This window comes from Mesoplodon bidens, assembly GCF_964165515.1.
Source record: "Mesoplodon bidens genome assembly, chromosome: 2".
NCBI classification, from domain to species: Eukaryota; Metazoa; Chordata; class Mammalia; order Artiodactyla; family Ziphiidae; genus Mesoplodon; species Mesoplodon bidens.
Genome location: NC_138177.1, coordinates 156,277,156 through 156,396,382, shown reverse-complemented (window position 1 = coordinate 156,396,382; position 119,227 = coordinate 156,277,156). Strand labels below are relative to the sequence as shown.

General features: G+C 46.9%; 5 protein-coding genes across 12 annotated transcripts; 2 read left to right on the top strand and 3 right to left on the bottom strand.

Moving 5' to 3' along the window:
* Positions 1 to 16,438: 16,438 nt before the first annotated feature.
* On the top strand, positions 16,439 to 23,712 carry MANEAL (mannosidase endo-alpha like; the record flags this gene model as incomplete). Its single annotated transcript, XM_081217241.1, has 4 exons — positions 16,439 to 16,988; positions 18,179 to 18,288; positions 19,601 to 19,677; positions 20,776 to 23,712. The coding sequence occupies 4 exons, from the start codon at positions 16,439 to 16,441 to the stop codon at positions 21,410 to 21,412; spliced, it is 1,374 nt and encodes a 457-aa protein (XP_081073367.1). The 3' UTR covers positions 21,413 to 23,712.
* Positions 23,713 to 23,846: 134 nt separating this feature from the next.
* Positions 23,847 to 27,204, bottom strand: YRDC (yrdC N6-threonylcarbamoyltransferase domain containing; the record flags this gene model as incomplete). Its single annotated transcript, XM_081217253.1, has 5 exons — positions 23,847 to 24,247; positions 24,552 to 24,694; positions 25,913 to 26,032; positions 26,155 to 26,269; positions 26,813 to 27,204. The coding sequence occupies 5 exons, from the start codon at positions 27,202 to 27,204 to the stop codon at positions 24,178 to 24,180; spliced, it is 840 nt and encodes a 279-aa protein (XP_081073379.1). The 3' UTR covers positions 23,847 to 24,177.
* LOC308606418 (uncharacterized protein C1orf122) lies at positions 27,174 to 28,481 on the top strand. 2 transcript variants are annotated; one of them, XM_081217265.1, is made up of 3 exons: positions 27,174 to 27,253; positions 27,556 to 27,757; positions 28,005 to 28,481. In XM_081217265.1, exons 2-3 carry the CDS (start codon positions 27,710 to 27,712, stop codon positions 28,098 to 28,100), a joined length of 144 nt encoding a protein of 47 aa, XP_081073391.1. In that variant the 5' UTR covers positions 27,174 to 27,253; positions 27,556 to 27,709; the 3' UTR covers positions 28,101 to 28,481. The 2 variants fall into 2 exon arrangements, with proteins under 2 accessions (XP_081073391.1, XP_081073390.1); XM_081217264.1 differs by lacking the exon at positions 27,174 to 27,253 and adding an exon at positions 27,367 to 27,464.
* Positions 28,482 to 28,599: 118 nt separating this feature from the next.
* Positions 28,600 to 73,261, bottom strand: MTF1 (metal regulatory transcription factor 1). 5 transcript variants are annotated; one of them, XM_081217178.1, is made up of 12 exons: positions 73,183 to 73,261; positions 70,941 to 71,399; positions 54,999 to 55,237; positions 54,057 to 54,188; positions 51,153 to 51,226; positions 50,345 to 50,481; positions 49,598 to 49,648; positions 47,060 to 47,137; positions 40,987 to 41,086; positions 39,665 to 40,260; positions 35,745 to 35,808; positions 28,600 to 34,360 (listed from the first exon to the last, which is right to left on the bottom strand). In XM_081217178.1, exons 2-12 carry the CDS (start codon positions 71,346 to 71,348, stop codon positions 33,930 to 33,932), a joined length of 2,310 nt encoding a protein of 769 aa, XP_081073304.1. In that variant the 5' UTR covers positions 71,349 to 71,399; positions 73,183 to 73,261; the 3' UTR covers positions 28,600 to 33,929. The 5 variants fall into 5 exon arrangements, with proteins under 5 accessions (XP_081073304.1, XP_081073305.1, XP_081073306.1 ...); XM_081217179.1 differs by having other exon boundaries at positions 35,745 to 35,805; XM_081217180.1 differs by lacking the exon at positions 49,598 to 49,648.
* Positions 73,262 to 74,610: 1,349 nt separating this feature from the next.
* On the bottom strand, positions 74,611 to 118,703 carry INPP5B (inositol polyphosphate-5-phosphatase B). Of its 3 annotated transcripts, XM_081225614.1 has the most exons (24): positions 118,571 to 118,703; positions 117,798 to 117,862; positions 117,323 to 117,417; positions 116,368 to 116,465; positions 116,204 to 116,233; positions 114,818 to 114,928; positions 110,542 to 110,682; positions 95,904 to 96,000; positions 94,105 to 94,272; positions 92,396 to 92,497; positions 91,478 to 91,592; positions 90,733 to 90,849; positions 89,879 to 90,066; positions 88,243 to 88,354; positions 86,701 to 86,810; positions 85,754 to 85,889; positions 83,841 to 83,951; positions 82,775 to 82,937; positions 81,255 to 81,490; positions 79,406 to 79,519; positions 77,543 to 77,627; positions 77,041 to 77,168; positions 75,702 to 75,813; positions 74,611 to 75,458 (listed from the first exon to the last, which is right to left on the bottom strand). In XM_081225614.1, the coding sequence occupies exons 2-24, from the start codon at positions 117,852 to 117,854 to the stop codon at positions 75,343 to 75,345; spliced, it is 2,742 nt and encodes a 913-aa protein (XP_081081740.1). In that variant the 5' UTR covers positions 117,855 to 117,862; positions 118,571 to 118,703; the 3' UTR covers positions 74,611 to 75,342. The 3 variants fall into 3 exon arrangements, with proteins under 3 accessions (XP_081081740.1, XP_081081738.1, XP_081081739.1); XM_081225612.1 differs by lacking the exons at positions 117,798 to 117,862; positions 118,571 to 118,703 and having other exon boundaries at positions 110,538 to 110,682; positions 117,323 to 117,411; XM_081225613.1 differs by lacking the exons at positions 117,798 to 117,862; positions 118,571 to 118,703 and having other exon boundaries at positions 117,323 to 117,411.
* Between the last annotated feature and the right edge of the window lie 524 nt (positions 118,704 to 119,227).

Sequence of the window (119,227 nt, the reverse complement as noted above, 5' to 3'; positions counted from 1 at the left end):
AATAAAAAGAGATGCATGAGGCAACATCCCACTTCTCTAAATCATGTCTGCATTTGACATCTGGAGCTGCTGCAACCATCTTGGCACCATGAAGAGAGATATCTCAACACTTTCAGTTAAGAATTTTCAGTTGTATGTAACTGGAAACCCAACTAAAACTGGCTTGAACAAAACTGAGATTTTTTTTTCGTTCATTTAACTGAATGAGGTAGATCTGTGTAGAACAGCAAGATTTTGCATTAGGATTGTGGTAGAGTGCTAGGTAATCTCCAAACCTGGATATTCTACAAAGGAATGCAATTGCAATCCTAGGACTGAAAAATACAATAATGTATTTAACACAATAAATGGACCTAACATCAGATTAGACACAGCTCATTTTAGGATTAAGGAGCTGGAAGAGTGATCAGTATATAATATCCATACTGAAGTATTCAGAGAAAGAAAAGAATGAAAAATATAAAGAAGAGAGGATAGACATATGGGACATGATGAAAATGCCTAAATACAAAAAATTAGAGTCCTAGAAAAATAGGAGAGAGAAAATGGGAAAGAAGTAATATTTGACAATAGAGTAGTGAAAAATATTCTAAGATTGATGAAAGACATATACTCAATCCCAAGCAGGATAAATGCAAAGAAAATCACACCTAAGCACTTCATGGGAAAACTGCTGAAAACGAAAAACAAAGAAAAAGTGTTAAAAACAATTAGGAAAGAAAGATATATTACCTCCAAAAGAGCAACATTAAGACTAACAACAGACTCAACAATATAAATGCTAAAATCCAGAAGATGATGGAATGTTATCTTTAAAGTGTGGAAAGAAAATAACAGTTAATCTAAAATTCTATACCCAGTGAAAATATCATTCAAAAATGAAAGAAAAATACATAAGTTTTCAGACAATCAAAATCTGAAAAAAGTTATTCATCCACAGACCCACACTAAAAGAAATATTAGAGGGAATTTTTCAAGCAGAATGAAAATAAGCTCAAAAGGAAGTATGAATATGAGGAAGGAATGAAGAACAATGGAAAGGGTAACTATATAGGTAAAAATAAGTGAACAATGACTACATAAAGCAACAATGTCTAGTGGAGCTTTAGACATATAAAGAAATAAAACACACCACAAAAATGGTACACGGTGTGGGAGCAGATAAATGGAATTAAAATATTTTAAGATTCTTGTATTGTTCAGGAAGTGGTAACAGAATTAATTTATATTAAAATTTAACAAGTCAAGGATGCATGCTGTAATCACCATGGCAGTCATGGAAAAACAGTTTAAAAATATATATATAATTATATATATATATAATTTAAAACTATTTTTTGTTTATATATATATGTAAAATAAGTGAATGCAGAGAAATATGGAATAATAAAAACAATCCAAAAAAGGTTTAAAAGAAGAGAGAAAAAAGGAACATAGAACCCATGGGAGAAATAGAAAACAAATACTAGCATGATATTTTGAAACTCAAAAGTATAAGTGCCTCTTTTAAGTATAAGTGGACTAAATACCTCTATTAAAAAATAAAGATTGAGGGGCTTCCCTGGTGGCGCAGTGGTTGAGAGTCCGCCTGCCGATGCAGGGGTACGCGGGTTCGTGCCCTGGTCTGGGAGGATCCCACATGCCGCGGAGCGGCTGGGCCAGTGAGCCATGGCCGCTGAGTCTGCGCGTCCGGAGCCTGTGCTCCGCAACGGGAGAGACCACATCAGTGAGAGGCCCGCGTACTGCCAAAAAAATTAAAAATAAAAAAAAATAAAGATTGAAAAAAACAAAGATTGTTAGATTGTTTATTTTTATTTATTTATTTTTAAAATAAATTTATTTTTCACTGCGTTGGGTCTTCGTTGCTGCGCATGGGCTTTCTCTAGTTGTGGCGAGTGGGGGCTACTCTTTGTTGCAGTGCAGGCTTCTCACTGCAGTGGCTTCTCTTTGTTGCAGAGCACGGGCTCTAGGCTTGCGGGCTCTAGAGCACAGGCTCAGTAGTTGTGGCGCACTGGCTTAGTTGCTCTGCGGCATGTGGGATCTTCCCAGACCAGGGCTCAAACCCATGTCCCCTGCATTGGCAGGCGGATTCTTAACCACCGCACAACCAGGGAAATCCCAGATTGGTTTGTTTGTTTGTTTGTTTTAATTTATTTCTGGCTGTGTTGGGTCTTCATTGCTACACACGGGCTCTCTAGTTGTGGCGAGCAGGGGCTACTCTTTGTTACGGTGCACAGGCTTCTCATTGCAGTGGCTGCTCTTGTTGCAGAGCATGGGCTCTAGGTGCATGGATTTCAGTAGTTGTGGCTCACAGGCTTAGTTGCTCCACAGCATGTGGGATCTTCCCAGACCAGGGCTCGAACCCGTGTCCCCTGCATTGGCAGGCAGATTCTTAACCACTGCACCACCAGGGAAGCCCCCCAGATTGGTTTTTAAAAAGCAACTCATTACTGCTTTAAAAAATCTGAAATATAAGGATACAGGTATGTTAAAGGTTGTAAAAGACATACTATAAAAACTAACTAAAAGAAAATCAGTGAAGCTAAACTAATATAATGCAAATTAGACTTTAAGGCAAGAAGCATCACTACATACTGCATAATGAATAAAATGCCAATAAACTAGGAAGAAAAAAATACTAAATTTGTATGTAACTGATAAAATAGCCTCAAAGTATGTAAAAGCACATCATACACACCACACCTCCAGGTCTGCAGTATAAAGGGCGTGAACCAAGGGTCCTGGGAATCAGGGAAAAGAGAATTTGTACAGAGGAATGACTGTGGAAGACAGAATACATCCAGGGATATGAACACAGCCTAAGAGTATCCATGTAATTAACTGCCAGCTGCTGCAACAAACAAACCTCCAAATTTCAGTGATTTAATTCAACAAATTTATTTCTAGCTTTCATTACATGTTCGGTAAGGTAGGGACCCTACTTATTCACAGTCCTCAAGGAAAGAGGCTGACAGAGGCTTTGACAGCTTGACCATCGTGAACATGTGACAGAGAAAGAGGGGGATGGATGCGACACACAAACTCTTAACTACCTCAGATCTGAAGTAACACAAGTCATGTCTGCTCACAGATCATTGGCTAGATCCAGTCACATAGCCCCATTCTAACTGCAAGTGTTACCAAGTCCAAGCTCATACTGCTCGCCACACAAAAGGCCAAGAAATTGTTGGGGCAAGGAATAGCAACTTTATTCAGAAAGCCAGCAGATTGAGAAGATGGGGGACTAGTGCCCCCAAAGAACCACCTTCCCCGAGTTAGAATTCAGGCTTCTTTTCTACTAAAAGGGTAAGGTGTGAAGTCCTGGTTCCGGCCAGACTCCAGAGCAGATGTGGTAATTTCTACCTTCCTGCAGCCATTCACATGTGGGCCTGGTCAGGATGCTTCCTGTGAGCTAAACAAAGGTATTTTAGCTTAACACTCATTACCTGGGAGGCAGGGCCCCCAGAGATGGGCCATTATGTATAATTTAAGCATATAGACAACATCCCTTTTAGTGATTAAGTTGTAGTACTCATTTATCTTATATTTAAAAGTTTGTACTTTTGACTGCCTTCATCCAATTCCCCCTCCCCTGACCTCTGCCTCTGGTAACCACGAATCTGATCTCTTTTTCTATGAGTTTGTCTGTTTGTTTTTGAAGTATAATTGACCTATAACATTCCATTAGTTCCCATTATACAACGTAGTGATTTGATATTTCTGTACATTTCAAAATGATCACCACAGTGATAAGTCTAGTTATGACATGTCAGCATCCAAAGATATTACATAATTATTGACTATTCCCCACACTGTACCTTTCATACCCGTGACTCATTTACTTTGTAACTGGAAGTTTGTACCTCTTAATCTCCCTCACCTATTTCTCTCCTCCCACTGCTCTCTCCTTTAAAAAAAAAAAATCTTTTGCTTGCTCTCTTTTCCTCTTTCCTCCTGGGGTCAAATGGTCTTTGTTCCTTCTTATTATAGCATAGTTGCTGCATTTTTCTCTTTGTAGACAGAAGGCTCACCTCAGCCTACTCATAGTATCTGCCCCTTACAATTCTGGTCTGCCCATGACATTGGCTTGCCATAGTGCCTACTGGCTTCTGCTGTGGCCCTGACTCTGCATTGACCTTTCAACTTACCTTCCCAGAGCTAATTTTGGCAAATTCTTGGGGGAAGCATCTAATTGCCAGGCTTTCCTGGTGGCACAGTGGTTAAGAATCTGCCTGCCAATGCAGGGGACAAGGGTTCGAGCCCTGGTCCGGGAAGATCCCACATGCCACGGAGCAACTAAGCCCGTGCGCCACAACTACTGAGCCCGCGCTCTAGAGCCCACGGGCCACAGCTACTGAGCCCATGCACCACAATTAATGAAGCTCGTGCGCTTAGAGCCCGTGCTCCTCAACAAGAGAAGCCACAGCAGTGAGAAGCCCGCGCACCACAATGAAGAGTCGCCCCCACTCACCACCAACTAGGGAAAGCCTGCACGCAGCAACGAAGACCCAACACAGAGGCCAAAAAAATGATAATAAATAAAATAAATTAATTAAAAGAAAAAAAAGAATCTAATTGCCTAGCTTAAGTCAAATGTCTGTTACTGGTCCAAAAAGCTGAGGTCAGGGGAACAGGGTCACATGGTATAAAGGTGGCCACTTAAGCAAGAGGGTGTGAGTGAGAAGGCACCCCAATTCGTGTCTTTTACTTCATTCCATTGCATCAAACTGGACAGCAGCAAATGGAGGTGACTATCCTTGCCAGAAGCCTCCACTTGCCCTGGTAGCCACTCCGGTCATTGTGGCATTATACAGAAACTCCATGAAGGCACACAGCTTATTTGCCTTGTTCGTTGTTGTATCTTCAGTAGCTAGAGCTACGCCTGGCACATAGCATGCACTCAACAAATATGTATTGAATGAATGAATGGGACTTGAATAACATGATTCAGTATTGCCTCCAAACTCCCTTTCCTAGAAATTAAATAGCGCAGGGAAGTCAATTACTTTCCCTCTGAGCTACAAAATCTGATTGTAGATTTCACTGCTCCCTTTTCTCAGGGTTAAGGGTTGGGCTGAAGTGAAAGCATGATGGGAAGAGGTACGTACGAGTGTGTGTGTGGAGAGGTTGGTGAGGATATTTACTCTACTGGGTGGATTGTGTTGAAATAAAAATCTGGAGGAAGGGGTGAGAAGTAGGACCAGAAAGGCCAGGGGAGAATGTACCATTTTTCTGTCTTGGTGGAAACCAGAGTGATCTCTAATTATCATAGCTTGTTCTTATGACATTTCTCCAGTAAAATGAACCCATCCTGAACCTTGAGCCCATGTCCTGCTTCATGTTATAAGAATAATGCTTGCTGCTGGTTCTTTGCCAAACATGTATTAAATGCCTTGTTCTGTTTAATCCTTCCTACAAATGTACTAGATGGCTCTTGCCTCATATTTCCTTCTTCCCTTCCCATCCAAGATTATAAAAAGGTTATTTACATCTACTTATCCATTTAATTTGTTTAAATTCACTTTCATTTTTAACCAAAGTGATATTGTATGTAGTATTAAATGTCAAACAGTACTCTGAGGCTTATTATAAAAATAGAAAGTCCTTGCCTTTCCCCTCGCCCCATCCCTGAGTTTCATCCCCCAGAGCCAACTGCTTTCAACACTTTTGGTTGTATCTCCTGGTATTACCTCACATTCACTGAAGATGGTACTGAGTCTGGCACAAGGTGGGCCCTTTGTAAGTGGGGTTCTTTCTGGCTCTCACTCTGCTCTACAAGGCTAGGGGTATGGTCAGTTGGGGTGTGATGAGGTCACTAATATACACAAAGCAGTTCATAAACAACTCAGCTAATATTTACTAGCTCAGGAGACAGTATTGCACAATGATTCAGAGCACAGGCAGACATAGGCTCAAATTCTAGCCCACTCTCTTTCTACCTCTCTAAACCTTTGTTTCTTCACCTGTAAAATGGAGAAAGACAATACTCATGACACAAGATTGATACAAAGATAAGGGTGTGGGTGTGGAAAATCAAGTACCCTAAAACAAGGCTTCTGATCCGTTCCATCAGACAGAGAAACCATGTCTGGAAAAGGTCATGAAAGATAGGTGAATTTGAACAAGAAGGAAAAAGAACGACTATTACAGAAAAGAGAAGTGAAGTGCAGACTTAAAGGCAGAGATGAAGATAGTGTGTCTGGGGAGTAGTGAAAGTCGACTGATGTAACTTGAATGTTGGGTTCTTTTTAAGTGTAAGAGGTCATGTCAGATAGGCAGCTGAGGAAAGCCCTGCCAGGGTAGACCCACAGAGTATTACTGTAGGGTGGGTAGGCAGGAATAAGTCAACGTGCAAGGAGCACTTGTTGGTGAGCAGCAGGCAAAATGGAGTGGATTCAGGCAAGGGGCAGACTCAGGTATGATGTAACCAAGCTTTGCCTGGTACTCCAGAGACCTGACGGAGAGTTCTCAGAGAAGTAGCTTAATTTGAGCCTCATAAGATAGAGTTATACTAGATGGTCTTTAAGAGCTCTTTCAGTCCTAATTTTCTATAATTTCTATCTTATAGTATTTATATAGTGACAGTGGAAATATAGAAAAAGAGAAAGAATTTAAGTGTTTTGCAAATAGTATCAATATGACTTCGTTACCATTTGGACACTGAGAATAAAAAAGTGTACCAAGAGTGACTAAAGTTTGAATATGGGTGCTTGAGAGGTTGGAGTGCCCTTCAGTGGGGAAGTGGGTAGTGGAAGTGACTGTAAAACATGCAAAGGAAAATTCTAGTAGGTGTATGAAGAAGAGACCAGGCATGTTCCTGTCTCTAGGACTTTGAACTTGATATTACCTCTGCATGGAACTCTCTTCCTCCAAATGTCTGCATAGTTTCCCTTATGTCTCCCTTCAGGTCACCCTTGCAGTGAGGTCTTCCCTGACCAACCAACTAAAAATTACAATCCTTCCCCACCCTGGCACTCCATCTCCCCTACTCCTGCTTTGCTTTTCTCTATAGCATTGATCATCACCTGGCCACTCCATTTTATTCATTGACTGATAGACATCCTAATATGGAAACTCTGTAGAAACAGTATTCAAAGGATGTCATTGTGTTGGAGAGTTTAGGGAAAACAAACAATAAAGATACAGAAAACAAATAAAATGGTGAAAAAAAGGGGGAATTGTTAACTCCTGGACAAACGAAAATTGAATAAAAAAGGAAGTGTGATCATGGTTCACACTTGGCCCAATAGTGAAAAATATTATAGAAAATATTGTATCCACTAGGGATTTAACCTAAAATAATAATACTGTCACATGGGGGCATTGAAAGGCGAAACTTGTGAGAGGGGTGTAAATCAGGATATCTATCAATTTCAGTCATTCCTAGAGATACCTGTCCTGGGTGTCTTCCTGCTCCTATCGGGGGCAGACTGCCTTTTGGACTTCCACAGCTGTCATCCTGGGGCTCCCTGGAGCTTTTCTTCTGTTGGATTTCCTTTTCACCAGACCCCAAGTTTCCCCTCACTTTTTTTAGTTACCCCCTCATTGTATCCTTTGGTGGCTTCCTCTCTTCTTTCTGATTTTGTTTGCCCTTCTCTGAATAGCCTTGGCAAGGGATTGGCTTAGGCACGAGCCTATGACACAATTCTGGTCAATAAGAAATGATGGGGCATTGACTGGGAGCTTCTCAAAGAGTTTCTCTTACTCTTTAAAAGGCTTATAAGACAGCTATTTCCTCCTCTGCATCTGAATATTGTTACGTGGGCATGTGATGCTTGGAACTGCTTCCATCCTTTTTCAACCATGAGGAGAAAGCCAAAGAAAACACAGACAGATGATCTGATGCCCCAATATCTTTGAGCCACTAGATAAACCATCCCTAAATCTTGCCTACCTAAAGACTCCTCAAGGGATTTCCTGGAAGCCCAGTGGTTAACTGCAGGGGGCTTCCACTGCAGGGCGCACGGGTTCAGTCCCTGCTCAGGGAACCAAGATCCTGCATGCTGTGTGGCCAAAAAAAAAAAAGGTGGAGTAATAAGCCCACTATATTTTAAATCCCAAAATGTGGTCTGAGACCATCAGAATCAGCACCACCTGAGATCTTATTAGAAACGCAGAATCTCAGGCCTCACCCTTGACCTACTGAATCAGCACTTGTATTTTAAGCCTACTGAATCCAGAATCCAGGATCTGGATTGATATGTTCGTTAAAGTTTGTGAAGCACTGCTTTAAGCCATCTTTAGCTATTTCCCTTCTTATTTGCAGCCAAACACATTCTAACTGATAGAGTGGATGAAGCAGACATCTTTTAAGCCATGTGTCACACCTCCTTGGCCCACTTTGATTTCAGCAGGAGCTTCCGTGGTAGGCAGAATTCTAAACATGTCCCCATCCCCATGATCCCTGTCCTCTGGCTGTTCTAACACCAATCTAGCTAGTGCTGTGAAGGGATTTTGAAGACGGGATTAAGGTTAATAATCAGCTAACCTTAAAATAGGGAAATTATCTTGGAATATCCAACTGGGCCTAATGTGTCACTTGAGATCTTAAATTTATTTTATTTTATTTTGGCTGCATTGGGTCTTCGTTGCTGCGCACGGGTTTTCTCTAGTTGTGGCGAGCGGGGGCTACTCTTCGTTGTGGTGCACGGGCTTCTACTTGCAGTGGCTTCTCTTGTTGCGGAGCATGGGCTCTAGGCGCACGAGCTTCAGTAGTTGTGGTGCATGGGCTTAGTTGTTCCGCAGCATGTGGGATCTTCCTGTACCAGGGATCGAACCCGTGTCCCCTGCATTGGCAGGCAGATTCTTAACCACTGCGCCACCATGGAAGTCCCTTGAGATCTTAAAAGTAGAAGAGGGAGGTGGGAGATGAGCCAGAAGAGGAGGTCTGAGAGATTCTAAGTGTGAGAAGGGCTGGACCTGATATTGCTGGCTTTGAAGTTGGAGGAGGGGGGCCACAAGCCAAGACATGCAGGCAGCCTGTAGGTGAGAAAGATCCCCAACTGATGGTCAACAAGAAAACAGGGACCTCAGTCCTACAGTTGCATAGAACTTGGATTCTGCCAATGACCTGGGACATGGATTCACTCCCAACGCTTCCACAAAGGAGCATAGTCCTGCCAACACTTTTGTTTTGGTCTTGTGTGACTCTAAGCAGAGAACCAGCTGAGTCACACTTGTGCCCAGAATTTTGACTTCCAGCAACTGTGTGATAATATATTTCTGTGCTGTTTTAAGCTGCTAAATTTGTGGCAATTTTTTATAACAGCACAGTCAGGGTAGAGAGTTCTGTGCAAGCCTAAACTTACTTCTCACTGGCAGCATCCCACTTCAATCATACAATGTGTCTTTCTGTCTTAATGCTTGCCTCAGGACCTCCTCTGATGTCAGGGAGCCTACTTGGCACAAAGGAGACCAGAAGTATGAGGAAGTTAACAGCCCTAGAGAAAACACTCACCCAGCAGATCGGGGACCAGTAGATAATTGCTTTAGTCTTGAACCTCTTAATTCTAAATGGTATTTTATTTTGTTTTATTGTTTTCTTTTGGCTGCACTGCACAGCACATGTGGCATCTTAGTTCCCCAACCGGGGATCGAACCCATGCCCCCTGCAGTGGAAGCACAGTCTTAACCACTGAACCGCCAGGGAAGTTCCTTGAACCTCTTAATTCTGGGAGGCATTCGTACACTTCTCAGAAGTCCTGGTGAAACAAATGCCCCATTATCTACAGCAGTGATGCCGAAACCTGGTCTCTGTGTGCCAGCACTGAATTGAATCTGGGAGGCAAAGTTTTGGGTGAAGCAGAAAAAAAAAAAAAAAGCTTTATTGGCAAAGCTTTATTGCTTTGCCAGGCAAAGGGGGCCACAGCAGGCTAATGCCCTCAAAATTGTGTGTCCCGACCTGGAGAGAGCAGTGAGGAGTTTTATTGTAAATGGTTCAAAAAGGAGGGCATGATCAGCTCATGGACATTCTTTTGATTGCTTGGTGGTGAGGTAATTGGGAGTCAGCATCATCAGCCTTCTGGTTCCAGTAGATCTGGGGTCTATGCGTTTGTGGGCAGCATACAGTTAACTTCTCCCACCTGATGGGGGTGTTCAGTTTCTGCGGAACAGCTCAAAGATATTGTTATGTGTATCCCTTGAGGGGGAACAAAGACCCTGCCCCAAGGCTGCACTCTTGTTTCTAAAAAATATTTATTTATTTATTTGGCTGCACTGGGTCTTCGCTGGGTCATGTGGGATCTTCGTTGGGGTGTGTGGGGCCTAGTTCCCTGACCAGGGATCGAACCCAGGTCCCCTGCCTTGGGAGTGTGGAGTCTTAGCTACTGGGCCACGGGGAAGTCCTGCACTATTGTTTCCTGACTGTTCCTTCCTTGTCTCCGCATCCCCTCCTTTCCCTGATTAGGACCTGCTTGAACCTGCCCTTTGGAACTCAGGGAAGGTCGTGGGGGCTGAATGAAGCCTATTTCCTGCAAACAAGAAATGGGGGACACAGAAAGGCTTTTGTGCCCAGGAGCTCCACAGGGTCCTGCTCAGTTTCAGCAGTAACCTCCATCATGCATCATTAGTTTGGCTTTTCTTTCTTTCTTGTCTCATTCTTTTCAGATCCTCACTCTTGCTTCCTAGAATTACCTCTTAAATGACCTCCCTGCTCCCAAGTCGTTTTCTCAATCTCTGCTTGAGATTGACAGGTGTACAAGTTAATAAAGGGAAACCTAAGTAAAATGGAGTCAGAAGACCAGAAGGGGGAGCTCTCCCGCATGTACCACTTTGCATCACTACAGATCCCAACAGGAGGAGAGGGTACCTTGCTTCTCCAATAGGAAGTGACACTACTGAATTATATTGCCAGCTGGAAGAATACAGATTTTTCTCCTCGCCTGGCAACAACTCAGCCAATAAGAGACTGGCACAACTCAGCCAATGAAAAGCCACTATACTTCAAACTCACAGTATCCTCCAATAGATTTTTTTGCCCCTCCCAACTTTCCCCTCTCTATAGTTTCCTCTCCTTTGTTTTACCAGGACTTGCATGTGGTTCCCCAAATAGTTGTTTGTCCCAAATTGCAATTCTTTGCTGCTCTTGAATAAACCTGTTTTGCTGGTAAAACAACTGGCTGTTTCAGTGTTTTAGGTTAACATGGGCAACCAATAAAGTCTCCTCCATGAGCTCATCTTGCTCAGGATAAAATTGTAATTTACTAGATTATTTCAGGGTTTCACACTGAAACCAGGCCTCGAGGAAAACAAATCAGGAACTCCATACCACTAAGTTCTTCCCTTTTTCCTTCTCTTTTAATGGCATTGCCTTTTGAGAGAAAGATTCAATCTATCCTCAGCACCAGAGAGAAAAATCCCAAAGAATGATTGTCATCGAGGACTCTCGGGTCAGCGTCCATGATCGGTACAATGGGAAACAGAGCGTTACTGCCAGTTCACCTCGGGTCAGAGTTCTAGCCCTGGGTCAAACCATCAGGGATGGGTGGTAGTGTCAAGGGCTCCAGGCACGGCCAGTGGGAACCACCACTGTGTTGCAGAGCAGTCCCAGAAACAGTGGAATAATTGAGAGCTGGGGAACCTTCCCACTAGTTATCTAAGACCACACTACCCACTCCCAATTCTCTTACTTCCTCTTTAATGATCCTTTCTCAGTTTACTTCACGTGTTCTTCCTCTGCTCAACCCATAAATGCTGGTGTTCCTCAAAGTTCCATCCTTATTCTTTTTCTCTTATTCATTCCCAGAGGCATCTGATTCTATGGTAGACATTATGGTCTTCTCCCCAACATTTAACTCAAGGCAAAAATTTAATCTAATCCAGTCATGGTCATTCCATTCCCCCTTGGCAAAAATCTGTGTGTGTTGAACAGGCCTAAATCATATTAGACCAATGTGATTCAAGGAAATGCTTGCTTAGGACTTCTGTAAGGCAGCTATGCTCACCACTATACCACCAATGCCTCTTAGGGCTTCTGGGAAAGAGAAATCAGTTTTACCGTTGTCTGTTGGATGGCAAAAGGAAGCATGCAGCCTCAACTACCTGTGGCAGTCATTTTGTGTTTTGAGTGGAGCCAGTTTTGGCGTGAGGTCAATGATGGGGACAGCAGAGCAGTGAGACGGAAGCATCCCAGGTCCCTGATGACATTGTTGAACCAGGGCATCTACCCACTCTGCCCTCCCATTGGATTTCCTGCACTGTGAGATATGTTTCCACATTGTGTAAGCCAGTTTGAATCAGGTGTTTGCTATTGGGGCTGAAAGCATTCTACTTAATTCACACTTTTTTTTCTTTTTTGTTTAAATTTATTTTTTATTGAAGTATGGTTGAATTACAATGTTGTGTTAATTACTGCTGTATGACAAAGTGATTCAGTTATACATATATGTACATTCTTTTTCACATTCTTTTCCATTACGGTTTATCACAGGATATTGAGTATAGTTCCCTGTACAGTAGGGCCTTGTTTATTCATTCTATATACACCAGTTTGTTTCTGCTAATCCCAAACTCCCAATCCAACCCTCTCCCAACCCCCTCCCCTTTGGCAACCACCAGTCTATTCTCTGTGTCCCTGATTATGTTTCTGTTGTTTCATAGACAGGTTCCTTTGTAACATATTTTAGATTCCACATATAAGTGATATCATACGGTATTTGTCTCTCTCTTTCTGACTTACTTCACTTAGTATGATGATCTCTAGTTGTATCCATGTTGCTGCAAATGGCATTGTTTTGTTCTTATTTATAGCTGAGTAGTATTCCATTGTATATATGTAGCACATCTTTTTTAAATTATATATTTATTTATTTATTTTTGGCTGTGTTGGTTCTTCATTTCTGTGCAAGGGCTTTCTCTAGTTGTGGCGAGCGGGGGCCACTCTTCATCGCGGTGTGCGGGCCTCTCACTGTCGCAGCCTCTCTTGTTGCGGAGCACAAGCTCCAGACGCGCAGGCTCAGTAGTTGTGGCACATGGGCCTAGTTGCTCCACGGCATGTGGGATCTTCCCAGACCAGGGCTCGAACCCGTGTCCCCTGCATTGGCAGGCAGATTCTCAACCACTGCACCACCAGGGAAGCCCCTGTAGCACAACTTCTTTATGTATTTATCTGTTGATGTACATTTAGGTGGTTTCTATGTCTTGGCTATTGTAAATAGTGCTGCTATGAACATAGGGGTACATGTATGTTCTTTTTAAAAAAAATATTTATTTATTTATTGGGTTTGCGCTGGGTCTTAGTTGCAGCAGGAATGCTCCTTAGTTGCGGCACGCAGGCTCCTTAGTTGTGGCCTGCAGACTCTTAGTTGCAGCATGCCTGTGGGATCTAGTTCCCTAGGCAGGGATAGAACCCGGGCCCCCTGCATTGGGAGCACGGAGTCATAACCACTGTGCCACCAGGGAAGTCCCAGAGGGTACATGTATCTTCTTGAATTACAGTTTTTTCTGGATATATGCTCAGGAATGGGATTGCTGGATCATATGGTAATTCTATTTTTAGTCTTCTGAGGAACCGCCATACTGTCTTCCACAGTGGCTGCACCAACTTAAATTCCCACTAACAGTGTAGGAGGGTTCCCTTTTCTCCACACTCTCTTCAGGATCTGGTATTTGTAGACTTTTTAATGACAGCCATTCTGACTGGTGTGAGATGATACCTCATTGTAGTTTTTTTTAAAATAGGTTATTGTATTTTATTTATTTAAATTAATTCATTTATTTATTTATTTTTGGCTGCATTGGGTCTTCGTTGCTGCACGTGGGCTTTCTCTAGTTGCTGCGAGTGGGGGTTACTCTTCGTTGTGGTGCGCAGGCTTCTCACTGCGGTGGCTTCTCTTGTTGCAGAGCATGGGTTCTAGGTGCACGAGCTCAGTAGTTGTGGCACGTGGGCTTCAGTAGTTGTGGCTCTCAGGCTCTAGAGTGCAAGCTCAGTAGTTGTGGCACATGGGCTTAGTTGCTCCACGGCATGTGGGATCTTCCTGGACCAGGGCTCGAACCCATGTCTCCTGCATTGGCAGGCGGATTCTTAACCACTGCACCACCAGGGAAGCCCCTCTCATTGTAGTTTTGATTTGCATGTCTCTAATATTAATTCACACTTAATGCTGTGAAATAAAATTCATATTTTATGGCAAGACCAGAAAAATTTAAACATAAAAAATTTTATGTGCCCTTTGGCCTCCTCTCTCCCCACACTGTGCATTGTATAACTGCTTTATGCATCGACCAAACCTTCCCCATCATCAGAAATACCTGCTCAACTATAAAGAGCAACATTCTCCTAGCATCAATGACAACTCCTTAAAGATAACATTCTTATTTTTTAAAATTCTTTTCCACTATGGTTTATTACAGGATATTGAATATAGTTCCCTGTGCTATACACTAGGACCTGTTGTTTATCTATTTTATATACAGTAGTTTGTACCTGCTAATCCCAAACTCCTAATTTATCTCCCCCTCCCCCTGCTACTCCCTTTGGTAACCATAAGTTTGTTTTCTATGTCTGTGAGTCTGTTTCTGTTTTGTAAATAAGTTCATTTGTATCATATTTTAGATTCCACATATAAGTGATATCATATGGTATTTGTCTTTCTCTGACTTACTTCACTTAGTAGGATAATCTCTAGGTCCAACCATGTGGCTGCAAATGGCATTTTTCAATCTTTTTTATGGCTGGGTAGTATTCTGTTGTCTATATACACCTCATCTTCTTTATCCATTCATCTGTCGATGGACATTTAGGTTGCTTCCCTGTCTTGACTATTGTAAATAGTGCTGCTGTGAACATTGGGGTGCACGTGTCTTTTCAAATTAGAGTTTTCTCCAAATATATGCCTAGGAGTAGGATTGCAGGATAATATGGTAGTTCTATTTTCAGTTTTTTTAAGGAACCTCCATACTGTTTTCCATAGTGGCTGCACCAATTTACATTCCCACCAACAGTGCTAGTAGGGTTCTCCCCACTTTCTCCAGCATTTGGATAATATTCCTTCTTGCTAAGGGATCACATGGGGCTTTGATCTGGATTATGTAAACTGTCAATAATGCGTCATTTAATGTACAGCCCTCTGTCTCAAAAAAACTTATATAACTGTGCCTTGACTTTTAATGGGCGGAACAGCTCTCAGAGCTTTCTGAGATGCTCTTCCCAGGTTATAATCCTCAAATATGGCTCGAATAATATTTTCCATTTCTGTCTTAGATCGACTGGTTAATTTTTCGTCGACACTCCCATGAATTCTCTTGAATGTACTTTCCTGGGCTCCAAACCTACCCACATTTCCCAGCCTTGCTCCTCCTCTTCCTGGGTTTCTGACAATTCATTTACTTAAGAAATGAGAATCTGGCGCCTACCAGTGTGCCAAGCCCTGTTTTAGACACTGCAGATATAGTGGCTGATGAAACAGAATTGTTGTCTTCATGGACCAGAGAAGGAGGCAGACGATAAACAAAACTTTTTCTTAATGAGTCAAATAATGAGTAACGCAGAGTAGGAACTTAATCAGTGTTGAGTGAAAAACTTAATATTGTTTATAGAATATCACATCAGAGTCTGTTATTCACTCCACAAGCAACCCTGGGCACTGAGTGTCACATCCTGTTTTCCAAGCCCTTGGGATCTAAAAAGGTAAAGTTGACCGAGCGCCGGCTCTCTGGAGCTCAGAGTCCAGAAGGAACTTCGAGCAAGTGTTGAGTGCTAATTTTGTTCGGCCCTGTAAAAACTGCTTCGTGGTAGCCATCTTATTTAGTCCTCACTGACTATAGGAGGTTGTCCAAGGACAGAGAGCTTGGGACAACTGGCCCGAGAGCAGGCAGGCTGGACAGTGACAAGAGCTCTGGCGAGGAGACAGTCCTGATCCTTGGAATTAGGCCCAGTCCATGTGACCTTGCGCAAGTCACGGTCTCCCCCGTCCTCCCACTCTAGCCAGTGTCTGTAGTGTCTAACTCCTAGCGGGGAAGGAGGTCGCTGGAGAGAGGGACAGCCACAGACACTGCTTTCTTCCCCACCCTGCCCTATGCTCCCACGCCCTCCAGCGCCACCGCCCGGACCTTCTCCTGGGTTGCGGGAGGAGGGCATTCCCTTTCCCCCAGCGGGCTCCCTCACCGGTGCCCCAGGCTGAAAGGCGACAGATCCTCCACGAGCCACGCGCCTTGACTTTGTTTGGCCCCTGCTCCTTTGGCCCGGGATCTCGTAGCTCTCCCCGTCCACTCCCCCCGCGGCTCGCGACCACTTGGTCTGCGCCGCCTGCACTCTCTGTGTGCCGGGCCCGCCCGCACTGCGGGGGAGAGGCCGGGAGCCGCCCACGCCGCGCTCGGCGCTCAGAGTCGCCGTCTCCCTGGGACGCGCGCGGACTGCGCGACGCGCGGGAGCCGGGCGGGCAGCCATGGCGCGGCGCGCCCGGAGGTAGCCGGGCGGGACGCGGAGAGCGCGGGGGCCGCCATGGCCCGGCGGCGGCGCCGCGCCTGCATCGCGCTGTTCTTGGTGCTGCTCTTCGCCTTCGGCACTCTCATGGGCCTGCGCACGCTCAAGGCTCCGGACGGACTCCCGGCGCTTGGCCCCGGCCTGGAGCTGGCGCCCTTTGAGCGACGCCCCGAAGGGGGCCCCGCGCCGGCCGCGCGGGCCCCGGCCGCCCCCGCCGCGCCGCCGCCGCCGCCGCCTCCGCCCCGTACCGCGGGCCCGGGCAGCTCCCCGGGGCCGGCCCCAGCGGAGGCCGAGCCCGCCCCCGGGCAGAGTCTGCGCGTCTACTCGGACCTGCACGCCTTCTACTACTCGTGGTACGGGAGCCCGCGGCGCGAGGGCCACTACATTCACTGGGACCACGTCATGGTGCCGCACTGGGACCCCAAGATCTCGGCCAGCTACCCCCGCGGCCGCCACAGCCCCCCCGAAGACTTGGGCTCCAGCTTCTACCCGGAGCTGGGGCCTTACAGCTCCCGGGACCCCGACGTGCTGCGGGAGCACATGACCCAGCTGAAGGAAGCCGCCATCGGTGAGCTCCCCCTCCCCCGTCGCTGGGCCCCCAGCCTCGCCTTTCTTCGTTCCCACACCCCAACTTCCACTGCTCCTATCACGGGGCCTTTGGTCCCACTCAGCCTGGCTTCTACCTCTTCTCTTCTAGAACTCTCATCCCATGCTCACCAGGAGACCCCGCCCCCATCTTCTAGTTTTCAGACTCCTCCACCTCTGCCTTCTGACCCCCTGCCATTCCAGGGCCCTTTCCTAGAGCAGAGCTGCTGGGAGGGCCAGTGGAAGGCGTTTGCACCAGGGCTGTCCCAGGTAGGGAGAGTGAGGAGGGGAGGGCAGTCTACTGGGCTTCTCGGTTTGGGTTAAGTGAGGCCTGGGTGCCCTGGCCCCGCAGGAGTCTGGGATTCAGAGCAGTAGTCCCTGGGATGGCCTCTGCTTTCACACTAGGCACAGGGTAGGGCAGCAGCCTGTCCTGAGTTTGCTGGTTGCAGAAAGGAAAGTTTGCCCACGTTGTATGATGGACCCTGCCCTATTTGCAGTAAGGGGCCTGGGAGCTTTTCAAGTACTCTGCTTGAAAAGAAGCCCCCCGTGTAGGCAGGCTGGGGTGGGGCGGCTGACTTATTTCAGATTTTGTCACTGAATTCTGCTGGATTTTACAGTACATTTCAATTTCTTTGGAAATGGTTAATGAGTGGGGGAAAAATCGAATGCCAGAGACAGTGGTGGGAAGTATTCACAGATAAATAGCAGAGGCCATCCCTCAAGATTCTACCATCTAGAGGGGCAGACAGTTGAGACAAATGTTATTTCCCACGGGGAGGGTAAAATGACCCCTGCTCAGGGCTCCTCTCCCTGAGGTGCTCCTCTCCGCCAGAGACAGGACTGTGCCTTCCAGGTGGGTGTGTCACTGTCCATCCATTTCCCTTTGTTTAACTACTTGCTAATGCAGGCCAGAGGCTGCTGAGGCTCTCTGGCTCCTTCCTGGCCTGGCACGTTAGGGTTCCTGCAGTCACTGAGCTTCAGCACCGCGGGCGTGGACAGCTCCAGGACTCACAGCTCAGGGATCTGATCTGCAAGAAGAGAACCTGGCAGGAGTCTCCCTCAAGGTTTCTTTCATTCAGAAACCATTCTGCAGTTGGAGATGGTTTGTGAGGAAGGAATTCCCTGTTGTGGGGTACTGTGTGTCTCTGAAGTAGCCTCTGTGTTGTGTCTCAGGCGTCCTGGTCCTGTCCTGGTACCCACCTGGCATGGCTGATGATAATGGGGAACCCTCAGATGACCTGGTGCCCGCCATTCTGGACACTGCCCATCAGTACAACATCCAGGTGAGTCTCCAACAAGATGTCAAATGCTCTCTGGCCGATTCTGGAGATGTCCCCTCCTCCGCCCACAGGGATAGTGCCTCTACCAAAGTTCTTGGCGTTAGCCCAGGTATGCAAATACGTAGCAAGTGTGGTGTGGGGGGTAGGGTCTAATAAATAATGCCTATGTCACTTCTTTTTGGAATTTTATTTTTTTATAGAGCAGATTCTTCTTAGTTATCTTTTTTTTTTTTTTTGCGGTACGCGGGCCTCTCACTGCTGTGGCTCTCCCGTTGCGGAGCACAGGCTCCGGATGCGCAGGCCCAGCGGCCATGGCTCACGGGCCTAGCCGCTCCGCGGCATGTGGGATCCTCCTGGACTGGGGCACAAACCCGCATCCCCTGCATTGGCAGGCGGACTCTCAACCACTGTGCCACCAGGGAAGCCCAGTTATCTATTTTGTACATATTAGTGTATATATGTCAATCCCAATCTCCCAATTCATCCCACCACCACCCCCCCGCCACTTTCCCGCCTTGGTGTCCATACGTTTGTTCTCTACATCTGTGTCTCTATTTCTGCCCTACAAACAGGTTCATCTGTACCATTTCTCTAGGTGCCTATGTCACTCTTATTTTTTGAGTTCTGAAAAAAATTTTGGGGAAAATATAGGATAGATGGGAGACTAAATTAATATCACGGTGATAGAGGTTAGGTTGGAGACCCTGATCTGGAGGGAAGGCAGGCAAGAGCCAAATGGGCCCACAAACTGAACTCCAGCCTCAACTCCCTAGTGGGAGGCAGTGCTGGGCCTCAAGGAGTAAAGCACAACACGTGCTCTCATCAGGCAGGCTCTCTTTCAAGAGAAAGGATGGAGCTGGCCAGTTATTTTCCCCATGTGTACCTATCAAGTAAGTCACTGCCCTTACCTGTGTGTGGCAAAAGAAGAAAAACGATGAAAAGGAGCACCACCCCTGTTCCTGAGCCCATCACTGGCACAGTAAATAGATATGGGACGTTCTCCTATGGACACATTTTCCCATAGTTTCAGGCAGCTCGTGCCAATCACTGGGAGCTGGCACATAAGTTGAAACCTGTTGGCCAGCCTGCAACAGCCCATCAGAATGATTCCCAGAGGCCCTGCTGTAGGAGGTGGGGAAATTCACCCGTTTTTCGGGCCCTGAGGGCAGTGGTTGCTTTTATTTACACTGTGCCCATGACTGCCAGGTCTCTCCTGAACTCAGCCTCTTCTCCAGGCCATAGTTGAAGCACGAGCCTTATAGGTTGTGGCCTCTGGAAAGATACTCAGCTGACCAGTATCTCCTGTTTGTGGCAGGTGGCCTTCCACATCCAACCCTACAAGGGCCGAGATGACATCACTCTGCATGACAACATCAAGTATATCATTGACACGTAAGGCTGCTCTGGGACCTGGATTTTGGTGGGGATCAAGATGGGGGTAGGGCTAGAAGGCTTGGAGGCGCAGGTCAAGAGACAAAAGGGCAGAATGCCCGTGTCCCCAGCATCTAAAAAGAGTAAAATAGAGTACTGGGCTTGGAGACAGCAACCTGGGTTTGCACTCTGGTTCTGCGGCCTCCATTCTGTGATCAGAGGCAGTCCTCTTAACCTTTGAGTCTTGTGAGTTACGTGAGCTAACGTATGTGAAAAGTGGCTTGCAAATGGCTTGCATGTATCATTCATTCAAAGAATATTTACTGAGTGCCTTCAGGTGTCCAGGCACTGTCCTGAGTCCCAGTTGTACAGCAGTGGGTAGGGCTAGCAAAGTTTACATCCTCGGGCGGGTGTGCAGGTAGTGGTTATAGACGACAAATCAAATAGCGATCCATACTATGAAGAAGGAATAACGGAATAAAACAGGGTGTTAAGAGTGTGCCCAGGAGACAACTTTAGAATGGGTGGCCCAGTGAGCTCTCTGAGGTGACATGTAAGCCAGCACCTAAAGGAAGAGTCAGCTCTGCAGAGATCTGGGGCGGCAGGAAACTCCAGGCAGAGGGCTGTCAGATCCAAAGGCCGTCTGATGGGACGAGCTTGACAGCAGCCAGCGTAGCCCGAGTGACGCGATAGAGGGGGTAATAGCAGGAATGGCGGTGGGCAGGGCCAGATCAAGTAGGTCGGGCCTTGCTGGTCTCGGTAAGGAGCAGTCAGATCTGATTTACACTTTAAAGAGAGACTGGGTTATAGGGAGGTGGAAGTGGGGGCCTGGAGACCAGTTAGGTGGCCGTCGGTACAGTCCAGATAGAAGACGGTGGTGGCTCGGCCTGGGGCAGGGAAGTGAGGCTTAAATAGAGGAATGACAAGGCTCGGGAGAGGGTGGGAGGGAACTGGGTTCTTGCTTAGAGGCATGATGAGTCCAACTGTGGAGTCCAACTGTGGAGTCCAGCTGGACTCAAAATCGTGCTTGGACGTCTCATTCAGGGCCAGCCCTCCGGCTGTGCTGGCTGCTTTTCTCTTGGACTGCTGGCTCAGGCTTTTTTTCCTCCTGCTCCTCAGGTATGGCTCCCATGGTGCATTTTACCGCTATAAGAACAGCATGGGTAAGAGCCTCCCACTCTTTTATATCTATGACTCCTACCTGACATCCCCTGAGGCCTGGGCCCACCTCCTGACACCGAACGGGCCCCGCTCAATCCGCAACACCCCCTACGATGGGGTCTTCATAGCGCTGCTGGTGGAGGAGGGCCACACCCATGACATCCTGGCCGCCGGATTTGATGGCATGTACACCTACTTTGCCTCCAACGGTTTCTCCTTCGGCTCCTCCCATCAGAACTGGAAAGCTGTGAAGAACTTTTGCGATGCCAACAACCTCATGTTCATTCCCAGTGTGGGGCCTGGCTACATTGACACCAGCATCCGGCCCTGGAACAACCACAATACGCGGAACAGGGTCAACGGCAAGTACTACGAGACGGCCCTGCAGGCAGCCCTGACCGTGAGGCCCGAGATCGTCTCCATCACCTCCTTCAATGAGTGGCACGAGGGCACCCAGATTGAGAAGGCCATTCCCAAGAAGACGCCGACTCGGCTGTATTTGGACTACCTGCCTCATCAGCCCAGCCTGTACCTAGAGCTGACGCGCCGCTGGGCGGAGCACTTCATCAAAGAGAAGGAGCAGTGGCTGATGTGAAGGGCCTGCAGGCAGGGGCGGGAGGTGCTGACGTCCCAGCCTCACTGGAAGATGTCACCACGTGGGGCTCGGCTGAGGTTGTGGGCACTTGCTCCCAAGTCAGCGGCTGAGTGCTTCTGGGCCCATCAAGCCAGGGCCCGTGGAGAACAGAGCTAGTTTCTGAGGCAGGTGGGTGCCAGGGTGCCCTGCAGGGACAGGAAACTGGGTGGTATTCCAGAGAGGGAACCCCAGGGGCTGGCAGGTGGCTGGGCTTAGCCCAAGGCAGCTCCACATCCTCAGAACACTTTAAGACAATCCCTTCTAGCTTGGAACTCAGCTGGTTGGTGTTCTGGAGTCTCCAAGTCACTGGTCTTAGAAGGGTGTCAGGGCTCTGGGCTAGCATGCACCCTGCTCTCTGCCAACCTGCGTCCTCTCCAAGCCTCCTTCCCACATCATCTGTCTTCCCCAAGTTAGGGAACCACACTTAAGGCTTTCTAAAGGGGAAAATTCTCAGTTTAAGCTCTTCCCAGTAGATTCCCGAACCCAATTATCAGGAAATAATCCTGAGCATTCACACATTCATTCAACACATACTCAGCGAGCACCTTACCGCGTGCCAGGTGCTGGGGGAAAACTTGACCAGGAAGGGCTCCTGTCTTCCGAAGCTTACAGGAGCCAGCTTTCCTAATTTGATGTGGCCTTGTAGCTAGTGCCTAAGCACAGCTATAAGTTTTTCCTTTTTGCTGTTTTGCCCAGTGCTGGGAGTTCAGTTCTTTTTCCTCGAAGAAAATACCTCTGCGCTCCAGAGCCTCCGTTTTCCTAGATGAACATTTAGCTCCAGGGAGAGAACTAGGACACCCCCCTCCCTTTAGCTGCCTGAATTGAGTGAGGCCCGCTCACTAGAGCCGTTTTCAGTGCGACTGTGATTTGTATTAAAAATGACGTGTTGTTCCTATTCTCAAATCAGCTTTCCTTTTGATCCCTTCAGGACCACAAACTCTTGACTCCTCAGATTCTGTGACAAATTGACGTATGGGATGGGCTGGCTACAGTGTTAGCACAACGAAGAGTCGAGTTTGCTCAAGAAATTAGTTTCAACAAGATTTCTAGAGGGAGTATTTAACCAACCAGTGCTTATTTACAAATAAACTAATATGCTAATTGCAGGGACCCTCAAAGCAGGCCTTGGGACACACTCTTGGCAAAATTCTTAGCATCTACTTGAAAATATGTGCATTGGAAACGACCGTATTGGGAAGTTTATGGGCTCAAGACTGAATCCTAGTTCTGAGAACTGGGGTGTGAGGGGAGAGGGAAGGAAGTGAGCCCTACTGGTCACCACAAGGACTCCCAGCTCCAGTTAGGTAACAGGTACTAAACCCCACCAATGGATGGGGCAGGCCTGGTCCCCTTGCTGTGACTCAGTTGGGGAAACCAAGGCAGGCAGGGACAGGTGAAAAGGGCTAGATGGTGACCTGGAGTAATTTACAAGGGAGTGACACTGAGGCTTCAGTTCACATATGCATATTTTAAAAAATACTAAAAGTATGGCCAGACCTGGGGGGCAGGGGCAGTAACTCTCACACACTGCTGATGGCGATGCGACTTGATTCAGTTCTTTTGAAGGCTAACCTCTATGAAGAGCCAGAAAAATGGCCATACACTTGGACCCAGTAATCCTACCCCAAGGAAATAATTCAAAAGAAGAAAAATAAAACATTTACAAGGATGTTTAGGGCTTCCCTGGTGGCGCAGTGGTTGAGAGTCCGCCTGCCGATGCAGGGGACGTGGATTCGTGCCCCGGTCCGAGAAGATCCCACATGCCGCGGAGTGGCTGGGCCCGTGAGCCATGGCCGCTGAGCCTGCGCATCCAGAGCCTGTGCTCCGCAACGGGAGAGGCCACAACAGTGAGAGGCCCGCATACCGCAAAAAAAAAAAAAAAAAAAAAATGTTTAACAGCATTTTTTTCTATTAAAGAAAAAACAAAGTTCAAATGCCCAACAGTAAGTATGTTTTTAACACTTATATACATATGAATAAAGATAAAGGCTCCTGAGTGGACACTGGATTTAAATGAAGGTGTTGTAGGTATAATTCATTATAATTTATGTTATGAATAAATATGAAAAAAGTGGCTGGACAGGACAGATTTATTTTCCAATATTCCTTAATTGGGACCCCCCCAACCCCTGTGCCAGCTGAGCTTACTTCCCACCATTAGACCAAAATGATGACTCTCCGCCAGGCAATTACAGCAAAGAACCAGCCCCCTGGTTCAGAGGAAGCAGTGTTTGGTCGATGGCTCTACAGTTTTTATTTTTACCCTAAACTGGTTACAGCTTCAGAAGCATAAAACTCATGCATTTGGTCACTTGAGACTTTTGAAAAGCACCAACCAATGTGTTAGCTGATTTGGACCTTAAGTGCCACTACCCACCAGAGAAGAAGCTCTCACTAGATTCCAAATCTGTTATTTATTTTTTAAGATCAAAAAAAGAAAAAACTTACCAGAACAAGGCCATCCTCGGAATGCTCTTAAAACCTCTGTTCAGCTTCTGGCTCATATATGAAATTATAAATAAATATAACCTCCCCAACCAGGTGTGAGGCTTAACCAGCAGCTTCTGAGGCCTGGTCTATAGTGTTCAGAAAGAAACTTTGCCTTAAAAGGTCAGACTAGTAACACTGTAGCCCCAGTGGCCTCTGCCAGTGAGGCCTTGCCAGCCACCAGCAGTCGGACACACAGTGTCCAGCACCAGTCCTTGGGCCCTCCCTCCTTCGGAGTTTCACAGGCAGGATCCACGTAAGGGGAGCAGCCCATACTTCTGGAGGATGGCTGAAGTATTTTCTAGGGCACTGGGGAGGAAATGGAGGACAGTTAGGGTTCGACTTCTCAAAGCCGCGAGCCCACCAGATTCTGGAGATCAGGGACCTCTAAACTCTTCGATCATACTGTGCTCTGTTCATCAAACCCTTGATGAATCCTTTTGAATCCTGAAAAAGCCAGCAAACACTAGCAAACTTAGTTCCACTCCACCCACCACATCTCCAAACCTGCCTGCTCCCCTCAGGGCAAGACAGGAGTGACAACCTTTTTTTTTTTTTTGCATCTCCCAACCTCCCTCAAATCCTATCCCTGTGCCACAGCAAAGAGACTCACCAACCCGGACGAATGATGCCAAACTCTCCAGGCACAGACAAGTCAACCACAGTTGAGCCTAGTCGACACTCAGGGCTCTGGTCGTCCCCAATTGGTCCCCCATCAATGACCAAGGACAAGCGAGGCCAGAGATCCTGAAATTCCTGAGAAGAGGGAGAGGAAGAGCATGGACACCACCTCTGGCATCTACAATGTCATACCACACACAGGGCACCTAAGACAGAGATCACACAGCTCTAAAACAGCAGGCATCTTCCTCTAAGCAGGGTAAGGAACCTCATTTAAACTCTGGATCAGGGCAGGAGAAACGGGGGGGACTCTGCAACTGCACCCCATTGGCGCTCAATCCTTGGGCTATAGAAAGGAGTTCCCCTTCAGAACTGTGGACTGAATTGTTAACTGAGCCAGAGCACCACTCCACCCTCACCCCGCATGAAGGCACTGCAGTGGCAGTTAGGCCTGGGAATTTGGGATGGGGGATCATAAATACCAGTTACTGTGCTGGATAGGTAAGCTGCTTGCCGAAAAGGTAAGAATCCCCATCCCCAATGCCTAGGATATAGCCACCAGGATCAAGTAAAGCCTGAGAATAAGAAGGGGTGCTGGGCTCTCACTTTCCAAAGCCCCTGAACCCACTCTCTACGTCTGGGCATGGAATCACTTTACTATGAAAGTAAAATCACTTTGCTATGTTCCGCATTTAAGACCAGTAAGAAGAAAAGAAGTATGCTCAGTCAAATTTCTTTGTGTCCTCATTCATTCTAAGCTACTCAGCCAAGACGGGATTAGGACGATCCTTTCTTTCTTTTTTTTTTTTTGGCCACACTGTGCGGCTTGCAGGATCTTGGTTCCCCGACTAGGGGTTGAACCTGGGCCCTCAGCAATGAAAGCGTGGAATCCTAACCACTGGATGGCCAGGGAATTCCCGTGGGTGATCCCTTCTTTGACCTGGCTTGTGGCAGAGGTAAGAGAACAGGACCAGGAGTCCCTGGGATAAGTGATTTAACTTTTCAGAGTCTTAACTTTCTTTACAGCAAGTTGGAAGACGTTATCACCCAACTGTATTCTCCAACGACTGCTATCCCAACAGAATGAGAAAAACATGTACTTATGATGTCTCTTATTGTTAAAAACACAGTAGAAAAACACCACCAATTCTCCCCCTCGCCTCTCAAACTTTAAAATAAACCTTTTCCGAGATCATTCTGTATTCCCCCACCCTGGCCACCTAGGCAGACTTCCCACCATCAGCCCTAAAGGGCGGCTCCCCTGCCAGGCAATTCCAGTGAACCATCAGCCCCTCTGGTTCAGAGGAAACTGTGGCCTGGTGACATTTCCGGGGGGAGGAATGGGTAACTCACCTCAACATTCAGAGAGCTGGTCTGGGAGCTGAGGTTGGCGCTGGTGAGAGCAAGCGGTCCCCCAAACACCTGGGCCAAGTCCTGCATGAAGGCGTGGTCAGGAATACGGATGCCTACAAGCTACGAGGCAAAGAGAAAAGGGATCATCAGAAAGGCTGAAGGGGTGGGGGATGGCTCTGGCCTGGATCCTAGCAAAAGCCAAACGGCAGGAGTCTGGGGACACGAGAGAAAATCTGACTCACAGGAGTGAAGGGGTTCAGGTCCTTGTTGAGCTCCTCCGAGCGTTCCATCACCAGGGTCACTGGTCCTGGCAGCAGGTCGTTCAGGAGCCCCTCCGGTACTCTCACACGGCAGTACCTGGGAAACGGGGGGGACACAAATCCAACCAAATGAAAGGAACTGCTAGTCCTATTCCAGATTCTAGGCAGATCTAGGAAAGGTAACCCGAGGGACTAAAATAGGATCCGCCTGTCTTCCCTCTTCACCCCCAAGAGCTTGAGCAGAAAGCAGGGCTCCAGAGGACCGCCCCAGGCTTGGACCCGCAGGCTACAACAGCTGCACCGCTTTCACGCTCCATGTTTTACTTTCTTCAAGGCACTCCCTACTAAATTAAGCTACCGTGTTCCCCCTCTTTTATCTTAAACAGTGGGCGTCCCCCCCGCCCATTATCACAAAAACCCCAGAAGAATAGGGACCCCGCCTGCCTCGTTCACCGCTGCGCCCCCGATCTCGTTCAAGGCCTGGCAGACACTAAGCGCTCCATACACGTTTCCAGTTCCGGATTCCCGGGTGAGCCTGGACAAGCCCCTCCCGCTCTCCGCGCCTCAGTCTCCCAAGCCTGTCACCGGAAACCCCTCCCGCGGTGCCGCCCCCAACAGGGCCGGGTCGGGGCGTCCTCACCTGTAGACGTCGGCCACGCGGCCCAGGCACACAGCCAGCGGCTTGGTCTCGCTGCGGCCCTTGACGCGGTACACGACGCCCAGTGCCTCCGAGCAGCTCGCCGAGCAGGCCAGGCCGTACAGCGTATCGGTGGGGACGGCCACCACGGCGCCGGCGCGCAGCTCGGCCACGGCGGCCCGCAGCGCCTCGGTCCAGCCGGCGCGCTCCGGGTTTGAGGCCCGCACGGCCCCGCTCCCCGGGAGCCGGAACAGCCGAGCCCCCGGCGCCGCCGGAGCGGGGCTCGGCGGACGGAGAAGGCGCCCGCTCCGGGCGGAGCCCGCCGGCCCCTCGCTCAACCCCATGCTGGCAGCCACCGCGGCCCTCAGCCCCGTGCACGGACGCGCCGGAGACATCCGCCCAGGCCTGCTTCCGGGAGGAAGTGACGCACCCAGTCATCTTCCGGTCTGGGAGGCTCCGCCCCACCACCGCGCTGGGCAACTTAAAGGGACCGCGACCCCCAGGAGGATTGAAGGAGACCGGTGGGGACGGGGCGGGGCGCAGCTTTGCGGAGCCTTAGCGCAGGGCTGGGGAGGGGGGGCGGCCGAAAGGGGGGCGGTGGTCGGGCCGCGCAGGCGGCGATGGAATGGGGCCCGGGCTCAGACTGGTCACGGGGGTGAGAGGGGGCCCGTTGGGGCGGGGGGAAAGGGGCTCTGACCCCGCGCAAGCGCCGGCCCTGACCGTCTGTCTCGCTCTCTCCCGGGCAGGGAGGCTGCCGGCGTGGACCGTGGGAAGGCGGGGCTGGGGCTCGGCGGGAGGCCACCCCCGCAAACGCCCCGGGATGAGCGCGCCCAGCAGCTGCTGGATGCGGTGGAGCAGCGGCAGAGGCAGCTCCTGGACACCATCGCCGCCTGCGAGGAGATGCTGCGGCAGCTGGGCCGCCGGCGCCCGGAGCCGGCTGGTGGCGGGGTCAGTGCCCACCCCGGGCTGGGCCTGGGAGGTGGGGACTGCCCACTGGCCGCACTTGCTAAGTTCTGGCTTCCCCTGGAGGGTGGAAGAGTATCCCCACCGCTCTATCCCCCACTGCCTTTCAGTTGGGCGAGAGGCTTTGAAAAAGTTAAGTGCTATCCAGATACCAAGTGGCCATCTCTTGCAGGGCCTAATCCAAGGCCTTTCCTCCCAGCCTCACTTTTTTTCTTTCTTCTGTTCCAATCAGAACGTCTCAGCCAAACCTGGAGCACCCTCCCAGACAGCTGTCTCCGCCAGAGGTGGCTTTCCAAAGGATGCTGGCGATGGAGCTACGGAGCCCTGACCATCCCCGAGCCGGGCGCCCTGACTTCTCTCCCTCCCCAGGGCTGGTGGCTGGACTGTGAACAACTCCCTTTCAATAAAGGGGCCAGTCTTCACTGGCAGTGGCTGGTACTTGGCTCTCAGCCTGGGTGGCAGCTCTGCTAGCAGCTGGGTTCACTCCCACTTCATCCTGGCTGAAGGCAGTGCTGAGCTCTGAAATGTAGCCAACGAATACCCAGTCTGATTACCCAGATTTGGGCAGACCAACAGTGCTCGCCAGAGTGGTTTGGCCTGCTTTGGGGGATCCAGGTCGTGTTACATGTCCATTTCATGCTTTGGGGGCTCCTAGCCCCACAAAACACTTTTAGCAGAGCCTTGATTAAAAGGAAACCTGCAGACTCTCCTGGTGACCGACCTTTCCTTTCTGTCCCCTCTCTAAAACTCTGATGGCTGGGGAAGGGTGAAGTGGTTGAAAATTGTCAACCATGGGTAGGGTTGGGAAGAAATGCCACAGATACTACCAGATTTAAATAAGCATTTAATTAGGATTTCATTAGTATTTAATATTGCTTTTTCAATTCCAAAAAGTTAAATTTTCACTTCTTAGCAGATATTTTAAAGTACAATATTAAGTTTATACAAAATGAGCAATTAAGCAAACACCATTATTTCACATTCTTCAAAAATACAAATTCATATTTATTCTTTTTTGGGTTTGGAGGTTTCTTCCTTTGGAAGTACTGAACCTGTAACGTTTTCATATCGCTCAGTGGAAGTCTGTTGTTCCCATGTTTCACACTTAAATAAATTTGATAGGCTTTTACATAATCCAAATAAAACTATTTGGGATTTAACCAAGACCTCTGGCCAATGACTAGTGTGTGTAAAAAAAAAGAAGGCTCTCGTGGGTCTTGCTTCTCCTGGCCAGAAGATCTGAGCCAGAGAGTCAGCAAAAACCTGTTTCCAGCCACCTTCCCCAAACAGGGACTAGGAGTTTACGGGGAAAGAGAACAGCTACCTTGAACTCTGACCACCCCCACCCGCATTCTCCAAAACACAACAAAGGATGTAGACTGTTGAGTCAAAGAGCGCCCTGGGGAGGTCTGAAGACACGGGGAAAAGGGCAAGAGAGGCCTCTCTGACTTGGCACCAGTATAAGGATAATAAGAATATTGCAGAAAACACCCCTGGATTTTGGTGGGAAAAAAAAGGTTTTACGAAAAATTTCCCCGTAAGAAAAAGTAGAACCTGCATTGAGCTGAGAAAGTGACACGACATCATCACCCAATTTGGGGCCCAGCAGGCACAACACCAAAAGGGCAGTGTGTGGTTTTAAACTTTGCTTCCAGTAAAAAAGCTTGTACTATGTACACATAGACATAAAGATCCAGTTTAATTTGCATTTCTCAGTGCAGACTGAGAAGCCCTCTCTTGAACAGGAGTAACAATGCCCAAATAGTGATCATCAGCTTCCCCAAAGGGTGTGAGAAGAGACAGGGGACCCTTTCTCTCGCCCTGCCCCCAACATATGCCAGAGGAAACAGGCTAAACTGACTACCAATCAGAAATATGCATGATTCAGTTTTGTTGCCTCTCCCCTCCCCAATATTTAGGAATGGTCAATTTTGGATCTATGTCACAGCAGAACCATTTGCATATTGGATCTATGAAAATCTTTCTGCTTTGGCTGAAGTATATTTTAAAACTTCTCAGTTCTTTAGTAGCCTGAGAATTGAAGATAAAATGGGGGGAGGAGGGAAAGGGGAGTGAGGGGAAAGGAAGAAAGTTGATAAAGCAGATTATTAACAGCTTTGCTTACTGGATTCAATGAGGGCTGGAGGCTTTTGCTTAAAGAGCCAACAGGGGCGGTAGGGGGAGCAGTATGGAAATGGCTCATGTTGTCCCCCCCCGCCCCCCCCCGACGACTGCCACGACCTTCCCCAAACATATTTCTGATTGGTGGTATAGGAAAATTGTAAACTCATTAGCAATACTGTTGCAGTTCCACAAATCAATGGTTTCAGTGACTCTGGAGAAGTCTTTAGGATTAAGGACAATGGACATGATTACAAATATAAAAGTCTAGAGGTGCCAGGTGTCTACCTAGGAACAACCAGTTTCTTCCTTTCAGGCATCACTTTGTAATGGTGAAGAAGGGGAAAGAGATGGCAAGGGACCAAGAAGTGATGAAAAAGGGCCTCAACAGCAGAAAACAGGACCCGCAGCAGTTCTTCAGAGAGCCTGAGGGGGCGCCCTTGGGCACACAGGGAAGGCTTGCATAGATTGAGCAGTTGCTGAGAATGCATAATAGTGTTTCCCTATGGACAGCCTCATGGCACAGGGCTGATGGAGTGGAAAAACGCAGCCAGGCCAGGGCCACATGGGACAACAACCATCAAGCTACACATATTGCACCAAGGTAAGTGCTTTTCTTTTCACACCTCAATTTAACTTGTTTTCCGAGCAAAAAATAAAACTTTGTGGAAAGTATATATGTGTGTGTCTGTGTGTGTGTATACACACACACACGAAAGAAATTGCAGCAATTGGGTTAAAGATAAAATAACGTAAAGTGCTTTTTATTATTTCTTTAATATACCAATATGAGGTTCTGCAAACTTGTCCCTTTGGACACATTCAGCACATTATACAAAGTCTCTCAGGAAAACCCACCCCCCCCCCCCGTTATCCCCATCAGTCCGCTGCCTTGACCCTGAAAGTAAACTCTCCAATCTACTGACTCTCCCAGAGGTGGTGAAGAGAAGTCCCTTGCTTCTGCCCAGAGAGGCCTTCACACCTTAAGGCCCCTCCTGGACGTTGTACCATGATCTCCTTCTGCGAGGGCGGAGGGGTAGGGGTGGAATTCAATGAATGACACCAATTCCTGTCATCAAACTAGTGATACCCCCATGAGGTTGGCCAAACTGTCAGGAAAGGCAGGGCCACTTTCCCTCAATGCCTCACCCACCTGCCTGGGAAGGACCAAATTCACTAAGGCAGTTTGGTGGTGCCAGCCAAGGTTTCCTGCCACCTGCCAAGCCCGTGAACTCCACAATTCCCCAGGCTGACTAGCATTCTGTAAAGGGGCAGTATAACTGGAGATGCTAGTGGGAGCTGGAAGTCTCAGTCTACAGGGTGAAAATGATTAAGGTTACCATGGGAAGAAAAAAGGCGTGATTTTACCTGAAGTCTGCACACCTTCCCTAGCCTCACCCTAGGTTCATTCCTGGGTTTGAAAACCACTCTCCATGAAGGCTCTTTGTGGTTCCACTTTAGCCAGCGCCCTCTCTTCTCCAAGATCCTTGACACTAGGGGCCAGGCTGATAGAAGGGACAGGGGCGGGGAAGAGTGTTAGAAGAAGGAAAGGAGAGACTGCCTACCCTGTGGAGTAAACGTACTCTTCCCAACCACTCACTAGCATTTTAAGCACATTCTTGATGTTTTCAAAAGCTGATTGGATCTGATGGTCCCCCTTGTAATCTCTAGTACCCTCAAAAGGCAGATACTTCAACTAGGAAAATCTGTCAGCCCAAACACAGTTTCTTCATCACCCCTGATCTTTGGAGCAGAAAAGCCACTGACCTGGGTGGACCCCAACACAAGCACAGCCCGGGCTGGCCGAAGGGAAGCAATATTTCAACCATGGCACTTCCGACGGCCTTCCCTAGGCTCCTGCTTTCCACCTCAGCTCCCAGGGAACCGAATCTCAGGTGAGCCTAGGATGGGCACGTGGGGAGGTCATTTGGGACCCACATGCCGCTCTCTCTCTCGGAAGGTGTGGAGAAAACAGCCAGGGTCCTACCGCAAACCTTCCTATGGGTGCAAGGCCCAGAGACGGCCAAGAACAACCCATGCTCAGCAGCTGGTTTTCCAGGAAGATGAACTACTGCTGTAATAGAAGGTTCCTCCTGCCTAATCAACTTCTGCTGAGGCCAGTGGCCGCCAGAACCCACCAGCCTTTTGGACAGGAGAGTGCAGAGGGTCAAAAAAACCCCCCGATTCTCGTGACTAGACTCCTGCAATGAGAAACCACCAGCTGCTTGTAGGTAAGCCCATTTCTCCTCATGGCAGTAACACTTACCACCACTGCCCTCTTGTCCAAATCTGGCCCTGAACATCCTGTTAAAGGCAGGGCCTCTGGCTCCCAGGGAAATGATCTGCTCTGGATGCTGTCTTGGCTGGCCCTGAGTAAAGGCGCAGAGAACAGGAGAGTGACAGATCTCTCCACCTTAGGGACTGGGAAAGGAAGGCAAGTTACGGCTGCTTTCTGCCCGACATCGTTGACTCAGAAGGGCAGCCCTGTTTGTGGCACCCTGCCCCTCGCTCAAGGCAGGGAGGGGGCCCTTGGGAGGCAGAGGCCCAGTCTAGACATTGGGCCATGCCTAGTTTCTGAGCTCAGTGAGTGGGGGAGCACTCATGACTACACTGATGTAGCCAGTTAAGAGAAACTTTCCATTTTAGTGTGGATTGTATTTTATGTTTTATTTTAAGAGGCAATGACTGACTCAGAGCCAAAGGCAGAGAGATGGATATAATCCTATACACAAATCAAAAAAAATTTTTTTCCTATAATACAACTTAATGAAACATTCCAAATGAGATAACTTATTGCAACATTTCAGGCTTTTTGGTGGAAGGGGAATTTTTTTGTTTTACCCTGAGTAGAAGATCATCGCTTTGTGTTTTTTTTTTTTCTTTTTTTGTTTTTTGTTTAGAAATCATATGACTAAGCTGAGCAAGTCACATCCTTCTTTGCACTGTACTAGGCTGTATGCAAAATCCAGAGGGGTGAGAGGCGGAGATGGGGCTGGGCAACCAAAGGCCTGGCTGGAACCCGGAACCAGGACACCCGGCCTGCCGATGACACGCCGCCTGAACAGAACTCCTGTAAAGCTGCACCTTCTCCTGATCAGCAAAATGCAGCTCTTCTGCTCTGAGGAAGAAGGTACCCTTCAAGGAAGGCAGACCACCAGCCAGCGACTGGCCATGAACCACAAGTCCACTCTAGGACAAAGCAGGGATGTTCCCCGAGAAAAATTCACTGTGATCTGCAAGCCCTGGCGACCAACGGAGAAAGAGAGAACCCGGAGGCAAAGACTGTGATCACACCACTAGAGCCTGTTCTGCACATGTGTCATGGACAGAGAGCAGTCAACAACTTGCCTGGGGTCCCTGCGGAAGCGGACCGTCCCCGCGGCCTCGGGCCAGGCTTTTAGCTGCCCCTTTGGGCTGCAGGATGACACCTGCCATAGTCACCCTGAGCTCCACCAACACCAAGCGCAGACAATGAAACCATCTCACGTGATCCCTGTCCAGCTCACGGCTGTCTGACCTGCCTTTGCCACTTCCCTCTCTGACGGAGCGAGGGTCTGGCCTTCCAAGCAAGCTTCAGCCTCAGACTCAAAAGACACAGAAGGAGCAGCAACACCCGACACACTGAACTCTACTGCCCAGACTACAAAGACCCCAGTGCAAGTGATGGGCAGCCTCAGATTGATGGAAACCACACCCTTTCATTTAGAATTTTTATGCATACGAGTAACCTTAATTTCCAAGTTCATATGACAATAAGCAAAAGTGACATACAGTGCAGCCAAACAGTTCATTTATAACTTAGCTTTTTTTTGTTTTGTTTTGTTCCGCTTTTGTTTGTTTGTTTCTTTTTCTCCAAAGATCAGTTCCTTAAAAATGGATGCTCCTGGGATATGAATAAAGAAAATATGTCTGAAAGGTGAGGATTTCAAACAGTAGATTTCTTCCTCCTTCAAACTGCTGACCCCACGATAGTAGGCGTCGCACCTTCTGCCTCCTGCTCAGCCTCTGTTCCTGGAGGTGAGCACATCCGGGCCTTTCACTTGGAGAAGCTGCTGGTCAGGCCCATCTCCTCCTCCTCCTGCAGTAGTGCTTCAATGGGAATCAGATTGGACGGCGTGTCCAGGTTCTGGAGGGACAGAAATTCTGACATATCCATGGCACGTAACGTTTCTGTCTGAGGGTCTGAAGGAGTCACTACTTGTCTGCTTTGCTCACAGGAAGAGGATGCGGCGGAGGAGGACGACAGGGGGATCGGGGGCGGGGAAAAAGTCTGCGGTGGTAGCTTCAGGCTGGGCTCATCAGGAGGCTGGGTGCTCAGCTCTGGAGCGGGAGGGGAAGGACAGCCCTTCCTCCTGCTGGCCGCCCGCTCCTTGGCGGAGTCCCGGCACGCACACTGACACTGACAGGCCTCCTCTTGTTTGATGATGATCACAGGGACGCTGAGGCCAATCTGCTGTACAGCGTTCCCTGCGAGAGGGCGAGAGAGACTGCTCTTCAAGTAGCTGCAGGGCAAGGGCAAGAGGGACAGGAGGGTGGAGGACTAGCTCAGCACCACGGAGGCGGAACGATGGAAAGGGCGGATGCCGTGCCATGCTCCAGGCTTGGTTCTGCTTTAAACTGGACCACGTTCCTCCTCAAGTAAGAAGCCTCTGACACTCCCCATCCCCTCCAAGACAGAAAAGCCACACACCATCTAGATGCACCCTGTTATTTCCAGCTTCATTTCCGGCCCCTCTCGTGGAGGGTGGCGGCACCCTCCACGCCAGCCATGGTGGATGCCTCCCTTTTCCTGCACGTTCTTCATAGCTCTGGGCTCAGGGGCTCTTCTTTCTACCTGAACTCTTCTGGAGAACTTACTCTTACCTCTGAGCACCCAGCTCACTGCCCCTCTCCTAGCGCCTCCAGGCAGTGTTTTCAGCAGGCTTATACCTCAGGGATGGCCCAAGGGCAGCTGCCGTGTGCAGAGCTATTCCACGCTGTACCAGGCCATTTAGTCCCGCCTGCCCCAGAGGCTCTGACCTCCTTTAGGACATCCCGCTCACCTTTGCAGCCCCGCCTCGGACACACAGCCAGCCTTGTGTGCACGCACATTCCTTCTCTTCTGCATATGTGTGTTGTGCAGATGCACACTCTGAATTCACACAGGCTTTGTGTGTCTCAAAAGAGCTAGAGACCAAGGGGCCAAGAGAACAGAATGGGAGGGAGTCAGGAGGCCCAAGAACTAGTGCTTTGGCTTTGCCACAAACTCACTTATGAATTTGGGGGACTCATTTAATCTTTCAGGGCCTGAGTTTCTTAATCTATAAAATGAAGAGTTTGAGAGAAAGGACCCTTTAGCTCTATAAGAGTCTCTGACCCAGATGCTGTTTCTTCATTACTGTAATTAGAAGAGAGTCCAGTGAATTAACAGCTGCTCTCTTTAGCATTAACTGTGATGCAGACTTTTTTCTGGCTACATTAAAGCCTATATCTGTTTTTTTATTATCTTATTTTATTTTTTTGGCCGTGCAGTGCAGCTTGCAGGATCTTAGATCCCCTACCAGGGATCGATCCCAGGCCCCCTGCAGTGGAAGCACAGAGTCCTAACCACTGGACCACCAGGGAATTCCCTAAAGGCTGTATATGAAAGGGAAAGAACCGTTACTAGTTAAAGAATGTTAAATGTGGTATTTATGCTATAAGTCCAGTAACTTTCAATAGTTGTAAGAATATTAAATACTCTAATAATACAAATGTGATAAATTTAATTTAAAAAATGTTGAAATCCCGGGCAAAGCAACAATTAAATAACTGTGCCTCAAGGGGCCCAAGAGAGTTGACTTCCTTTTAAAGCTAACACAGAATTTCATACCTGTGCTACTGGCTACTGGTACTGCAGTGGTAAAAAACACCTTCTCAACTTTAGATGCTTGCTGCTGGAAAAAAAAAAAAAAAATCACATTTATGGCTACTCAAATATGGCAGATCTCCAAGGGCCTAAAGCCTCCCCAGCTGTAATGGTCATCCAAGAGGACAGAAACCCCTCAGTGTTCAGGGATTTTTGTACTGAGCGATGTTTTTGTTTGTGCTCTGACATGAGGTCACCGCACTGTTTGACATTCAGTGCTGACAATGTAGCCGGCTTTGTCCTCTCCCTACTCCTTGGCTGTCTCCCAACTGCCTAATCCAGTAGGTTCTATGCACTCAAAGGCTCCTCCAAGGTTGCTTTTCTCACGTGGATGGTCTTCTCAGAGGGAGCCCCAGGGCTAGCTTCCCCTCTAAGCTCTCCACTCCCTGCCAACCCCCAATACTTCCATGAGACTGGAAAGTTCTTTTTTCCCCTCAAGGACTAAGCTGCATGCTAAGAATAGGCTAAGACTCCCTCTCACAGGCAGAAGACCTCCTGTGAAGGCCCTGGGTAGTGTGCTGTAAGCTGCATGGGGCACGTGCTCAAGGGTAAGCCCTGGACTCAGTCACACATGGATTCAAGTCCAAGCTCGGCCACTTAGTTGTTGAGGTCAGGCAAGTAATTTAACCTCTGAGAGTCGCAGTTTCCTCATCTGTAAAAACAGGGACGCCAACCAAAGACTCTCCCAAAGGCCCCCAAAAGGATGAAATGAGATGATGTGTGTGGAGCCCGGGGCACACCGTGAGCATTCAGCAAACACTAGCTATTTATATGATTACCAAGTAGCACTATCAGGTCATGCCCAGAAATAACCCCTCACTTGAGTACACTTCCGATTCAACTGGCTATAGGGTTTCTGCTTTCTTCAAGTCTTATATTAAAAAGGGCTTTATCTTTCATCCTTTTAAGGAAAAAAAAGTGCCTCTAAGATGAGGCTAGGAGGAACGTGAAAGCTTCTGGCTAAGTTATAGGAGAGGACACTATAAAATAATGATGGAGAAATGAGACCCATACTTAAATACATGAAAATGAGTTGGATGGAAAAGGAATGAGCTGTTCCATGCAGTTCCCCAGGGCAGATCCAGGAAAAGAAGAGTAAAAACTACATGGAGGCATGTGGTTGCCAGAGGGGAGGAGGGAAATAGGTGAAGGAGAGTAAGAAGTGCAAAAATCCAGTTGCGAAATAAATGAGTCATGGGTAGGAAATGTACAGTGTGGGGAATACAGTCAATAAGTATGTAAATCTTTGGATGGTGACATATCGTAACTAGACTTAACATGGTGATCATTTTGAAAGGTACAGAAATATCACTATGTTGTGTAACAGGAACTAACAGAGGTAGGTCAATCATACTTCAAAACAAACAAACAGGGCTTCCCTGGTGGCGCAGTGGTTGAGAGTCCACCTGCCGATGCAGGGGACACGGGTTCGTGCCCTGGTCCGGGAAGATCCCACATGCCGCGGAGCGGCTGGGCCCGTGAGCCATGGCTGCTGAGCCTGCGCATCTGGAGCCTGTGCTCCGCCACGGGAGAGGCCACAACAGTGAGAGGCCCGCATACCGCAAAAACAAACAAACAAACAAACAAATTCATTGAAAAAGAGATCAGATATGTGGTTAGCAGAGGCAGGGGTAGGGTGGGGAGAGGGGGAATTGGATGAGGGCAGTTGAAAGATCCAAATTTCCAGTTATAAGATAAAGAAGTACTAGGGATGTAATGAGCAATGTGATAAACATGATTCCTAACACTGCTGTAGGTTAATATGAAAGTTGTTAGAAGAGTAAATCCTAAAAGTTCTCATCACACGCACACATTTTTTTCTATTTCTTTAATTCTGTATCTGTATGAGATGATGGATGCTCAGGAAACTTGTGTCATTGTGCTGTACACCTTAAACTTATACACTGCTGTATGTCAATTATATCTCAATAAAACTGGAAGAAAAAAGAAAAAAATGCCACTATCATAAATGAGAAAGTATGATCACTTTCTGTACATAGCCATCAGCAAATATATGAACAATAAAAATAATGAAAATAATTTTCTTTCTTTTGTTTTTTTTGGCCTCGCCGCACAGCATGCGGGATCTTAGCTCCCCGACCAGGGACTGAACCCGCGCCCCCTGCAGCGGAAGCACGGAGTCTTCACCACTGGACCGCCGGGGAAGTCCCTGAAAATAATTTTGAATAATGAAAACAACAGTACCAACCAGAAAACCCAACTACATGGAGGCAGATTGATTGGGTCATAATGCTGAAAAGACCCTTCCAGTGACTCTGGCCACCTGAGACTGGAACTAGGTTGCCTCCAGAGGTGGTTGGCACCCACCCCATTTATGGAATTTGAGTACTCACTATTTAGCTCTAACCTACCTTTCCAGTTTGTTTGATTGCATCATACATCCACCCAGACTTTCTCCCACTGAGTATATCCTTTTCTCCATCTAAATCCTACTCATACTTCAAGGCTCACCTGACCTGTATGCCCAATCAACAAGCCTTTAGTCTCTAAACCCCTCATCTGGCAGCACTATGTAGCAGTCAAGAGCATGGGCTCTGGGATTGGTCTGTCTGTGCTTCGCCACTTGTAAGCTGTGTGACCTTGGGCTAGTCAATTAACTTCTCTGGGCCTCAGCTCTGCACTGGTAAAATCATTATCTACCTCCTAGGCCTGTTGTGATTAAATCATTAAAAAGTACTTAGCATGGTGAGTGACATCTAGAGATACAGACATATAGAGACAATAAAAAGATCAGTGGTTGCTTAGGGAGAGGGGGAGAGGGAGATGGGATGAAGAAGTGATGCAGAGGAGATTTTTAGGGTGGTGAAACTATTCTGGATACTGTAATGGTAGAAATATGACATCATGCATTTGTCAAAACCCACAGAACCATACTATACCAAGAGTGAACCCTAAGGTAAACTATGAACTTTAGTTAATAGTAATGCATCGATATTAATTCACCAATTATAACAAATGTACCACACTGATGCAAGATGTTAATAAAAGGGAAAACTAGGCTGGTGGGGGCAGGGAGCAGGAAGTGTATGGAAATTCTCTGTTCTACCTATTCAATAAAACCTAAAAAAAATATAATCTAAAAATAAGGTACCTAAGGTAATGACTGGCACATGTTAGACCCTCGATTTTAAAAAGTGCTTAGTTAGCACAGTAAGCCTTATACACATTAGTAAGGGCTCAATAAATTACAGCTATTGTTATTTTTTTATTACCATTATTTTTATTTGACACTTTACCTACTGGTAGTGTTAACTTTCTTTTAGGCATTTTAGCCTTTTTAACTAGAATATAGGTTTTTATGAAAAAGAGATCGTGGTTTTTTCACTTTTCCATATCCCCAAGAGTATCCTGTGTGGTATCTGATAAATAGCAGGCCCTCAAAATATATTCAATTGAATGACCAAGTCATTTCCTTAGTCATCAAGACCACACACTTCGGTAGAAAGTGGCACTACGGTTTGCTCTGGGGGCAATCACTTCTCTGACTTGGCTACTGCTGTCTGCTTCCATCTGATGGGGTCACATCAGTCCCTCATCCCAGTCTGGACTCTGCCTTGGACAAGAACCCACTTTCCTGAAATGTTCTCAGGCTCTCCTGTCCTAGCTGACAGGATTAGACCACAGCTGAAATATCCAGGTAAACTTGAAGGCTGTTTCTCTGCCCCGACCTCTCCACTGCAGGTACTGACTGCAGCATTCCTGGGTTTATACCTGCTTGATTATGGGGAAATAACTAAGTGTTACAATGACATGTTTCAGGGTGGATATGACAGCCATTTTCCTTTTTGAAGTAAAAGCCTCCGAACATGTCACCCATGGAAATACACTTCACCCCACTGGATCCATTTCCACATAATACTTACCATTTGTTCTTGGGTGTGTGGTGAGCTGGTGGCACCATTCAGTATCCACTGTAAGTTCTGTTCTCCCATGACGAGGCTGGGCTGCAGGAGAGCTGTGCTGGGAGCTGGGGTGATCGTTATAGTGGGATTACTAGTTAGGACAGAGTTGGCATCCAGGGGCAGAGTCTGGACCATGGCCGGCAGGGGCTCAGTAGTACTCTGTGTTTGAGGCGGCGCTGCCATGGCTGACGCCACTGCCGCTGCTGACGCCAAAGCCCCAGCGACAACAGAAAGTCCCGGCACGATGGGCTGCGGTGCCTGGGGGTGTGGAAGAAACTCTTGATGATTAGCAGCAAACTGTGTGCTGTGGGGAACAGGCACTTCTGGAGGTTGTAAGAGAGCAGGGGGGTTGCCAAATGCAGCTTGCTGGGAACCAGTTCCTAGGGAGGGAGCAGGCAGAGGAGCAGATGGTGCTGAGGCTGGTAGTAGAGGCTGGGGTGGCTCGGAGATGCCAGGCTGCAGTACAAGTGGAAGAGATAAAGATGCTGAATGTCTTGTGGATGGCAGAACATCACTGACTGACTCTGCATCACCATTAAAATGTTCAATCAAGGCAGCTGGCAAGAAAAAGAAATAGAAATATATATACATATTCCAAGCCTTATATGAGCCACAAAAACACAGTCATTACGGGCTACACCAAAGACAGCTGAAGTCTGTTACAGTTGATTCCTCTAATGCTGGCAGGCTGGCTTTCTGCTTTTCATTTAATGACCCCTCTGGTCAAAGCACCAGGCTTCACAATCAACCTTACTTTCTAAACGTGAAGACCTAGTATGGGTCTAACCATAAAAAAATGTGTCCTACGGCTTTTCCGGAAAAGAGCTTAGACATCCTTTTCTTGGCATATGATCAGTGAACACACTCTCTGACTATTGTGAAGCTTCACGGACAGATTTTCATTCAAACACAATCTGATCTACGCATCTGAAGTTTCGTTTGTGGATCCCGCCCACTCATGAACGGAGGTGTCACATCAGGAGAAAGAGCTCACAACTCCTCTCACTTTTTAAAGCCAACAAGAGCTTTTGGAAAAGGGGACCCTCTTCTTTTGAGGGTCCAGGGAAAGTAGATCCTCAAGTAAACCCTTGATGAGGGAAGTAGGGGAAAAAAAGATGGAATTGAACTGAAAAGCCCATCCTTTTCTGACCCCTGGCTGAAAGTACACTTCATTAAAGGAACTGAAATATTTCACTGTGCTTGACATCTACACTGTGTCAACAAGTGTGAATTCCCATTCCCAGTGCAGAGATTTGGGCAGGAAGAGAGTCTGTATAACAAACCTGTCTGTTGAGGATCTTCCTGAATTGCTGGATCATCTGACTTCTGGAACATTGGTTCAAAAATGATTGCTGGTGAAAGTGTGCTGAAAATGTTCTGGCCCTGTGTCAGAGACAGAAACAAAGGTGTAAGGCTCGCCATCCGAAAGCAGGTCTTCACCACGAGAGCACACAGAGCAGCAGAACTAGAATAATCTCTGGGGCTTCCCTGGTGGCACAGTGGTTAAGAATACGACTGCCAATGCAGGGGACACGGATTCGAGCCCTGGTCCAGGAAGATCCCACATGCCGCAGAGCAACTAAGCCCGTGCGCCACAACTACTGAGCCTGTGCTCTAGAACCCGTGCGCTACAACTACTGAGACTGTGTGCCACAACTACTGAAGCTCACGTGCCTAGAGTCCGTGCTCCACAAGAAGAGAAGCCACCGCAATGAGAAGCCCGCGCACCGCAACGAAGAGTAGCCCCCGCTCGCCGCAACTAGAGAAAGCCTGCGCGCAGCAACAAAGACCCAACACAGCCAAAAATAAATAAATAAAAATAAGTAAATTAAAAAAAAAAACTAAATTACTAGAATGACCTCTGGATATGCTTCTTGTTTCTAACTTCTCCTTTCCCAAGGTGACATTTATTCCCCTAAGCCTCAGATGCTGAAGATCTGGGTCCTCAAACACTCTAAAGCAGGAGTTGGCAAACTGACTTGCTGGCTGAATGCCTGTTTCTGTAAATAAAGTTGTATTGGAACAGGTACTCCTGTTCATTTCTGGATTGTCTAGGTTGTTTTGCACTGCAGTGGCAGATTTGAGAAGTTGTGACAGGGGATGTATGGGCCACAAAGCCGAAAATACCTATCTGGCGCTTTATAAAAATTTTGTTGACCCCTGCTCTAAAAGACCAAATTCTACATAAAAATGGGGTTGTATAATATTTGTTACTTGGAACTTGCTTTTCTCATGTAATAACATAATAATAACACAATAATAACATATTGTGAATATCTTTCAAGGATATTACACAATGTCTATGCTATTCTAATATGTACACATGGTAGTGAATCAAACAATATAAGGAAACTTATAATGACAGACAATAGTGATGGCCTTAGACTCACTACTGTTTGTCATTGCAAGTTTCTTTGTAACTTAAAACTAAGAAAAGGTCAGAGGCATTTATGAAAATATAAGATATGAGAAAACAAAAGAGAGCACCTAGGGACCCGAGGGCCTGACTGGTGACAGGCACCACCTCCAGGCTTCCCTTCAGCTAAGGGAAGGGGAAAAATAGCAACTCTTTTCTCTGCAGTCCACCTCCACTTCGCATTTTGTGCAGCAGGGTGGCAAAGGCAACCATGTTCAAGAGCCCAGGGAGCAACAGAAAGAAGTGAAGCAGAAGGCAGGGGCTGTGGCAAAGCCTCGGCCACACTTGCGGGCTCAGCTGAGGGCGGCCACAGGCCACACACAGGGGGTCACCAGAGCTCAGGGCCGGTTCAAAACCTGGATTTTTACATGAAACCTACTGATTTATAATTGAAAACAAGCAACTAAAAACAATTTAAAAGCACGGTATAGACCGCACAAAGCTTATCTTCAGGCTAGACTCTGACCTGGTGCCAGCTTGAGCTTTAAGGGCATTTTGCATCAACTTTGCTTCTGGGAGGGGGAAGGATCTCTTTGGGGCTGGGCGGAAGCACAGCGAGTGGAGCTGTCCACCAATCTAGAGGGCCTCCGAGATGAACTGCCCACTTGAGCCAAGAGGGTCCAATTATTCTACCATGACTCCACAACTGGCAGAATGAGAGGGGAAGTTCAGTGAAGCTGATGGCCAGCATGGTAGAAGCTGAAGGCAGAAACCTATGTAAGGCTTCCAGCTTCTAGTCCAGAGGGAGTTAAGAATCACAGGCCAAAACAGTGCCTTCAAACTTTTCATCATGACACAAAGTAGGAAATACATTATATATATATATATATATATATATATATATATGTACACACATATATATATTTCATGTTACATACATATCTGTATGTACGACTGAAACAAAACTCTATGAAACAGATCCTATCCTTATTATGTGCAATGTCTTCTGATATTTTCTATTCTACTGATGTCCTTAAAGTGTTGATTATAAGCCACTATTTTAAAACCCAATAAAGATGTGCCACCCACTTTGAAAAATGGTGAGCTAACAACTACCACTAAGCTATAATTACAGCTTTACAACTCCTTCATGGTTGTTTTTTTTTGTTCTACCTGTTTACGAATCATTATCAGGAACAACACTGTTAAAAAAAGGAATGAGTCTGTGTGACTTCAAAAGATTATGCACAAGAATGTTTACAGCAGCACTATCAGAATGGCTCCAAACTAGAAACTATCCAAATGCCCAAGGGCAGTCGACCGAAGGAACTCTATTATATTCATTTAGTGTAATACTGTTCAACAATGAGAATGAATAATCTATTACTAAATGCAACAACATGGATTAATTTCTCAAACAAAACGTTGCAAGAAAGAAGCCAGCACAAACGAGTATATACCACATGATTCCAATTATACAAATCACAAAAACAGAAAACTCATCTTAGGTTGTGAGAAGTCATGACAGTGGTTATCCTTAGGGAGAGGTAATGGCTGTTAGGGGGACTGAGGGGGTCTTCTGGGGTGCTGGGAATGTTCTGTTTCTTGAATTGGGTGCTGGTTATCTGGATATGATGAATTGTGATGATTCATCAAGGTGTACATGATAGGTGTACTTTTCTGCATGTATATTATACCTCAATAAAAAGTTTTTCTTAATTAAAAGAAAGAAAAAAGGAAGGTGCTGAGGGGACTGTGACTCAGCCACTACCAGGCTTTAGGGCAACAACCCTGGGGGCAGAGTGAGTGGGAACTGCCCCTTAAAGTAGAGGAGACAGAACAGGCTAAGCCTCTGGGGCCTGGAGCAAAGAGACACAAGAACACTGAGCCATCTGGGAACAGGACGGGTCCTGAAGCTCAGGAGCCAAAAGGCCCAGCGGGCCACTCCCCAGCACTTCAGCCCAAGTTCACTCCTAGGACACACAAGCATGTGGCTGCCCAGGAACATGTAAAATGATGATTTCATAAAAATATATCATTTAATTTTAACAATTCATCATCATTTTTTTTTTTAAGCAAGCAGAGCAAAATTAATCCTATTACTTCAAGGAACTGTGGTCTTAGTTGAAAGACTAAAAATGAGCCTATTTCCAATTCTGGGATAAATGCTGGGTGACAAGGAGACAACATATAATTTGATTCCAAGGGAGAAGAGCAGGCCTCTCTCTTGCTGCTGTAAATTATGGCAGAAAAAGCTTTCCTTTTTTTTTTTTTTGTTTTTACAAGTACTCAATGTCCCCTCATATGATTCCTCACCTGGTGACCCCAGGGCTTCAGAAAGCTCCTCAGTCATATGTCACAGCCCCAGCCAGGGAGTGGATGCGTAAACCATTTCATACGATCTCTTGAGATTAAGGAGATATTATACCCAGAAATTTTAGGTTGTGTGGCTTAGAGGGCAATCTTGGCCACACATGTGTGCATTAGTTTCATTTAGAGCACTAGCTCTGAAATGTGAATATGCCAAACAATCATATGAAGTGCTTCTTTAATTTTTTCTTTGTTCTTCAGATTGGTTAATTTCTACTGATCTCTCTTCAATTTAACTGATTCTTTCTTCTGTCATTTCCAACCTGCTGTTGAGCCCATCCGGTGAATTTTTAAATTTCAATATATTTTCAGTTCCAGAATTTCCATTTGGAACACTTTTTTTTATAGTTTCTATTTCTCTGCTGAGATGTCCTATTTATTAAATCATTACAAGCATATTCCTTTATGTGCTTGAGTATTTAAGAGCTACTTAGAAATGTCTGCCCACTAATTTCTAGCTCATCTTGGGGTCAGTCTCCATAGATTACCTTTTCTTTTAAATTTTATTTATTTATTTATTTATTTATGGCTGTGTTGGGTCGTCATTTCTATGCGAGGGCTTTCTCTAGTTGTGGCAAGTGGGGGCCACTCTTCATTGCAGTGCGCGGGGCCTCTCACTATCACGGCCTCTCTTGTTGCAGAGCACAGGCTCCAGACGCGCAGGCTCAGTAATTGTGGCTCACGGGCCTAGTTGCTCCGCGGCATGTGGGATCTTCCCAGACCAGGGCTCGAACCCGTGTCCCCTGCATCGGCAGGCAGATTCTCAACCACTGCGCCACCAGGGAAGCCCCATAGATTACCTTTTCTCTTGAGTAGGGGTACTGTTTTCGCATGTCTTCTTCTTCTTCTTTTTTTTTTTTAATATTTATTTATTTATTTGGCTGCACCAGGTCTTAGTTGCAGCACGTGGGACCTTCGTTGTGGTATGTGGGATTTAGTTCCCTGACCAGGGATCGAACCTGGGCCCCCTGCATTGGGAGGGTGGAGTCTTAGCCACTGGGCCACCAGGGAAGTCCCTTCCCGTGTCTTCTTATGTTCACAAATTTTGGATAACCCTGGACATTGCAAATGATATGTTGTAGAGACTAAGGATTCTGTTACACTTCTTGGAAGAATATTTGGTGTTTGCTTTAACATTCCGGTGACTTGGCTATGCTCCAACTCCAAGCTCTGTCTTCCCTGCAGTGGATGGCAGCTGTAATCTTTGTCCAGCTCTTTAGCCTCAGCTGGGCTGCTTAAGTGTCTGCCCCACACACCCACAGTTCAGGGGTCAACTAGAGATTTGGACACAGCTTATACACAGAACTCAGGACGCCCCCCATTGTGGCTCTCTCCTTTCTAGGCCAACCCCCCGACTTTCCAGGTGCTGTGGTAGCCCTGAACTCTGTCCTCTGGTTAGTCAAGCCAGTAAGACGGAGTGTTTACTGAGCCTGGGCCATCTTGTTTGGTATCAACCAGGACTTGCCCTGAGATGGATAAACCATAAAGCCTGAAGATCCATCCAGTGCCTTTGCTATCTTCCCAGTGGCCCCTTCTTCCAAGCGTTACCTCTGCCTGTTTGGGTTGCTCTCTGGTGCCTTCAAGTAGTTGTTTTTATATTTTGTCCAGCATATACAGTTGTTTTCTGTGGGAGGGCTGGTCTGATAAGAGCAGTTCTGCCATTACCAGGAGAACCCAGGCCTTGGTGTGCTAATATAAAATTGCAGTGTCAGGTGCCCCTTCTGGAGGATACTGACTCAGTTGGTTTGGGAGAGGCCCAAGAACCTACGTTGCAGAAGAGCTGCAGATGACTCCACCATTCACAATCTGAGAAACACTTTTTCACAGCATTCCTGAGTCACTCAGTCTCTGTTCAAATCCTTCCTATCACATTGATTCCTCCTTATTTATTATGCATATACTCACAGAAAATCTGACCTAAGCTATATTTACTTACCAGAGAAAAACAACAAAAAATGCACACTTAACCACCAGTGTCGGTGACCCAGTAAAGCTCACAGGTCCTCTTGAAGGAGCGTAAGCTCAGGATTGACGCGGCAGTTGGCAAGATACATCATGGAGCCATGGCAATGGCAGAGGGAACCAAAGCAAGCAGATCAAGAGACACTGGTGTTTTCCCCTAGCAGAGGGCCTGTAGAGGAGGTCCTCCTCAGAACCCCCGTGTAGTGAGCTCAAAGAAAGGAAAAAACTGACTTTGGTCAGACTGGCAGGGCTTGAGAAAAGTCTGGAAACGGAATCCTGGCTCCCCCTTACAGTGGATGAATTTTAAGCTCCTCAAGGACAGACCACAGCTACTTCACCACCACCACCACAAGCTCAGCACCAGCACTCTGCCCGACGGAGTAGCCACTCAAGAAATATTTGCTAAATGAATAAAGACAGACATTTTCTGGGGCAGGAGGTTATCAAGTGAGTGATCTAGGTCAAAAGGCACTACACGTCAGAGAGAACAACCTCTCCAATGAGAGCTCTTATAGGGAAACAAAAGCAAAACACCCTGAATGGTTAGTAACTGAACACAACTCAATCTGAAAGACTTCAAAGACTGGCCTCCCTCAATTTTCCCACCAAAGGGAGGGCTCAATTCTTGCACTTATTTTAATGGCACCCATAATCACAGGTACACTTACTGTATTGGAGTTTTCTTGAAATTCGGAATCTGTGGACAGAAGGCTTAAATTCCTCAGACAAAGTGAGTGATTTGTATCCTGTGAAAGAAAAAAAAAAATTCTAATTAAGTAACAAAAAAAAATCAGGATTTACAGTAGCCGATCAGGTAATAACACACTTGATTACAGTGTCCCTAAGGTTCCAAATGTCTAGAGAGTAAAAAACCATTCAAAGCAAGGGCTATGTGAATTATTTCAATTTTTAAAATCCTGACATTCTTAAGAAGAAATCTCTTACATTCTTCAAGATAGTTAATAGAGTTTAAGAATTATCTTATGACTCAGGCTCCAGAGTAACAAAAGCTATAATAATATGAAATGGATAATATTTGTATAATTGGTCTTACCACTGATAAAGCAATTTCACATGCCCTCATTTACTATTCATATAAACCTTCGAAGTATTATTTCACATTCCCATTTTAAGTATGAGAGAACATTAATGCTAAGACTAGCAGTGAACTGTCCAAAATCACACAGCTAATTAGCATAACACAAACCCAGTGCTTCTGACTGAAAGTCCATCTTCCCTCCATTACATCACTGTGTCCCCAACACGGGCATCTCAGGGACCCTTACTCAGAGTGGTACTGAGGGGTTATTATTCATATATGGCTGTCTGGGCTAACTCTGAATTGTCGATTCCTAGAATGCCAGTTGGAATTCACATACTTCATGTGGTAACCCTGCTTTACCTCATGGATCAGTTGTTCCCATTCACGCGTGCATTCAACAAATACTCACTGAGCATCTACTATGTATTAGGCACTGTTCCAGGCCCAGGGATACAATAATAAAGAAAACAAAGTCCCCGCCACCAGAGAGCTTCCATTCTAGTGTGGGGAGGGGGTGCCGACAAAAAACCAAATAAATACGCAGTACACAAGATGATGATATGTGCTACGGAGGGTAAGCAGAGTAGGGAAGGCCAGGGTAAGAGCCGCCCTTCTATTAGATTAGGGAAGGCCTCTTAGATAAGGTGGGCTTTGAGCAGATACTGAAGGAAAGAGGGCATGGGCCATGCACATACGTGGGAGAAGTGTCTCACACAGAGTATAGCAAGTACAAAGGCCTGGAGGCAAGAGTGGGCTTCCCTTGCTCAAGGAACCACAAGGTGGGCGGTACGGCTAAAGTGAAAGGAAGTGATGTAAATGAGGTGAGAGAAGTGACCAGGACAGAGTGTCTAGGGCCTTCTGGACCACTGTAAAGATTCTTTTACTTTAAGCGATACAAGAAGCTACTGAAGGGTTATGAGCAGAGGACAGACATGCACAGGGTAGCAGTGGGGAGAAGAGTGGGAAAGGTGCTAAGAAAACCACTCAGCAGGTGACTGCAGTAATCCAGGCCAAAAAATGACAGTGGCTTGAATGAAGTAATCAGATCAGATTCTAGATATATTCTCAAGGTAGGGTTGATAGACTTTGCTGGTGGGTGGGGGCGTATGAGGGAAGAAAAGGAGTTAAGAATGACTCTAAGATTTTTGGCCTGCTCCACTAGAAAAACAGAGGTGCCATTTACTAAGATGGGACAGACTGCAGGAGGAACAGGTTGGGACATGTCAAGACTGGGAAACCTAGGTGACAGCTGGGTGGAGACATCAAGCGGAAGGTTAATCCGGGCTGGAGATATAAATTTAGGACTCAAAGGCAATCTCGATGGCACTGAAAGACTGAGACTAGAGGAGATTCCCTCCCCTGGGGAGCGAACAGCCATCCAGAGTAGGTGAGGTCTGGGCACTGTGCACTAGGGCCCTCCAATGCATAGAGACTGTGGCAAGAAACTGTCCTCAGATTGTTACAAAAACAAGAAAATTTATCATGACTTCATAAATGCAGCTTTGTACACAAACACTCTCAAATCTTAGTATTTTCATCTGGTTTTACAGAGGAAGAGACTGGGGTGCAAAGAAGTCATTTGCCTAAGGTCATGTGACTAGTTGTGGAGCCTGGATGTGAATTCACACTCTTCGCAACCAGTGCTGGCTTTTTGCTTTGTTTTGTTTTGTTTTTTGCGGTACGTGGGCCTCTCACTGTTGTGGCCTCTCCCGTCGCGGAGCACAGGCTCTGGACGCGCAGGCTCAGCGGCCATGGCTCACGGGCCCAGCCGCTCCGCAGCATATGGGATCCTCCCGGACCGGGGCACGAACCAGGCTCTGGAATCAGCCTGCCTGCCTAAAGGGGACTAATTATAAGCTTTGGATATTTAGGCAAGTTATTTAATTTCTCCTTGCCTCAGGTTTCTTTATCAGTGATATGGGAATAATAACAATACTGACCTCTTGTGAGTGAGATAATTCACAGAAAAACAGCACAGTACTTGGCATATAGTAAAAATTCAGTAAATATTAGTTATTGTTACTAATAAAACACAGGGGGAGTTATTACTAATAAAACACATTCAAATCAGAGTCCTTTTAAAGGGATCCTTTGTTCTTTAAAAATTAGAAACCACAGAACTAAATTATGCTGCCTTTCCCCAAATCAAAACTGTATTACATACTTTAAGAACCGCATTATTCAAAGGGGGGTCAGTGTGCTTCAGTTTCTTTATCTATGAAATAGCAAAATAATAACAATTCTCAGTTCCTGGGTTCAAAAGACATAAGGTAAGTTACCCAATACCATATCAGAAGTAATAACAGTAAATTTATCCCAGTACCTCTCTGGAAAGAAGCTGTAGAGGAGAGGGAGATGTGGTGGAAGGGCTTGGTAAAGAACAGACAAAACCACCTAAAAGTCCGCAGAGTCTTGTTCTGTGGTTCAGTGCCTTAAGGCGGTGGCTCTCAAACCTTTTGGTCTGCAGACAATTCAAAAGGGCAGGGGACCCCCCAGACTCCGCCTGGGTCTCCAATGATGGATTAATGAATGTGTGAAGCAAATCATTAACTCATGTCCCAAACTCAAGTGCAGATGTACCATTTTATAGACATGAATGGGAAAATAACACCCTTTGAGAGCACCTGGCTGACACTTTGGAAGCCATTCTGAGACCTCTGGTTCCAAGACATCTCTTCCACCACACCTGACAGAGGGGAGGTGGAGCCGAATCAGGGGCTGAAGCACAGGGAGCCTGGTGAAATTTCTGGCTTCCACCACCTCATCACAAAGACATAGATCTTGACACTGATTTCTTCTCTCTCACTAACAGATTTAGAGAGAAGGCATTTTAACCTTTTATTTTGATATACAAACAACTGTTGCTGTTCTATGGTGCCCAGATCAAAACAAGAGACAAAACACTGCACACCTCTGATCCATTGTGATTTAGAAGTGCACTGTATGAATTTCCTTTGTTATCGTGACCTTTCATGTGACTTTTGAGACTGTATTGAGTGCTGAATGTTTTCTCACAGCCATTACTGGGGCAGAAAAAGGGTCTTTCACCTGCAAGAATGACAAGAGGTATTAATTTTACCATAAAATCATTTCACTGGATTAAGACATGTACTTTCCCCTAACAGAGGGAAGTAAATATTCTAATAAGGGTTCAAGTAATAAGTTGGATAAATTACAAGTTAATCATTCCAGTCCTAAAATTTAGTGTAGAGCAAAGCACTGAGAATGGCCTGCTCCTGGGAAGTTAAAAGAGAAGATTAGTTTTTTCCCCCCAGATTCTTTTCTGAGAATCTCTGCATTGGTTTTTTGTTTTTTTGTTTTTTTTTCAGTACGCGGGCCTCTCACTGTTGTGGCCTCTCCCATTGCAGAGCACAGGCTCCGGACGCGCAGGCTCAGCGGCCATGGCTCACGGGCCCAGCCGCTCCTCGGCACGTGGGATCTTCCGGGACCGGGGCACGAATCCGCGTCCCCTGCATCCGCAGGCGGACTCTCAACCACTGCGCCACCAGGGAAGCCCTCTGCACTGGTTTTATTTCTTAAGGTTGGACTCCTGAGTCCAATCTTTAGATCCTTTTTACCTCTGAAAGAAACTCAAACATTATAGGTGAAGGCCAAATGATTAGGCTTGCTCTCTCCACAAAGCTCTACAGGTCTCAATGGAAGTACAGATATTTACTGACTCAGTGAAGGTTACAAGATAAAAATTAGCCGAAACTCACCAGTATGTGTACGGACGTGAGTTTTAAGGTGGTGGCTTGCTGCAAATGCTTTTCCACAGCCATCATGATCACACCTAAGTAAGTTGTTTAAGCAGAGAGGACAGCAGTCATTAGCTAATAGACCTTTATCTTCACTATCTCTTGTAAATACAAACTTAAATGAAAACAACTGCTCAGAACACTAAGATCAGCTCAGTGAAACTGGTTTTACAGATGGGAATGATGACAGGTCCCTGGAAAAGTAAGGTGACAAAACTGGGATCAGAGGGAGAGGTTGGCCCAGGATAAGTATTTCTTGTCCTACAAGTAAGGCACATGTTGAGAGCCCTAACAATACAAGCCTTCTGATGAACTACACAACAGAATTCTATTGACAATGAGAACACATATGGAAAATCTACTGCAAATGGAATATAAGGAATATCAGTGGTGGGTACAGAGGCTCTCACGTAGGCATGGGGCCTGAAATACAACACTAGAACAAAATCAGTCAGAATATACTGGCTGTAATATAATTATCTATAATCTTCAGAGAGCTTTTCTCTTTTACTTTCTTGATAACCAAAGCTAGAGGTAATATTTCCCTCCTTAGAACTCCTAGGGCATTTATCTACATGCTGCTTTTATGGCACCTGTCATTCCCAATCTTATTTTAGCTCTATGTGTATACATTTGTTATCTGTTCTCCTAGATTATAATTCCCTTGAGGGCAAGGTGCATGTAGTTCTTTACATCTGCTGTAGTCTTGCACATAGCAGGCATTCAGTAACTATTTACATGAAAATGAATGCATTTTCTTATAAGCCAACATATTTTATTTCTTTAAATAGAAAGCTTCTCTAAAGCATATTACTTTTTTTTTTTTTTTTTTTTTTTTCTGCGGTACGCGGGCCTCTCACTGTTGTGGCCTCTCCCATTGCAGAGCACAGGCTCCGGACGCGCAGGCTCAGCGGCCATGGCTCACGGGCCCAGCCGCTCCTCGGCACGTGGGATCTTCCCGGACCGGGGCACGAATCCGCGTCCCCTGCATCGGCAGGCGGACTCTCAACCACTGTGCCACCTGGGAAGCCCAAGCATATTACTTTTTAAGTACATAAAATCATTCAGTCTAAAGCCCCATCTAACATTCAAGAAAAATTAGCAGTTTTAATCATGACAAAAATGCGTGTAATTGAATAGAAATCAGAGTCCCCTTGACAGCCCTATGGGGAAAAAAGTAACCCAAGCTTCACAGCAGTTCGAGAGTAACCAACTAGCATCTAAATACTCTTGCTTTTAGAGGGGCCATGACTCAGGAATGCATCTGTAATTTTTGAAACACATTTCCATTTAATTGGTGTTTAAGAGTTGACTGTCCCTGAAGACTTTTCAGTTTCTAGGTATCCTAATGAGATGAGTGATTTGAGAACAGAAAGGTAGCATATTTAATGCCATGAACATAAGAGCAATCCCTCCTGTCAAATTCAAAGACATTGTTTATGGGCCATTTTCAGTAATATATCTATATTACATTTAGGGGGAATCCTTATAAACTGATTACCTTGTTAAAAATGTCATATAATCATCCCAAAGTTGTTCTTCAATCCCTGCTGAATGCCCAGAACCACGCTAAATGCTATGAGCAGAGGAGAAAGTAGATGATACAATTCCTTCCTTCAAGCTTATATTTATACATGCATCAATTAAATATATATGTGTGTCCATATATGTATATATATATATATATATAAATTGAAATCTACAGATAAAAATGGATACTCCTATATGTTTGTATGTACACATGACATATTACAAAGCAACAACTGAACAAGTGATAAAAGAAAAAAATACCTGAACCAGTAGCCTAAGCATCCCTACCCCTCATTTCCCCTCATTTCCCCCTTCCCTCCTCACCTCTTCTTAGGTACGTATCCCTGCCTCTGTGCTCAAAGCTCTTTCAGCATCTCAGTCTCAGATACTATCTGGTTACTTGTGGTTCTTTTCCACCAGACTAAGGTTCTCAAAAGGAGAGCCGGTATCTTAGTATTTCTCTAGCACTGACAAAAGTACCCACCACGTGAGTTTCAACAAACGTTTCTTGAAAATAAAGGGGTGGAGGGGCTTCCCTGGTGGCGCAGTGGTTGGGAGTCCGCCTGCCGATGCAGGGGACACGGGTTCGTGCCCCGGTCCGGGAGGATCCCACATGCCGCAGAGCGGCTAGGCCCGTGAGCCATGGCTGCTGAGCCTGTGCGTCCGGAGCCTGTGCTCCGCAAGGGGAGAGGCCACAACAGTGAGAGGCCCACGTAACAAAAAAAAAAAATAAAAAAATAAAAAAATAAAGGGGTGGGGAGGCTTCCCTGGTGGCAGAGTGCTTAAGAATCCACCTGCCAATGCAGGGGACATGGGTTCGAGCCCTGGTCCAGGAAGGTCTCACATGCCGCAGAGCCAACTAAGCCTGTGCGCCAAAACTACTGAGCCTGTGCTCTAGGGCCGGCAAGCCACAACTACCGAGCCTGCGTGCCACAATTATTGAAGCCCATGTGCTCTGCAACAAGAGAAGCCACCACAATGAGAAGCCCGCGCAGTGCAACTAGAGAAAGCCCGTGTGCAGTAACAAAGACCCAATGCAGCCAAAAATAAAAAAATAATAAATAAAATAAATAAATTTATTTTTAAAAAAAAGAAAGAAAGAAAGGGAAAGAATGAGGCAGAGAGGCCACCGTCCGCAGAGTAGGTAGGGATGCTCTTGGAGTCCATCACCACTCCTCCAATCTGCAGTAGTTGGTTACAGCTATCCTGGGGAAAGCAAACACTGCCCAAAGAACCAGCGAAGGGAATTTCCTTTCCACTTTGAAATATTTTAGAGTACATCAAAACACTCAGCTGAAACCTGGTCAGTGATAGATAGAAAACAGCAAGACCCACCGAAATGGCTTTTCTCCTGTATGGGTTCGAATGTGCTTCCTCAGATCACTGAGCGTGGTGAAGTACTTGCTGCAGCCTTCAGATTCACAGTTAAACGTCTTCCCTGTGTGAAGCCTCTGATGTGCTTTCAGCCTGCAAGATACCCCAGAGAAATCCCCTTTGTCATAATGTACTACAGAGCCTTCCCACGTCAGCTTAATGTGCGTCAGGGTCAAGTGCATAAGAATTCTATAGCCATAATACATTAGTATCCAACATTTTGTGCTCAAAGAGAAATTCAGAGAAGTATATGGCGTAGTGGTGTGAGTGTGATGCTGGAGCCAGGCTGACTGGGACTCAAATTCTGTTCTCCTCTACCAGAAGGGGGACCTTGAACCAGTTGCAAAACCTCTCCGTGCTTCCATTTCCTGAGCAGTGGCTGTGAGGATCAGCACTCAGGACACTTCCTAGCACACAATGAGTGCTTTTTAAGTGTTAGCTAGTATTTATTATGTGTGCTATTTTATACGCAATGTTGAACACTAATATAAGTCTCTTGACACAAACGGTGGAAAAGGGAAATGGCTGAGTGGACCACTCCCCATTTCTTGGGGGTAGAAAAAAGTTAATCTTTAAGGTGAGGCAGGGAAGGAAGTAAAAGAAACCTTGGTTCCAAGCTCCTGAGCCAACAGGAGATATTATTCTATGCTAAACATTAAAATCCTGAGGCCAGGATGTCATTCCAGGAGATATGAATCCAGACACAAATGGACTCTTGATTTTTAACCAACCCAGTATGTGTCAATCTTTAAGTGACAAGTTGCTCTAATGAACTGTCAACAGTTGAGCGTTACTGCCCTCTTTAAAGCCCTGAAAGTGAACGTCTGCACCGTGCAGGGAGAGCTCTGCAGTCAGGACAGAGCTGGGGTCAGAGGCTGGAGGTGCAGGGAGGAATGGGCTGACCTGTATAGCGTGTTGAACGCCTTCTCACAGCCCTGCACGTCGCACTCAAACGGCTTCTCCTTCGTGTGCACCCGCACGTGGATCCTGAGGCTGTAGGAGGTGAGGAAGGCCTTGCCACAGCCCTCCTGATTACAGACAAAGGTGTACTCTCCCCGGTGGGTCTTCTGGTGGGTGCGCAGGTTGCCTGCTGTGCTGTAGGTGCGGGGACAGCCCTCAAAGGTGCACTGGTACCGCTTTACCTGGCAGACAGAAGACACCTTGTCAGTGGGACAAAAGAGCTGCTCAGGGCCTAACTCCCCGCAGGGCTTGGCTCTGAGGAGATGCAGATGAAACACACAGGTTTTTATCATCAACACAGAAAACACCCTCTAACAGAAGTGAGGAAAATCTTCCCGTTGACCAAATTACACCTGGACGACAAATGATGAGACTAATGCCCAAGAGGCAAGCCTGTAGGTAGGTAAACACTCTAAATGAATATAAGAACAGTGTTTTCAGACTAGTAAACGTCTACTCCCATAGGTGGGCACATACTACTGCACTTACCCATATTCAAATACAATTTGACTTTAAGGCTTGATTGAACATCCTGCCCTCTGGCACTATATCTTGATTGGAATTGACCAATGTTAAATTGAGTTTAAAACATTCTGAAATTTATATACTCAGTCATAGGTATACTAGCACAGTTATGTACTAGCATAATTTCCACTGCATTATTTTCAGGTCTACAGAATGAAAAAAATGTACCATGAATTTCTGGGAATATCTGGTAGTACGACGTTTCTCAAACTGCCAGCCTATTGGTCTCCTTCCCACCATCACCCTTCTGGAAAGGGTGCTATCCACAGGTGCCTCCACCTCCCTCAACGCCTGTGGAACCACTCGGCCAGGTGGGCTTCACTGGACGAAACCCTTCTCTTGAGCTTCCTGGTGGTAAAACTCTTTCCTCCTTCCCAATTTTCTTTTAGTATTTGAAAAAAAATCTCATCAACAATGCCTTCTCCTTCTGAAAACTTGTCTTTCACCACACAGGAATTCTCTGGGGCTCTTTATTGTCTTCCCTGAGCCACTCACTCCTTTTCTTTAACCTCTAAATGTAGGTTTAGCCCAAAACTTCTCTCTCATCTCCCAAACCTTCCCCATCTCTCCACTGGTTCAGGGGAAGCATCATAGCCTTGGCTGGAGAAGACTGAATTCTGGCACTTAGGTTCAGGACTTTGGGTAGGTCTTTTCACGTCTCTGAACTAAAGATTTTTCATTTCTAAAAGGCAAAACTGAATGCCTGCCCTGCCTGTCTGACGGCGCTTCTGAGCAGAACAAAATGAGATAAAGCATCTGTGGAAAGACTTTGTCATTGATCTGATGCTATACATATCAAGGTGCTAGTTCTGCCTATTCTTCAGCTTTAGCAAACATCTTCATCCTTTAATCCTCATCTTTCTCCAAAGCTTCAGTCCATAGATCTCGCCACACTATTGGTATTCATTCAACAGTTAATGAACTACTATGTCCCAGGCAACGAGTTAGATACCACAGATAAAAAGGCAAACAAGACATAAAGCTCTGTCTTTAAAGAGCACCATTTTAATGAGGCAGATGCGCACAAATTATTATACACTGTGCGGAGTCGGACAACAGATACACACCCGCGGTGCTTGGGAAGCATAAAAAAGGGAAACCTAACCCCTCTAAGAAAGACTGGACACAGTGAAGGCTCAGAAGCTGAGGCACCCTCTCTGAACTGAGGGTGTTTTTTGGTTTGCCTATTTGTCCATTTTTTAGGGATTAAACTGAAAAAATGTTCCTCAGACAAACTGGAAGAGATGGGCATTCCAGAAAGAAGTAACACCTTGAGAACTACATTGGAGAGATACATGAGTATGCTGGTACAGGGGACCACAAACACACCTGAGTAGGTAAGAGACTGGAAAAAGAATCCAGAAAAATAAGGTGAGGCCTCCTTAGTTAAGCTATGGAATAGAGGAATAGGACAATGGGAGCCATCAGTAGGTTTTAACCAACACAGCAACACAGTCAGATGTGGGGTTTAGAAAAGATCATTCTGGAAGCTATGGAAGACAGACTGGAAGGCTGAGAGAATAGAAGAAGGGGTAGAGATTAAGAGAAGGGAGACAACAGTCCAAGACAGAGATGAGAAGAATCCGAACTAGGCAAGTGATAGTGGACATCATGAGAGATGAATTGCAGAGAAGTTAAAAGGGGAGAAATGAGTGGCTGTAGTGACAACTGGGTGCATGGCAGCGGTCGGGGAGAGGCAAAGTCAAGATCAGCTCCCGTGATTGGGGCCTGGATGACCAAAGAGATGGTCACATACCAATTCTGGACTGGATGGGGGTTGGGGAGAGACGGTAAGTTGGGTTGGAGGTGTTGCCAGGTAGAAATGTCTAGTAGACAGACGTATAGGCTGGAAGCTAAAAAGAAAGTCTACAGCAGGAGTCTCTGGTACACAGATAATAGATGACTTTACTGTACACTAAAGCAGGCTGGTTCAAGCCCCAGCTCTGCCACTTACTGTGTAACCTTTGGAAAATTACTTAAGCTGAGTCTCAATTTCCTGTTTATAACAAGGAAACAAAATCGATCTTTTGGGGGTTGTTGTAATAATTAGGAATAATCTGCGTAAAGTATTTCAATACAGGGACTGACATATAGTAGATGCTCAGTAAAATCTTGGCTGCGAGGACAAAGGATGGGCTCCTGAATGTCACCAGTGTTTAAAGAACTGGTCAAAGAAGAGAAGCCATTGATGGATGAGTGGGAGACAGGGCTGCGGAATTAGCAAGAGAAGCAAAGGAGACGGATGTCACAGAAGCCAAAAGATGAAGAGTCTCAAGGAAAAGAGAATGATCGAAATGTTAAATGTCAGAGAAAACAAGGAAGATAGGACTGGGAAAACTACTAGGAATTCACCAATGACTCAGCATGACTACCTTTAATGGACTGATGAGGTCAGAAGTCTGGACGAAGGTGAATAATCAAAGGCGGGGATAGAGACTGGAGATGGAGAGCAGCACCACAAGTGGACTTTTGAGTTGATGAAGTGTTGTTTGTCTGTTTGAAGTAAGATAGGTCTTGAGCGTATCTGGAAGGAGAAAGGTTCTGGAAGAAAGAAGCTGCGGATCTGGGAGGAACATAAAGACCACAAGGATATTTAAAAGCCTGGGTGGAGGGAAAAGCCTCAGGTAGGGGGAAGGACATTCAGTTTCAGAGAAGGAGGATCTGAGGTGAGGGTGCGTATGATTCAAGGGCCTTGTGGGCCATGCGGTCTCGCTCACAGCCACTCAACTCCGCTGCTGTATGTGACAGTAACCATAGACAATATATAAATGGACAAGCAAGGCTGTGCTCCAAAAAAAACTTTATTTATGGACAATGAAATCTGAATTTCATATCATTTTCATATATCATGAAATAATGTTCTTTTGATTTTAAAAATAATTTTAAAATGTGAAAACCATTCTACAAAAACCGGCGTCTGTATGGATTTGGCCTGTGGACCACAGTTTGCCAAACCCTGAAAACCTGTGGGCGTGGGGAAGGGAGGGGCCCACCTCCCCTTTGGCTCCTTGTCCTTCTCTCAAAAGCCCATCTTCCGGGTGTGGAGAAAAGGGAACCCTCTTGCACGGTTGGTGGGAATGCAAACTGATACAGCCATTATGGAGAACAGTATGGAGGTTCCTTAAAAAACTAAAAACAGAACTACCATACGACCCAGCAATCCCACTACTGGGCATATACCCTGAGAAAACCATAATTCAAAAAGAGTCATGTACCACAATGTTCATTGCAGCTCTATTTACAATAGCCAGGATATGGAAGCAACCTAAGTGTCCATTGACAGATGCATGGATAAAGAAGATGTGGCACATATATATAATGGAATATTACTCAGCCATAAAAAGAAACGAAATTGAGTTGTTTGTAGAGAGGTGGATGGACCTCGAGTCTGTCATACAGAGTGAAGTAAGTCAGAAAGAGAAAAACAAATACCGTATGCTAACACATATATATATGGAATCTTAAAAAAAATGGTTATGAAGAACCCAGGGGCAGGACAGGAATAAAGATGCAGATGTAGAGAATGGACTTGAGGACACGGGGAGCGGGAAGGGTAAGCTGAGACAAAGTGAGAGAGTGGCATGGACATATATACACTACCAAATGTAAAATAGTTAGCTAGTGGGAAGCAGCCGCATAGCACAGGGAGATCAGCTCAGTGCTTTGTGACCACCTAGAGGGGTGGGATAGGGAGGGTGGGAGGGAGACACAAAAGGGAGGAGATACGGGGATATATGTATGTGTATAGCTGATCCACTTTGTTATAAAGCAGAAACTAACACACCATTGTAAAGCAATTATACTCCAATAAAGATGTTAAAAAAAAAAAAAAGCCCATCTCGCCTCTGGCTCCTTGTCCTTCTCTCAAAAGCCCAACCACCGATAGGATCTTGCACATGTCTTTAGGTTCCCCAGGCAAGCGCTCTCTCGCTCATTCATCCCTTTCCCTTCCCCATGCCACACAGGACATGCTCCATAAACATCCGCTGAACTGAACTACTGACCAGGCATTCTCATGTCTCAGTGCCTAGCTTTGAAGCCAATCACTGCCAGATTTATTCTAAAACAGTGTCCCACATGTACCACCTCTCTGCTCAAATGATTAAGTCCCAATTCCCTAGCCTTGTATTCAAAGTCCTTCCAGGTCCTCTTCTGTCACCAGGCCAAAAGCAGGCTCTGTCGAGGCCTACAGGGGACAGTAACCCCGTCCCTAACTGCAACACTGAATTCCCACTCGCCTGCCTTTGTTCTCTCTCTTTTCTCTCTACTGGAAATGCCTGGTTCCTTTCTTCTCTGCTTTTCTGAGTCTCTCTCTTCCATTCAAGCCTCACTACCTCCGATGCCCACCACTATCACTCCATATCTACGTGACAGTGCCCTTCTCTGAATTCTAATAATATTTAACTATGCCACTCAGCGTACCTGGTTAATTATCCTCTCACACACATGTCCTGATTTTTCATCAAGACTAAAAACAGGGCTTCCTTGGTGGCGCAGTGGTTGGGAGTCCGCCTGCCGATGCAGGGGACGCGGGTTCATGCCCCAGTCCGGGAGGATCCCACGTACCGCGGAGCGGCTGGGCCCGTGAGCCGAGGCCACTAAGCCTGAGCGTCCGGAACCTGTGCTCCGCAACGGGAGAGGCCACAACAGTGAGAGGCCCGCGTACCGCAATAAATAAATAAATAAATAAATAAATAAAAGGCTAAAAACAAACCTCTTTGGTGCTGCAAGATAGAGATTTCAAAATGATCACTGACCAGGAAGGAGAACCAGGACCCCATGGATGCTCTAATAAAGAAGTCTGCATGTCTCTGTCGTAGAGCTTACGACAACGGTGAATGACAAGAGCAGAATTTCATTCTTAAGACGTAACAGCAATTGATAACTTTGTAAGTAACAAGTGCAACTAACTATCCCTCCCTGTCTCCCAGCCCTACCAACCCCTGCTCCCATCTACGTTTTCTTACTTGGCCAATTCAAGCTTCCATTAAGTGTTCCTTCCTCAAGGACCTCTTCCCTGACCGATCCCTACCCCCTCCCCAAACTAGAAGAGGTACCCTTATTACAGGTTCTCATAGCATCCTGTATTTCTTTAAAGCACGTAGATAATTTACATGATTATCTTTTTTTTTTATATATCTGCAAGCAACATATATTCTCACTGATCATCACAATGACTTTTATTTATTTATTTATTTATTTTTTTGCCGTATGCGGGCCTCTCACTGTTGTGGCCTCTCCCGTTGCGGAGCACAGGCTTGGGACGCACAGGCTCAGCGGCCATGGCTCACGGGCCCAGCCGCTCCGCAGCATGTGGGATCTTCCCGGACCGGGGCACGAACCCGTGTCCTCTGCATCGGCAGGCGGACCATCAACCACTGTGTCACCAGGGAAGCCCCTACATGATTATCTATTTGGAATCTAGGCACAGCAGTAGCTGGAAAGCAGGAGGCACTAAGTAGATATTTGTGGAGTTAAATGAATAAACGGCTACTCTCCAGCTGGACTGTAGGCTCCATGAGAGCAAGGACCACATCCGTCTTGTTCACTGCCAACAGCCTCAGGAACTAGCCTTGGGGAGAAGTAACTCAGATTTGTTGAGTGAAGGAATGGATGACTAAACGAACAAACAAAACCAAACCAACAGGACTTAGTGTTGAGGAAAGTAGTGGCAAGGACTATAAGTGACAAAGCCACAGAGTTTCAAGGAGGATGGTCAACCAGGTCAAATGCAGCAGAGGTGACTGAGGAAGCATTTCTTGGACTCAGCCAATTCACAAGGTCAGAACTGCCCCAGCAAGACTAGCTTCACTGGAGGGGTACGAGCAGAAGCCAGGACGTAACAGGCTGAAAAGTCAGGGAAAAGCGAGGAGCTAGAGACAATGAATATAACTACTCTTTCACGGAACGGCTGAGGAGGGAGAGGGGAACGTTAGGAGAGAGGACAAAGAGTGGGGAAGCTATGTGTAGTTAACGGGGGCACAGAGGGCTGTCAAAGCAAATGCTCCCCAACAGTGTGCTGAATAAACACGCAACCTCACCCCATCTGGAGGAACGCAGCAAATGGAAGTCTCTATACTGTGTCTTTCAGAATCGTTTCTAAACAGCACCACATTTCACAAAAAGGGAAAACTAAACCTCCTCAAACTGGATCGGAGGAGGAAGTTGCAAAAAACACGTTACACAGCGGAGGTGTTGCAACATTTGGTACATTTAAATACAATTAATTTTTTTGAATGCATACATGCATGATAAACCTTATGTTCCGGGGATTATATTCTCCCAGGTGCTAGGGATAGATAAAAAATGGCCCCTGCTCTCAAGGAGCTCAAAGTCAAGAGGCAATTCAGACAGATAAGAACGATATGGTATGAGAAGTTGTATGGATACTAGAATATAGAGAAAAACTTAGAAAAAAAAAACTACAAAAAACTTAAACTTGGGGATGACTAAGAAAAGTTTCTCGAAGGAGGTGATACCCAAGCTAAATTTAAAGAACTTGAGGGAGAGGTGACACATAATAAATTGGCCTATCGAAATCAACTAAAGTATCTGTAATATGAACATAATGTCACCAAAGATTCCATTGGAAAACACGTTCCTCCAAAAGAGTCTGAGCACTGCGTCACTTAAGTGGCTGTCGATTACGAAATTAAGGAGCTCAGAGACAGCACAGTCTGGGCTCACTGAGGACGGGACCAGCTCTAAGGCTAGGAATGGGCAGGAGGCATGAGCTTTCAGAGAACTGATGCGGATTCATAAGGTGTTCTGAGTAGTTCTAGAATAGAGAAGTATTTAACAAGGATGACTGCCCTGTTAAGTCGACAGGATCAGAGGAGGAAAGGTGAATGAGATAGGCAAACATGAGAAAGACGCTGGAACTCTAGGAGACAAAAGCTTAAAAAAAATTCAGAAGAGAAAAAAGGCGAGGTTTCTGCTGGAGGAAAAAGAAGTGAGTCCGAGAGAACTAGGTCCTACACACACTAACAGCGCCATTCTCCATAAGGAAAGGGAGCCTCTGATTGTGAGCACCCAGCATCTGAACATTCTTATAAATAAATGATTGGCTTGGCCGTTACAGCTGTAGGAGCTGCCCTTTCCTTCCCATCACTAGGGACTTCCCATCCCTCTCCCCAGTACCAACTCTGTTTCCACCCTGGCAGTGATCGCCTTTCTCCCACTCCATAATGTGCAACCAAAGAGCTCGAAGTAGGAATGGAAGAGCCCTGCAGTGACCTCCACTGCCCATCTCAGAGCTGAATTTACATAGCTGCTCCCACACCTAAATCCTTTACCCTTACAGAACTAATGCCATCCTGTTGCCCCTCATTTCTCAGCCCTTTTCATAGCTAATGGGTTTCAGTGCCTGATTCTCCTCTCTGTCTTCACAAAGGTGGTGTGTATGATAGAAAAGCACAAAGTCCTCAGTTCAAATCTCAACTGTACCACTTGCCAGTTGTATGCTTCTAAGCCTCCGTTTTCTCATCTGTAAAATGAGAGCTAATAGTACCTATTTTATAAGATTGTTATGAAAATACAAAACTATCAGAGTCCCTAACACGGTGCCTAGTACACAGCAGGCACTCAACGGGATACTAACCATCTAACCCTCTTGCCACTGTCACTGCCAGCATAACAGGAGTCCTCATTCTTTAGCTGTAAGAGTCCTCAGCTTATGAAGTAAGTCAGTCATGGGAATGTAATGTACAGCATGGTAACTATAGTTAATAATACTGTACTGTATATTTGAAAGTTGCTGAGAGAGTAGATCTTAAAAGTTCTCATCACGAGAAAAAAAAGGGCTTCCCAGGTGGCGCAGTGGTTGAGAGTCCACCTGCCGATGCAGGAGACACGGGTTCGTGCCCCGGTCTGGGAAGATCCCACGTGCCGCGGAGGGGCTGGGCCCGTGAGCCATGGCCGCTGAGCCTGCGCGTCCGGAGCCTGTGCTCCGCAACGGAAGAGGCCACAACGGTGAGAGGCCCGCGTACCGCAAAAAAAAAAAAAAAAAGAATGTAACTATGCGTGCGGATGGATGGCAACTAGACTTACAGTGTTGATCATTTGGCAATATATACAGTTACTGAATCATTCTGTTATATAATGTTATATGTCAACTTTATCTCAATTGTAAAAAAATTAAGAATAATATTTAAAAAGAGCCCCCAGCTTTGCCTCATGCCCCAACTGCCCACCATGGAAGTACCTTTCCGGGGCCTGCTGCTGCGGAAGCCCGAGAAGTCCAAGGGAACAGAGCATGAGCGTGGAAGGTCACTGTGGCGAGGGCTGCACCTAGAACCCCTCCGGCGGGACCACCAACAGGTTCCCCTTGTAAAACACGGTTCTAAATGGTGGGTCACATGCCATAGCTGTATTAATATGACAGTTCAGCAAATTAGGGGTCACTGGGTTCCAGGGAACCCAAACACAATTTATAACCCTGTTTTAGGAGAAAATGCTTCCCAAAGAGTTCCTAACAAAGACAATTTTAACCTTTTCTTTAACAGAATACCTCCTTCAAGAACTATGTGGGCCTACGAGGAAGAGAAAGTAAATGAACATTCACCAGACAACCACCATGCACCAGACACTATGCTAAATGTTTTATTTATCCCGTTATATATTTATAAATGAATAAATCTCATTTCACTGTCACGAAACGCAACGGGATATTTTCATTTCAATTTTACAAAAGAGGAAACAGCGCAGCTTATCCAAGGCCACACAGTATTATACCAGGACAAAGACGGAACCTAGGTCTAAATTATCCCTGCGCACATCACAGAAGAAACAATTTTAAGAATAAGCTTGATTTAAATAAGAGAAAAACATTAACATTCGGGTTCTTTCTCCAATGTCCTACCACAGCAAAATTTTAGCAATACTCAACAGGTACAGCCTATGTAAAATGTAAATCCGAGAACTGTTATTCCTGCAGCATTATGCTGGAAAACTAGTATGAACATAAAACCACCCTTTTCCCTTTTCCAAGCCAGTGGGCCTCAGTGATGGAAATGCTGAATGCTGCACAGAGGTATGTGACACACATGCAGGCATGCAGGGGACAGCGCTCAAATGGCTTCGTCTGCTGGTAAACAGAAAACGCTTCCAGCCCTGGTTTCCTACCAAACCTCACACATACAGCCTCTAGCGGTCTCCTTTCTAGACTCCCCTAGAGTCCCTCAGGGCAGGGATTATTTCTTTGTTCTTCCTGGTATTTGACAAATGTAGATACTCAATAAGCAAAAGCTTGTGGAAAGAATGAATGGATCCTTAACACTAGCATTTCAAGCAGAAACAGTCTCTGTCCTAGTTCTGAAGGGCAATTCCGTGGTATTCAGAAGGGAACCTGTAAAGGAATGTAATCACTGTGCGCAAAGACTAAAAGTGGGTGGGTCCCCTCTGCAGAGTCAGCAACAATCCGGTTTGTCTGAGTGGATCCTTCCACTGCCTGAGGGATTGATAATGAGGAATGAGATTGGAACCGGGTCTCCCAAGGTAAAGGGCACGTTGCAAAAAGGCTCTGAAACACTGGAGTCAAATTTCCCCCCTTATTTTTATACTTAAAATTTGTCACACTAAAAAAAACAGACCCCGTTGGAATGTCACTGACCAACATAGCAAGCAGCCTAATTCATAAAGCAACACTGTAACTGTGCTTCTTGGTAGAAAAATCTATTCTCTCCCAGTCAATACAGTGAAATACTCTGATGCATCATGAAGAGCATATTTGGTATGTGATTCCTGGGCTTCTTCACGCTTCTTGGCCAGCCATGCAGCAGAAAAGTGCAAGATCAGTTGGTGGGGAGGAGGGGGGGAACGTTATGTTCACCGATGTGGTTCAGACAGAGGTAGATGAACAGATAACCCAACAGTCCTGGAAAGGTCTCAGGAAGGGCACAGACGCAAGAAAGTTTGGGAAACCATCGACTGCATGAACTGACTAAAGGAAATACAGCTCCTTAGAAATACAGCTGAGTAGAAAGGTTTTAAAAGAGCAACGCTTAAGAATGCCGATCCTGGACTTCCCCGGTGGCGCAGTGGTTAAGAATCCTTTTGCCAAGGCAGAGGTCATGGGTTCGAGCCCTGGTCCAGGAAGATCCCACATGCCACGGAGCAACTAAGCCCACAAGCCACAACTACTGAAGCCCGAGTGCCACAACTACTGAAGCCCACACGCCTAGAGCCTGTGCTGCACGACAAGAAGCGACCGCAATGAGAAGCCCGCGCACTGCAATGAAGAGTAGCCCCTGCTTGCCGCAACTAGAGAAAGCCCACGCTCAGCAACGCAGACGTAAATAGATTAATTTTTTTTAAAAAGAATGCTGGGCTTCCCTGGTGGCGCAGTGGTTGAGAGTCCGCCTGCCGGTGCAGGGGACACGGGTGCGTGCCCCGGTCCGGGAAGATCCCACATGCCGCGGAGCGGCCGGGCCCCCGTGAGCCATGGCTGCTGAGCCTGCGCGTCCGGAGCCTGTGCTCCGCAACGGGAGAGGCCACAGCGGTGAGAGGCCCGCGTACTGCAGAAAAAAACAAAAAAAGAAAAAGAATGCTGATCCTCAGCAAAATGACAGTGTTTTGCTTTGAGAGTTTTGAAAGCTACCAAATCAACGGGCAGACAGTAGTAGAGTAGCAAGTTCGAGGATAAGACGTGCAATTTGAATGGGAAGGACCAGTGGCCCTGCAGAAGGAGATGACAGCACCTGCAGCAAGGTTCTGGTTGGTTGATTTGCGCACAAGACAAGCACGAGGGGAGCCACGACGTAATAGGTAAGCCAACCACACACTGTAGGAAACAGTGGAGCAACCAAGGGCGAACAGGAAAATCAAGCAAAAGTCTGACTCTGAAAATAAGCTGCTTCGGAAGCCAAGAAGACTAACGAGTTCTCAAGTGATCTGATTTCTCAAGAGTAACACCTGGGTGTAGAGGTGGGAAAAAGACCAAGCTTTTTGTTTTGTTGTTTTTTGTTTTTAAAGGTGGGGGTGGGGGAATGTAAAGAAATCATGAAGAGTGTCATCAAAAAGTCATAAACACTGGCCTCTTCAGGCCAATTAAATGGATTTAAATGCCAAAAGATAAAATAAAATAAGCTACACCTCTGTTAAAACAAAAGCTACGGTTAAGATGGTACTCCAGGAAGGCCAGGAAGGCGAGTCTCCTGAACGCCTGGTCATGTAGCAAAATTTTCAAAGGCTGAAAGCCACTGCTGCTTCTCCCTCAATCCCCAACCAACCCTTCAACTAATGATTTCAAAAACAGTTTCTAGAGTCTTCCGTGTAGGTCTCATGGATAGAATGGGAAAATGTGGTGAGAGGAAAGTAGAGTGAGCTAAATCCACGGGAGACTGAACAAGGTGCTCACAGTGCCCTTGACCTTGTCCTATTACATGATTATCAAGGTTCAGAAGAGTGGTAAACCAGGCTTGCAAGCAGGACAAAGTGGGAAAAGTGACAGCTCATATCACTGACTGCATAATCATTCCTTCTCTACCCTCTCCTCCTTTTCTGCCTAGATCAGCATTTCCCAAAATGTGCTCCACAAAACACTGACCGTGGCAATAAGGCCCGAGAAATGGTTTCCCGAGTTCAAAATATTTGGAGAATTCTGCATGTCCTTCCTTCTTAGTTATTGTCAAAAGCTCTTGAGAAATCCCATACTAATAAGCAAATCTCTGTCTTGATGTAACTTTATGTTTCCCAAACATCTGCTCTTGAAACCCTCTCACATAGTAATCATTAACTGAGGATGGCCCAAAGTTTAGGCCCTAAGCCATGTTCAGATTCCCTCTGCTAAAAACATGATCCAGTCCCCTTGACTGACTACCGCCTCATCACTCTTCTTCCTCCAGCTACCCTATTAGAAAAAGAAAAGAAAAAGCTGATGCTTCCTGCCTCCTGTTTCCTCACCGCCCACTCACTTCTCCATCGCTTGACATGTGGCTTCAGCCTCCAGCGCTCTAGCGCAAGTCTTCCCATGAGGTGATCAATTGCACAAGCAGCAGAACTAATGGCTCCTCTTCGGCCCCTCAATCCCTCTGCAGGGTCATAGAGGAATATTCACACTTCTTAAATCTCTCTTCCCTCAGCTTCCATAGCACTGCGTTCCACCCATCCCTGGGACTAAGGGAACTCTGGTTCCTCTTTCTCTTTCCAACCCGTAAATTCTCAGAACAATTCTTACTCCTCCCTCGGGTTATTTGCCCACAGTTTGAACTACTGCTCCTTCATGGATCCGCAATTCTAATCCCCAGCCACTTCCTCGACTTCAGGTCCACATTTCCAAAGGGCTTCTCAACTTGTTCACTTTGCTTTTCTCCAAGGACTATACATTCATGATACGCCAACCATCTCATCAATTTCCCCATCAAACATTCTCTCCTCTTCCTGTCTTCTTGATTCCTGTTATGGAATCAACATTCATGGCGGGCAAGGGGGACAGCAGAGTCGGCCGCTTTCTCCTCGGCACGCACAGAGCACTCTGAATGAGCCTCAAAGTACCTATCACAGTGGACTCGAACTATTTAACTCACTACTGAGATCTGAAGCTCCATCAGTCACCCATGTGGCCCCTGTGCTAAGAGACAGAAGAAACTCAACACGCCTGGAAAAACGGATGAATCCTTTGAGTCAGACCCAATTCATGGCTCATTCTTCAAACTCCAATAATATACCAAGTTCTCTTATACTTCAACAAAAGCCCTGGATTCTTTCCACACCATCCTTCATCAGACTCAAAGGAAACCCCAAAACCTAAACTGCAACTATCTCCTAACCAGGCAATCAAGCTGCCACAGCTACCAGAGCAACCTTTCTAAAATACCACTCCAACCACGACACTTCCTGGCTCAGACACCTTCAGTGTATTTCCAGAACACAGTCCAGATGCCTCTGCATGCTGTCACTGCCTTCCAGGTCTGAATCTCTGCTGTACGTCCATCCTTCTCTGCTACAACTCCCTATGTTGTAGACTAAGGGTAGTCAGGGTAGCCCACTGCCTGTTTCGTAAGTAAAATTTTATTGGAACACAGCTAACTGACTTTTGGGGCCAGACAATTATTTATGTGCTGTAGGGAGCTGTCCCGTGCACTGTAGATGTTTATAGACCTTTGGGCTCTACCCACTAGATTCCAGTAGCACCTCTCCAGTGCGACAACCAAAAACGTCTTCAGATATTGCCAAATGTGTCTCCAGGGGGACAAAACTACCCCCAGCTAAGAAACACCATTCTAGAGATTTCCAAGTGCCAGCTAATAGTAGGATGTTGTTGCTAATAGAATACAGACCATATCACAATTGTAGTACAGTGTCCAGATGAAGAGATAAAGAGTCGCACGGTATTCAGTACCAGTTGACTCACACTTGTGAGACTATGCTCAATTACAAATTTTAAGGACTTTGGAAAACTGGAACTCGTGCAATCAAAGGTGACCAAGCTGATGAGAAACTAGAGGAAAATGTTGTAAGAGGAACATTTAAGTAAATGGAGATGTCGAGCCTGAACAGGAAAAGATGTAGAGAAACCCATGATCTTCAATTACCTGAGGGGTTGTCGGGTGGGAGGAAGATTTAGCTTGCTGCTCAGAAAGGAAGCACTGGGGGATTCCCTGGTGGCACGGTGGTTAAGAATCTGCCTGCTAATGCAGGGGACACGGGTTCGAGCCCTGGTCCGGGAAGATCCCACATGCCGCGGAGCAACTAAGCCCGTGTGCCACAACTACTGAGCCTGTGCTCTAGAGCCCACGAGCCACAACTGCTGAGCCCGCATGCCACAACTACTGAAGCCTGCGCACCTAGAGCCCGTGCTCCGCAAAAAGAGAAGCCACTGCAATGAGAAACCTGCGCACCACAACGAAGAGTTACCCCTGCTCGCCACAACTAGAGAAAGCCCGCGCGCAACAACGAAGACCCAACGCAGTCAAAAATAAAATAAATAAATGTTTTAAAAAAAGAAGAAAGGAAGCACTGGGACCAGCGGGCAGCAGCTGCAGGAAGGCAGATTTTGGCTCCATACGAGCAAAAGCTTTCTAACAATCAGAGCTGGCCAACAAACTTTGTATTAGGCTGAACTGTGAAACACTGTGCTCTCGTCATTCTGTAAGTGTTCAAGCGGAGACCAGAGGAATTGGTGTCAGAGATGCTGCAGAGAGATCCCTGCATGAGGTGGGAGGTAAGACAAGACGGTCTCACTAGGGTTCCTTCCAGCTCTGAGGTTCTAAGGCTAGCAAAGGAAAACCAAATCCCACGAAAAAAAATATTCTCCAGTTTCAAGACCTGAATTACAGCAAAAGAGAAAAATATTCTGCTAAACAATTTACCCAATGGCTGTTTGGTAACATTTTACATTTAGTCCCTGGCATTGCAACTACCAGGGATCGGTTTTTTTCCTAGTTGACCTGCAATTAGTTCCCGGATAATGTATATCACTACCTTTAAACCACATCTTTTACTCTGCTAATTATCACCCCTAGTACAATTTGTACAATGCTTTACAGTTTTCGAAGCATTGTAATATGAGTTACCTTACGCACATTAGCTAAATATGAGCACGAAAACTTCTTTTAGATAACCTGCTCTCATTTACTGCCTCCTGCCTGAGTTTCTTACAAAAGAAAGCTAGCCTTGGGGTTTCCCTGGTGGCGCAGTGGTTAAGAATCCGCCTGCCAATGCAGGGGACACAGGTTCGAGCCCTGGTCCGGGAAGAACCCACATGCCGCGGAGCAACTAAGCCCGTGCACCACAACTGCTGAGCCTGCGCTCTAGAGCCTGCAAGCCACAACTACTGAAGCCCGCGTGCCTAGAGCCCGTGCTCCACAACAAGAGAAGCCACCGCAATGAGAAGCCCGTGCACCGCAATGAAGAGTAGCCCCCGCTCGCCACAACTAGAGAAAGCAGGCGCGCAGCCCGCACGCAGCAACAAAGACCCAACTCAGCCAAAAATAAAAATAAATTAATCAATTAAAAAAAAAGAAAGCTAGCCTTTATTATCCATTAAACTTTCACTAATAAAATATAGTCCAGCAAATACTTATCTCTCCAAAACAAGTCATTTTTACACAACTCAGAGATAAGCCAAATCCAGTTATTTCCACATCAGAGACATGGATTTATCTCAGTGAAATGTCTATTTTATTTATGATCTGGGGAAGAAATTTGCAATTTGGTTTTCCCAGATTTCAATGCGGCCATACACACCAAAAGTTCCAGAAAGCAGTCACAACAAAAAACATGAAGCATATACAGTAAGGAAAGCCACTGTAGGTCCTAATTCCAGGGGCTCCTATACTCCCTGGCTGAAACTGCTGATAAGAGTTGTGTAAGGACTTCCCCAAAGCCAAACTGGGCCCTCACCCACACTGCTTTACTTACTTCTTTACGTTTCGTTTCTGGACATTCCGACTGCAGTGTGAGGGTTGCACCTTCGATATTTCTTGGCATGGGTGTGGAACCAGGGTTTATTGTTAAATGAATCTGATCTGGTGAGATAATGTGTTGCACATAACCCTGGGACATTGCTTCATGATCTATTAGATGAAAGCCCTCTTCACCCCCTACTAGAAAAGGCAAGTGTTCTCCACACTGTCCATCGTCATCGTCGTCTTCCAAAGTGCCAGGATCCTGCTCGATAAGAACAGTTGTCCTATCATAAACAGTTCCAGATGAGGAAGGCACCAGTCCGTTCTTATCCACAAACCTGAGCATCTTGTTATCGGGGGTCAGCTCATCTTCCTCTACCTCGAAGTAGCTGATGCTGTCGTCTGGACTGTGTTCCCCCATGGTTCAGTCGTGCTCAGCCCAATTGTGAGAAATGGAAAGGTAGTGACCTGTCTGCAACAGAACAAAGCCAGAGTCAGAGCCATACCATAGGACCCAGGGACCTCCTCAGCAATCACAGGGCTCTTTTTTCCTCTTCTTTCAAGAGCAGGACAAAGTAAATGAAAAACATCTTCCTTGGGACTTTTTTTTTTTTGTAAGTTTAAAACCATCCAGTCATTTTGAAGGAAGAACAATATGTTTTTTAATAAATTGAAGTAATGGGAATTCCCTGGCGGTCCAGTGGTTAGGACTCCGTGCTTTCACTGTTGAGGACCCAGGTTCAATCCCTGGTCAGGGAACTAAGATCCCGAAAGCCGCTTAGCGTGGCCCAAAAAAATTTTTAATAAAAATGAAAATAAAAAATGGAAGTAATAAGTAGCAGCTTATAAGACCTTCCAAATGTGCCTTACTGCCAAACACTGTGAAGGTTGGTCAAAACACTTAAGGGGAAATAGGGGCAAACTGTTTCAAAACTGAGTTGCTATAAAGCTTAAAGCAAGGAAACTCCACCTAAATATCCCCCAAATCAGACCGTGAGGCAGTAAGTCTATGCTGGAAGGAGTAGGGCTTTGGAGGCAGGGTCACCTACCCACAAATCCTGGCTCTACTACATACTACTTAGGTAACTTTCTGTGCCTCACTTTTCTCATATGTAAGGTGGAACTGGTAATTCCTGTCCTCAGGAAATTGTTATGCAGAGTAAAAGACATAATGTATGTTAAAGCACAATGTCTGACAACAGTAGAGGAATCAAGTGTGAATTTGTTCCCTCCTTCCGAGAACAGATGTTTCAGCTTCTGGGTAGTGGGGCTAATCCCTAATCAGGCATATCTAATGAAGATCACTTTATCTATTTATCTCCTAAAACAATCTGGGGTCCACTAGAAGCTATGCTTTATAGTGTGCTTTCTGCAATAAGGGAATGATGAGTCTTATTTTTGTTTCTTCTGCCCCTAGCACAGTACACTGACACGAGGAGTTCAAGATATGTCAGTTAAATGAATGAAAGGCCTGCAGGTATACTCTCTTGGAAAGATAAACTCTCTTGGGAAAAATACCAAATTTGAAGTTTTCCTGTTCTGGAATAGTGATTCTTCTTCTACCTGTAAACACACAGGTTCTACAAACGCGGGTTTGGCAGACATAACAGAGAATTTAAATATTATCACTTTTAGTTTTCAGTCTGGCTTTGCACTTTATCTTTCTCTTCTGCTCCGGATTAGAAAGTGAACCTTTACTCGGTAGGGCGGCTAGACAGAGTGGTAGTTACCAGAGACAGGCCAAGGGATCTGAGCCGGGAGGAACCGGCCCGACCCCTTGCTCTTGCTTACGCAACCCGGTAGATGCACATTTCGCTGCATCTGAGAGAAGAGATAAGAGCACCGGGGGCCCCATTGGGCTGCCCCAGCACCACAGGCGGCAACGCGGAGACCAGCTATCCGGAACAAACAAGACCAGGAGGTTTGAGGGTGGCAAACGAGAAATACAAACAGAGCACCCTTGAGAGGAGGGTGGGAGAAGGAACCTGTCTGGGATAGTCCCCAGTCCAGGGCTACACGGAAAAACCCGAAGTCAGGCTGGGGGGCTCCAAGCCGGGCGAAGAGGGGCAGGGTCCGGATCTCCATGGAAACAGGGGAGGGGGGCTGGATACCCATCCCCATGGAAACGGAGGAGGGGTGGGGTCCCTATGGTGACCGATCTGGGGTCCCTACTGGAAAATGCTTCAGGGGGGAGCCTAAGTCCCGCGCACCCCGGGAAGTCCCCAGCCCAGGCCGCGTCTGATTTCGCCTTTTACCTCCGCGGCTCCCGGCAACGGCGGCGGCGGCAGCAGCTTCTCCCCTCCCCAGCGGCACCATGATTGCCCCCACCTTCCCCTAACGTCAATTCCGCTTCCGCTTTCCGGAGGAAGGAGGAGATAGTGGCTCCGCCTCTCCATGATGCTTCTGGTTGGTTTAGTCGGTGCGGGGGCTGAGATCGAGCCTCCAATTGGCGAACGGAAGGGGGGGCGGGGTGGGCACAGCGGAGACCTCGCGGGGCCACGAGTTCGTCCCGCGCGGGGCAGCGCCCGCCTCGTCCTCCGCCTGGGGGAAGTTGCCTGCGGGGAGTCGGGGCTTGGCTCTAGAGGCACCAGACGCAAGGAAGAGTGATCAGACCCCCGACCACTAATCCAAAGTAGCCCCAGCCCGGCTTGCGCTCCCCTCACCTTAGCAGCCACAACCGCAGCGGGAAGGACCCCAGTTAGCCGCCGAATTCGTACCCGGACCGCAAGGGGGAAGCCTGGAAGGCTGTGACATTCCGGGTTTCTCCTTGTGGCCCCAGCTTCCCCTCCTCACCTAACAAAGTTAGTATGGGCAGGAGGGACCCAGAAAGGAAGACTGGACCCAAATGGCAGAAATGGGGAGTATTCCAAGCCTGGCCAGAGGACGCCACCACCTCTTCCCCCCTTCACAGCCTCGCTTAAGACGCCCAACTCCCTTCTTCCTCATACCCCTGCCCAGGCCGTCTCTCCCGGCTTTTTCCCCTGCAGAGGGCTGTCGGCTTCCATGGAACTCGTGCCCGGGCCAGGCAACGCCACCTACTGGCCATTCTTTCTTTAGCCGTTCACATTGTCATCCTACCGGCCGGTACCTAGATCACTTACACTGCCAAGGACTAGTGGTGATCCAAGAAGCGATTTTGCATGTGACTTTACTCTGCTCCTGACCTGTAAATATCTAGCTGTCAGAACCTCTTAGCAGCCGCTGCCATTTTCCCCATAAGCTACTTCTCTAGAATATTCGAAGTGGGACAACCCTCAGAAACTAGATCAGGGGTCAAGGTGTTGGGGCCATGCCTGCACTATCTCTTGCTTGAAAAAGGTAAATAGTGGCTGTTATCACCAGACTGCCAGGCAAATATCTCTCTGGCCCCTGACCAGCTGCCCCAGTGCTTCTTTTTTTTTAATTTTATTTATTTATTTATTTATTTGGCTGCGTCGGGCCTTAGTTGTGGCGCATGGGATCTTTGTTGTGACGAGCAGGCTCTTCGCTGCGGTGCGCGGGCTTCTTTCTAGTTGCGGCATGTGGGACTTTAGTTCCTCGACTAGGGATTGAACCCGCGTTCCCTGCGTTGGAAGGCAGATTCTTAACCACTGGACCACCAGGGACCACCCTGCCCCCGTGCTTAAGCCACAAATGTCCAGCTGCTGAGAGCTGCCATTTCTTAAAAGATAAAAGCAACCAACCACTGTTAAAAATACATTTATCATTAAAATATATTACACATGTAAGAGAGGGGATGCATTATATACAGTTTGGAGGATCTGTTGGCCCAGAAAATTCCACTTGTTTCACCAGAACACCAATTTCTTCAATATCTTCATTTTCAAGCCACTGCATTGCCCTCGGAGGCTGAGTGGCCAGCTCCAGAGTTGTTGAGCCATATCTGAGTGGGAAGGGGGGTAGGGTTTGCAATATGTGTACACACATGTCCTCCGACAGAGAGCTGGAAGCATCTGGGGTGGCTGTGGGCTCTTTATCCAGCAGCTTCCATTTGCATTCTTGCCGTCCAACTCATTCATCCTTCAGGACTCCAAAGTTTGTTCAAATATCTGATCATGGGGAGCCCGGCCCAAGCTACAGGGAAGGCACTATATGCCCTGGAGGCAGGTTGAGTGAGCACAAGAAGTACAGTCGTTTAAACATTAAAAAAAAAAAAAAGATCTATCTGTTAAATAACTAAATTTGAACGCTGAATGTCAGTTTTATTGTGGTGGATTTCCCCTCATGTCTTCACAACTCGCAGCAGCACGGAGTGTGACAGTCATGGTGGGGAGGGCAGCTTGGGCTCAGGAAACAGGCAGCTGCCACTCTGGCATCCCAGTGGGCTCACATGCTCTTAGGGCAGCTTTGGAGCTGAAACAGGTGGGGCTGGTAATTGGCTGCCTCAGGCAGAATAGGAGAGGAGATGGACAGGCTCAGGGTGAGTTGCAGAGGAACTGGTGAATAAATTCTTGAGCCTTCTTCTTCTCTGCCACTTCAAGCTTTTGGTGACCAGCTGGGTTTCGAAGCAGTAAGCTACCAAATATGCTAGCTGTATGAAAAACCCAGAAAACATGATTCAGCAAAAGAAGTACCACTTATTCTTGTGTTCTTAGGAGTGGGGAGGGGTGCCCCAAAGCAGTATTTTCTGCTTTAAAATAACTATTCGAGGGTAAACTTTGCCCAGAGCTTGAGATTTTAGTTCTACTGCAGTGGACTCAGGACATTCCTCAACCACATTTCTCTTAATGAGTCAGTTTGCAGAGATGCTTTCCACACACACTTGGTGGCTTACCTAGAATATTACCATCCAAATGATTTTTTGCTGAATTTTTCAGCAGTTCTTGCAAAAACGCCATCAAGTAGATGAAGACATTTCTGTGGCACGCAGGAAGGGTAGCAATGACCTGAAAGAGGGAGAACTGGGATTTGTCTTTTCGTTCATTCAGTCGTTTCTCAAGTGCCTGTTATATTCCAGGAACTGAGTACATGATCCGGGTACGTGAGCAGTAAGACTGTACACTGAAAAACTTGATCACTTGCCACAGGTGCCAAAACAGACGCATAGATCAAGCGTTGCATGAATTTAGAGGTCAAACTTCTAACTGCACGTTCTCAAAACACTTAAGAGAACTGAAAACATTTTAGTTGCGTCTTGAATATAAGAGAAGATTGCACTTGCAGAGGTAAGGACTAGGGCATTTAGGGCAAAAGAAAGTGTAGAAAAAGGCAAGGTAAGGAAAACAGTGAGATAAGAAGAGAGAACACATCATGAGAAGTCAAGTTTGGCAGGAGCACTACTGTTTGAATAGGCCCTAAGCTTGGAAGGGTTGATCAGGCTAGAATTCAGTGAGTACTCTGGCTATCTGCATTTCAGAATCAGTTGGGAAGCCTGTACAAAATATATCCCAAAAGAGATTTTGAGGGACCTCCCTGGAAGTCCAGTGGTTAAGACTCCACGCTTCCACTGCAGGGGGCACGGGTTCGATCCCTGGTGAGGGAACTAAGATCTCGCATGCCAAGTGGTGCAGCCAAAAAAAAAAAAAAAGAAGAGAGAGATTTTGATTTTTTGATTTAGTGGAGGTGGAGGGTAAGGCTCTGGATCATGTATTGTTAGCATGTTTTTTAGATTATTCTGCTATGGCAGGTTACATATGTGAATGACTAGACTAGATCATAAAAAGTCCCGAACATTTGTTTAAGAAGATCCTTAATTGGCAATGGAGAGCGTTTCTGACCAACAGCAACATGACAAGAGCTTTAGAACCCCAAATCTAATGGCAGTATGCAAAACAAATCAGCAGAGGGAAAGCATGAATGCCGGGTCCTGAACCAAGGAAAGTGGAACTAGAATGGAAGAAAGACAAGTGACAGAGCAAGGGGACTGAGCGTGTGGGAGGTGAGGAGAGGGGGACTCAGAAGTGACTCAGGTTTCTGGGTTGAGTCACTGGAATTAAGGTGATGCCATTAAAAGGAAAAGGGACATGAGGGGAAGAACAGGTTTGGGAAGGAAAGACTTGGAGTCGAGTTTCTAAGACACTGAATTTGGGGGATGGTGCCCACTTTGTTCCCTCAGGCGCAATGAGACCCGGGGCTGCAACATGAACACGCTGATGCTCCACGCTTCCCCTCACCTGTTTACTTGCTGTGAGGTTGCCAGAACACTCCAAGCAGTTGTGGTAGACGCTGTAACAGATGACGGGCTCCGGCAGGCTCTCCAGGAAAAGCAGCAGGGCTTCAGCTATGGAGTGATTGCTAACAGCTTTGGGCCCATCGTTAAGGAACAGGGGATGCCGCTGCCATGGTCATGGTTAAGAAGAGCCCCAGGAGCCAGCACATGCCAGAGTGCTGCCTGCACAGCCAGGCTCTCTGCTTGGAGCTAGGATGCCAGGCTGACATCTTGAAGGGGCCAAGCTGCCTGTCAGCTTCGCCAGGCCCTCCTGAATTCCTGCTATATATTGGTTGCTTAAAGTTGTAAAGTCTTCTCTATACAAACTTTAAGTAAGAAAAACATAACAGCTGAGGACACAATATCTGACTTTGAGCCTTAAAATATCATCCTTTCCTTTTGCTCACCTCTCTTTCTCATATTCACACACACATACATGCGTGCGCGCATGAACATCTGAAGGATACAGAGGGTATCAATCGTTCCAGTATCCAAACAGTCCCTGATATGCTCAAATTCCAACCTCAGGCCTGGCTGCTGAAACAGATCTTCCTGAAAAAGGGAAGAAAGTCACAAAATAATTCTATTTTCAGAAAAGCAGCAATGATTTCCTGACCTAGAAATATAATCACCAGCAGGGTACAAAAGGGGGCAGCATGGTGAGGCCTTTGAATCACCCCACTAGACAATGTGATGTAGGCTGATGTGGCTAATTCATCTTGCAGGCCTTCCCAGCCACGCTCCCACAATAGGTCTTCAGCACAAGATATCTATTATAAGAGAATTCCCTGGCGGTCCAGTGGTTAGGATGCCGTATTTCCACTGCAGTGGGTGTGGGTTTGATCCCTGGTGATCCAACCGAAGGAAAAAGTTTAAAGTAGCTATGTTTCCTGCAGTGTTATGGAGGTATTGACCAGAAAAAGAAAAAACTAAAGAAAATATATCATTTATAAGATGGAGAAGGTTAACAAGGCACCTCAGTGCTTTGAGAAAACAAGATTATGGCAATAAAGGTATTTCTATGAGTCCTAGGATCCCTATATTTGTTTGTTTTATAAAATAACTTAATGTCCTATACCGTGAACAATAACAATATTACATGTATTACTCAAAGGTTACACCTGAAAGGAGCTCTGTAGAGAAGGTAGACTAGCATCGTTCTTAAGAATGTGACTTTGGGCTTCCCCAGGTGGCGTGCAGTGGTTAAGAATCCGCCTGCCAATGCAGGGGACACGGGTTAGAGCCCTGGTCCGGGAAGATCACACACACGGCGGAGCAACTAAGCCCGTGCACCACAACTACTGAGCCTGCACTCTAGAGCCCACGAGCCACAACTACTGAAGGCTGCGCACCACAACTACTGAAGCCTACGCACCTAGAGCCCGTGCTTCACAACAAGAGAAGCCACCATCATGAGAAGCCCACACACCGCAACAAAGAGTAGCCCCTGCTCACCGCAACTAGAGAAAGCCCAAGCTCAGCAACGAAGACCCAACGCAGCCAAAAATAAATAAGTAAATAAATGAAAGAAAAAAAAAAAAAGAATGTGACTTCTATAGACTCCCTGGGTTCAAATCCCAATCCTGCCCATCTGTTAGCTTTGGGACCCTGATCAAGTTACTTAACATTTCTGGGAATCTGTTTCCTCATCTGAGTACTACTGTGAGAACTAAATGAGGTAGTGCTGTAAAACACTTAGAACAGTGTTTGGGACATTGTAACGCTCAATAAATCTGAGGGGAAAAGTGGGGAGAGAGTATCCTAAGAATGTATGTTGCTCCAAGTGGCAGAGCTGTGGTAGATGAGAGTTTCTATTTATCTCCCTGGGACCCAGATAAGTGAGTCAGTGAAACTGACCAATCTGATCTCAGAAAGCTTGCCCAACCCACTCTGGAAATCAGGCTTCCTGAGTCATGGCCCGAGGGGTTCCACTGGTCCCCTGCCTGTCTGGCTTGTCAACAAGTTAGCCGCCCCTCCCATTCCTAGAAGCTGGCAAGAGTTTCCACAAAAGAGAGCAGCCGGACATCCTGAGAAGGCTCCAGAGGGCTTTCCACCTGGGGGACCCCAGAGGACCAGGGAGGGAACATGCTGTGCTGGGAAGGCCCTGTTGTGTGAGACTGCCTCCCCTGGGAGGAATCAAGTGCTGTATGTAATAGCGGGGCCACACAGGGGTGTGGAATGTGAACCTACTGACCTTCACTCCCCGGAGTAAGAACAGCTTTCCATAGGTTTTGCAGGGGAAAAGCTTTTTATGCCCGAAGTTCTCAGGGCTGATGGTTTTTCTCAAGGCAGCATGGCCTCTGCCAGGTGTGCCTGCTTCATCCACCTACCTGCTGAATGGCATGTCGGTACAGGTAATCAACCATCATCAAGAGCTCTTTGGGGATGTCCATGGGTCTTTCCAACTGGCTCCCATCATCTTCAGTCTGAAGTTGCATCAGAGTCTGAAAAGAAATAAAAAGCATGATCAGAAGGGCCACCAATAGCGCTTCTGCCAGGCTGGCTTCAGGAGAACGCAGGACATGGAGACGGCAAACCCACGGAAGAACGGAAGCGTTTTGATGTCCCTAAGCAAATATTCAGCAGGCAAAAATGAAATCAGGTGACATGATCAAGGTACAAAGGGTGACTTTTGAGAATTGGGAGTGGCTTACGGCAAGCAGTTTCAATCAGGTGAAATATGCATCATCTTAGAAAAATATCCTGCCTATAGCACTTCACTGTCTGAACCAGAGAAACGGTGTGGTCTGGTGAAAAAAGAACACTGACGTGGGAATACAAAAACCCAAAAGCAAGGTCCAGGTCCAGGGTTAACTCGCCAGGGACCCATGACAAATCACTCCCCTCACTGGGCCTCTGTTTTCATCTATATAATGGAGAGGACAGAGTTCAAGAGTCCCTGAATTTAAAAAATGCAATGGAGGAAAAAGGAAAGCATACCTATTGCCAAAAACCTGCTCCAAATTAGCTCCCTTGTATTAGAATTGTCTCCAGAGGAGCCTTTTATTTATTTTTAAATTTTTATTGGAGTATAGTTGATTTACAATGTTGTGTTAGTTTCTGGTGTACAGCAAAGTAGTTCAGTTATACATATACACATAACCATTCTTTTTTTTTTTTTGGCCACACCATGCAGCCTGTGGGATCTCAGTTCCCCGACCAGGGATAGAACCTGGGCCCTCAGCAAGCGGTGAAAGTGCTGAGTCCTAACCACTGGCCCACCAGGGAATTCCCAATATGTTCATTCTTTTTCAGATTCTTTTCTCATACAGGTTACCACAGAATATTGAGCAGAGTTCCCTGTGTTATACAGTAGGTCTTTGTTCGTTATCTATCTTATATATAGTAGTGCGTGTATGTTAATCCCAAGCTCCTGATTTATCCCTCCCCGCCACATTTCCCCGTTGGTAACCATAAATTTGTGTTCAATATCTGTAAGTCTGCATAGGAGCCTTTTAGATCTCAGAAAATTTAGTTTAGGATGATAAACCAAGTGATGATTAAAACAGAAAAAGGAATAATATCATGGGCCAGGGACATTCCATCATCTTAGTATCTATGGCTGAGTTTCTCTAATATGTTATTATGAAAGACCGAAAAACATGGCAATAACATTTTGCAGCTTTTCCCATCAAGAGGTAGAGTCTTTCCCCATCCGGAATCTGGGCTGACCTCACAACTTGTTCCAACAAATAAAACATGGCAGAAGTGGTACCATGCGAGTTTTGGAGCCTGGGCCACAAGGAGCCTTACACATTCTGCTCTCAAACTCTTGCTACCACTTAGGGAAGCCCGGGCCAACCTACTGAATGACGAGAGCCCATGTTGAGGGAGAGGCCCAGTGAGCAGCCAGCACCAAGAAAGGGAAGGAGGCCTCCTTGAACCCTCTGGCCATCACAGCCGCCGTCTGACTGCAACCACACAAATGAGCCTGGGCGAGACCAGTAGAAGAGCCACACTGGAAACTCACAGTCATGAGAAGCAATAACTTGCTGCTGTTTTAAACCACTAAAAATGGCAGGGAGTCTGTTAAATAGCAATACACTACCGATAGAGTAAGCAAACTCTACGGAGGCTAAAGAATCCTCAGGTCCCTGGGAAGGTAGGCACGGGAGTATCTTGTTTGATTGGCTTGGCTGCTACACAGTTCTGGATGTTTCCTTGTGGCAGGTAACTCACCAGCTCTCTAATACTTTCTAGCGGCAGGTCCAAGATTGGCTCCTTCATGTAGCACAACGTGTGAATGGGCGATCCGAAACAGCTGGGCAGGTAGTTCCCAGACACAGACAAAAAGTAATCCTTTCCCCTGTCCAAGTGTAAAACCAGAATGTCCTCGATTTTGTCTTCACCCGAGTTGAGCTTTGTAGCTGTGGTCTTATTTACAAAGAGCTCCAATTCAATCTCAATGGCAGAATCTGAAAAAAAATGTAAACAGTAACGCTGGTTGGCAGAAGGCCAAGAGGAAAGGGGGAGAGAAGACGAGCGGGGAGAGGGTGAGGCATACAGGGTTAGGGGAGAAAATAAGAGGCATCAGCCAACCAACAAGAATTTACATGCTCGGCACTCAAAAGACACGTGAACAAGGAGTTTACGGTCCAAGGGGGAATATGAAAACAGTAAACAAGAACATGAATAGGTAACTGCTATAAAACTCGTGTTCTAAGTAGCACAGCTCAAGCTAGAAAAGACTAATACAATAAGAAGGTGTGGCTCCAACAGCTTGCCTTGATCCAGCTCAGATGAAGACACCCTATCCAGTAGAAAATACAGTACGTTATCAGACTGTGAAGTGTTCACAAGACAGGCTTAGCCCCTCTGCCTCACGGCACTACGGAGAGTGCCAAGGAGAAGTTGGGGGCAAGACGCGGGTGGTACATTCTAGAGCCAGACATAATTCTTCTGGATGACCACCCTACTACCTTTGCCCCCAAGAGCGGACAGTTGGGAGTTGATTATAGTGAGACAGAGGGTGAAAACGGCTCCTTTAACAGCAACACCTGCTTTACAGCACTCCTGTGTCTTCCCTCCCTGCGAAACTGCGGAACATCCACGTGACTGAGAATGCTTTTGAAACTGAACTCATGCTCCTTACTATTTTTTTTTTTTTTTTTTTTGCTGTACGCGGGCCTCTCACTGTTGTGGCCTCTCCCGTTGCGGAGCGCAGGCTCCCGATGAGCAGGCTCAGCGGCCATGGCTCACGGGCCCCGCCGCTCCGCGGCATGTGGGATCTTCCCGGACCGGGGCACGAACCCATGTCCCCTGCATCGGCAGGCGGACTCTCAACCACTGCGCCACCAGGGAAGCCCTCCTTACTATTTTATATTTTACTTATGGATGGTTCATCCACAGGGCTTTGAAAAATGTTCAAGCAGGGGGCTTCCCTGGTGGCGCAGTGGTTGAGAGTCCGCCTGCCGATGCAGGGGACATGGGTTCGTGCCCCGGTCCGGGAAGATCCCACATGCCGCGGAGCGGCGGGGCCCGTGAACCATGGCCGCTGAGCCTGCTCATCGGGAGCCTGCGCTCCGCAACGGGAGAGGCCACAACAGTGAGAGGCCCCTGTACCGCTAAAAAAAAAAAAAAAATGTTCAAGCAGACAACAAAACACTCAGACACAAAAAGCTTATTCCAGGAGAATGAGCAAAGATAGGGTAGGGTGTTCCCCAAACCAGCAACCAGGAACCTGGGAATGGAGGCCTTACCTGGCAGGAGGAACCCTCGGCTGGGGTTGGCGCTCAGCCACTGCTTACAGTAAGACTCTTCGTCAGGCTTGTTGATGAATTCAAACTGACACGGTACTTGTCCATTCTGAATGGTAAAGGACTCTATCTGCAGCTGCATGTACTTCACGTTCTGAAAACAGAACTGGGGACAAGCCCAGGACCAGTCAGACCAGTGCCCTCTCCTTGGCAACCTGCCTAGCCACCCCAAATGGGCAATCCTTGCCCTTTCTGGAAAGAAAACGAAGGACCATCTCTTTCAAATCATGTTTCTGCTTTTAAGTATTTACCTGGGAGGTCACAGCTACCATGAAAGACCAGTTGTCTGTGTTTAACTCAGAAATCCTAAACTCAAAAAACTCATGTTGTTTTATAAATAATTTCCTAACAGAATCCAAGTTTAAATCTTCTATATGCAAAGACCATATCCAAAACACCCTTCACACGTTCCACTCCCAAAATCAACGTCCTCCTTCCAAGTAGCTGGACATCTAGGGCATTAAAAATACCCTCACCGTAAGTCCTCATTTAACTGACTTTTTGGTACAGTCAATTCTGAACGATCTATGCTATGGCACGTCTATGAAACATCTTTAGCCCTAACTTGACTTCTCCCAAAGCCCATTACCTTTCCGTACTGCCTTCCTTCCCATCAACTCATACGTACCCAAATTTTGGACTCAATTTAATCTCAAAGCAAAGCATCAGTAGGACGACAAACCCAGTGCAAGAATACACACCAGCTATTCTAAGATCAAATGAAACACATTTTGGATCCTCTGTGCCTTATTTAACTCATGGATGGCCCATGTATGGGTAAAATATATGAGCCACAAAAGGTTACAGGTTTCTGGTTTAGAAGATCAGGAGGTGAACCAACAACCCCTCTCTTGTCAGCTGGCATCATCAGCCTCACTTTTTCTAGAAGCAGCCGATCAAGACTACAGTCCAGTCGTCTGACAGGTGCCTCTTGGAATTCTGAGCCCCAGCAGGTGAGATTCACGTTCTGTGAAGAGAAGAGCCTGATGCCTTAGCACGTCCTTCCTACCTCTCGCTTGGAGAGGGACACAGAAGGAATGCTGTCATTTTCCATCTTATCCAGGGAGTGAACAATCTCCTCCAGAGTCTTCCGATAAAGCTCTTCATTTACGACCCTCACCTGGAAGGGAAACAGCAGAGACTGAGTGCTTTGGCTTCTGCCCACGTCCTCTTTTTCAGTTTCGAGGACATTCACGGCCTTGGGAAATAGCAGTTGATAGCAACGCAGAAAGTGAATGCTAAATAGATTTAATTTAACGAACAAAGAACCCAATTAACAGTAGATGTAGAAGGGTGCCCCAGAGGCAAAGCTTCTGGTAAAATCAACTGCTTCCTGATTAGCAGAAAACAGATGCCGGAGTGAAAGCTTCGTTGGCAGTTCTGCTGGGTCTTACACCCAGGGCAGAAAGACGCCCAGTGCTTGGCTCTGCTATGCTTGTTGCTGCCGACAGGTCTGCAGTGAGAAGCTTCTCCAGGGCTTTGATTTAAAGCAGCATTTCTCAGGCTTTTTTAAACCTGTACTCCATCAGCCAAGAAGATTTTGTCAGGCCTTCCCTTCCTTATTTTGAATTACAATTTTTGTCATTCTCCAGTAATAAAACCTTACCTATAACATTCATTAGGCTTTTTGCAAACCACCCACACCCTCGTAGATTCTGATGTGCCCCTACCCGCACCCTTGAGAATTGGTAACGTAAAGAAACACAGAAGTCACTGAAGAAGAGATACAAATGGAGAATACATAAATAAAAAGATGTTTACTGTAAATCAACTATACTTTGATAAAAAAAGAAAAAATAGATTACAGAAACAGAAAAAAAAAGATGTTCAACTTCACTAGTAAGTAGGGAAGTGTAATCTAAAATAATGGAGTATCTTTCTCTTTTGGCTCACTGGGTTGGCAGAAATTTAAAAGACTGATAAAACCCAATATTAGCCAGGCTGTGGGAACACTAGCTCATCCAGAGTTGGTAGAAGTGTAAAATGGTAAGGGCTGTCAGGAGGATAATTTAGCAGACTCAAATAAATTTAGAATACATTTTTCTTTGAACCACTAATTTCACCTCTAGGAATTTCATTCTACAGAAATATTCACAACGGTACGCAAAGATACATGTGAAGGGTGATCACTATAGCAATGAATACAATAGCAACATTTTGGAAACAACTTAAACGATCAATATATATGGGGGTTGGCCAAAAAGTTTCTTCGGGTTTTTCCACAATATCTTACAGAAAAACCCGAAGGAACTTTTTTTTTTTTTTTTTTTTTTTGGCGGTACATGGGCCTCTCACTGTTGTGGCCTTTCCCGTTGCGGAGCACAGGCTCCCGACACGCAGGCTCAGCGGCCATGGCTCACGGGCCTAGCCGCTCCACGGCATGTGGGATCTTCCTGGACCGGGGCACGAACCCGTGTCCCCTGCATCGGCAGGCAGACTCTCAACCACTGCGCCACCAGGGAAGCCCCCGAAGGAACTTTTTGGCCAACCCCAATATATTACGGTTCATCCATACTATGAAATATTTTGCAGCCCTTAAAAATAATGAGGAGGGAGCTCTCCCTTTACTGACATGGAAAGATCTCTTAAAACATAGCCAGTGGGGAAAAAAGATGTTCTCAGAACAATATGCATGATATATCCCTTTTACAAAAAGGGAAAAACTTCCTCTATGCTATATATAGAATACTGACACACATTTGCAAAGAAAAAGGTCTGGAAAGATACAGTCCAAAGAGCAAAGGGGAACCTCCACGTATGTAGAAACATATAGTAGAAGTCTACAAAACAATTATGAATTAAACAGCTTCCTCACACTCAAGGTAGGAGGAGCAGACCAGAAAGACAAAAGTGGTCTCAGCTGTGGGAACCAATCAATTCCCTAGAGGACGACGACCACAGAGGCACCAGCTGCCCACCTACCCCGATGTCAAACACTGAGCTGACGGGCTTGTGGTCGCTGGTCTTCAGGGCCATGTGGCTCTGGTAGCTCAGCTGAGTGATGTTCTTCCCTTTCCAGAGGACCCGGTCACACCAGGCGGGAGCACGACACTTGTCGCTGAAACGCAAAGTCCACACTGGGAGCCCTCCCAGGCACAGCAGCGCCCTCACCTGGTGAGCTCCCTGGCTCAGCTAGGGGTGACGGGGCAGTCTTCCAGTCCATGCAGCCAGAGATCTGAGAGGGCAGGGGCGATTTGGGCCCACTGAGGGGTAATGTGTATCCTGCGGGTATCACCCCAAACAACTGCGAAAGCTCGGAGCCAAAACGCCGTTCAGAATGATTCTCTGCACTCTACTGTCCTATGGGGATCAGGCAAGAGTCACAGCCATCTGAGGGTGAAGGACTCTGTGGTCCTCAAAAGATGGTGGTTAAAACAGGTCGTGGATTCCTACTGCCTGGGTTCAAATCCTGCTTCTACGCTTGCCTGCTTGGGAGGCTCTTGAATTTTGGGGGTTTCAGTTCCCCGATCTATAAAATGAGGATAGTAAATCATACCTACTTCAATGGGTTGCAAGTAAAGTGTATTGAACAGTGCGTAGCATCCCACAGGCACTAATAAAAATATGAACTACCAGGTAAAGGCCAAGTACAAGCTCGGTTTGCTACAATCATCACCCTAAGCATAGCTGGAAGGTAAAATGAGCCTCAAGGATTCTTATGAAGCAAAGGCTAAGGCAGTCAACAAGATGACGTGCAGGAAGGCAGGCTGCTTAATGAACAGATACGAAGAGAATGTTTGACCTGAGTACAAAACATGGGGAAGAAGTGACAGGAAACCTATCTTTTTCTTTAGGTCAATGAGGGCAAGTGCTTCCATAACTTTCTGAGTTTCCATCTGCTCAGCCCCCTGAAGCAACCTCTGACCTACCTGGTATCCCAATCGTCAGAGCCAGTATCATACTTGTAGGTGGGCTGGAACGTGAGCTCACCCTCGCTGAAGCCTTCGAAGACAGCCTTTGCAGCCACCTGAGCTCTCAGCTACACGAAAGGACAGATGGAAAAAAAAATCTCAGGATAACTGCTATTTGATGCATTTTCCCCTCTAACCTGCCTTCCTACGTGATAAAAGTGCATTCCCAGAACTTTGATAACAGTAAAAAAAAAAAAAAAAAAAAAAAAAAAAAAAATCTCAGGATAAAAAGGTCAAACCTTGGGATTCCCTGGTGGTGCAGTGGTTAAGAATCTGCCTGCCAATGCAGGGGACACGGGTTCGAGCCCTGGTCTGGGAAGATCCCACATGCCGCGGAGCAACTAAGCCCGTGAGCCACAACTACTGAGCCTGCGCTCTAGAGCCCACAAGCCACAACTACTGAAGCCCATGCACCTAGAGCCCATGCTCCGCAACAAGAGAAGCCACCACGATGAGAAGCCCACACACTGCAACGAAGAGTAACCCCCGCTCGCCGCAACTAGAGAAAGCCTGAACACAGCAACGAAGACCCAACGCAGCCATAAATTAATTAATTAATTTTTTAAAAAAAAGGCAAGAGGAGATGGTATTGAACTACCAGGGAAATGAGAATGCCGCAGTCCAGAAAACAGAGGCAAGAAACAGATAGTTACAGAACAGACTGGGTTAAGGCTGAAATGGGAATTAAAGAGAATAGTTTACTAAGGAAAAGAGTGGGAGAGAAAAATGGATCGATAAAGAGATTATTCCGTAAAGAAAGACATAACAGACTCGAGATTTTCTTTTTCCCCCTTCAACTGATCTGCACTGGGGGAAAAATAAAGGAAACAGAAAGATTTAGACTAATGACAATACGAAGAATATTGAAAGGTAGATACAGGCTAAAAAGAAAAAGGGCTGTAACATTCTGAACAACTCTGACCACTTGAACAGTTTCGAAATCTGTTGAGAGTCAGAGAGAAACAGATTTCTCTTGTCCTGGGAAATGGCTAGTGCTTTGAGAAAGGAACGCTAACCCAAACAATGGTGGAGAAGAGCATGATACAGAACTGCTTCCTGTCGGAAGTGAAGACAGCCATTCCGAAAAAGAGCGGTCGTGCACAGTGGACAGACCTGCTGAGGGGCAGGGGCAGGGGGAGCGGGAGGCCCATCCAAACCATCAGTAAATCATCCTAAAAATACCAAGTATCTTCATTATGAGACGCTTGGTTCCCTTTGGGCCCCACCTTGAATGAATGGGCACGCCTGCGAGAGAAAGAGAGCAGCTCTTGCCCCCGGGGGAGATAAGCCTCAAGGGAACAGCCAGGGGGCAGGCAACTGTGGGAGACGGGAACGCAGATGGAAAGAAGGAAGGAAGGAAGGAAGGAATGATGGGACACCAGCTCCTCAGGGAAACCTCCCAAGATGAGCAAGAAGAGGCTGGAGTTGGGCAGCCAGGCTTTCATGTGCCCTCCCGTGGAGGGACGGCTGCCTGAAGAGGGCCCAGGTGGCCATCGGTACCTGGTCATTCGCATACAGGGTTTGAAAGGCCTTCTCTTCGATGAGCTTTTTCACTTTTTCCACATCCAGCTCTTCTATTCTGTAGTTGAGGTCCCCCAGCCACAAGATCACACTGCGAGGACAGAGCACAAAGGTCACAGGGTTTAGGAGGGGCTTCACCGGCTCCAGCCGGTGTGCTCCTGACAGAAGGCCCCCGAGGCCCAGCCTCTGGGGAGCTGGGCGGGGAAGGGACTTGGCTACCCAGGGTCTCTTGTCCTCTCACCATCCCACTTAACACCATGTCTAGCATGCTGCTTACTCAATTATCTTGGTCCAAGTTCACTGTAAACAGTCTTGAGTTCTCCTTGACTATTTTATTCTTGTACGGCTGGAAAGATAGTCTAATAAGATCTAAAAGCAAGACAATAATTTACCTCTCTCCCAGGAAGAGGCCAAAAAGGTCAAGTATTGGGAGCCCTGTCAATCACTCAGGGACCCCGGATCAGATGACGCCATGATGCCGCCTCTTGCCTCCACCCACCTTCCAGTCCACAAGACACACTCGCAACCTTTGTTTCTGGAGCTGAGTTCCTCTGAAACAAAGCTCAACCCTTCCAGTGGAGTCTGGCTTTAATCACCACCGTATCATTGGTTGGCTGTTTCTGCAGAGTGTGACAGGTATTTTATTACACCTGCTGCTTTGGGAAAATGATGACTGGATGCTCCCAGGTGACATCGCACATCCCATGAAGACCAATACCGCTTCATTTGAAGCCAAGAACCAGGTCATGAGAGAAGCCACGCGGCAGCATACACACACCAAAATGAATGCATCCATGAGCTAAAAGCAGACACAGACATGCAAGCTCAACCTCACAAACTAGGATGCTTCAGGGTCAGCGGAACGGGAGACACAGTCCCTGCTGGGTTCCCTGGAGAAGGGAAGCCATCCTGGCAGCTTCCGGAACACCAATCAAGACAGGTCTACCACCACAGCAGGCGGACGAGAGGCTGGGCTCTGTGCACTCCCGGGCAGACACCACAGCCCCAGTGGCTTCTTCCTTGTCATAAAAGAAGGGGCACATGCTCCAAGTGTTACTGTAAAGTCTGAAATTCCAGTATGCCTTGAATTTAGACAGAGAGCAAGTACTGGAGATAAAGGAAATACAGAGAACAGACAAAAATCAGTGCCAGATGCTCCAAGCAGCTGCAACCACGGCTCTGTAAAGTTGAATCAAGAGGCAAAAAAGACTAAGTGAAGACAGAGAAATGCAGCCCAATTCTCAATTACACATGCTTCTGGAGAGAACAGGCAGACAGAATCCTGAAACATACTGCTAAACCTGAGCTTGAGATGCTCGCTCTGGGGTGGCTTTCCTCATGACACTGCATCCAGGCGGACCCATGTTAAAAATAAATATTACACATTTTCCAGGAACAGATGGTGTCTGGGAAAGATTCTAGAGGTCTGCCAGATGGCAGGTTGGGAAACGAAAAATTTCCAAGAGAAAGGAATCCCTGTGTAACTGAGAGTTGGCTGGAGCTCCCACTCGGGCAGTGGGAAGCCTCCCCCGGCCCCCTGCCTAATGAAACAGAGAGCCCGCAACTTGGCCCGTGGGGCCCGGTGCACCTTGTCGGGGTGGAAGGCCAGACTCACTCGTGCTTGCTGATGGTGAGAGGCGGGAGGCTTGGGTCAACCTGATGAAACTGCATTCGAGAACAAATGTCTCTGTAGTCTTGGTTCCTCCTCTCATACTCCTCCGTGTGGGCTGCCAGGTGGGAATTGACAACGCAGATGCTGGTGTTGTGAAACTGGAACCGGATTGCCACACCTCCTTTGTTACCCTGTGAAAGGGAGTCCAAAAAAAGACCAGTAGTCGTTTAAACCCGAGAGGTTGCAAAATGTTTTCTCTTAATTAGTCTGCATCTTAATCCTGGGAGGTAAGTAAAGCAGTGTTACGGTCCACATTTTACAGGTAGGAAAACACATCCAAGAAGGTAGAACGACTAGCTGGCCAGTGGCAAAGGTGAGTCCACTTTTCAGTAAATCACAGGCAAACCACATGCTCTCCCTTCCCCATGGGAAGCTAAGCTCTCGCAGTAGAACCTAAAAGCAGGATTTAACAGCTTCTAGAAGAAGAGAAAATTGCAAACCTATTATTAGCATTCTTTCTTTCTTTTTTCTTTCTAAGCATTCTTTCTTTTCCTTGGTGACCCAGCATAGTTTCTGCAACATATGTCATGCATTAAATTGGAGGACCCATTGGAGGCTCTGGTGTGAAGTGAACACGAGGATTGGGCTAGTTGGGCCAATCAGCCGGCAAGTCACTAAAATACGATTTCTGAACGGTCTGCTCCATCTAGCCCTGCTCGATCACGAGGGTACAGTTTACCTCGTAACGCCAGCACCCTCAAACTGGGACGTGTGCAGTCACAGTATCATGAGAAGTGGGGTTCAAATCTTAGGGACCAAGGCCCTCCACGTGCCAGACGTACCAACCAGGAACTCACCATCCTCCCCATGACTCCTGTCCCCACCGTCTCAGCTTCCACTTCTGAGATGTACGCTGCATGCTCTTGTTTGACAAATAACAGCAGCATAATCCCAACCAGTCGGATGAGCTTTACCTGGAAGAGAGACAAGCATTCAAGTCATGGCATTAACTAGGACTCAAAAGGAAAAGTAGTCCGGAAGCTGGCTGAGAGTATTACTGTATCTCCTCCTCCACACCAGGACTCAGGGTCATCACTCGAGTGACTCCGTGATAACCTCAACAGCCTACAAGTGCCAAGACCTGCCTCTTTCACACCCAGAGACGCCTCTTCCAGAGGGCCTGGAACTGAAAATCTCAGTATCATTAGGGCTGGCTTTTTTTTTTTTTTTTTTTTAATTTTTTCCCTGTGTCTTATTTCTTTATTTCTTAGCTCCATGCCGAGCTTTTTATTTTATTTTACTTTATTTTGCGGTATGCGGGCCTCTCACTGTTGTGGCCTCTCCCATTGTGGAGCACACGCTCCAGACGTGCAGGCTCAGCGGCCATGGCTCACGGGCCCAGCCGCTCCGCGGCATGTGGGATCTTCCCGGACCGGGGCATGAACCGGTGTTCCCTGCATCGGCAGGCGGACTCTCAACCACTGCGCCACCAGGGAAGCCCCTAGGGCTGGCTTTTGATGAAAGTCGCATAAGAAGTGAAAAGTTATCTTAGCATTTCCCTGCATAGCAACAAAAAATTAGAAGATCCCCGACTCCTCTTACCTTTGCATATTTGGCATCTGGATGAAGACCCTCTGATACAGCTTTAAACCACTCTTCCTCCTTTGGGGTATCATGGAAGAAAAAGGCTTCTTTACTCAAATCAAGCTCCTGGAACCTATTAGGAGAAGCAACCAGTCAGAGAGTAGAGAAGGGTAACGTGCGAGATGGCACGTTCGCAGGTTGGTTTGGGTGTGTAAGGCCTAGCTTTCTAGCTGAACTGCAGGACCCTCAAGAGGGAAGAAAAATAAACACTTAGCGACAAGGGACTAAGTTCCTTAGTCAAGGAACTTACGAGGTGCTTTCACAAGTAGCAGCCCATTTCTTCTTCATAATGAACCCAAAGTAGTTAGAAGAGTCTCCATTTTATATCCGAGATCACTAGCTCGCCCAAGCACCAAGTGGCAAATGGGTTCAAACCTAGGTCTACATAAATTCCAAATTCTAGGCCCTTTCCACTCCTGTACAGGCTTCTTTGCTGTCCCCTCCCCACCAACAATACCCAGTGCAGTGGTGACAAGATAGTAGGTGTGAAAAAAAAAAAGACTGATGGATGGGGCCTTTTTTTTCTTTTAAGCTAACCTTCCTTCCCTGGCAAAAGGTATTTTTTCTTTGTGACCAACAAACTGTTGAATGTCTAAGTAATTAAATTCAGTTCAAGGTGCACCGACCTTAACAGAGAACTGCACTCAAAATTAAATATTAGCATTCAAATGCCAAGCACATCACTTGAATAGTGCCAGAAATTTGTTTACTGTGAGGAAAGCATGCTAACGGGGGAACAGCTGTTATTAAGCACATGCTCATTTTCCAATCCCTTCACCTGCTGTGAATTCCCAGTTATAGATCCATGCCCCCATCCCTTCAACCACAGCTACACGTTCTGGAAAATGCAGAGGCAACTAGAAGAGAAGCACTCACCCCACACAGTATACATCTGGGGCCTGGATACCATGGCTGAGCCAGGGCCAGAGGCACTCCTGAGGGGACTGTCCATTCACATTGTATGTTCCCACAAAAAACCTGTTGCCAAAGACAATCAATCAGTCACTTGGGAGGACTATGGACATGACGGGGGAAAGCACTGGATGCTGATTCTGCTCGGTTTCAGTCTCTCTGGACTGGAATTTGAAGCCTTAAGAAATGTCACATCTATCCTAGACCAGTGCAAATGGCACCAAGGGGTGACGTGCAGTCTGCCGTGATGTTTGTTGCTTTTGTGATAACTTCAAACAGTAGAGGCCCACTCCGAACATTCCTACTTAGCTTTAACAGCCATTAGAGAGCCATAATCCATGAAATGACTGTTTACTGTGTGTACCAGTGAAATGAAAAAAAGAAAAGTACCCTGGTAACTACTTTCTGAAAGAAAGCAACTCCAGTGTTCAGACAATTCACTGTTTATATTCCTAGAAGCAACGTTACTTTGTGTTATAGTCCCAATGCAATGATCTAAAAAGATCTGGCAGTCATAAAAAGGAACAAAATTGGGTCATTTGTAGAGACGTGGATGGATCTAGAGACTGTCATACAGAGTGAAGTAAGTCAGAAAGAGAAAAACAAATATCATATACTAACACATATACGTGGAACCTAGAAGAATAGTACAGATGAACCAGTTTGCAGGGCAGAAATAGAGACACAGACGTAGAGAACAAACGTATGGACACCAAGGGGGGAAAGTGGGGATGGTGGGATGAATAGGGAGAGTGGGATTGACATATATACACTAATATGTATAAAATAGATAACCAATAAGAACCTGCTGTATAAGAAAATAAATAAAATAAAATCCAAAAATTCAAAACTAAATAAATAATAAGTAAATAAATAATAAAAAGATCTGGCAGAATCCTGCATGCTTTATTCATGTAACTTTCGCTCACCTTGCCTAAAAAGATTACCAAACACTAACTTCCTCTGACTAATTTCAATTCAAATGACTTTCTTCAAAGGCCCCAAATGACCAAGGGATACACAGAGAAATAAGCAAAAATCAGGATCTCTCTCCTTCTCCTGCACACGTGTATCTCTTTAAATATTTCCGCAACCATTTGCAAGTTGTGTCACTCCCACTACACCACACCTCCCACAGTGCCTGCTGAGGAAGAGTGAAAGGAATCACTCATTTAGAAAACAATGGGAGAGACTTCCCTAGTGGCGCAGTGGTTAAGAATCCGCCTGCCAATGTAGGGGACACAGGTTCAATCCCTGGTCTGGGGAGATCCCACATGCCGTGGAGCAACTAAGCCTGTGAGGCACAACTACTGAGCCTGTGCTCTAGAACACACGAGCCACAACTACCGAGCCTGCGCGCGCTGCAGCTACTGAGCCCATGTGCTGAAACTACCAAAGCCCGCGCGGCTAGAGCCCGTGCTCCACAACAAGAGAAGCCACCGCAATGAGAAGCATGCGCACCACAATGAAGAGTAGCCCCCGCTCACTGCAACTAGAGAAAGCCTGCGCGCAGCAATGAAGACCCAATGCAGCTAAAAAAAGAAAAAAGAAAATGATGGGAGGGATTCTGTACAGGATTTGCTTTCAAATCCAGGTTATGGGAGAAGTGCTTAAATTTCAGAGAGGTGAGTGATCATTTTGCTGTGGAAACAGTCTAAGACCCAGTGAGCTACCTGAAGTTCTGGATATAGGTATAATCCTCTTCTTTCTGCATTAGATGTAATTTCACGATTGTATCTCGCAGTCCAAACTTCTGCATGGATAAAATATGAGCCTTGTCTGATACTGTGATAGTGGAGGAGCGAACCATGTCAGTTATTTCAGATTTGGACTTATTCTGTCTAGAAAAACAAACAAACAAAATTTTATTAAAAGAAGTTTTTATCATATTTTGATGAGTCCTCCTTGACAAAGTACATGAATATAAAGCTAGAAGTCTCCACACATCAGCATCTGAATTTCAGAAGACTTATTTGCTAAATCTTATTTGCTAAAACAACACTATTTCTATGTAGAACAAAGTAAACTTATATGTTGTTGATTGTATAGTACATTGGTCCAGAGATAATAAGTTTGTAGAATCTCAGACCAGAAGGAGACCTGGAAGATAATCTAATCTGATCCCTTCATTTTTCAAATGAGAAAAAGGAGACCCAGCATCGTCCATGATTCCTGAGGCTGGATGGCAGCAGAGTGTGAATCTGAACTCGGTTTAGACAGTGCTCTTTCTGGACCCCGGGCCTCACGTAACAAGACTATAGAACTATCTAGATCTTTTGACTTGATAATTCCCCTGAATCTCTATTCCACAGGAATACCTGAAATAAAAAGAAAAGCAATGAAAATTTATGTTTTATTATTATTTGTGTAGTTTTCATAGTCATACTAAAAATTACTCAAATGCCAACATTTAAAGTTAAGCAAAATTTGGCATATGTACATAACAGAATCCTAATAAATGCTCAGAAAACTTTTGTTGAAGATTACTTAATGAATTAAGATACATAAAACACTTGAAACAATTTCTGACATTGAATAAATGCCACTAAAGTGCTTAATTTTAGATTGTTATGTACATACTAATGAAAACTATGTAAAATGCATCTATGTATATCAGGAAGGCTCAAAAATGAACTGAGAATGATAGATTTAGCTACATTTAAAGTCCAGGGATTGTTCATTACTGTTTAAGTGTGTAATTTAAATATTGACACAAATAAGTTTTTATCTTTACCAGATGATTCCAGCTATGACCAGTAGGGGGCACTGGAGCACACACTAAATATAACAGCATCAGAAAAAAGAAAGGAGTAAATAAAAACGGGGAAAAAGAAGTATCTTCAGAGTCAGGAAACTCCTAAAAGAATGGGAGGGAGAGGGCTTTCCTGGTGGCGCAGTGGTTGAAAGTCCACCTGCCGATGCAGGGGACACGGGTTCGTGCCCGGGTCCGGGAGGATCCCACATGCCGCGGAGCGGCTAGGCCCGAGAGCCATGGCCGCTGAGCCTGCGCGTCCGGAGCCTGTGCTCCGCAACGGGAGAGGCCACAGCAGTGAGGGGCCCGCGTACCGCAAAAAAAAAAATAAAAAAAATAAAATAATAATAATAATAATGGGAGGGAGAAATCAAATGTTTCTAATCTACATTTCCACGGTAGGGTTAGACTGCCAGTTTCAAATCCTAGATCTGCCACTTGCTAGCTCTGGATCTTGGGTGAGTTATATAACATCTCTTCTTCACCTGTTTCCTTAGCTGTGAAACAGAGAAAATAATGGTATCTACCTCTTAGGTTAAAGGAAGATAATCCATGTAAGCGTATGATGCCTGGCACACATAGTAAATGCTCAATAAAAGCCTAACATTTCCTAGGCCAGCGGCTGTGGGACAATGGACATCATGCACAGCAATGGCCTCAGTTCTACAATGAGGAAAACCTCAGCCCTAAGAGGCACAAGTGAAGAGAGAGCTGCATTACCTTGGGAGCAAGTTTTCTGGTTTATCCTGACCCCGGGAGCTTTGGTCCACAAGCAGACCCTTCCCATCTGGTCTCGACTCATCAAAGGAAGAACCACCTAAGGGGAGGAGGAAGGAATTAAAACATACTTACATATGCTTTACCATACAGACCACAGCTTCTCAAACTGCAGTCTGGGAATGACTGGTGGTTTACATATTGCTTGAAACCATAGGAAAGGCCTAGGCTGGTGTCCGGATGAAGCTCCCAGGGAGCAGGATAGAGAGGGGGAAAAAAAGTATTTCATCCAGATGTCTTTACTACTGAAAACATAACTGTCCCAGCTAGTTTGACCCCCTTTTCTTGGAGACGGAGTGCATTATAGAAGGAACAAAGCTAAGAAATCTGCAGACCTAAGTTCTATCACCAGCTCTGCTATTTATTAACCTTTGAACTTTGCGCAAACCATCTAACCTCTCCTGATCTCAGTAACCTGACCTGTCCTGCCTTCCTCTCAGGCTTATCGTAGGTATTGAATAGTTGACACGAGTAAGCACTTTGAAAGCCACGCAACATATTATAAAATATAACATAGCGATGTTATGACCATTTACTGCAAGTGAGACTTAAATTCCCAGGAGGAAAAAGGCAAGGGTCAGAGAAGTAAAATTGGGAAGGCCCTAAGTGCTTGCCATTGTCAACGTAGCGCCTTGAAAACCAAGGACCTGCAACAAAGAAATATTTGGGGAAAGTTGTTAAATCAAGACAAACTGGAAAAGGAAAATCAATCTGCCAATTTACTGTTTCTTTGCTTCTTAAAAGCCAGATCTCTTGTCAACAGGGAACAGCATGAAGAGGCCACAGAAAGATGCTGCTTCGACCCACAAGGTACAAGGAGCACCAGGGGCATGAAACATCACTAAGGAATTCTGCTCTGAAGACTATTACTAAACATGGATTTGTCAACCATGCATTCACAAGAACGAGAAAAAACAAACAAAACATTGGAGTTGAAAAAGAAAACACAATCATTTGAAACATGAAAATAGTTACGTTTCAATGCCTCCAATCAATCAACAAGGGCTTTCAATTTTGCTTCCTAAATTGCCTCTCAAATCAATCAATATACTCCTATCCCCAATATCACTATACTAGCCTAGGTTACCAACAATTCCCTGGAACCAGTTGAGGGAGACCTCAACTAGTCTCCCTGCTTCCTCTTTCACCCCACCCTCTCTAATCCAACCTCTACACTGTGGCCAGAGGATTTTTTGAAAAAATGACGACATGGCTTAAAACCTTTTAAAAGCTCCCCATTGGATAAATCCAAGCCCCTTAATACGGCTGCCAAGCCTCTTCCCAGTCTGGATCCTGCCCACCTCTCCAGACACATCACTCACCACAGCCCCCTACCTCCTTGAATGCCATACTCCAAGTATACTAAAGTTACTGCAGTTATACAAAGATCCCATCAGAAACCGACTTCCTTCTTCTTCACTCTGCTTTCCATGGCTAACTCCTACCCATCCTGTGGCCAGGAGTCAGCAAACTTTTTCTATAAAGGGCCAGAGGGTAAATGTCCTAAGCTTTCCAGGCCACATAGTCTCTGCAACTATTAACTCTGCCATTATAGTGTAAAAGCAGCTATAAGCATCAGTATGCCAATAAAACTGTATGGTCACAGATGTTTACATATTATATAATTTCCACGTCACGAAATGCTATTCTCTTTTAATTCTTTTCAAACATTTAAAAATGTAGAAACTATTCTTAGCTCATGGGCTGTACCAAAGCAGGCAGCAGGCTGGATCTGGCCCAGGGGACTGTAGTTAGCCAACCCCTGGTATAGGTACATCTTAGAGGCCATTTCTTTTAAGAAGCCTTCTCTGATTCCTCCCAAACTGGTCAGATGCTCTGACACAGATGTTCCCATAGCTCCCTGTACTTCTCCCACAATAGGCTTGATTGTTGTGTGTTGTAACTGTCTCCCCAGTTAGCCAGTAAGCCTACTGAGGACAAGACTATGCCTTAGTACTAAACCATTTGATATTAAATCTTATATATATTCATTGGTTTATTGCATGCTATTTCCGCTAAAGTGTAAGCCCCATGAGGTGGGGACTTTGTCATCCTTATGCTATTTCCCAGGGGCCTGGAGAAGCACAGGTGCACAGCAGGTACTGAAGGCGTCAAAAGCAAGTATCGGGAAACTTAAGTTGAAGTCTAGCTCTACCATCATCTTCCTGTGTGACAAGTTACTTCCTTTCTTCGGGTCTTACTTTCTTCATCTATAAAGTAGGTACTTAAAAAATATCTCACAGTGCTTTACAACGTGCAAAGGCAAACTTAGGAATAATGCTTAGGTGCTGTTTCTGCATGTCAGTGCTTTCTGAGGACTCTGTCAGGCCATCTCCTGGGGACAAGTGGTTTGTCCCTGTGGACTGGGCTTCCGTCCAGGAGTTGGCAGTGTACTGACTGGGAAACCACCTTGCTGACCTGCGTCTCTTTGATGCCCCGACCCCATATCTCTCTCTGGACTCCGTCCAGCAAGAACTAGAACATCTTCATTCATGACTTCATGTAAGGAAATGTTAAGGCATGGTTAGGGGGATTTCCAGCCCCAGGGCAGTCTTCTCGGAATCTCTTCCCTCCTGAATCTGGTACGGAAGCTGGCTGTCAGCAGCTCTTTACCAAGTTTATCATCGCACAGCCCCACAGTCCCCTCTCCGGCCACAGCTTCCTGCCCTTCCTCCTCTTCTGCTTCCCTACTCCCACGCTGCCCTTTTTCCAACCTCAGACCTGCAGTCCCTTGTCACCCAATTGAAGAGGTGACATCAGGGATTTTTTTTCCTTTCTTCCCATGTTTGGTCACCACGTCCTACAAATCGTCTCTCCTAAATATTTTTATACCTGAACTTCTCTCCTATCCCTACTGCCATGCCTTAGTTTGGGCCCTTAGTATCTCTGGAGAGCACACTCAGTGATTTCCCTGCCGCCATTCTCACCCCCTCCAGTGCATACTGACAACCTCTAGAAGAAAACACAAATCTGAGCAGGTCTTTCCTGTGTGTAAAATCCCTTGATAACTTCTAACACGTTTGTAGTAAGACCCAAACCTCTAAGTATTACATACAAGGACCTTTATAATCAGCCCCAGACTACCTCTCCAGGCCCATCTTCCACCCCCACTCAAACCACTCCTCTCTCGCCCCCAATCCAGTCACATCAAAACCATTCATCTTTCTAAGGGAATTCCCTGGCAGTCCAGTGGTTAGGACTCTGGTTAGGTGCTTTCGCTTTCACTTTCACTGCCAAGGGCACGGTTTCAATCCCTGGTTGGGGAACTAAGATCCCACAAGCCACGCAGCGACGGGGCGGGGGGCAACCATTTATCTTTTTAAATGTTGCCTCTTCACAACACACACACCCCGCCCCGATGCTGGGCATAGTCTAACCACCCTCAAACCCACCTGCATGTATCGAACTTCAAACTCACCCTTCAAGACTCAGCTCAGGAGTCATCTCCTTCGAAAAGCCCTCTCTGGCCCTCTCCTTCTACTCTTACATACCCAGTGCTTACTTCTATCAAGGCGTTTATCATAACTGTAACCATGCTTATTTAATTTTATTTGGCTGAGCTGCACAGCATGCGGGATCTCAGTTCCCCAACCAGGGATCAGATCCGGCCCCGCAGTGAGAGCGCCAAGTCCTAACCACTGGACCGCCAGGGAATTCCCTGTAACCATGTTTAACTCTTTTTTATCAATCGTTCCTCTTTAGCTAGACCACAGGCTTCTGGGAGCAGGGGCTAATGTTCTTCTTCTGTGGCCCCTGGCTTTCGACAACATGAAATATAGCAGGCAGGCAGTAAACACACACTGAGCAAACAACCTCAGGGCAGGGGTTAAGCTCACAGACATTTCTGGGTGCTTTCTGATGACCACCTTTCACACCTACAATTGAAACCATTTCTGAGTAAGAGCCTACCTAATAGGTCAACCAGAGTGCCAACTGCAGCTTGATCTGGATGTACAGAAGTAGAGAGTGTTCCATTTCTCTTGTGAATTCTGTGCATTGCACTGCACATCTTACAGAACCCAAACCCCTCTCACATGCCTGGCTAAATAGATAACACTGACCCTGGAGGCTCCTTCCTTCGCCCAGGCAGCACTATAACCTAATACAGACCCACAGTCCCTTATCTGAAACCCTTGGAGCCAAGCGTATTTTGGAATTCAAAATTTGGGACATTTTAGAAAGATAATACAGAACCTGTACCGTGTTACACAGCACCCCAGTCAGAGGCAACATCCAGAAACCAATAACATTAGCAGTTCCTCAGTGCAACTTAGGAGTAGTAACACTTAGTGGCATAAATAAAGCCTATTAATAGTCTCCTGTCAGTTCAAGCAAATCTTACTGCCAAATTGAGCTTGGGCCAAATTTACAAAAAAGATTTATTTTCCACCTTCAGAGCTTTTAGGACTTCAGAAATGCTGATAAGGAGTTAAAGGTGGTAGTTAAGAGTGTGGCCTATATGCACCAGAAAGGACTGAAATGTATGTCTATGTACATATACACCACATGTTTATAAATATACATATATAAATTTAGACAAATACATATACAGTTGGGAAAGTCTGGAAAGTATACACTGAACGTCAACAGTAGTCATTTCTCGGTGATAGGATTGCTTTTTCTTTTTGCTTATAGGTACTTTCAAAGTTAGCTAAAATAAGATGTATTTATATATATGTATATATAAATGCACTATAATTATATAAAGATATATATGTAAGATATATATAAAATATATATTATAAAGATATATTATATATATAAAAGATATATATATAATAAAGATATATATATATATATATATATATATATATATATATATATATATATATATATATATACAGGCTTTGGAGTCAGACCTAGATTCCATTTCTGGCCCTGCTACTTACTAGCTGTATGACCCCGAACAAGTTACCTCACTTCTCTAAGCTTCTGCTTCCTGAACTGAACAAAGATAACAGTATCCACCTCCTATGGCTGCTGTCTTCTTTTCTATGGTTAATCAAGGCCACCCCTCACTGCATGGCCAAAAGGTCCTCTAGAAGCCAAACCAGACCTGTTGAAGGCCCAGATCTACAAAACAAAGGCAGGAAGCATGGCCTCCATTTCGATGTTTTATAGCCAGGCCTGCCACTGACTTGGGGCCTGGGCTTTTCCAAAAACATGACATCACACAAGGAGAAAAAGCAAATTCAAACCAAAATCCAAGTACTCTATTTCTTTTGAGAGTTGCCCAAGAGGCAGCAACATTATTTCTTAATTCAATGGCTCCCTCTGTCTCCTCCTCCTGCTCTGCTTCCCCGCTGCAGGTCCCCCAGTTATTTATAGGTACTCCCCAAGATCCAGACCAGTGCTACCCGATCGACGATGGAAATGTTCTACAACTGCACGGCCCAAAACAGTAGCCACTAGCTACACCTGAACAGTTAAAGTGTGGCAAGAGTGGGGGCTTCCCCGGTGGCGCAGTGGTTGAGAGTCCGCCTGCCGATGCAGGGGACACGGGTTCGTGCCCCGGTCCGGGAAAATCCCACATGCCGCGGAGCGGCTGGGCCCATGAGCCATGGCCGCTGAGCCTGCGCGTCCGGAGCCTGTGCTCCACAACGGGAGAGGCCACAACAGTGAGAGGCCTGCGTACCGAAAAAAAACCCAAAATGTGGCAAGAGTGAATGAGAAACTGAATTTTTTATTTTATTTACCTAGAGTAAATTTAAATAGCCACATGTGGCTAGAGGCTACAGTACTGGCCAGTGCAGCTCTAGATCTTGTTCTTCTCTTCTACAAGAACCATCAGCCATCACAGTCAATTCTAAACAGAGCTATCCAGTTGTGCCTGAGTTCAGGCCCTGCACTTCCACTGGGTACTTCTACAAGATGCTCTGTGCATGGGTGGGTCCCAGGTAAAGCTGTGCTTTGACTTCTGGGCCTGCCCCTGAGCTCCCCCTGCCGTCACCAGCACCATCATCACCCTGTCGGCCCGGTTTGCCATCCTGCCCTTCACTCACCCCTCTCCTTAGGCCCCCAGAGCCAGTCAGCCATCCATCTCTTCATCTCACAGCTGCCTTTCTCCAGGCCATCCTCTCCTCACCTGTTACCTCAAGAGCCTCCCAACTAAGAGATCTTCCCGCTTCTCCCTACCCGATTTAGTCTTTGGACTTGACCAGGTTAGACCCTGATTTCATCTCTCCCTGCTCTAACACTTTCAGTATTACACCACTACTTGCAGGTGAAGGTCCAAACTGGTTGGACTGACACAAGAGGCCCTTTGCAAACTGGTCCTGCTCTCTCTCACCATCCACCACCCAAAGACAGCCGATTCTAAACAGACAGGTTCCCCATCCACGCCGCCCTCACTCTGACTTTCTGGCCCCTCTGCTTCAAAGTCCAGCCTCCATTCCTCCACCCTCCATCAGCAAGCCCTCCTCAACCACACTAAAGCTCGGCAGTCATTTCTCCAAATTCTGAATGCCTTCCTGTCTGTATGACTTGTCTGGAACTTTAAGGGAAATTAGAGTGTTTTTGGAAAAGCCCTGTGGCTTTGGAATAAAATGACCTAGACATTTCACTGGCTCCATCCATAACCTCATAGGAAACCTCAAGCAAATTACTTAATTTGTTTCCTCATTTGTAAAATGAGGATAACACCACTGAACTTACCTAGAAGCCGAAAGGATAAACAAATGAAATTCCTAATGGGTCGAGAGCCTCGCACAATGCCTGGTACACAGCACATATGCAGGAACGGTTAGTTCTCTTCCCTCTGCTCTACTGCTCCTCATCCCCCACTGCTTTGATAATAATGACTGCCATTTATCAAGTCCCCTCGAATGGCTAGGCTTGTGCTAAGTGCTTCACGTGTTATTTCTGATTATTGGCCTCTTTTTACAAATAAGGCTACTGAGGCCCAGAGCAGGTAGCAGACATGCCCAAGGACACAGAGCCAGGCCAGTAAATGGTGCAGCTGACATTAAAAGCCAGATCTGCTAGACTCCACAGCCTCCCCTTTTGCCAACATGAGCACAACATCTTCAATAAAACTATAAACTCTTAGGGGTAAGTACTATATGGAGAGAAGGATTAAGTCCGTTTGGATAATAAAACCAAAGTACCACCATGGTCTCCACGGGTTGTGTAAGTGTGTGGCTGTCACTACTGGGTGGAGATCATGTCTTGCCCTTCCTAAGCATTTACTAGATGGGTCTCGGAGGCGGTGTCCCTGCTTATCTCCTCAGTCACTGGCCTTGGCGTCTCATTTCCAGCACACTAGAAGAACTTGTAAAACCATGTGAGCAAATCAGCCGGCAGTTCAAACGAGCAGGATTAACGCTTCTCAATGCTGTGTACACACCACCAGGGGGCCGTCGCATGGCCTCTCCAAGACCCGGTAACACATACCAGTAAGAGATTAGTTCACTTTACAAGGAGATAAACAGATCCCCATTCAGCTACCCAGAATCCAAGTCAGGCTGTGTTAATGATAACAATGATAGTAATATTACCATGAATAATATTAATAGTAAATACTTAAGGCTTATTGCATGCCGTGAATGGTTTTAAACTGCGTACGTATATTTAATCTTCACAACTCCTCCATGAGGTATGTGGCATTAATATCATCACTTTACAGACTGAGATAAACACAGAGAGGTTAAGTAACCTGCCCAAGAACACACAGCTAATAAATGGTACAGCCAGGATTCAAACCCAGGGAATCTGGGTGAAGAGTCTGTGCTCTTTTTTTTTTTTTTTTTCCCCCGGTACGCCGGCCTCTCACTGTTGTGGCCTCTCCCGTTGCGGAGCACAGGCTCCGGACGCGCAGGCTCAGCGGCCATGGCTCACGGGCCCAGCCGCTCCGTGGCATGTGGGATCTTCCCAGACAGGGGCACGAACCCGTGTCCCCTGCATCAGCAGGCGGACTCTAAACTACTGCGCCACCAGGGAAGCCCCAGAGTCTGTGCTCTTAATCGAAAACTATATTAACTATCAGAAAAATGTGGGGTTCAGAAAGCATTTCTGGCAGAGGAAATAATTTCAGCACAAAGAGACGGCATTGGGCTTTTGCGTACCACAAAAAAAAAAAAAAAGAGAGATGGCATTACGATGTGCTCAGAAATAAGTAACAAAAAGCAGTATAAATAAGTAAAAATGAAAAGTTTTGTTTGAGGAGCATCAGGGGATACAAAAGAAGAGTGCTGGGGTTAGGGCTCAAGCATTAGATTCAAACAGATGACCTGAGTTCTATTCTGTCACTGACCTGGTGAGTGATCACAAGCATGTCACCTACTCTCACCAAGCCTCAGTCTCTCCATCTGAAAAATGGACATCCTCTTATAGGACTTTTGTGCTCAGGGTGAGGCCCACAGACCCACAGTTAAGTGCTTAATAAATGTTAACTGCTAATGATAATAGTCATAACAGTAATCAATTTTTATTTATAAATACAATTTTATTTTTTTAATTTATTAGGAATAGATTTTTATTATATGTAAGGCCAAACTATAAGACTTTGAATGCCACGTGGAGTTTGGATTTGACTCCAAAGGAGAGCTAAGTACATAGCACACAGAGGGCAGGGATCTCTTGAGAGAAGCCCATAGCACGGGGCACCCAGCATTAAAAAGAATGGAAAGAGGGCTTCCCTGGTGGTGCGGTGGTTGAGAATCCGTCTGCCAATGCAGGGGACACGGGTTCAATCCCTGGTCCGGGAAGATCCCACATGCCGCGGAGCAACTAAGCCCGTGCGCCCCAACTGCTGAGCCTGCGCTCTGGAGCCCGTGAGCCACAACTGCTGAGCCCGCGTGCTGCAACTACTGAAGCCCGCGCGCCTAGAGCCTGTGCTCTGCAACAAGAGAAGCCACCACAGTGAGAAGACCCCGCTCGCCGCAACTGGAGAAAGCCCGCATGCAGCAACAAAGACCCAACGCAGCCAAAAATAAATAAAATAAATAAATTTATTAAAAAAAGAATGAAAAGAGCCAATGATTCCTGTTTCGGCCTGGCTACCACCCCAAATACTTCTGTTACTTTTGTAAAACTCAAATAACCGGGGGCTTCCCTGGTGGTGCAGTGGTTAAGAATCCGCCTGCCAATGCAGGGGACACAGGTTCGAGCCCTGGTCCGGGAAGATCCCACACGCTGCAGAGCAACTAAGCCTGTGAGCCACAACTACTGAGCCTGTGATCTAGAGACCATGAGCCACAACTACTGAGCCCATGCACCACAACTACTGAAGCCTGCACACCTAGAGCCCGTGTTTCGCAAAAGAGAAGCCACCGCAGTGAGAAGCCCACACACCGAAACAAAGAGCAGCCCCCGCGCACCACAACTAAAAAAGAAAGCCCACGTGCAGCAGCAAAGTCCCAACACAGCCATAAATGAATAAATAAATAAATAAAATTTAAAAATCAAATAACCATGCTTCTTAGTCCCTTTCTTCCTTTCCTCCTTCCCTCACTCCTCCCTTTTCTTTCTCTCTTCCTCACTTTTTCATTTTAAACATTTCCCATCATCTCATGGCTTTAAAAAAAAGTACCACAGATTTTAACAATTAACACGGGCAGAGACATCTCTAAAAACACATCCCATGCCCTGCAAACCTGTTAAGCCCTGGACTCAGAATCCAAGTTGTCCCCTGTGCAAATCCAATTTAGGTTAGCAAGGACTAAATATCACTAGTTTAGCTCAAGGAGAAAGACGACGACTGTGCAATTACTTTTCAGCCACAGGCTGCAGTGGTCACAGGCTACTGGAGAGATGATTTTTTCCTCCAGACTCTCTCTTCACTGGGCCTTCTGTGAACTGTCTGTGGTCTGGTGAGCTGAAAGAGAAGTGGCAAGAGCAAACCAGGAAGGGTTGGGGGTAGAAAGAAGTACAGAGCCCGCTTAAAGAGGAAGGGGGCAGGCGTCCTTCAGGCGACAAAGCACTCGGGCTAGGACATGTATGGGTCTAGAGGGTTCGAAAGACAACAGATTTTTGAGCACCTACTGATGCACGAGGCATTAGGCTGGCATTTGGGGCGGAGAGAGGATGCAAAATACTAAAAGCAGCAAGTTCGAGCCTGTAAAAATGTAGCTGAATGAACAGCCAACAAAGAGATGAAAAAGCAGAGGGTTTTACCCAGAAATAACAACAAGCAGTCGGGTTTGAAGTAAGAGGAAATGAAGGTGAGCTGGGGAAGATAAGACTCGAGAAGGGGGGCTGAGGCCAGGCCACGCAGGACTTGAATGCCACACTGAAGAATCTGAACTTTATTCCTCAGGCTACAAGGATTTGGCGCAGCATTCAAGTTCACAAACAAAACAGTAGGGCATGATAAAAGTTACGTTCTAAGGTGAGCCCCAAGGGAGGAGGAGACAGGGGAGGAAGACTTGTAAGGACACCACTGCACTAGTTCAAGTAAGAGGATACCAACATGAATGAACTATGGGGATTTACTTTTTTTTTTAATTTTCAAAAAATTTTTAAATTGCAGAAAAAGAATGGACAGAATTTGGTTATTAGACATAGGAGAGGGCAGAGTCAAAGATGACTGAGGTTTTTAGTGATTATATTGACAGAAAAGAAACTGGAGGGAGGGAAGGAGTGAGGAAGAGAATGGACGTAGTAATTTGGAAGAAACCAGCCTAGGAAAGGCCCTGAAGAGGGCAGCCAGTTTCTACGCTCTTAGAGGTGGGCATTTGCAATTCCTAAATGTGCTTCCCTGAGGAAACCACCCCTAAATTAGCATTCCTTCGGTCCTGTGAGACCTTCTAGAAGGCAAACATTCACTCCCATTTTACGGACGGAAGAAAGTCAAGAGACCACGTCCAGTATGATACCAAGGTGCAGTAACTAAAATAAATAGTAAAGTATCCAGCCACGTAGACACACACTTTGTTCAAATCCTCATCATTCACATTTGGAGCTTTAGTTCACATACGCACCACTTGTAAAATCTACAAGTTTGTTACAATAGATTTTAAGCAGCAAAGAAAACAAGGGAGCCAGTGAGCTTCTCTGTCCCAAAACTGTCTTCCTGCTAATAAATATTGATGTCTCCCTCTTCCTGAACCTTCTGTCCCCGAGAACTTTTCTGTGCAAAGCGCCCCTTCTAAGTGAACGTTTGTGGGTCACCTCGCTTGCTCTAGGCTCCCACTGTAGAATTCCACAACAAACTGTTTTCTGAAGGAAAGAAAAGTCTTCAGGGGGTTCTCCTGTTCTAGAAACAAACACAAGGTTAGATGCGACGAAGAGGGAAACGGAGAAGGGAACAACAGAAGGAGGAAGAAAAAGGAACACAGTTCTCTTTTGTTTAAAGGAACGAAGTGGGCCAAATTAATTTGCTTAGGAGCCTGCAGAGCTTCCCACAAAGGTGGAGATGATGGGCAAGATTTCCACGTGTAGGATAAACATCTAGGAAAATTCATTTTCTCTGTGCTAAAAAGCGAACGTCGGTCACACAGATTTTACTTATTAAGAGACAGGGGAGAAAGGAGACTGACTAACCCAGGGGCTGTTTTTCCGACATTCTCACTGGCTTCTGCCCTGGTAATCTAGGTTACCCTTTATGCTACCCTGAGTTATAAATAGCATTCATTTCCTTTCTCAGGCCAGACAGACTTTAATGCTTTATTTCTTGGGTCCAAGGGAAAAAATACTCATAGCACATCTTATTCTGAATTTGAGTTACTACCAAGCTACCTCACTTTGAATCAACCATGGAATAAGAAAACCACTTAAAACGTCAAAATTTGTTTGTTGTTGCCATGCTGTTAAATTAGCCCAGAAAAGCCCAATGGGACTTCTGAGTAGCTGTTTCCTTTCTAGTACATAGCTCAGAATCCTCCAGAACACAGCTCCAGGTCTTTGCATGTGTCTGGGATGAGGCAGGTGAATATTTTACACAATGACATGGGTGAGTACTGAGCCCGATGAAGGATTCCCCAAGGGATAAGAGCACCTTCAGTTGTTAGATAGAAACAGGAAGGCATTTCTCCTTATTTCTTTTTAAGGAAAGAAAAAGCTACACCAAGAAGAGCAGTTAAATAAGTGAAGAAGCAGAAAAGCCCCTACTTACAACAGCTACTTGTCTGAGACCCATGCAAGGTCTAGGAGTCTAAAGAGGCCAAGAGAATCAGATGGAACAGCCTGCCACTTGACCAGAAGCTTTACATCTCACTTCAACACCACAACTTAGCTCAAAGATCCCGATCTGAACCTGAAATGACACCAACCCCAATCTAAAACTTCTGCATTTCACTTTTCTGCAATTCCTACCGAGCTTGGCTTGACACTCCTGAATGCAGGAAAGACAAATCAAGGAAAAGAACGGACATTTTTGGAGAGATGCATCCAAGTGAGAGCTTTCCTTTCTCTACCAAGACGAAGGCAAGGACTGAAAACCAGCTTCACTTTGCCCCCCAAATACCTAGGCCTTTGAGGGGCTCCTACCCTTGGCTCGCCTCACAAGGTCCCCCGTCCTGCTGAGCCGACCCCACACTCTCTTACCTCTATGAATCATCAGATCCCTCTCTGTCAGACGGTCAGCTCCTTGGGGAAGCCCTGTTTCTCCTGATGTGCATCACAAACAGCATTTTAAAGCAGCCTTTGGGTTGGTTCCCTGGGCTATCAGGAAGTCGGAATTTTGATCATATGCATATAGGAAGCATCAAATTCGCTATCTGTTTCCCTTGGGGTTCAGGGACATCCAGAGGAGGCCCAAAGGGTTCCCCCAACCTGTTGTAGATGATGTGACTCTCCTCTGAGGCCAAAGCAACTCTGGAAACAGAGCTGACCGAAACAGAACTGGGGGCTTGGTGCCATTTCTTACCAATTTTAACATGAGCAACTTAGCATTTAGTAGTGTAACCCCACTTATTGTAGGTATTACGATGGGGACAAATCATTTCAAATCAAAAATGAAACCAAAACCTTGACAGTAACTCCTCACCAGCAAGTGGCTAGTTTCGGATTTTTGAAAGATCACAGATTCTGAGATCACTTTGCATTTATCACCCAGCGGCAGATAACTGCTTCAGAGCTGTCCCGACTTCTCACAGAAGACCTCCCTCTACTTAGGAGATGAAGCGCTCCAACAGGCTCTGGCGTGCTGGCTGAGAAAACAGAACCCACCTCTTTCTGCTGCCATCGGGCCTGTCCTCTGCCAACTGTCTGGACGCTGCCCTTTCGAAGGGGCAAGGGGAAGATATGTACTTAATCTTAAGCTCTCACCTGTCCCAGTACCAGAGCCCAGAATGTCATGGAAACTGATGCAACAGCTCTCTCAAGATCAGCCCTTCAAGTGAGCTGAGCCCACGAGAGATGCAAACTATCAGCACCATCGTGTGCTGCGACTGCATCTTGCAGAGGCTGCAATGAAGGAAAAGCACGAGCACGGAGGAAGTCCTTTGCTCGCTTAGTTTCCTCCCATTTTACAAACTTGTGCAACGTGCTATTCCCCCAGCCCCTCATAGTTTCCAAGCCTTTAAAGAGCAAGTGGAGCGCCCGCCCACACTTACACAGCTATTTGACAGTTCCCTAGCAAATGGCTGAGAAAAGGGGCACAAGTGGGTACTAGTGGTCATGCCAAAGCTCAGACGTAACAGGAGCTGCACGGGCACACCCATGAGAAAAAAATACCAGGGAGCTCCGGGCAGAAAACCTAGGAGCTAGACAGAAAACAGAGGTCTGCAGGTCCTCCCAAAGCACCAGCCTGACCCAAATTTCAGCCCTGGGCCTCTCACTCTCCAAAAGACAACCTCCTGCTCAACAACTGGCCTTTTGTGCTGCACAACGTTATCCACCAAGGGCTGGGTGGAAAAAAAAAACCTAATCCCCTTCACCTGTAACCTCACTGTGGCCTCCAGGCCCAGGGTGGACAGGGCTCTCCTGGACTCCGGGTCGGCGCACAGCCCAATCTCTCAGAGGGGCTGAGGACCGACAGGAGAGCCAGGCAGCCCCAGTACACACACCAGTCCTCACCCAAAGGAAGGCTCTGTCATGGGGAGTGCACCTCCACACAAGTCAAACTCGAAGGTCAGGATGGAGAAACTGAGGCTCAGAAAGGGGCAGCCACCCGCCCCAGGTCACACAGCGAAGTCAGGAACGGAGCTTTACTACTACCACAACCCCGGCCTCGGGATTCCTGAGTACCCCACTGGCCCCCGCCTGCCCTCATCACGCCCGGCTAAGAATAAGTAACATCCCCACAGCACTTCAGCCCCAACGTCTCCGCCTCCGTAGGGCCAGGACCTTGGTCTTTGCCCTGAGCGTCCGCCAGCCAACCCACAGACCCTGCCCGCCCGAGGGTCTGGCCCGCCACCGCCCCAAAGCCCCAGCCCAGCGTCCCACCGCCCGCCGGACCTGCAGATTCGCGCTCCCGAGAGCCGGCGGCGGCGGACATTTCCCTGCCTCCTTCCTCAAGCTCTTCATCACGCCGCCCGGAGCCCCGCCCCCGCTCCACCCCCAGAGGGGCCCGCCCCCACGTGCCACCCTCGCCAATCAAAGGCCGGTTTGCTCCATAGCCCCGCCCCCAAAGAGAACGGGTCCCGCCCCTGAAGCCTGGCCTCCTCCAATCCCCTTCGCGCCTTCCGAGATCGATACCTGCCTCCGCCAATTCCAGCGCGCCCGGGCCAGGTGCCCGGGGCTGAGTTCCAGCCGCGCGGCGTGGGCAGCTCGGTCTCCGGCTCCTTGCGCCTGTATCGAGACAGCCACAGAAACTTAGGGTCCAGGGCCGTGGAGTTGAAGCCTGTTGAAGGAAAAAGGAGGGAATACTGAGCCACGGACTTGAAGAGCCGTTTCCACCTCCGCAAGGTTGTCTGTCCGTGAGCAAATCGCTCAGCCTCTCCGGGGAGTCTCCAAGCCTGTTTCCCTGGCGCACAGTGTGGGCCTGAGATTCAAATACAATAATGAACATGAAAACGAAAGTGCTGTACCAAGATAAACAAGCACCACTCCTGCGACCTGGTGGTAACTATGTGCTGAGGTCTATGCTTCACTTGCATATTACGTTCCTTAATTCTCACAACTAACTTTAGGAGCAAGGGAACGATTATCCGGTGGCAACTATTATCCCATGGCAACTGAGCTCAGAGAGGTGAAGTCTGAGGTCGCAGAGTGAGTGGCAGAGTGGGAACTCAAATACATGTTAGTACTAGGGAGCGGGTTGGGGGCTTTAACTACCCATAATCTCCATCAGCAACTCGCAAGCCTCCCAAAAAAACACACTAAGTAAAAGCAGTGTGCCTGCTATGAAATATGCCTTCAAGACGAGTCCTCTGGTTCCCTCTGAACCAGATTGCCACTCCTCCTTCCTAGAAATTCTTGGGTCTTCTCTGCCTCTCACTCAAACCCAGGTCTGCCTGACTCCTAAACACTTGCTGTTTCCTATGCTATCCTGCCAGTTCTCCTTGTAGAACAGCATGAGCCTGACCGAGCTGAATTGGATTTGCAAGGGCATCATAAATGAAGAGACTTGGGTCGTAGGACTGACTATGGCACTGCCAGACACAGCTTTTAAATTATTTTCAGCAGTTACATGCTATTAACCCATCTGATCCTCACAAAACTCTTGGAGTAGTAAGGCAAGTTCATATTTCCACTGTACAAATAATAAAGCCAAGGCTCATAGAAATAAAATATATTGTTCACATTCACAACTAGGAAGTGGCAGAGCTGGGATCTGAACTGAAATCTCTGGACTCCATGGGCTTTGGAGTTATAACCTGGGGTTCCAAAGCTGGTCCTATTACTTCAATTAATGAATGACCTCGGGTAAGTTACTAAAATGTCAGTTTACTCTCTTGTCAGTTTACTCATCTGTAAAACAGGATACTCTTTAGTATTGCTCAAAAGACTAAACAGAAAAACATGGTTGTTGTGTGTTGTCTAGCTGTCTAGAAAAATATACGGCACACAGTAGATAATTAATGTTGGCTAATTCTTTCCTCTAACTGTGATTTTTTGACCAAGTCACTTCCACTCCCTGACCTTTTGTGCTGCACATTACCCACCAAGGACTGGGTGGGGAAAAACTAGTTCCTTTCACTTGTAACCTCATCCTGGACTCTGGTCCTTTTATCTGTAAAATGCAAGGGTTGGGCAGGTGGATTTCCAAGAGTCTGTCAGCTCTGAGAGTCCCCTCTCACCCAGACCCCTCCTGGAGGAAGTCCACATCATGATAGCTGCTCAAAGAAGCTGCGTTAGTGCAGTTTCCCTGCTGGTTACCCCAGGTGTGGACCCCAGAAGGAAGAGCAGGGAAGGGAACCGACAGACAGATACCTAAGCCTAAAAGAGGGGAATCATCCTCGACTAACTCCCTCTCTTTCATTCTCACAGCTGGGCACCAAGTTCTGTTCATCCATTCAACAAATATGTGTTAAGTGCCTACTACATGCCAGGCACTGTTGTAACCCCAGAGAGTAAAGCTGTGAACACAACCCAAACTCAGTGTTCCCATGGTGCCTTCATTCTCATCGGTTTGATCTCTCCAGTCCATCCTCTCCTCCCCATCCCCATGACTGGGCCCTGGTCCAAGCCTCATTTTTTATGCCTGAACCACTGCAATACATTCCCATTGATCTCCTTGCTCTAGGTTCTCCCCTTCTGCACCAGTTGCCAGAGGAACTTTCCTAACGTGCAAATCCTGCCTCGTTATTCCTCAGTTTAAAGCTCCATCAGCTCCCCACAAGCTACAGGGCAAAATCCAAGCTCTTTGTTGGTTATTTAAGACCCTTCATGTGCTGTCTCTGCTGGCCTGTCCTGGTTCAGCTCATTCCACGGCCTCCTCCCACCCCAACTTCAATCCCACCCAGTGCCCTGCTCTTAACTCCGACTGTCTTTTTTCCCATGTTGGCTGCCTGGGAAAAAACCTCACTCATCCTTCAAGTCTCAGCTTAAACATCACCTCCTACACGAAGTCTTCCCTGACCAGTGTAGATGGGATGGGTTGGCATGAGCTTAGGATGCATTCGAGCAAAACTCAAGAGCTCAGGCTCTGGAGGAGACTCTCTAATCCTGGCTCTATTATTTACCAGCTATGTACTCAGGTAAGGCATTTAACCTCCCTGAGCCTCTGTTCCCTCACCTGTAAAATGGACACACTGATAATACCTACCTTGAACGGCTGTGGTAAGGAAAATGAGATAATGTGCTGAAAAGTCCTCAGAACAGTGTCTAACACACAATAAGTCCACAATGAATGTTAGCTAAGGAAATATTTTTCTGAGCTCCTACTATGTGCTGGGCACTTTCACATGCATTACCTCATTTAATTCTCACAATTCCATGAGGAAGATATTCTTTACATATGGAAGTTTACAAACAAGCAACCTCATAGAAAAAGAGATCAGATTTGTGGTTACCAGAGGGAGGGATGAAGTGGGGGGAAAGGGGATTGGGTGAAGGCAGTCAAAGGTCCAAACTTCCAGTTATAAGATTAATAGGGAGTTCTCTGGTGGCCTAGTGGTTAGGATCCCAGGCTTTCACTGCCGTGGCCCGGGTTCAATCCCTGGTCGGGGGAATTGAGATCCCGCAAACCACATGGTACGGCCCCCCCCGAAAGAAAAAGAAAGATAAATAAGTACTAGGGGTGCAACAAAATGATACATATATTTAATACTGCTGTGTTATATGAAAGAAAGTTTTTACGAGTGTAAATCATGAGTTCTCACCACAAGGAAAAATATTTTTTTCTATGTCTTTAATTGTATATCTGTATGAGATGATGGATGTTCACTAAACTTATTGTGGAAATCACTTCGTGATGTATGTAAGTGAAATCATTATGCTGTACACCTTAAACTTACACAATGCTGTATGTCAATGAGAGCTCAATAAAACTGGGAGAAAAAAAAAAGTCTACAAAACCAAGGTTCAGAGAGGTGAGATGGTTTGCCCAAAGTCACACAGCTAAAGACCAGCAAAGATAGGCTTCAAATGCAAGAGGTTGTATAGCTTCAAAGTCCATGCTCTTTGCCGTACCTACTGTTATTACTTCTCCTACAACTACCAATAATAATCATAAAACAGGTTATCCTTATTAGTTGAAGGTTTGGAGATAAATTTGCCCTGCTTATAGGATCAACCCTTTAACTCGGCATTCAAGGCTCTATAATCTTGTTTCCTTTTCCCACATTGCCCAGTTTGCATCAAGTCAGTACCCTTCCTGCACACCGGGCAAACTAAGTTGGAGCCCCCAGACATTCAGGCTCCATGATGAGACCACGATAGAAGGGGAGCCCACCCCCGAGTCCTGCAGAGCCAGGATGTTAGCTAGAAAGGAAATAAGTGACAGTGTTGGGTAAACAGCTAAGCCCCAGCACCTGGTGGCTAGAATTTGCATGTTCTCTGGCTGATTCTCTGCTCTGAACAAACTCTCCTTTACCTGCCTGGCTGGTCGTCCAGTCTAAACAAATTCTGCCCTAGAGGCCACTGACTTCTCACTGTTAGGTTAAAGCTAGACCATTTTCTCAGCTGTGGTGGGGGACAGAGCAGGGTACAAGGGCAGGAGAGCTCTTATGACAGACTTCCCTTGGTTCTAGCTGTGGTTGTCAGGGAGAGGGAAGGTGGGCCTCTAGAAGCTGCTGACCCTGCTAACTTGTAAAAGATTCTGCATGAGAATCACAGCTCACCCCGTGCAGCCCTGCCCAGAGCAAGGAGGGCGAAGGGGCCCTGCTGGAGTTAAAACTCGGGTCCAGAAACAGGAAAACAGAAATGCAAACACCATGGCTGGCTGGTGGCCTGGGGGCACTGTGGCCTCATGCCAGCAGCTTTGAGAGGGCACAGAAACTGTGGCGTGAAGTCCAAAGGGTGCAAAGTCAACTGGTGGTGGGGAGGTCAGTGCCCAGTCCCACCTTCCCCCGGGAGCCTGCGGTCTTACCTACCTGGACAGGCCCTGGCGACTTCTTGGAGAAACGTTCTGGTTTGTGAACCAAAGGGGAGCTGGAATACGAGGCTGAGCTCCGCTGTGTCCAGCTGGACGGTGACATCTGAGCCTGAAGGGGGGAGGCAGGAAATGAGCCCTTGGCCTCCAGGATGCTTAGGTGCATCTTTAGGCTGGAGCCCCCAGCATGGAACCTCAGCAGCCCAAGCTCCCAAAGCCCCTCTGACCCTTAAGCTGGGGCAATAAGGGAGCCCTCTGTACCCCCAGCTCCAAATTAACATCACCCTCAGTCTACAAAGGGGGTGGATCTCAGCTCTGAAAATTCAGTGAGCCTCACCGTAGCCTTCTGGACGGAGCCAGAAGAGACCAAGTTCTCACCTGTAGTCAACCCCCGCCCCACCAGTGGAATGAAAAGCACACAGAGGCGGACAGGGGGGCCGTCCGTCAGTCAGTCTCCCTGACTGTGCCAGGCACACGCTAGTCACAGGGAACACCATGCTGAAGACATCAGACATGGCCTTGTCTTCAGGGAGCTAGACTGTGGATGGTGTCTGGCTCATAGTGTAACCTCAGCACCCAGCAGGCACATGGCGAGCACCCGAAACATGTGCTGAACTAATGAATGAGTAGGAGCAATGCAGCAGACTGATCAAGAGAGTGGGCTCCAGAGTCTGGATTCCGAGTCTGAATCCTTGTCCCACCACTTGATAAATTACTTAATTTCTCTGGGCTTCCATTACCTCGTCCATAAAATGGGGATGAAAGCAGTGATGACCTCACAGAATCGTGAGGAAAGCACCATGTGATGTGTGTAAAGCTCATTAGCAGAGTGCCTGGCACGAGATCATCATTGATTAAATATTCATTTCTATTATTATTATTACTACCTCTGCTATTAGGACTACAGTCTAGCAAAGAACACAGACATTACATAGGTCACTATAAATAATTAAATTACTGTAGGTGACAGAGAGATGGTAAGGACGAGACAAAGGAATGTGCATGAGTGAAATACAAACACTTTCAGGATACAAACACTCTCAGGAGTTCAACAAAGGCTTCCTGAGGAAAGTCAGTGTGAACTGAAGCCCTGGAGGATGACGGGCTATGCAAAAAGAGGAGTGAGGGCTTTCAAGAGGAGGAAGTAGCGTGTGCAAGGGCTCCGTGGTGAAAACGCGTCACGTTTGAGGTGCTTGGAATGCAGTGGATTCCAAGTGCAGCAAGCAGGGAAGAGAGTGACTGGAGAGATGACCGGGGCCTGATCCTGCAGGGTCCTGCATGACACAGTTAAGGCGATCAGAAAGCACTCTTACTTCACACCACTCTTCCCTCTGCAGATTCTGTTCCCCCTGCCCCAACTGGGACTCAGACTGAAAGGACCACTCACCAAGAAAGTAGACTTCACCATCCAGGGACACTGTGGGCAGGGAAACGAAAGTGCCCTTAGCAACTGAGCATCATCCTTCCTCCCAACGCCCCACCCCCAACAAAGGCAGAAATGACCCGGGAGCCCAGAGGAGAGGGATCATCCGGTCCAGCCCCCTGTGGCACCTTCTTCCAGAGCGAAATCCCGAGAGATCGGCACGATCTGGTCCAAGGAGACATCGTCCCCGGTAATGGCCATCCTCCGGTGTGTGTACAGGAAGAGACTGAGGGCAGGAAGCAGAGTGAGGACAGGGGGCCTGTAGTCGTCCCTCAGGCCCATCGGGGACGCCTCGGGGTGCTCGCACTCTCTCCTTGGTTCCTGGGGCTGTGCTCATGTCTCTCTGCTCATGGTGCCCACCAGAGACTGTTGGGTCATCAAAGCTGAACTTGCCTCATTTTGGGGAGCCCCTGCCTTGTTAGTAAAACCCATGTTTGATCTCCCCCTTGTGCGTTCTAGCACTGCAAGTGACAAGGACAGGGCAATCTTAGCCTCCCCACTCCCTCCCTGAACCTCAGCTTTTCCATCTGTAAGGTGAGGGTGGTGGGTTCGAAAATGTCTGAGGCTCCTCCTTCCCAGCTCTGAGACCCTGAGGTTCACTTTCTGGCTGTGAGACCGTTGATAAATATTAATTATTCTCTCTCTGCTTCTGTGTAATATGTGGGTGTTACTAGCAACATTTATGGAGCCCTTTCTATGTGCTTCACAGCATTTTAAACACTTTACGTGTAGTAACTCATTTTAATCTTCAGTCCGGACACATCGAGGTTTGCTCAGGATGACGTGGCTTGGAAGTAACAAAGCCTGAATTTGAACCCAAGACAGTCAGGCCACAGGGCTCAAGATCTGGAGCAGTATGTTCAACCATCTTCTTGAGAAGTTTTCTCATCAAATTTTGAGGATTATACGAGCTAAGAATACACAGGGCTTGGCCTATAGTGGTCAAAAACTATTAATTATCATTATTACAATTATTCTAGAAGCCTCAGACTCTGCCCTAGAGGGCATGAAGTCCAGCTGGAGGGACAGTGGAGAATAATAAAACCCAGGGCCAGAGAGGCAAGGACTGAACCCGTCACTGACGCATGTTCCTGGCCACCATGTTCTGGCCGGTAGCGCACGAGTCCCAGGAGGCGGCTCTGCCTGCTCTCTCCCTCACACAGCGCTCCTTGCACCGCCTGCAGCTCAGGGTCAAGGCAGACCAAAAGGGAGACGGGCCTCACCCAACCCAGCCCTCCCCACCTGCCCTGCCCTGCCCCGCCCCGCCCTCACCCACACAGATTCCCTCTGTGGTTTCACCTCTCCGACCCTTCCTCATCTGTGAAATGGGGAGAGTAACCCCCAACGTCACAGGGGGTGGGAGGGTAACTGAGTATTTAAAGCACTCGGCAGAGAGTCCAGGACTAACTGCTTAGTATGTGCAGGTTTCCATCTCCCCCTGAAGGCACAGAGAGAGGGAGGCAAGCAGACAGACACGTAGACACCTGCCATTCCACTTCCCAAGGCCAGGCAGGGCAGGCCCTGGGGCTGGGAGCTCAGCACTGGCAGGAAAGGATATGATGATGCAATACTCCCCCTCAGCCAGGGTCTCCTGGATCGCCACAGACTGGTCCATGATGGCCCCTGCTGAGCAGACACGCCCCGGGGGAGGGCAGATGGGAGCCCCTTAGGTCAACAAGTCACTCAGGAGGTTACGGAGCTGCCTGAGGGAGGGCTGGGGGCAGGGAGGAGGGGCTCTGTGCTGGGAGAAGGTGGAGGAGGCCCCATCCGCTCCCTCCTCCTCCCCCTCCCCCTTCCCCTGAGAATGGGCCTTTTAGTTTCTAGGGAGAGGGGCCATCCCTTTGCCCCTGGTGAGAGGTACAATTTGCTGTACCGCCCTTTGTCTTGAAGGGCATCCAGTCGCTTCTAAGTGGGGTCCAGTCTATTTGTTGGCCGTGGGGTGCCTTGTCCCATTACTGGAGAGGAAGACAAGTCCTATTGCTCCTGGGATGGGGCTCTGCCTTCCTTTTTGGGGAGCAGTATTAGTGCTGCTGGCACCTCTCTGGGCAGTGTCAGGGGTGTATCTGCACTATCTCTGGAAGGGAGCTCTCATCCTAAACAAGGACCCTAGTTCTGTCCCTTTTCCCCCGGAGATGGGAAAGTGTCCCGTTACTCCTTGGCCCTCCCCCAGCCCAGCAGGCCCCGTTGCGTCAGCCGAAGGCCGATGGTGTCCGGCTCTGACAGCATCAGGACAGGGGTCCCAGCCCTTAGCTTGCCCAGCCCCTCCTGCCCAGCCCCGCCCTGGTTTCCCTGCTCCGCACCTGCTCCCACACCCCTGCCATCGCCGCCTACCTCCTGAGCTGTCACCACTGCTGGGTGTGCCGAACACCGCGGCCCCGGGGCCCAGCAGAGACTACATTTCCCAGAAGCCCCCACGCCACACGACGGTCAGCCAGCCTGCAAGTCCCAGCCTGCCCTCGCCAGTGCGGGGGTGGGGTGTGGGGGGGTCTTCCCTGCCCCCGTTAACTCCTTAGGTCTTGGATTACCCTGGGCTCCCTATTCCGGAAAGCTTTTCCTAAGTACTTGCCCTCGGCTCACCCTCGGTCCTGGAAGTCATGGGGCCAGAGCTCCCCCCACCAGGACCTGGAAGGAAGATGGTCACTTTAAGGAAAAACACTTTCTCAGTTTCATCCTCAACTCCTCTCACTCCAGGCAGGCCAACACTGGCCTCTACTGGAAGCCTCCTCCCCAGCTAACTACCCCATCCTAGCTTAAAGAAGAACAACACTGTGAAGAACCACTACCCCGTTTTCCAGGTGTAGAAACTGAGGCTCAGAGACATGAAGCAATTTGACCAAGGCCTCGCAGCTAGCAAAGTGGCAAAATTGGGCCTCAGCTGAAAGTGTGACTCCAACTTCTGTGCCATGGACACTGCCACATGCCTCCCTTTCCCCCCCTAAGCCTCAGCGCTGTGTGTGTGAGGTGTGTGTGACAGGAGCACCTGGTCCC

Coding starts and splice junctions, on each gene's coding strand:
- LOC308606418 (XM_081217264.1), top strand. CDS start 27,430: ATGGAATGGGGCCCGGGCTCAGACTGGTCACGGGG. Junction 27,465..27,555: donor GGCTCAGACTGGTCACGGGG/GTGAGAGGGGGC, acceptor TCTCCCGGGCAG/GGAGGCTGCCGGCGTGGACC. Junction 27,758..28,004: donor CGGAGCCGGCTGGTGGCGGG/GTCAGTGCCCAC, acceptor TGTTCCAATCAG/AACGTCTCAGCCAAACCTGG.
- MTF1 (XM_081217178.1), bottom strand. CDS start 71,348: ATGGGGGAACACAGTCCAGACGACAGCATCAGCTACTTCGAGGTAGAG. Junction 55,238..70,940: donor CAGAAACGAAACGTAAAGAA/GTAAGTAAAGCA, acceptor TCTGTCTGCCAG/GTAAAGCGGTACCAGTGCAC. Junction 40,261..40,986: donor GGAAGATCCTCAACAGACAG/GTTTGTTATACA, acceptor TTTTCTTGCCAG/CTGCCTTGATTGAACATTTT.
- INPP5B (XM_081225614.1), bottom strand. CDS start 117,854: ATGGACCAGTCTGTGGCGATCCAGGAGACCCTGGCTGAGGGGGAGTAT. Junction 91,593..92,395: donor CCAGATGTATACTGTGTGGG/GTGAGTGCTTCT, acceptor TTCTCCTAATAG/GTTCCAGGAGCTTGATTTGA. Junction 77,169..77,542: donor TGGAACGATTGATACCCTCT/GTATCCTTCAGA, acceptor ATGGGCCCAAAG/CTGTTAGCAATCACTCCATA.